This window comes from Mauremys mutica, chromosome 12 (genome assembly GCF_020497125.1).
Source record: "Mauremys mutica isolate MM-2020 ecotype Southern chromosome 12, ASM2049712v1, whole genome shotgun sequence".
In the NCBI taxonomy this organism is placed as follows: Eukaryota; Metazoa; Chordata; order Testudines; family Geoemydidae; genus Mauremys; species Mauremys mutica.
Window position 1 is genome coordinate 12,402,468 of NC_059083.1, and position 140,012 is coordinate 12,542,479.

Consider the following 140,012-nt stretch of genomic DNA (forward strand, 5'->3'; position numbering starts at 1 on the left):
GTGGGGCCCTGGGTAGCACAGACTCACCTGCCCTTCTCCTTGGCACACTCACAGTTGTGTGTCACGGTTCAGCACGAAGGTGAACAGGGGATGCTGGAGCAAACGGGAAGCCTCCAATGCTGAGAATAACAGGCAGGGAGCAGCCACTGGGGCTTATTTATCCTCAAATCTGTGTCCTCACTGGGCTGTGCACACACAGGGGGAGGGGGATCTGGGCCAGATGGGTGGAGCCAAGGTGTTTGGAAACAGACACCCAGTTGGGTAAACAGCATAAGAGCTTTAGAGACAGAAAGGCCGTGATTGCTGAACTGAAGCCACCTCTGGGGTGGGGCAGCTGGGTCCCAGGAAGTGAATCAGGAATCCTGTGTCCAAAGGAAATATAAGTGGATTTTAGATGATGGGGCAGAATGGAATAACTGAAGAGAATGTTTGGCCAGGTGACCGGGTACATACCCCCCTGATGAGAGAAAGTGCTTGGGGATGTTCAGGGAGAAGCAGGGCCAATGAGTTGGTTGTTTCTAGTGTGAAATCCATCATTCACTACAGCACAGCACCGTGCTGGGGCCTTTGGGTCGGCCCCAACTCCAAGGGGTACTCCTGGGGCATTCTGTGCCACTGTCATGCGCAGAATTCATGTGCTACGCAGAATTTTTTCCCCCACAGAAAATACATTCTGCTGGGGCGTTTTGGTCAGCACTGACTGCAAGGGGACCTTGCTCCCTGCAGCATAGTGCTCCCCTACACCATGCTAGGGCATTGGGGTCAGCACTGACTTTGAGGGGACAGCACCTCCTTGTTAGGATATAGATATTCAGGCCTGTCTGCAAAGGCCTATACTGTAAGAATTTAGGTGTATTCTTATCACTTAGCTAGTTATAGAGATATAAAAGAAAGAATCAAAATCACTGTCTGCCGGTGTAAGGGCCTTCTCTCACTGTGACAGTCTGAGGCCTGGTTTTTAGGGTACATCCATACTACCCGCCCGGATTGGCGGGTAGCAATCGACTTCTCGGAGTTCGATATATCGCGTCTCATCTAGATGCGATATATCGAACTCCGAACGCGCTCCTGTCGACTCCGGAACTCCACCACCGCGAACGGCGGTGGCGGAGTTGACGGGGGAGCCGCGGACGTCGATCCTGCGCCATGAGGACGGGTAAGTAGTTCGAACTAAGGTAGTTCGACTTCGCGTAGCTGAAGTTGCGTACCTTAGTTCGACCCCCCCCCCCAGTGTAGACCAGGCCTTAGGCTAAGGCCTTCGGCTAAGCAGCAGAGGCAGCCATAAGCTGGGAAGTGTATGGTCACATCCTCACATTCCAAACTAGTCACATTGAAATAAGGTGCTATTGGGCTGTTAGGAATACAATCCTGTCCTGATAGTCCTGTCACCTCCAGAGAAAGGGAAGAGCCTAGAAGATGTAAAAGGAAACTTCATTTGATAGCATCCTGTCTGGCAAGAACTCACTTATCAATAGCTGGGCTGTGAAATCTTCATTTCTGTATTGTTCTATCACTGTAGTCTCCACTTCCCTATTGTTTGTCCATATAATCTCCGTCTGGTTCTGTGATTGTTTCTGTCTGCTGTATAATTAGTTTTGTTGGGTGTAAACCAATTAAGGTGGTGGGATATAATTGGTTAAATAACCATGTTATAGTATGTTAGGATTGGTTAGTTAAATTTCAGTAAAATGGTTGGTTAAGGTATAAGCTAAGCAGAACTCAAGTTTTACTATATAGTCTGCAGTCAATCAGGAAGTAAGGGGGGAATGCGAACAGGGACTGGGGGTGGGGGAATTGGGATCATGTTTTGCTAAGGGGGGAATGGGGACAGGGAATAGGAACAGGGACACAGGTAAGGGTCTGTGGTGTCAGAGCTGGGAATGGGGACGCTGAGGAAGGAAACTGGAATCATGCTTGCTCCCAGGTGAATTGTTTGCACCTTCGGACTTCGGGTGTTGTTGCTCTCTGTTCATGTGAGAAGGACCAGGGAAGTGAGAGGGTGAAGGAATAAGCCCCCTAACACTCCTACTGAGCCCTGCTCCCTGCCACCTAGCACCTCCTAGCATCAATCTGGGACATTTGGGCCAGCAATGACTGCACGGGGAGAACGCTCCCTACTGACCGGCCCCATCCCTTCTGCACAGCGCCCCTTAGTGCCACACTGGGACATTGAGGACAGCACTGACTGTATGGGAAAAGCATCCCTCCTTACCCCCTGTAGTATCTTCAGAATTTTGGTAGTTGCCTTTTGAAATCCTGCCCATGCTGCAACCCTCTTAGCTTGTGAGAGCCACTCCAGGGGAGATCCTGGTCCCGACAACATGTGGTTGGGTCATGAACATTATTGACAGCTCTGGGCATGTTTGTTCCTCCTGAAATTGCCTATGGTCCGTGGGTTGCTTCTCACAGTCACTTACCAAGGGGCGTTTTGTTGTTTCTAGTTGCCAGCGTTGGTCACAAGTTGGTCACTGTTGACCTAAGTTGGCTGAGTGATGGCAGAACGCCAAGTACATATTACTTAGGCATGTCAGAACTCAATGTTTATGCTTTATAATTTTGACAGATATGTAGGGTGGTTCGGCTGGGTCTCATCCCCGTCCGGGGCAATGGGGAGCCAAACGGCCTCGCTACTGGGGTCAGGTGTGTTGGGGAATTAGCTTGGCTGTACAACAAACAGTCAGCAGCTCCGGCCCTCAGGCAGGGGCTGGGCAAACAGTTCAATATGAGGAAGCCCAGGTCCTGGGTCAGGGCGGGCAACAAACAGTAGCGCAGGCCCTCAGCCAGGAGCTTAGAAAACGGTTGAACAGCAAACCCCAGGCTCCTGGCTCTGAGCAGCTGGGGAGATGCCACCTGCGAGGTGGGTGGGGGGGGACACGCAGGCCCACCCATTCCACTGCGTCCCACCCTGGGGCCCTAGCAGCGGCAGAAGACCCGCTGCTGTGTCAGTGGGGATCCTGACCGCAAAACACTGACATTGGCTCTGGCAGTGCTGCAGCCAGACTCGGGTCGGCTGCCCCCGGGCTACTTCCTACCTCCCCCTCTAGAGGTATCTGGTCCAGACGGCGTCCTCCACGAGGTCACACACCATGGGCTCCTTGGGGTAGCTTGGGAGCAGTTGGTTTGGCAGCTCCTCGGGGTAACTGGCAAACGGCAGGCCTGGCGGTTCCTCAGGGTAATGGGTGAGTGGTAGGCTTGGCAGTATCTCTGGGCTCAGGCTAGCATCAGGCGTTGGCTGGTCTGGCCAGTCTAGGGTGACCAGATGTCCTGATTTGATAGGGACAGTCCCAATATTTGGGGCTTTTTCTTATACAGATGCCTATTACCCCCCATCCCCTGTCCTGATTTTTCACACTTGCTGTCTGGTCACCCTAGGCCAGTCCTCAGGGTGGCTGCTGATCTCTGTGGTCTCCATACTGGGAGCTACGCCACAGGCGCCTGGTCTCTCTGGTGGCTGAGTTTCAAGTGAGCTCTGGTGAGGTCAGGCTTTTATGCTTCCTGTCCTGTGCCTTGACCTCTGAGGGGTGGGCCCAGGGTTGCTGGCTCTGCCCACTTTGGTGTCCAGAGAGGCTCATCTCCCTCCGGGGTGGCGGGGAACCAGACCACCTCGCTACACCGCCCCCCTTAAGTCGCTCGTCAGGGCCAGACTCTTCTATACCTCCCAGGTGGGACAGGAAGTCAGCATTAGTGTGGTCCTTGCCTGCTCTATGGCAAACCGTAAAGGCATAGGGCTGGAACACCAGGTACCACCGCTGTATTCTCATATTATTGTCTTTCATTTTATTCATCCATTGAAGTGGGGCGTGGTCGGTGACTAGGGTGAACGGGGCTCCAAGAAGGTAGTGACGTAGGGCATCACAAGCTCATTTCACTGCCAGGGCCGCCTCCTCCACCACTGCGTAGTTCTTCTCCTGTGGAAACAATTTCCGGCTGCTATATAAGACCGGATGGTCTTCCCCATCTATCTCTTTCGACAGGACGGTGCCCAGTCCTAGCTCTGAGGCATCTGTTTGGAGGACGAAGTCCCGGTTGGAATTTGGGCTGTAGAAGACCAGTTCATGGCAGAGACTTGTTCTGAGTTCCTGAACGGCGTCTTCGCATTCCTGGATCCAAGGCACATGTCGAGGGCTGTCCTTGGTTAAAAGGCCGGTCAATGGGGCAGTGACAGACACAAAACGGGGAATGAAATGTCGATAGTAGCCGTCGAGCCCCAAGAACTGTCGCACCTGATGCTTTGTGGTGGGAGGTGGGCAGGCCACCAGGGCCTGGACCTTTCTCACGAGGGGATTCATTTGTCTGTTCTGTATAGTGTAGCCCAGATAAGTAATCTCTTGCCATCCAATGCGGCATTTTTTTGAGTGGGCTGTCAACCCGGCCGCCTGCAGGGATCTCAGGACTGCAGCTACCCGGACCAAATGATCCTCCCAGTGGCAGCTGTAGACAACCACATCATCCAAGTAGGCGGCCGTGTAGTCTCGATGGGGTTGGAGGACATGGTCCATCAGCCACTGAAACGTGATTAGGGCCCCATGGAGGCTGAAGGGCATCCGGGTGAATTAGTATAGACCTGCTGGGGTGGCAAACATGGTCTTCTCCCTCAAAGTGGGGTCAAGGGGGAACTGCCAGTAGCCCTTGCTGAGGTCAAGTGGTGAAGAAGCAAGCGTCCCCTAGCTGGCCAGGCAGCTCATCTACGCACAGCATAGGATATGTGTCAAACTTGGAGATGGCGTTGACGCGTTGGAAGTCGATGCAGAAGTGCTGCATCCCATCGGGCTTGGGTACTAGCACTATCGGACTATGCCATTCACTCTGTGAGGGTTCAATTACGCTCAGCTGTAGCGTGGATTGTACCTCTTCCTCGACCATCTGCTGCATGCAGTGCGGCAAGGGCCTGGTCGTTTCTTGGATCACTACCCCAGGTTCTGTCTGAATGGTATGGTAGACCAGGTTGTGTAACCCGGCTGGCTTGTGAAGGTCCATGGGAACGCCTGCAGGAGGCACCGGGCTTGCTTGCATTGTTAGTCCGTGAGCACTGGGGCCCCTTGGTGTCCTGGGTCAGGGCGGCATGGGGGCCCAGTTCTGGCTCTGGTGGAAAAGGGTTAATTAACAAGCCCTAGCGCTCCCGCCAGGGCTTCAGGAGGTTGACATGGTACCGCTGGGTTTTCTTACGTCGGTCTGGTTGGTTGACCTCATAGGTGACGGGCCCCATCTTCCGGACCACCCCATAGGGGCCCTGCCACCGGGCCAGTAGCTTGGACTCGCTCGAGGGCAGGAGAAGCAGGACCCGGTCCCCAGGTTTAGAATTGCGGCTCTGCATGTCTCGGTTATAGGTCCGTGCTTGAGCCTCCTGGGCGACCCTTAAGTTTTCCTGGGCAAGCGTCCCGGCATTCCTGGAGCTGGAGGACGTACTTCAAGAGGCCCTGGGTTGGTGATGGAGCTTGTTCCCAGTTTTCGCACATCAGGTCGAGCAACCCCCGTGGGCGGCGGCCATAGAACATCTCAAAAGGGAAAAACTTCGTAGAGGCCTGGGGCGCCTCCCGGATCACCAGAAGCAAAGGCGGGAGTAGCTGGTCCCATTGGTGTAGTTCTTCTGGGGGGAATTTTCACAACGTCTTTTAGAGTACGGTTGAACCGTTCAACCAAACCGTCGGTTTGTGGATGGTAGATAGAGGTGCGCCACTGCTTGATCCCCAGGAGCCTACACTCCTGCCGCAGCAGTTGGGAGATCAAGTTGGTGCCCTGATCCGTGAGAATCTCCCGGGGCAGGCCTACATGAGCAGAGACCTTCACGAGCTCGCCCGCAATGGTTCGGGCAGTGATGCTCCGCAGCGATACTGCCTCTGGGAAACGGATAGCATAATCTACAGGACCAACACATACTGAAATCCCATGGTGCTTTTCAGGGGGGGCCCCACCAGGTCCATGGTCACACGTTCGAAGAGCGTTTCAACTATGGGCATGGGGACCAACGGGGCCTTGGGTGTCCGTGGGGGTGATGCTAGCTGGCACTCTGGGCAGGAGTTATAATAGTTCCTTACTTCCTGATGCACTCTGGGCCAGAAGAAGTGTGTCAGTATCCAGGCTAGAGTCTTCTCGTGGCCCAGGTGCCCGGCAGTTGGGATGTTGTGGGCAAGTTTCATTACTGCCCGCCGGTGACATCGAGGCATGAGTAGTTGGCTCTGGGGTTCTCCAGTGTGTGGGTCCCGTTCTACCTGATAGAGCCGATTCTGTCGCAGTTCGAAGTGTGGCCACTGCTTCGCCCGGTGCAGGTCAATTACCTCCCCATCGACCGTGGCTAGTTGCTCGTAAGCATGACTGAGGGTGGGATCTGCCCTTTGGTCATGACAAAAGTCAGTGTGAAGCAGGGGTTCAGCAGCAGCTTCTGGAGGTGAGTCCTCTGGCTCTTCTTCCGGTCCATTGGGGTCTGGTGCCTCCTCCCCCTCTGACTGGGTCTCAGGGAGGCTCCCTTCCAGTACTGGGGTAATTGCGGGCCTCTCGTTGGCATTGGAGTGGAGAACTTCCAGGAAATCTGGCCAGTCCCACTCCAGGATCACCAGTTAGGCAAGCCGAGGAGCCAGGCCAACCACCATCAATCACGTGACCCCATCCATGGTCAGTCAGACTTGGGCACTGGGGTAGGGTCGTACGTCGCCGTGAATGCATTGTAGACGGATCGCCCCCAGGCGTGGGTCAGCCTGGAGGCCTTGGCTTTGGCGATCCAGCCTCTGGCCACAGCCTGAGTCAGTTAGGGCCAAGGTTGGGCAATCCTCGACAACCACTGGCACTGTAATCTTGGCGGCTTATGGGTGTCGGGCGCAGGCTTCTCCCGTGCAGACCTGGCCAAAGCTGCAATCCATCTCGGTGCAGTCTCACTGCAAATGGCCATATTTCCCACAGGAAAAACAGGGTCCGATATCCGAGTGCCCAGGCTGGGACAGTGGTCCTGCCTGGCCCCTCGGGGGTGCTTCGGTTGGTCCCTCGGGCATCTGGTCAAGGTGCTGTGGCTTGTCGAACTGGGACCTCGGCAGGTCAGGTTCGGGGCTCCGGGCCCCATGACAGATTTCGTGGTTCGCTCCTGGTGGCCTCCCTTTTCTTTGGGTTAGGGCGCTCCGGTCCTGGCGGGGCAGCTCGAGTGATTGGTCCCACTGGTGCTTCGGCAGCAAGGAAATCCTCCATCAGTGTGATGGCAGCAGTTAAGGTCGTAGGCCGATGGCAGAGGACCCAGGCCTTCCCTCGTGATGGAAGTATATGGACGAATTGCTCCAGAATAATTTGTTCAACGAGCTCATCCAGGGTTTGCCTTTCAGGCTGTAGCCACTGCTTGGAGGCTTCCCTCAACTCTTGGGCTACCATCCAGGATTGGGCCCCCCGTAGGGTAGACCAAGGTCCGGAACCACTGTCAGAAGGTCTCCGGGTTAACTTCCAGGGCATCTAAGGTTGCCGCCTTTACCCGGGGGTAGTGCCATGCCGCGTCCATAGACAGGCCCCAATATACGGTTTGGGCAGTTCTGGTCAGATATGGGGCCAAAATGGGGTAGCCCATTGGTCTTGGGCCCAGCCTGCGACTAATGCCACCCTTTCAAAAGTTACCAGAAAAGCTTCTGGGTCGTCGTTGGGGCCCATCTTTGTCAACCAGATGGGAGGGGCCAGGATGGGGGGGTCCAGTGGCACCCACAGGCTGGGGCTCCGCAGGATGGGGCAGCGAGGTCACCAACTGCTGCAGGCATTGCTGCTGGTGGTCCCGGTTCTGGCGTCCCAGCTCCAAAATCAGCTGTTGCTGCTGAGTCCCGAGCTGCTGAATCAGCTGCTGCTGCTAGTGGAGCTGGGCGGCCTGCTGCTGTTGTTGGCTTTCGGCTAAGAACTTAATAAGCTTGTCCATATCCATGGTCACTGGGGCATGCGCCACCGCAGATCCCTTCTCACAAGGATCGGGGGATTGCTGCCCACGTTCTCCATCATGTGTAGGGCGGTTCGGCCGGGGCTCGTCCCCCTCCGGGGCAGTGGGGAGCCAGACGGCCTTGCTACTGGGGTCAGGTGTGTCGGGGAATTAGCTTGGCTGTGCGGCAAACAGTCAGCAGCTCCGGCCCTCAGGCAGGGGCTGAGCAAACAGTTCAATATGAGCAGGCCCAGGCCCTGGGTCAGGGAAGGGCAACACAATGATATTGGCTCTGGCAGTGTTGCAGCCAGACTCTGGTTGGCTGCCCCCGGGCTACTTCCTCCCTCCCCCTCCAGGGCCGCCCAGAGGGGGGGGCAAGAGGGGTAATTTGCCCCAGGCCCCGAGCCCCACGGGGGCCCCCACCAGAGTTTTTCGGGGGCCCTGGAGTGGGGTCCCTCACTCGCTCCGGGGTGCCCAGCAAACTCTTGTGCGGCCGGGCGCAGGAGCTTCTGCCGCTCCCGGTCTCCGCCAGCGGGGGGTCCTTCCGCTCCGGGACGGAAGGACCCCCCGCTGGCGAATTACTGCCGAAGACGGAGCGGGACCCGCCGCCGAAGTTCAGCCCGGTCTTCGGCGGTAATTCGGCGGCAGAGGGCCCTTCCGTTCCGGGACCCGCCGCTGAAGTGCCCCGAAGACCCGTGGCGGGGGCCCCCCTCCGCCAAATTACCGCCGAAGACCGGGCTGCGCTTCGGCGGCGGGTCCCGCTTCGGCAGTAATTCGGCGGCGGGGGGGCCCCCGCCGCGGGTCTTCGGGGCACTTTGGCGGCGGGTCCAGGAACGGAAGGGCCCCCCGCCGCTGAAGACCCCGGGACCCTGAAATCCTCTGGGCGGCCCTGTCCCCCTCTAGGGGTATCTGGGTCTGGCCGGCGTCCTCCATGGGGTCACACACCATGGGCTCCTTGGGGTAGCTGGCGAGCGGTTGGTTTGGCAACTCCTCGGGGTAACCGGCAAACAGTAGGCCTGGAGGTTCCCCAGGGTAACGGGTGAGTGGTAGGCCTGGTGGTTCCTCAGGGTAATGGGCGAGTGGTAGGCTTGGCAGCATCTCTGGGCTCGGGCTAGCATCAGGCATTGGCTGGTCTGGCCAGTCCTTGGGTCAGCCACCGATCGCCATGGTCTCCCCACGGGGAGCTACGCCACAGGCGTCTGGTCTCTCTGGTGGCTGAGCTTCAGGTGAGCTCTGGGGCCGGGCTTTTATACTTCCTGTCCTGCGCCTTGACCTCTGAGGGGCAGGCACAGGGTTTGCTGACTCCGCCCACTTTGGTGTCCAGAGAGGCTCGTCCCATTCTGGGGCAGCGGGGAGCCAGACCACCTCACTACAGGATAAAATCCATGTTTAGTTTGAAGCCTTTTTACAATTTTTATTAATTTCAACTTTCAGGAAATTGTGGGGCAGTGTCAGACAATTATTTAAGGACAGTTTAGACTGAAAAAGATAACGTTTTCTGAACTGTTACAACAGAACTTGTTAATACCATATCTCAAAAGATACAAAGTAAATAGGTTTAAATTTATCTCTAGTATGTTTTGCGTACTTTGCCCATTTGTAAATTTCAATTATGTTGGATGGAAATATTTTTGTCAGGCTCTGTGTGTGCGGTGAAATCGATGGTTGGCGACAATCACTGATGTATTTAAATCCTTCCAAGCCTAATATCACTGCAAGAGATTTACACAGATATCTGGGGGTAGCACCAGGGGAGGGGAATTTCTGCTGGGTGGGACTGAGGGGAACTGTCAGGGCTGTGGAAGGAGCCCAGAGATGCAATAGCAGGGCACAGCGTGTTGGGATTGAGAGGCACCGTCAGAGCTGGGGCACCTCCCACGGCTAGGATAGGGAAGGGTTGGGATGGATGGGACTTGGAGATGTGTGTGTGGGGGGGTGATCCCATGACTGCTATAGAAGGCTGCTGTGGGTCAAGATTATGGGCACTAGCACAGCTGTGTGGGGAGCCCAGGGCAGGGATAGCAGGGGGCTATAGATCAGGATTCAACATCATCAATAGAGCTGTGGGGAGTGGGAGTACCTTAGCATTGGGATAGCAGGGAACTATGGTTCAGGAGTGAGTAAGAACATAAGAAGATAAGAACAGCCATACTGAGTCAGACCAAAGGTCCATCTAGCCCAGTGTCCTGTCTTCCAACAGTGGCCAATGCCACGTGCCCAAGAGGGAATGAACAGAACAGGGAATCATCAAGTGATCCATGCCCTGTCACCCATTCCCAGCTTCAGGCAGAGGCTAGGGACACCATCCCTGCCCATCCTGGCTAATAGCCATGATGGACCTATCCTCCATGAACTTATCTAGTTCTTTTTTGAACCCTGTTATAGTCTTGGCCTTCACAACATCCTCTGGAAAAAAGTTCCACAGGTTGACTGTGCGTTATGTGAAGAAATACGTCCTTTTGTTTTTTTAAAACCTGCTGCCTATTAATTTCATTGGGTGACCCAAATCAGTAGATGTCAGCTGAGGATTTCCCTGTGGCTAATTTAATTTATCCCCAACCTGTTTGTTCTCCTGTTGATCCAAACAAGCTGCTGGCTCTTTCCTTGTTGACCGTGGAAAAGTCGTAATGAGCCGGAGTGGCATTTTAACCAATAAAATTGGTGTAAAACCCAGCAGCTACTGATAGAGACACTCAAGAACAATAGTTTACTAATGAGAACAAATGTATAACATGCTGTCCGTGACCCGTTCGGGGCCAGAACAGTTTTAACACCAAAAAGACCCAGAGCACATGGTTCTGAAGCCACTCAGGAGACCAGAATGACACACACAGCACAACTAACTGAGAACAATGCTATGCTACAGGAAAACTCTTCTAAACACCTTCAGTTGCTGGTGCCGGGCAATAAATAGCTTTATTGATAATACCGACATGGATACTAGGTTCTGAAAAGGCTCCAGTGACTAAAATGATAGGCATGATATAACTATCTGAGAAGAACTCTGTACTACAGAAAACTCTGCAGAACCCACCTTCAGTTGCCTGCTCCAGTCAGTAAATAGCCTTATTAATAAAAGCACCTGAACGCTTGGTTCTGACGCTTTATGTCCCTTCTCTGTGCGGCAATGGGGCAGGCCGGGCTCATCAGGTGGTCCGCCTGGGAGAAGGAAAGCTCGAATTTCAAATAAGAAGGTCGGGCCCGGTGGCTAGTTTGCAAGAATGATGTCAATCCCACATGCTCTAGGGGTCTGCACCACCAGCTCCAGCTTCCAGGACAATGATTAGGTGATGGGATATGGCCCTTTCCCCCTAGGGGCGGCTGGTCCTGATCCAGCCCCAGAGTGAGTCGGGGACTGGGTGGCTCAGGGGATGGGGAAAGAGATATGGGACCTTTACCCTGTGGAGGGCTCTGGTTCCAGCTTTTGTCATTCCCATCAGTACGCAGTGAGTTGTGCAGCCTCAGCCTGTTGCCCTAGAATTTGACATTCCTGCGTGTACCCCAGAATTTTCTAGTACTGCAGTCAGCCCCTCTTGTGTGTTCAACCACTGCCAGCTGAAAATGAAACATCCCATAGCTAGGAAAATCTTAGGCCTTTGCGAGGCAAGGCTAAAGAGCTGCATGCTTGCAGTTTGCTAATCCGAATGGGACAGAAATTTAACAGTGTTGTGTATTTGGTTGTCATGGGTTTTGTTACTATGGCAACTGAGTTAGACTATTAAGGGATAGCTCAGCCGGTTTCAACCGGCTGAGTGAGCTCTCTGTTTCTGTAAATAAAATGGAGGTTTTGGTTAGCTGTCTGCTCTCTGGCCTCAAGTGATTGTTTCCTACACCGGCTGCCCCAAGGACTTAACACTGGTGACGAGGGTGGGATCCTGGTGCTGCTCCAGTAACAGAAGGAAGTAGAAGTCAAGGTAAAGACCAAACAAAGAAAAAAAGCTGCTTGTTTGCACTGACTGTGAAAGTGAAACTAAAAATCATGGCTACTCTGACCAGGCCCCTGGAGCCTTTTGATGAGAATACAGAGCAGTGGCATGTGTATACTGAGCGTTTTGAGCTTTTTGGTATTGCAAATGACATTACAGAAGCGAAGAAGGTGCCAATATTCTTAACTGTTGTAGGGGCTAAAACCTACTCTCTGCTACACAGCTTACTGCACCCTGTTAAGCCTGAGACTAAATCTTACAGTGACATTGTGGAAATCCTGGGGTCTCATTTCTCCCCAAAACCACTGGTAATTGCTGAAAGATATAGGTTCCACAAAAGAGACCAAAAGGAAGATGAAACAGTTGTACAATTTGTAGCCATTTTAAAAAAGCTAGCAGAACACTGTGAATTTAAAGAGATGTTAAATGATGCCCTGCGTGACAGGTTAGTGTGTGGCCTCTGCAGTAAAGCTATACGGAAGCGCCTACTGACAGAGGCTCAGCTTACATTACAGAAGGCTGTTGATATTGCTGTCTCCATGGAACTGGCTACAAGGGAGGCACAATACATCGGTGCATCCCCTAGGGTGCAAAAAAGTGTCACAAGAACTGACCCACAAAACGGTGCAGAGTCAAGAATGTTACCGCTGTGGTAAGCTGGGTCACCAGGCATCAGAATGCTGGTGTAAGGACCTGGTGTGTCGACACTGTGGCAAAAAGGGACACGTTGAGTATGCCTGTAAACAAAAGAAAAAGAGGCCTGTGGTCTGGCCGACAAAAAGAGGAACCTTGCATACCCTAGAGCAGACCCAGGATGATCAAGGTGACACCTCCTCACAAGAGGAAGTGCCACTGCATGTTTTGTCTTTGGCAGCGGGCTCACATGAATACTGGGTAACCCCCTTATTGGAGGGCAAACCTATACGCATGGAACTAGACACCGGTGCAGCTTTCTCGCTGGTTCCTGAGACTGTGTATAAGGAAAAGCTACAGCATCTTCCGCTTAAGGCAACAAAAACTGTTCTGAAGACGTATACAGGTGAAGCTGTGCCCATGTTGGGCACTATTGATGTTAAGGTGGAGCTCAATGGAAAGGCGGCTAAATTGCCACTGTTTGTGGTGAGAGGTAACTATCCAGCCTTAATGGGTAGGTCTTGGCTTGGGAAGATTCAGCTGAACTGGGCAGAAGTGCACCGGATGACTAAAGAAGAAACCAGTCTAACCCCTATACTAAGGAAACATGCTGCTGTTTTTGGAGATGATTTGGGAAGTATGAAGGGAATCACTGTGACATTGAACATTAAACCTGGCAGTCCCCCAAAATATCTGAAAGCCCGAACTGTGCCATATGCCATCAGACCAAAAGTTGAAGCAGACCTGGAGCGCCTGGTCACCAATGGAGTCCTAATACCAGTTACCCATAGCTCATGGGCCACTCCTATCGTTCCAATAGTGAAGAAAGATGGCTCTCTCCGGATTTGCGGTGATTTTAAAGTCACTGTCAACCCAGTGTTGTGTGCAGAGCAATACCCGCTTCCCCGCATCGATGACCTCTTCGCAGGCCTGGCTGGGGGACAAAAGTTCAGTAAGATTGATCTGAGTCAAGCATATTTACAGATGCACGTCGATGAAAAGTCCCAAGAGCTATTGACTATTGTGACTCATAAGGGGCTTTATCGATACTGTCGCCTACCCTTCGGAATCACATCGGCTCCCGTCCTGTTCCAGAGGGCTATGGACCAGATCTTGTGTGGCTTGTCAGGAGTTCAGTGCTATCTGGATGATATCCTGGTCACTGGAAGAAATGAAGAGGATCACTTAAGGAATTTAGAGGCTACCCTACAAAGACTGGAAGAGTATGGCCTACGAGTTCGCAAAGACAAGTGTGAATTCTTCAAGCCCTCTGTTGAATATTTGGGACACATCATCGATTCTGCAGGTCTTCATAAGGCCCCTGCAAAAGTTAAAGCTATTGTGGAGGCTCCCCCACCTCGAAATGTAAGCCAGCTGCGCTCATTTCTAGGACTACTGAACTATTATGGAAAGTTCATCTCACAGTTAGCCACACTGCTAAAACCACTTCATGAGCTCCTTGGGCAGAACAAGGCCTGGAAGTGGACTGAAGCCTGTGATGTTGCATTTAACAAAGCTAAGGATGCATTGTTAAATTCTGAAGTTCTAACGCACTTTGATCCATCCTTACCCCTGCAATTGGCCTGCGATGCTTCCCCTTATGGAGTGGGAGCGGTCGTGTCACACATTATGCCTTCGGGAGAAGAAAGACCTATTGCTTTTGCTTCACGCACTCTAAGCAAAGCAGAAACTAACTACGTCCAAATCGAACGTGAGGCATTAGGAATTGTTTTTGGAATTAGGAAGTTTCATCAGTACCTGTTTGGGCGAAAGTTTACTCTTCTGACATCAATTTTTGGACCCTACACAGGCATTCCCCCATTAGCTGCTAGTCGTATGCAACGTTGGGCATTGTTACTTTCAGCACACACATATGAAATCAAATATCGGAAATCCACTCTGCACGGCAATGCAGATGGCCTCTCAAGGTTGCCTTTACCGGTCAATCAAGATAGTGCCCAAAAGGAAATCTTCTACTTTGAAGAAGTAGAGAATACACCCATCACTGCTACTCAGATAAAGAAGGCAACCCGCGTTGACCCAGTATTATCCCAAGTTATGGACCTGGTGAAGCATGGAAAATCTCGACAAACCTCTCCGGTCTCACCCGACCTTGTTCCCTACATGTCCAGGCGGACGGAGTTATCGGTCCAATCTGGTTGTTTGTTGTGGGGGAGTGTAACCTGGCGAGTCGGGGCTCAACCCTCCTGCAGACCGGAGGGGAGCCACACCGACTCGCTCCTTGTCCCCTCTAAAGGTGGGCAACAAGAGTCCGGGGTTAGCTCAACCCTACGCCTCGGGCCCTCTGGAGCAGGGCCGGGCGGCAATCAGTCTCGCGAAGGTCGCAGGGATTCAGACCCTCAGGCAGGGGCTGACCTCAAGGCACGCAGTCAATAAGTATACGCCCCGACCCTTGGTCAGGGCGGGCAGCCGGACAGCCGTCCTTGGGCCCAGACCCTTCTAGCAGGGGCTGGACAATAGCACGGGCAATGTAAGCCCCGGCCTCTGGAGCAGGGGCTGGGCTACAGCGGAGTCAATATAAGCCCAGGCCTCTGGAGCAGGGGCTGGGCAACAGCAAAGTCAATATAGGCGCAGGCCTCTGGAGCAGGGGCTGAGCAACAGCTAAGTCAATATAGGCTCAGGCCTCTGGGCAGGGGCTGAGCAACAGCAAAGTCAATATAGGCTCAGGCCTCTGGAGCAGGGGCTGAGCAACAGCAAAGTCAATATAGGCTCAGGCCTCTGGAGCAGGGGCTGAGCAACAGCTAAGTCAATATAGGCTCAGGCCTCTGGAGCAGGGGCTGAGCAACAGCAAAGTCAATATAGGCTCAGGCCTCTGGAGCAGGGGCTGAGCAACAGCAAAGTCAATATAGGCTCAGGCCTCTGGAGCAGGGGCTGAGCAACAGCAAAGTCAATATAGGCTCAGGCCTCTGGAGCAGGGGCTGAGCAACAGCAAAGTCAATATAGGCTCAGGCCTCTGGAGCAGGGGCTGAGCAACAGCAAAGTCAATTGCAGGCTTCCGTGCCTGAGCGCTAAGGTGAGGGGGAAACTGCCACCCGCGAGTGGGGTGGCAGGGGGAACACAGGCCCGCCCACTCCACTGTGTTCCAGCCCGGGGCCCTAGTAGCGGCTCTCACGGCCGCTGGTCAGTGGGGTCCTGACCGCAACACACTGACATGGGGACCTCAGTGTCCGTAGCCTGACAGGGGTCGGCTATCCCCGGGCTACACTCCATATCCCCCTCGGGGCCTACCTGCACACTTGTATTCGGTTCGGGCCAGCCAAAGGTCCTCGGCTCCTCCGGGTCTGGGCTTGGGGGGAGGTCTGGTAGTGCCTCCGGAAAGTCCGGCCAGGCCTGCTCCGGCGGTTCCTCCGGGAAGCAGGGCCGGGGAAGCCCCGGCGGCTCCTCTTCGGGGGGGGCGCAGGGGCGGTCCAGCGGGTGGTCCCAGTACCTGTCACGGGGCGGCTCGGGCGGCTCCTCCTCCTCGTAGTGGGCGCGGGGAAGCGGAGGCCAGTCTGGGCAGCTGCCTTGGTTCCTAGAAGGCTCCCGGTCAGGAGCTCCCGCCGGCACGTCTGCTCCCGGCGGCTGCTGGCTCCTGACTGAGCTCTGGCGTCTTCCTTTTATACTTCCTGTCCCGCCCCTTGACTTCCGGGGGGCGGGGACAGGAAGTGGTGTCTCAGCCCACTTGGGCGTCTGGCAAGGAGCTCCCTCTGCTGGACCGGAGGGGAACCACATCGACTCGCTACAGGGAGGCGTGTCATTATTCCACCACCCCGAGATCACAGATGTTAGAACAGCTACATTCCGGTCACTGTGGAATAGTGCGCATGAAGGAAATTGCACGAAGCTATTTTTGGTGGCCTAGACTGGACAGTGCTATTGAAGAGAAGGCAAAAGCTTGTATGTCATGTCAGAGTGTAAGAAATGCACCCCAGTGGGCACCCCTACACCCATGGGACTGGCCTGAAAACCCGTGGCAACGTATTCACGTTGACTTTGCTGGCCCCCTTGAAGGAAGCATGTTCTTGGTGGCAGTAGATGCCCATTCTAAATGGCCAGAAGTCTCTATAATGCAGTCCACTACTGCAGAGAGTACTATCCAAAAACTACGAGGACTCTTTAGTCGTTTTGGTCTGTCAGAACAACTTGTGAGCGACAACGGACCGCAGTTCGTCTCTCAGGAGTTTCAACATTTTATGAAGGCAAATGGGATACACCACATCACGTCAGCACCATATCATCCGTCCACCAACGGATTAGCTGAAAGATTTGTGCAGACAATGAAAAACGCTTTGAAATCAGCAAAGGGACAACACTCCATTCAAAAGCGTCTGGATACCTTCTTACTTTCCTATAGAAACACACCTCATGCTACGACCCAGGCTTCCCCAGCCTTTCTAATGATGGGACGACAGCTGCGCACTTGCTTTGATCTGCTGAAACCTTCTGAACCCAGACAAACTGTGCAACATCAGCAGCAATATCAAGTCATCAGTCGGGCACCCAGAGCAAAAGACCGAACCTTTAGCCCAGGACAGCCAGTTTTGGCTCGGAATTATACTTCCAGAGCTAAATGGGTCCCGGCCACAGTCATCACTCAAACAGGACCTGTTTCCTATACAGTCCGGACTGCAGAGAATCTTACCTGGCGGCGACATGTAGATCAGCTGTTGCCAGGTCATGCCAGTCTTCAGGACCCATCTGCAGTTGAGGGGTCTGACTTCACCCCTCCTGGTGAGACACCGAATCATGAGTCACCTGTTCCTGACTGTTCTCCTCCATTACTGCCGGCAGCTGAGATACCCCTTTGCCCAGCACGAGCTGATACCACCTCCTCACCTATTCGTGCTGCGGACCCTGAGCCCCTAGTTCTTTCGGGTGCAACAACACCAGAAGTTCGCCGTAATCCACCTAGAGACAGAAGGCCTCCTCATCGGCTGGATCTTTAGTTAGGGCGAACCCACGGTTATGGGGCAAAATAATCCCCAGGGTTTAGCCGGGAATGGAGGCAGTCTACCCTCCTTCTCTAGTCTAGTGTGTGTTTTATTTAGGCGATGTTCTTATTAGGGGGGGAGGAATATGTTGTGTATTTGGTTGTCATGGGTTTTGTTACTATGGCAACTGAGTTAGACTATTAAGGGATAGCTCAGCCGGTTTCAACCGGCTGAGTGAGCTCTCTGTTTCTGTAAATAAAATGGAGGTTTTGGTTAGCTGTCTGCTCTCTGGCCTCAAGTGATTGTTTCCTACACCGGCTGCCCCAAGGACTTAACACACCCCACACATACACAGAGTATGTGACCTGCAACACTTCCTGGTGTTTGCCAACTTTTATCAATGATTTATCCTGAACTTTTCAAAACAAATTGAGCCCCTGACCATTCTCCTCCAGAAAAATGCCTGGTTCCATTGGTCTACTGAGGCCCAGCATGTATTCAATCAGCTGAAACTTACCCTTCCTACAGCACCCATACTGGTTCATCCCAACGTCTCAAAAGCTTTCATTGTAGAAGGATCCTGTGTCCAAACAAAGCACAAGTGGATTTCAGAGGAGGGGGAAGAATAGACCAGCTAAAAGTGGCATTTTGCCAGGAAAACAGGGTTCATACCTCACTGAGGAGAGAAAGTGCCAGGGGATGTACAATGACAGAGTGGGGCATTGGGGTCTGCAGTGGCTGCAAGGGGAGCACCCCCTAATGAGCTCCCACCCCACTCCCTGCAGCACAACAATCCCTAGCACCACACTGGGGCTTTCAAACCAGCACTCACTGCCAGGGAAGACTGCCCCCTACTGAGATTCTCACCCTGCTCCCTGTATCACAAATCCCCTTTATTCCTCATTGGAGTATCAGAATAAGCATTGTCTGTCAGGTGAGACCTCCCCTACCCTCCTGCCTGTAGCACCTGCTGACTTTCTGAGGTCTCGTTTAGACATCCTGCCCTTGCCAGAACCAGCTTTGCTTATGACAGCTGCTCCAGGTGAGATCCTGGCTCTGAGAACATGTGGTTGGGTCAAGATCATTACTGACAGCTCGGGCTATGTTCATTCCTCTTGGGAGATGGATTTGAAATTGCCCTAAGGGCCCTGGGTTCCTTCTCATACTCACTTGCCAAGAGAGGTTTTGTTATTTTTAGTTGCCAACGTTGTCACAAGTTGATCACGACTGACCTACCGGTAAGTTGGGAGAGTTACAGCAGAACACGGAGTGAATATTACTTAAGCTTGGCAGAACTCAACCTTTGTTCCTTTGTAATTTCGGTGGGTAATATCAATGTTCATTTTGAAGACTGGTTTTCAATGTTTATATGTTTAAATGTTCATGGTTCTGTGAAATGATGGGGTTTGGGGGGCAGACAGTTATTTAATGACAGGTGAGATTCAAAAACTTAACATTTCAGAAGCTAATAAAACTCAAAAGATACAAAGTAAACAGCACGTTCCTTACTTCACCTATCGGTAAATCTCAATTATTATTGATGGAACTATTTTTTCGTTCGGTTGTGCATGCACGGTGAAACCAATGTTTAGTAACATTTGCCAATATATTCTAATCCTTGAAAGCCTAATAACGCTGCAGTCGATTTAACACAGATATCTGGGGTAGCAACACGGAGGGGGAGTGATGCAGGGTGGGATTTAGGGGCAGCAGCAGAGTTGTTAAAGGGGAGAGCACAGGGCTAGTATAGCAGAGGGCTGGAGGTCATGACTGAGAGGCACTAGCAGCGCTGTGGGAGAAGAGCCCAGGGCAGGGACAGCAGGGGGCTGTGGGTGGGGATTGAACATCATCAATAGAGCTGTGGGCAGTAGGGGTATCTTAGCATTGGGATAGCAGTGGGCTCCGGTTCAGGAATGAGTAGATGTCCGCTGGCATTTCCCCTGGGGCTAATTTCATTTATCCCCATCCTCTTTGCCCTCCTGTTGATCCAAACAAGCTGCTGGCGCTTTCCTTGTTGACCATGGAAAAGTCGAAGTGAGCCGGAGTGGCATTTTAACCAATAAAATTGATGCAAACCCCAGCAGCTACTGATAGAGACACTAAAGAGCAATAGTTTAGTCATGAGAAGAGACGAATAACATGCTGTCCTTGACCCGTTCTGGGCCAGAACCATTTTAACACCAAAAAGACCCAGAGCACATGGTTCTGAAGCCACTCAGGCAACCAGAATGGCACACACAGCACAACTAACTGGGAACAACGCTACGCTACAGAAAACCTCTTCTAAACACCTTCAATTGCTGGAATTCTGGGTTGAGATCCCAGTGCCTGATGGGGCAAAAATCATTGTTGCGGGTGGTTCTGGGTAAATGTCATCAGTCACTCCTTCCTCTGGGAAAGCAACGGCAGACAATCATTTCACGCCCTTTTCCCCTGGATTGCCCTGGCAGACGCCATAGCATGGCAACCATGGAGCCTGTTTTGCCTTTTGTCACTGTCACCGTATGTGTACTAGATGCTGCTGACAGAGGCGATACAGCAGCGCTACACAGCAGCATTCATTTGCTTTTGTATGATAGCAGAGACGGTTATTGGTCGTTCTGTACCGTCTGCCGCCATTGTAAATTGGCAATGAGATGGCGGTTACCAGTCCTGTACTGTACTGTCTGCTGCTGTCATAGGTGCCCCTGGTTGAGGTCGGCCGGGGGTGCAAAAGACAAAAATGGGAATGACTCCCTGAGTCAATCTCTCCTTTATGGTATCTAAAAATAGAATCCGTTCTGCCTAGAATATGGGTCAAGTGTATTAGAGAACCAGTGTATCAAAGAACCAGAGAGCACAGCTGCTCTGTGTCAGATCCCGCAGAAATGATGAGCTGCATGCCATTCACAGGGGGTGCCCCTGCAACAACCCCACCTGTTGCTTCCCTCCTCCCCCAGCCTTCCTGGGCTACCGTTGCAGTGTCCCCCCATTTGTATGATGAAGTAATAAAGAATGCAGGAATAAGAAACAGTGACTTGTTAGTGAGATAAAATGAGGGGAAGGCAGCCTCCAGCTGCTATGATAGTCCAGACAGGACATTAAGCAGTGTGGGGGAGAGGAGCCCAGCATCCCGCTGCTATGATAGTCCAGGCAGTACAGAATCTTTTCTTTACACATGAAGGGCGGGGGCTGATGGAGTTCAGCCCCCAGTTGCTATGATGAAGATGGTTACCAGCCGTTCTGTACTATCTACTGGGAATGACCAGGAGTTTTTTACCCTGGCGCCCCTGGCCGACCTCACATGAGGTCAGCCAGGAGCACTCATGGGCTGATGATGAGGACGGATTCCAGTCCTTCTGCACTGCACCGTCTGCCACAAGGCTGATGGATACCAGTCATATTGCACCATCAGCCACCAGGGAGGGGGAAAGAGGATGCTGCAATTCACTGCCGCAGCATCGCGTCTACCAGCAGCATTCAGTAGACATAGGGTGACATTTAAAAGAGTCAAGAGACAATTTTTTTCCCTTTTACTTCTCGGGGTGGGTGTGTGGAGGGTAAATTGATGAGCTATGCCCTGAACCACCGCGGACAATGTGTTTGACACTACAGCCATTGGGAGCTCAGCCAAGAATGCAAATGCTTTTCGGAGACTGCAGGAACTGTGGGACAGCTTGAGTCCTCAGTCCCCCCTCCCTCCCTCCATGAGCGTCCATTTGATTCTTTGGCTTTCCGTTACGCTTGTCACGCAGCAGTGTGCTGAGTCCCTGCTGGGGCCTCTGTCTGGAGATTTTTTTAAAATGCTTTGGAATTTCGTCTTCTGTAACGGAGCTCTGATAGAACAGATTTGCCTGCCCATACAGCGATCACATCCGTACGGTCCATGCTGGAGCTCTTTTTGGATTTGGATTTCGGACTGCATCACCACCCATGCTGATCAGAGCTCCACGCTGGGCAAACAGGAAATGATATTCAAAAGTTCGCGGGGCTTTTCCTGTCTACCTGGCCACTGCATCCGAGTTCAGACTGCTGTCCAGAGCGGTCACAGTGGTGCACTGTGGGATACCGCCCAGAGTCCAATACCATCGATTTGCGGCCTAATCCAATATGGTAATACCGGTATTAGCGCTACTCCTCTCGTTAGGGAGGAGTAAAGAAACCGGTTTAAAGAGCCCTTCATATCGATATAAAGGGCCTCTTAGTGTGGACGGGTGTGGCGTTAAATCGCGTAGTGTAGACCAGGCCTATGAAAGGCATGCTGGCAGTCAGGATCTGGGGGGCTTGCCCTTCCAGGGGATGGCCGTTCTGCAAGAGTTGTGCCAATCTCATGTGCTCTAGGGGTCTGTGCCACCAGCCCTGGTTACTGGGACAACGATTAGGTGGTTGAACATGGGCCTTTCCCCTCTAGGGGATGCTGGATCTGAAGTGAGGAGGGGCGGGAACCAGCTGGTTCAGGGGAGGGGGAAAGGGACATGGGGCCGTGATGCTCTCAAGGGCTCTGGTTCCAGATTTTGTCATTTCCATCAGTGTGCACTGAGTTGTGGAGGCTCAGCCGAACCCCGAGGTGGACCAGGGCCCCTGTCCCAAACCCCACCAGCCCCTGAGCAGGGAGGCTGAGGGCTGATTGGACCACAGAGTCCCTGCCCCTCAGAGGGGATCTGTGCAGAGCTGGGGGTCATGGGGAGAGAGTGCTGTGTGCATGTGGGGCACTCTCCCTATCCCTATCCCCACTTAGCCTCCTCCCCAGACCCTGCCAGCAGGCTGAGAAAAGATCTGTCTCTGTGGCTTGTATTGTATAATGGCCCACAAATATCATCAATAAACCACCTATTTCCTTAGACTCCCTGGTGTGTACGGTTCTTCCTCACAGTCCACTGAGCACCATCAAGGAGGGGCTTGGAGCTAGTGGGTTAGAGTACAGAGGGTGGGGGGTCAGGATTCCTGGGTTCTCTCCCAAGGACTGGGAGGGGAGTGGTCTCTAGCGGTTAGAGAAGAGGGGGGCTGGGAGTTAGGACTCCTGGGTGTTATCCACTGTCTGGGGACGAGAAGGGGTCTAAAGGTTAGAGACGTGTGAGCTGGAAGTCAAGATGTCGGGTTCTATCTCAGAACTTGGAGGGGATTGGGGTCTAGTTGGTTAGACCGGGGAGGCTGGAGTCATGACTCCTGGGTTCCATATCTTTGGGTGCAGAGTGTGACCTCTGAATTTTGTCATTTGCCTCTTCAAACACCAGAGCAGACTTTACCCGCTACGTAATCTTTGTTCCCCATTAACTCAACACAACTCCCATCGCGCCAACACTCTCTCTGTCTCCTGCTCAGGAGCAGCTGGTCAACCTCACACACCAGGGTTCTGTCTCCAGACTTAATATGCTTTAATGCACTGGGGATGGAGGAATTGCTGAGGGAGGGTCAATCCATGGATTCCCAGCTGGTTCATTAGCAGGATCCTCGTTAATGAATTGCAGGCACTAACAGGAACTGGAGGCTCTTGTCTGCAGGGAGGGTTCCCCCCCTTCAGGGGATTGTAATTGCTCAGCTCTTCATTCACGGCCCCCCACGCTGGGCACGTCAGCTCCTGTGGGACACACAATGAGTGGGGTTAACAGCAGCCGGGATGAGTTCAGACTATGCGGGGGGTGGTCTACTTGTAAAAAGGAGAGGAGACCTGCAGGGAAAACCAGGTGCTGCACAGGCTCAGTATGGGATGCTCACCCCTTATGATCAGTGGTAATCTCTGTGCAGTAGGGGGCACTTTTCTGCAAAGAACGGCATGGAGGGGGGGTCAGGCGAAGGACGTCCCCCCACATTTAGTGCCCCCCCAGTGCTGTATTCTACCAGTAGGGGACGCTGTTCTGCTGGAGTTCCCGTGTTTCCCAGCATCCGTTACCCCAGAGTCCAACATGCAAGGGTCTGTTCTGCCTCCCATAAGATGGCCCCTGGCATACAGGATTCCCAGTGGCTATTGGATTCTCCTTGAATCCCCATCTTACACAGTTAAACAGCAGCTGCATCCCTCCCCAGAGCCAGCTGCATGTCATTCTTTCATTGCCGCCTTTCTCTTCTGTGTCATTACAGGCCACTTACCCTCAGCCCACAGTGTCCTTGATCCTTCTCTCAATCCCCACTCACCCTACCGGGAATCCCTCTGTCTGAGCTCATGCCTCCTCCCCTGAAATGGGAGCTACACGGGGAGACCTTGGAGAGGAAACATGGGTGTCATCCTCCGACCCAGAGGGGCTGAGCAACAGAAGATGGGGTAGAACCTGAGGCTGCCCCACAGCCGATGGGATCTGGAGTTGCCAGGATATGCAAGTTATACCTCAGACAGGAGAGTGGAGCATCTCTAGGAGACCAGAAGAGCCCATGGAAATGGGAATGTGAGCCTGGATCTTTTGCTTCTAGAGGGGAGCCTTCTCGAATCCAGCCCAAGGGTGGCTGAGAAGGGTGGGGAGAGACAGGGCCTTTCCCCTCTAGGGCTGTCATCCTCTCATCCCGCTGATGCTCACCTGGGGCCTTTGGTTTCTCTGACAGCAGTGATGCCAAGAATTCACAGCGCGAGGCGGATGATGCCGTCTCAGGTTTGGGCGGCTTCAGGGCGATGCGCTCAAAGTTCTGCTTTGCGGGGTCGTAGGCGGGCCACTGCTTCTCGCTGCCCTCCCCCACCATGGGTTTGCTGCATGGAAAATGAACATGCCCCACTGAGGTTAGTACTGTGGCTTGGTGGGGACAGGAATGTGCCCCACCTGGCGTCTAACATCCCGGATGCAGGGGTGATTATGAGCCAACTTGAAAAGTTTGGCCTCTTTCCAAAATGGCTGCCATCCCATGTTGTTGCAAATGAGAGTGAAGCCAGAGGCTGCCCTCAGTTAAGAAGGGTGGTGCCTCCCGGTCTTTTCACATGGGGTGATGCTACAGGTTGCCCTTTATAAACATGGCCACTTTATTCCATTGTTCTCCATGAGATTGAAGCCACAGGCCGCCCTGAGTAATAATGGCTGCCATTGGGCTGAGACTCTTTGTAAAATGAGATTTCCCCTAGGGAAGATGGTCACTGTTTTCCATTGTTTGTAATGGGACTGAAGCCAGGCTTCCCTCAGAGAAGATGGGCATCCTTAGTGCTCACAGACAGAAAAGGCCAGTGTGGGGAGCAGAGCAACATGCGGGGGGGGGGGGCATGGATAGGGAATGCGACGGCATAGATAGGAGGATCTGAACTGGGAGGGAGTGTCAAGTTTTGCTCTTACTTAAGATGGCATCTCTCACTTGTCCTTTCAACTAGGATGCTGCCCTTACAAAAAATGACCACCATATCTCTCTGTGATCAAGGAGATTGAAGCCACCAGCTGCCCTGAGTCAGCTGCCATTTGCCTACGGCCCTTGTACATGGCAGCCAGGTTGTTCCTAGGAAAGATGGCCACCACTCGCCATTGTTCTTAAGGAGGCAGAAGCCACAGGCTGCCCTCAAGGAAGATGGCTACCTTTCCCCCTGGTTTCCAAAGGGACAGAAGCCAATGACTACCCTCAGGCCTGGTCTACACTAAGAACGGGGGTCGAACTAGGGTACGCAAATTCAGCTACGAAGTACCCAATTTCGAAGTACTCACCCATCCAGACGCCGCGGAACCGAACTCCGCGGCTCCAAGGTCGACTCCGCCACCGCCGTTTGCAGTGTTGGAGTACCGGAGTCGACGGGAGCGCTTCCGGAGTTCGAACTATCGCATCCAGATTAGACGCGATAGTTCGAACTCCGAGAAGTCGAACTCACCGCGTCGACCGGGCAGGTAAGTGTAGACTAGCCCTCAGTTAAGGTGGCCTCCCTGAACATGAAGACGGGCAACTAGCAGGGATGTTGCCTGTAGGAATGATGTTGGAGGCAAGCAGCTGGTAGCTGTAATTTGCAGACCTCCCAGGTGCTCCATGCAGTGCCCAAAGCTGCACAGTCAGGGATTTCCCCATGTCTGTGTCCCATTGGTTGTGGGACTGCGGGGATGTGAACAGGGTATGTGTCCGAACACATGGGGGAGGGGCGAGAGAGTGGCCCTCCCTAGAGTCCAGGACCAGAAGAGACCATTGTGATCATCTAGTATAACCTGCCGTATAATACAGGCCACAGTTGTTCCCCTTAACAGTTCCTAGAGTAGATCTTATATAAAAAGAGCCAAACTTAATTTTAAAATCATCAGTGATGGAGAATCTGCCATGACCCTTAGAAAATTGTTCCAATCATTAATTACTCTAACGGTCAAACATTTATACCTTATTTGAAGTCTGAATTTATCTTGCTTTGGCTCCCCACCTTTAGATCATGTCAGACCTTTCTCTGCTAGACTGAAGACCAGTTATTAAAGATTTGGTCCTCAAGTAGGTATTTATAGGCCCCTTAAACTTCTCTTAGCTAAGCTACATAGATTGAGATCCTTAAGTTTATCGCTATACGGCAAGGTTTCTAACCCCTTAGACATTCTTGTGGCTCTTCTCTGAATAGGGTGACCAGATGTCCCGATATTTGCTTGTTTGTCCCGCGTCCCGATTGATGTTAGGTCGGGACACTGGACAAACAAGCAAAGGCTCCCGTGCACAGTCTCTCTCTCCCCTCCACTCTCCACCCACATCCCGATACTTCAGTTTTGACATCTGGTCACCCTATCTCTGGACCCTTTCCAATTTATCAACACCCTATAATTACCCAGGTGATCCCATTTAACTTTCTTATAAATTGGCATGACATTAGCTTTCTTCCAATATTCTGATCTTCCCCAGTGCGCCATGATATACTGAAAATCAGTGTTAAGAGGTCAGTGAGTACCTCAGCCAGCTCTTTCAAAACATTTGGATATAAATTATCTGGACCTGTTGATTTAAAAATGTCTAACTTTAGTAGCTTCTCTTTAAAAGCTTCCAGAGATACTAGTGGAATGGAAAGAGTGTTATCATTACCATGGAATGAGACTACATTATTTGTGCATCATTTGTTTTTTCCCAGATTTATTTATTGAATGCTTCTGCCTTTTCTGCATTACCATTTCCATTTAGTAATGGACCAATTCTATTGTGAGGATTCTTTTTGTTCCTAATATCGTCAGAGAACTCCTTATTGTCCTAAATGCTGCTGGCTATAGAGTTCTCCATATGCTTCTTTGCTTCCCTTATCAATTTTCTACAATTCCTAATGTCTGATTTATACTCATTACTATAAATGTCTCCTTTCTTCCATTTGTGGTATATTATGTTTTTGTTTTTTCACAGCTGCCTTCCCTTCCCTAATCTGGGAAGAAATTAGCCCATGCTGGATGATTAGGACCAGAATGGGGAATATTGAAGAGGGTTTTTTGGGGGGTTTGCTTGCTTATTTTTGTTGCAAGGGAGCATGTCTTTTTATCTATGCTCTACTGTATGCGTAACAATTATATTGGCACAGTTTTCTTAATCAGAGATGTGAAAAAACCACCCCCCTGACTGTCACAGCTATGCTGACCTAGCCCGTAGGGTAGCTGTATTATGTCGATGGAAAGATACTTTTGTCACTGTAGCTCCTGTTTTTTGGGAAGATGATTCTTCCCAACTACTGGAGCAACCCCGTTTGCTACTGCAGGCTATATCGACATGATGAGCTGATGTAGCCATGACTGTATAGTGTTTGTAGCATAAACCTCCCCTGAGTTTGTGTGGCAGGGCTGGGAAAGGGCAGGCAGAGCTTTGAGATCATTCACCACTAGCTGAAAACCTTGTTTCCTTGGGTGTGTTCGCAGGGCCAGTGACATCCTGATGTGGGAAGAAGGGAATTATCCCTAACCTGGAACCAGGGGGCTGAGATTTTACCTCCCTGAAGTAAGTTCAGCTCTGGGTCAGGGGGTTCACCCAAATAGATTATCTGTTTTTCAGAGACCCCTTCTTTGCCATGTCTTTGAGCCGGGGGTTCCTGGATGTGGCGGACACCTGGCCAAAGAGTTACAGCTGCTCTTATGGTCTGGATCAGGGAGACAAGAGGATTGTAGGAGATTCCCTTACCCGCTCCAGGCGTACAGCGCAATGTAATACATCACCCTGTGGCTGAGCGCTACCTCCGCCTCTGTGTGATTGGATCCTACCACGGATGCCAGAGTCCCAAACTCGTAGGGAATCTCAGAGCCCGATGGCACCCCCATCCATTCAGGTATAGACAAGCCGCTGCTACGGTGGGCGAAGTGGTAGGTGTACACAGGATTTCCAGCCTCTGCCTCTTGCCTTGCCACCTCCAGTATCGGGCACACAACGACATAGTCACCAGCGATCTGTTCCATGGCCCATCGGTACCGTGCCTCTCCCTGCTCCTCCCCCTCCTGGATGTACCACTGTGCCATAGCTTGGATGGCCTCGTCTGGCACCCCTGGCACTATCAGCCTCACCACCTGCAGCAGCTCCTCCCAGCCGATGGAGCTGGTGTTTTCCAGGTTGAGGCTAGAGGCAGCAAAGTATAATATGTAGGAGCCTTCGTTGGTGTTGAAACCAACCCCGACAGGTATCCGCTGGCCGTGCTCAGCCTGCAGGAGTCTTGGTGGTGTATCAGGGAGGAAATCTCCATCTGGTGTCGGCACAAAGGGCAGCCTCAGTTGCTTCTTGTGGTTCAAGATGGAGAACTCGTGTTTGGAGAACTCACCGGGTTCCTTCCCCTGCAGGCAGCCCACCAGGGCTGTGCTGTTACCATCGGGGCAGGCCAGCAGCTGGCCCAGCCTCTGGCCTCTCTCCTGGGCCTCTTCAAGTGAAATCCAAGCCCAGGCACCCAGATGTTGAGGAAGAGGCAGTCCTCAGACTGTGGCATTTTGGGTGTCCAGACATCAGCCTGAGGGTAACCAGGGAGTGGAGGCTGGTGGCAGGTGTTGCCGAAGCTGGTGGTCTCCAGGACTTGGCTCCAGGGCTGGTGGGGAAGTGGTTTCTGGAAGCGCAAGGCCCCCACGGGGGGCTCGGCGTAGGGGATGCCCAGGAAGGCCGTCACTGTGCCAGAGCCGACCTGGAGGTGCTTGCCCCGGATGGGGCCGCTGGTGGTGAGCACCCCGGTGCCGTCGTCATCGGAGCCAGAGCTGGGGCCCGTCAGGGAGAGGAGGAGCAGGCAGGGGAGCGTGGGGAGGAGTCCCAGCATCGTGGCAGCTGAAAGGGAAACTGCCCCAGAGGGAGTTATCGGGAAGAGGATATGGGGTCATTCCCCTCTAGGGGGCTCTGGGTCCCATCCAGTCCCAGCCACCTAATTACAGCCATCAGAAGGGAGCTCCGTACTTCAGACTAGATCCCAGTTAGCAAATAGAGCCCCTTGGTGTGTACCACGCATTCTCTGGCTCCCTGCTCAACTTCCAGATTGGCATCAACCATGACGCTAGCTCGGGGAGGGCAGTGGGCTCTAATGGGTTAGAGCGGGGAGTGGGGGTGGGCTGGGAGTCTGGACTCCTGGGTTCTATTCTCAGGTCTGAGAATGGGGTCTGAGGAAAGGGTAGTAGATGGGTAATTACCTAGAGTGATCCCAATTCCAGCTGCTTTTCTACCTCATTCCCTCCCTTTGCCCCTCTGTCCCTAGCTCGCCAGTGGCACAGACTCACCTGCCTTTCTCCTTGGTGCAATTGCGGCTTTGTGGCTTTCTCTGTGTCTCACAGCTCAGCACAATGGTGAATGGGGGATGCTGGGGAAACGGGAAGCCTCCAGTGCTGAGAATATCAGCCAGGGAGCAGCCACTGGGGCTTATTTATCCTCAAATCTGTGTCCTCATTGGACACTGCAAACACAAAGGGGGGTGGGATCTGTGCCAGCCAGGTGGGTCTGGAGCCAAGGTGCAGAATCCCTCCCCACCCCAAACCTGTTCTAGACTTCTCCCACCCACACCCAGCAACCCTCCATGTTCACACCCAGGCTCCTTCCCAGCAATTACTTCCCTCTCCCTCTGACCTCCGTGACCCCGACTCCCCCAAGCCTATGCACTGGTTCTGAGGGGGCTGAGAAATACATCTCTGTATTGTAGTGTAAATGAATTATTACTCCGAGTTGTGTATTAGTATGCCTAGGAAGAAATAGATTTATCAGAAAACACTTCCTGAATCTTTTTAGTTGTCTATATTGCTACAGACATACTTGGTGTCAGGTATTTTGAAAGAAATTACCAAAACAGTTGAAACAGGTGTGATTATATTGTGTTATTTTGCCAAGTAAAATATGCAAGATTTTGCAGAATTTTAAAATATTTTGCACTGAATTGTTAGTTTTTTGGTGCAGAATTTTTATTTTTTGGTGCAGCATTCCCCAAGAGTAAAGGGGAGAGCGCCCCCTAGTGAGCCCCCCACTCACTGCAGCACAGCGCCTCCAACACCATGCTAGGGTATTGGCGTTAGCACTGACTTCAAGGGGAGATCACCTCCTACCGAGCCCTGCTCCCTACCACCTAGTGCCTCCTAGGACCAGGCTGGGACATCTGGGTCTGCATTGACTGCAAAGAGAGAGGACCCCCTATTGAGTGTCCCCATTCCATTTGAACAGCGCCCCCTAGTGCCCTGCTGGGGCATGGAGAACAGCACCGACTTCTCTGGGGACAGCGCCCCTCCACGTAGCATCTGCAGACTTTTGGAGGTTTCCTTTTGAAATCCTGCCCATGCTGCAACCTTCTTAGCTTGTGAGAACCGCTCCAGGTGAGATCCTGGTTCTGACAACATGTGGTTGGATTATGATCATTATTGACAGCTCTGGAAATGTTCGTTCCTCTTGAGGAATGGGTCTGAAATTGCCCTAAGGTTCCTCGGTTCCTTCTCATAGTCACGCGGCAATAGGGTTTTGTTATTTCTAGTTGCCACGGTTGGTCACAGTTGACCTAAGTTGCGTGAGTCACAAAGAACATTGAGTGCATGTTACTTAGTCTTGGCAAAACTCAGTGTTTCTTTCTTTATCAGTTTGAGTGATATTTTTCATGTTCATTTTAAACCCTTTCTTTAACTTTTATTTATTTAAACTTTAGGGAAAGGTGGGGACGGGTCAGATCTAAATGTCAGTTTAGATCGAAAAAGAGGGGAACAAGATTGAGGGGAATTGGCAGAGCTGTGGGGAATGGAGGGAACTGAGAGCTGTGAGGGGATAGCAGGGGGCTGCGGGTTTGGAGTGAGTAGATATTGGGTGAGTTGTTTCCTTGGGTGAATTTATTTCATCCCCATCCCTTTTCCTGAGAAAAGGTTAAAAAAAATGGGGCATTTTTATTCTTGAGACGTGAAGACTGAGGGGGAACCCGATAACAGTCTTCCAATATGGTCAAGAGGACAGTGACCAATTGTTCCCCATGTCCACTGAAGGTAGGACAAGGAGTAATGGGCTTAATCTGCAGCAAGGGTGTTTAGGTTAGATAATAGGAAAAACTTTCCAACTCTAGGAGTAGTTAAGCTCTGGAATAGGTTTCCAAAGGCGGCCTGGAGTCCCTATCTTTGGAAGTTTTTAAAAATAAGTTGGACAAACATCTGTCAGGAATGGTTTAGGTTCAGTTGATCCTGCCACCGAGCAGAGGCCTGCACTTGATGACTTCCTATGCCACAGGAAATCTAACTTCAAGTTCCCATTCTGGGCAATAAGCATCTTTGTTGATAGAACGGCACAGAACGCTCGGTTCCAAAGAGACACCGGACCAAAATGATACAGAAAATACAACAAATTGAGAATGATGCTATGCCATAGAAAACTGCTTCTGAATGTACCGTCAATTGCCTGCCCCTGTCAATAAACAGCTTTCTTGATAAAATCGCCAAGGGCACTCTGTTCTGAAGCGGTACAGAGGGAAAAAATGATACACATAACACACTAAGAATGACACTATCCTACGGAAAATCACTTCCAATCCCACCCGGAAGTGCCCATTTCCAGCTCTAAGCCGCTTTATGACTAAACCTTCAGAACGGGGCGTTCTGGGTGGTTTTATTAATAAGGCGATTTACGGAGCGGAGCACTTTATTGAAGGTGGGTTCTGCCAAGGTTTTTTGTAGTACAGAGTTGTTCTCAGAAAGGTGTATTATGTCGATCATTTTAGTCACTGGAGGCTCTTTGGAACCGAGTATCCATGGCGTTTTTATCAGTAGAGCTATTTATTGTCCGGCACCAGCAATTGAAGGTGTTTAGAAGAGGTTTTCTGTAGCATAGCGTTGTTCTCAGTTAGTTTCCTGTGGCATAGTGTTAGTCTAAGTTGGTTGTCTTATGTGGATCCTTTTGGTTCCTTGTACACTTTCAGAACTGATTATCTGGGTCTTTATTGGTGTTAAAAATGGCTCTGGTCCAGAATGGGTTAATCATAGACTTATAAAAATGTGGGGCTGGAAGGGACCTTGAGAAGTCATCAAGTGGAGGCCCCTGCACGGTGGCAGGACCAACTGAACCTAAACCACTCCTGACAGGTGTTTGTTCAACTTAATTTTAAAAACTTCCAAAGATAGGGACTCCAGGCCGCCTTTGGAAACCTATTCCAGAGCTTAACTACTCCTAGAGTTGGAAACCTAAACACCCTTGCTGCAGATTAAGCCCATTACTCCTTGTCCTACCTTCAGTGGACATGGAGAACAATTGGTCACCGTCCTCTTGACCATATTGGAAGACTGTTATCGGGGTCCCCCTCAGTCTTCACTTCTCAAGAATAAAAATGCCCCATATTTTTTTAACCTTTTCTCAGGAAAAGGGATGGGGATAAAATAAATTAGCCCAAGGAAACAACTCATCCAATATCTACTCACTCCAAACCCGCAGCCCCCTGCTATCCCCTCACAGCCCTCAGTTCCCTCCATTCCCCACAGCTCTGCCAATTCCCCTCAATCTTATCCCGCTCCCCTCCATGTCCCTGCTATCCCAGCTCTGGGCTCCCCCCATCCCACAGGACTGCCAATTCCCCTCATCAGAAGTTCCCTTTCCCAGTTGTCACCCCAGATATCTATCCTCAAGGTACTGCAGTGATATTAGGCTTGGAAGGGTTCAAATATGTCGATAAAAGTTGCTAAACGTTGATTTCACTAAGCATGCACAAAGTGACCAAAAATATTTCCATCGGTAATAATTGAAATATACAGATGGGCAAAGTAAGGAAAATCCTGCTTGTTCAAAGCTATTTACTTTGTATCTTTTGAGATGTGATGTTAGCAATTTGGGTTGTAACAGTTTATAAAATGTTCACTTAGTCTTTTTCGATCTAAACTGACATTAAATAACTGTCTGACCCGTCCCCATCTTTCCCTAAAGTTTAAATGAATAAAAGTTGAAGAAAGGGTTTAAAATGAACATGAAAAATATCACTCAAACTGACAAAGAAATAAACACTGAGTTTTGCCAAGACTAAGTAATGTGTGCTCAACGTTCTTTGTGACTCATGCAACTTAGGTCATCTGTGACCAACCATGGCAACTAGAAATAACAAAACCCTATTGCCGTGTGACTATGAGAAGGAACCGAGGAACCTTAGGGCAATTTCAGACCCATCCCCCAAGAGGAATGAACATTTCCAGAGCTGTCAATAATGATCACAATCCAATCACATGTTGTCAGAACCAGGATCTCACCTGGAGCGGTTCTCACAAGGTAAGAAGGTTCCAGCATGGGCAGGATTTCAAAAGGAAACCTCAAAAGTCTGCAAATGCTACGCAGAGGGGCGCTGTCCCCAGAGAAGTCGGTGCTGTTCTCCATGTCCCAGCAGGGCACTAGGGGGCGCTGTTCAGAAGGAATGGGGACACTCAATAGGGGGTCCTCTCCCTTTGCAGTCAATGCAGACCCAGATGTCCCAGCCTGGTCCTAGGAGGCACTAGGTGGTAGGGAGCAGGGCTCAGAAGGAGGTGATCTCCCCTCCAAGTCAGTGCTAACCCCAATTCCCTAGCATGGTGTTGCGGGCGCTGTGCTGCAGTGATTGGGGGGCTCACTAGGGGGCGCTCTCCCCTTTACTCTTGGGGAATTCTGCACCAAAAATTAAAAATTGTGCACCAGAAAACTAATAAGTCAGTGCAAAATATTTTAAAATTCTGCAAAAGCCTGCATATTTTACTTGGCAAAATAACACAATATAATCACACCTGTTTCAACTATTTTGGTAATTTCTTTCAAAATACCTGACACCAAGTATGTCTGTAGCAATACAGACAACTAAAAAGATTCAGGAAGTGTTTTCTGATAAATATATTTCTTCCTAGGCATACTAATACACAACTCGGAGTAATAATTCATTTACACTACAATACAGAGATGTATTTCTCAGCCCCTCAGAACCAGTGCAAAGGCTTGGGGGAGTCGGGGTCACGGAGGTCAGAGGGAGAGGGAAGTAATTGCTGGGAAGAAGCCTGGGTGTGAACGTGGAGGGTTGCTGGGTGTGGGTGGGAGAAGTCCAGAACAGGTTTGGGGCAGGGAGGGATTGTTAGGGAGCCACCCCCAGGCAGACCCTGGCTGACCCATAGCCTCTCCCATTGAATCAGGCACCTCTGCCCCTGTCCCCATGTGGACCTACCCCCGCCCCCTGTATGTTCTTCTACCTCCACTCAGTCACCCCTTCCTCCATGTGTCCCTGCACCCTCCTGCCCCTGTCCTCAGCTTGCCCTTCACTCCCCCTCGGCCCCTCTCTGCCCTCTGCCCCCATGTGTCCCTGCACCCCCACTCCAATTCAGAACCCCCAATCTGTTCCCCCACTAGCCCTTACGAACCCCACTCTGTGACCCCCCAGCAGCCTCATGTGCCCCTCACTGTCCACCCCCCCCCCGCCATATCCCGTGCCTTCCAACCTGGCCCTACCAGCATGGCCTTGTGAAGAAGGCAACCCCTTCTCTTCCCTATCCACACCTGGGGCTGGGCCGGGAGTGGCTGCTCTCTGTTCTGGCGCCACCGCAGCCCCTGGTGGCTGAAAGGCAGAACTGCAGCAGAATGTATTTTCTGCAGAATTCTTTTTGCGTGGCACATGAATTCTGGGCAGAATTCCCCCAGGACCACCTCTTGCAGCTGGAGCTGTCTGAAATACCCCGCTGGGGTGCTGAGCTGCAGGGTATGCTGCTTTTCACATTTGAAATAACCAACTCTCACTTCTCACTGCATATCCCCTAGCACTTTCCCTCATTGGAGGGGTAGAAACCCAGGCAACTGTCCAATCATCCCCTATAGTTATTCCATTCTGGCCCTTCCTCTAAAATCCACTTCTCTTTTCTTTGGACATGAATTCCCCATTCACTTCCAAGTGCCCAGATGACCTACCCCAGAGTTGGCTGCAATTCAGGGATCAGGGCACCTGCATCCCTAGAATTCTCACGCTGTTTACCCAACTGAGTCTCTGTTTCCAAACCCCTTGGCTCCAGACCCACCTGGCTGGCACAGAGCCCACCCCCCTTTGTGTTTGCAGAGTCCAATGAGGACACAGATTTGAGGATAAATAAGCCCCAGTGGCTGCTTCCTGGCTGTTATTCTCAGCATTGGAGGCTTCCCGTTTCCCCAGCATCCCCCATTCGCCTTTGTGCTGAGCTAAGAGACACAGAGAAAGCCACAAAGCCGCAATTGCACCAAGGAGAAGGGCAGGTGAGTCTGTGCCACTGGCGAGCTAGGGACAGAGGGGCAAAGGGAGGGAAGGAGGTAGAAGAGCAGCTGGAATTGGGATCACTCTAGGTAATTACCCATCTTGGGCCAGCCTATACTCTCCCCTGGTCCCGAGGCCCGCTGGGGATATCAGTTGGAGGCTCCTTCATGGGCCCGTGAGCACGGGTGTGTATTTGGCGCGGTTTACCCCTGCCCCAGACACCTGCCCCTTCTGCGGCGGGAGGGAGACCGTGGCGCACGTTTACGTAGAGTGCGCCCGGTTGCAGCCCCTATATCGGCTCCTCACCAATATCCTGCTTCGTTTCCAGCTGCACTTTTCCCCCCACCTCCTTCTCCATGCACTCCCTATTCGTCCCATAGGCTGGGGGGGGTGATCTGTTAGCTTCCGCCCACCCACTTCCCGGAAAACCAATAGGTACTACCCTTTCCACAGACCTCATTCTCAGACCTGAGATTAGAACCCAGGATTCCAGACTCCCAGCCCCCCCTGCTCTAACCCATTAGACTCCACTCCCCTCCCCGAGCTAGCATCATGGTTGATGCCAATCTGGAAGTTGAGCAGGGAGCCAGAGAATGAGTGGTACACACCAAGGGGCTCTATTTCCTAACTGGGATCTAGTCTGAAGTACGGAGCTCCCTTCTGATGGTAATTAGGCGGCTGGGACTAGATGGGACCCAGCTCCCCCTAGAGGAGAAAGGCCTCGGATCCTGTTCCCTGTAACCCACTCTGGGGGGGTTTCCCTTACAGCTTCCGCAATGCTGGGACTCCTCCCCGCGCTCTCCTGCCTGCTCCTCCTCTCCCTGACAGGCACCAGCTCTGGCTCCGATGACGATGGCACCGTGGTGCTCACCACCAGCGGCCCCATACGGGGCAAGCGCCTACATGCCGGCTCCGGCACAGTGACGGCCTTCCTGGGCATCCCCTACACTAAGCCTGCCGTGGGGGCCTTGCGCTTCCAGAAACTGCTTCCCCACCAGCCCTGGAGCCAAGTCCTGGAGACCACCAACTTCGACAACACCTCCCACCAGCCTCCGCTCCCTGGTTACTCTCAGGCTGATGTCTGGACACCCAAAATACCACAATCTGAGGATGCCTCTTCCTCAATGTCTGGGTGCCCCATCCCCAGCCTAATGTGATGGCCCCCATTTTCGTCTGGATCCACGGTGGGGGGTTCTTCACAGGGGCAGCCTCCCTCGATGTCTATGACGGGCGCTTCTTAGCCGCCACCGAGAACGTGATCGTGGCCTCCATGAACTACCGGCTGGGGGCGCTGGGTTTCCTGTCTCTGCCCCCGGCCGCCCCGGGGAATGCCGGCCTGTGGGACCAGCGCCTGGCACTGCGCTGGCTGCAGGACAACGCAGCCGCCTTCGGAGGGGACCCAGCCCATTTCCTCCTTTTCAGCCAGGACGCTGGGGCTGCATCAGTTGGCTTCCACCTCCTCTCCCCGGGGAGCTGGCCCCTCTTCACTCGTGCCGGATTTCAGAGCAGAGCCCCGAACGGACCCTAGGCTTGGATTTCACTTGAAGAGGCCCAGGAGAGAGACCAGAGGCTGGGCCAGCTGCTGGGCTGCACCGATGGTAACAGCACAGCCATGGTGGGCTGCCTGCAGGGGAAGGAACCCGGTGAATTCTCCAAACATGAGTTCTCCGTCTTGAACCACAAGAAGCAACTGAGGCTGCCCTTTGTGCTGACACCAGATGGGGATTTTCTCCCTGATACACCACCAAGACTCCTGCAGGCTGAGCACGGCCAGCGGATACCTGTCGGGGTTGGTTTCAACACCAACGAAGGCTCCTACATATTATACTTTGCTGCCTCTAGCCTCAACCTGGAAAACGCCAGCTCCATCGGCTGGGAGGAGCTGCTGCAGGTGGTGAGGCTGATAGTGCCAGGGGTGCCAGACGAGGCCATCCAAGCTATGGCACAGTGGTACATCCAGGAGGGGGAGGAGCAGGGAGAGGCACGGTACCGATGGGCCATGGAACAGATTGCTGGTGAGTATGTTGTTGTGTGCCCGATACTGAAAATGGTAAGGCAAGAGGCAGAGGCAGAGGCTGGAAATCCTGTGTACACCTACCACTTCGCCCACCGTAGCAGCGGCTTGTCCATACCTGAATGGATGGGGTTGCCACCGGGCTCTGAGATTCCCTACTAGTTCGGGACCCTGGCATCTGTTGTAGGATCCAATCACACAGAGGCTGAGGTAGCGCTCAGCCACAGGGTGATGCATTACCTTACAGTGGGCGCCTGGAGCGGGTAAGGGAATCCCCCACAATTCTCTTGTCTCCCCGATCCATACCATGAGAGCAGCTGTAACTCTTTGGTCAAATGTCCGCCACATCCAGGATCCGCCAGCTCAAAGCCATGGCAAAGAAGGGGTCTCTGAAAAACAGATAATCTATTTGGGTGAACCCCCTGACCCAGAGCTGAACTTACTTCAGGGAGGTAAAATCTCAGCCCCCTGGTTCCAGGTTAGGGATAATTCCCTTCTTCCCACATCAGGATATCACTGGTCTTATGAACACACCCAAGGTAACAAGGTTTTCAGCTAGTAGTGAATGATCTCAAAGCTCTGCCTGCCCTTTCCGAGCCCTGCCACACAAACTCATAGCTGTGACAGTCAGGGGGGTGGTTTTTTCACATCTCTGCTTAAGAAAACTGTGGCAATGTAACTGTTAAGCATACAGTAGGGCATAGATAAAAAGACATGCTCTCTTGCAACAAAAATAAGCAAGCAAACCCCCAAAAGAACCCTCTTCAATATTCCCCATTCTGGTCCCAATCATCCAGCATGGGCTAATTTCTTCCCAGATTAGGGAAGGCAGCTGTGGAAAAACAAAAAACATAATATACCACAGATGGAAGAAAGGAGACTTTTATAGTAATGAGTATAAATCAGACATTAGGAATTGTAGAAAATTGATAAGGGAAGCAAAGAGGCACATGGAGAACTCTATGGCCAGCAGCATTTAGGACAATAAGAAGGAGTTCTTTGATGATATTAGGAACAAAAAGAATCCTTACAATAGAATTGGACCATTATGAAATGGAAATGGTAATGCAGAAAAGGCTAAATCTGGGGAAAAAACAAATGATGTAGAAATGATGCACAAATGATATAGTCTCATTCTATGATAATGATAACACTCTTTCCATTCCACTAGTATCTCTGGAAGCTTTTAAAGAGAAGCTACTAAAGTTAGACATTTTTAAATCAACAGGTCCAGATAATTTATATCCAAATGTTTTGAAAGAGCTGGCTGAGGTACTCACTGGCCTCTTAATACTGATTTTCAGTATGTCATGGCGCACTGGGGAAGATCCAGAAGATTGGAAGAAAGCTAATGTCATGCCAATTTATAAGAAAGTTAAATGGGATCACCTGGGTAATTATAGGGTGTTGATAAATTGGAAAGGGTTCAGAGGTAGGATGACCAGATGTCAAAACTGAAATATTGAGACGTGGGAGGGAGGGGGGAGCCTGTGCGCAGGAGCCTTTGTTTGTTTGTCCAGTGTCCCGGCCTAACATCGGTCGGGACACAGGACAAACAAGCAAATATCGGGACAGTCCTGATAAAATCGGGACGTCTGGTCATCCTATCCAGAGAAGAGCCACAAGAATGTCTCAGGGATTAGAAACCTTGCCTTACAGCGATAGACTTAAGGATCTCAATCTATGTAGCTTAACTAAGAGAAGGTTAAAGGGCCTATAAATACCTACCCGGGGACCAAATCTTTAATAACTGGTCTTCAGTCTGGCAGAGAAAGGTCTGACATGATCTAAAGGTGGGGAGTCAAAGCAAGATCAATTCAGACTTCAAATAAGGTATAAATGTTTGACCGTTAGAGTAATTAACGATTGGAACAGTTTTCTAAGGGTCGTGGCAGATTCTCCATCACTGATGATTTTAAAATTAAGTTTGAATCTTTTTATATAAGATCTGCTCTAGGAATTGTTTGGGGGAACAACTGTGGCCCGTGTTATACGGCAGGTTCTACTAGATGATAACAATGGTCTCTTCTGGTCCTCGACTCCAGGGAGGGCCACCCCCATGTGTTCGGACACATACCCTGTTCACATCCCTGCTAGTTGCCCGTCTTCATGTTCAGGGAGGCCATCTTAACTGAGGGTAGTCATTGGCTTCTGTCCCTTTGGAAACCAGGGGGAAAGGTAGCCATCTTCCTTGAGGGCAGCCTGTGGCTTCTGCCTCCTTAAGAACAATGGCAGGTGGTGGCCATCTTTCCTAGGAACAACCTGGCTGCCATGCGCAAGGGCTGTAGGCAAATGGCAGCTGACTCAGGGCAGCTGGTGGCTTCAATCACCTTGATCACAGTGAGATATGGTGGTCATTTTTTGTAAGGGGAGCATCCTAGTTGAAAGGATAAGTGAGAGACGCCATCTTAAGTAAGAGCAAAACTTGACACTCCCTCCCAGTTCAGATCCTCCTATCTATGCCCCCACATTCCCTATCCATGCCCCCCCTCACACATGTTGCTCTGCTCCCCACACTGGCCTTTCCTGTCTGTGAGCACTAAGGATGCCCATCTTCTCTGAAGCCTGGCTTCAGTCCCATTGCAAACAATGGAAAACAGTGGCCATCTTCCCTAGGGGAAATCTCATTTTACAAAGAGTCTCAGCCCAATGTCAGCCATTATTACTCAGGGCGGCCTGTGGCTTCAATCTCATGGAGAACAATGGAATAAAGTGGCCATGTTTATAAAGGGCAACCTGTAGCATCACCCCATATGAAAAGACCGGGAGGCACCACCCTTCTTAACTGAGGGCAGCCTCTGGCTTCACTCTCATTTGTAACAACAAGGGATGTCAGCCATTTTGGAAAGAGGCCAAACTCTTCAAGTTGGCTCATAATCACCCCTGCATCCGGGATGTTAGACACCAGCTGGGGCACATTCCTGTCCCCACCAAGCCACAGTACTAACCTCAGTGGGGGATGTTCATTTTCCATGCAGGAAACCCATGGTGGGGGAGGGCAGCGAGAAGCAGTGGCCCGCCTACGACCCTGCAAAGGAGAACTTTGAGCGCATCGCCCTGAAGCCGCCCAAACCTGAGACGGCATCATCCGCCTCGCGCTGTGAATTCTTGGCATCACTGCTGTCAGAGAAACCAAAGGCCCCAGGTGAGCATCAGCAGGATGAGAGGATGACGGCCCTAGAGGGGAAAGGCCCTGTCTCTCCCCACCCCTCTCAGCCACCCTTGGGCTGGATTGGAGAAGGCTCCCCTCTAGAAGCAAAAGATCCAGGCTCACATTCCCATTTCCATGGGCTCTTCTGGTCTCCTAGAGATGCTCCATTCTCCTGTCTGGGGTACAACTTGCATATCCTGGGAACTCCAGATCCCATCAGCTGTGGTTCTACCCCATCTTCTGTTGCTCAGCCCCTCTGGGTCGGAGGATGACACCCATGTTTCCTCTCCAAGGTCTCCCCGTGTAGCTCCCATTTCAGGGGAGGAGGCATGAGCTCAGACAGAGGGATTCCCAGTAGGGTGAGTGGGAATTGAGGGAAGGATCAAGGACACTGTGGGCTGAGGGTAAGTGGCCTGTAATGACACAGAAGAGAAAGGCGGCAATGAAAGAATGACGTGCAGCTGGCTCTGGGGATGGATGCAGCTGCTGTGTAACTGTGTAAGATGGGGATTCAAGGAGAATCCAATAACCACTGGGAATCCTGTATGCCAGGGGGCCTCTTATGGGAGGCAGAACAGACCCTTGCATGTTGGACTCTGGGGTAACGGATGCTGGGAAACATGGGAACTCCAGCATGTGGAAGCAGGGAAAGAATTAACAAGGATTTGAAGGGGATTTTAATGCATGTCAGTCAGTTAGCAAGAGTTAGGCTAGCTGTAACCCTAATGACGTGAGACTTGTAGAAGCAAGGATAGTGTGAGGCGAGAGGAAAAGAACTGTGTAAAAAGTTATTACGACCTTGTACTGATAACCAAATATGCAGGCTTGCGTCTTCTTGGAGTGAGACAAATAAGATAGCAGAAAGGCTTATGTATAAACAAAATGTAGTTGTTGCTCATTATTGTCTGTATTATTGCTAGTTATTGTCTGTAACAAAGGTATAAAGGCTTGCTGTAATTGTTTACCAGTTGAGAGACCTGTCCGGGACTGGGGCGACCCTGTGTCCTAGGGCACTCCCTCCCTCTATTGTAATTACTAGAGAAAGAATAAAGTATTTGATTTTGCTGCACCCAAAGAAAAAGCGAGAACTGAGTTTTTCTCCGACAATTGGGGATGGCAACGCCCACGGACCCACAGACGGCAACTAGGGATCGTTCCCCTTCGAACCCCATGGCGCCACAATAGAGGTAAGAGACCTTTTGAAATCTCTATTGGGGTGTCGGAGGAGGACTGTCTGTGGGGACGTCTGTCTCTGTTGGGCTCACGCCATCTGAACTTATTGACTGTGCAGCAAGATCAGATGCAGAGTGGTATTGGGGAAAGGCCCCAGAAAGGTTAGTTTATAGCAGTATTGGGAACTGCTGAGTTGGCCAACAAGGTAAATGCATAGGTAAATGCATAAGGTAATGCATAGGTAAATGCATTAGAATGTACCGGTGCTGAGGGGTTTTTTTACCGCCACAAGAGGGGTTGTCATACCGCCTCATGGTATTGGTCCGGACCAGGTAAAGATGCATCGTGGTTAAAAAAAAAAAAAAAAAAAAAAAAAGGTTAAAAAAAGAAAAAAGGGGAAAAAAAGAGGCCTTGGTGTTTGTGTGTGTACACCAGTGTGAGTGACCGTTACCGGAAGACGCCCAGAGTACCCTGTGAAGCGAAAGCTCGTGACCAGGACTACTCTAACGCAAGCCCGGTAACTAGTGGATCTTTAGGAGATCCGACCCACGGTGGGCTGACTCGGCCTGGCATAGTCCAGCGAGGAAGCTACCTGGGTTTAGGAGTGTGAACCCATCTTCCCTCCCCTTTCCCTTCTGTGTGGGCTACTGACAGTCTGATCATCTCACTGGATGCAATCAGAGTAAGCGGCGCCGTCTCCCAGAGACTAGCCGACGCTCTTTGCTGAAGGGAGGTGTAGGAGAGTCGTGGTCATCCTCGTTAGTCTCTCCTGTGTGAGTACCCTGTAGGGAGAGATCCTCAGTTTATGATCCGCTAGCGCGGACAGGGCACCCCCCCGTTTGTGTGATTGGAAAATGGGGGAGGGACAGTCTAAACATTCCACCTTACCCCCTAAGGGTACCCCAGCATATTACATGTACGTACATTATGGTCCTAAAACCTGCAGGTATTTAAATGATTGGAATCTGTACACGCGTGAAAATTCATTTAAACAATACCCATTAGAGGGTTTGAGTTAGATAAACTTACATACCTCAGAGGAACCCTTACTTCATCAGCCTGTGATGCGCAGTGGGAGCAGTTTATGTATTGGTGGGAGGAAGCAACAAAGAGACTCCATGAGTCTCGGGTGCGGAGTCTAAAGGACTCCCAGGAAAAATTAAAAACTGAAGTACAGGATTTGAAACTTAAATGTAAGACATCCAAATGTCTTCCTGCTCCAGCGAAGCCCTCTGCTTCTCTTTATCCCCAATTAGTTAAGGCTGAAAGTGAGGAGGAGACTGCTGAGGACATAGTGGATTTTTTAGCAGCATTCCACAGCCGCAGCCAGTACCTCCCACTGCCCCCCCTACTCAGGCTATGCCGGCGGTGGTAATATCGCCGCCGCAAGTATCAACTGCACAAATTGTTCATTCTCCTTCTTCGGAAGAATTCTCTTCTTCACTACTGAGTGATTCTGATCTTCCCAGTAGCCCAATCAACCCTGGTTCTGCTGATAACAATGCCCGCTACTTTCTTAGAAGCACGGCACAGACACTCCAGGCTCCTTTGAGAGACTTGCCTGGAGCTGTAGGGGGGTTAGTTAAGGTGCATGCCCCTTGGACACCTGGAGATCTTAGAAACTTGGTAAAAGAATTTCCTAAAATCAGGGAGGAGCCAGAAAAGTTTAGAGAAGAGCTCCAGACAGTGATTCAGTGCTATAATCCATCTTGGGCAGATATTAATCAACTTTTGCGAGCGGTACTGCCAGCTGAAGTTCAACAACGGCTTATCAGACAGGCAGCTTGGCCTGATACCGACCCTGGAATTGAGCGTGAATTGAGAGAGGCTAGGAACCGTCTCTTAACCTCTATTACGGAGGTTTGTCCTAAGAAAACAGATTGGACAAAAATTACTAACTGTAAACAGAACAAAGGAGAGTCCCCTGCTGATTATCTAGATAGACTGACAAAGGTCTTTGAACAGCATTCGGGAATTGCTAATCCAGCTGAAAATGCCAGAGAAGCGGTAGGAGCTGCTTTTATTCAGGGACTCTTACCAAAAGTTCAGCAACCATTAAGAACTATTTGTATTGGCTGGCAAACTAAACCCCTTTCAGAATTGGTGACAGTTGCCAATCATTGTACAGCTTGCATAGAGCAGAAAAAAGAAAATACTGAAACAAAACTTATGGCTTTGCAATTACAAACTTATCAAAACAGGGGCTGTGGGGGAATAAAACGAGGACGAGGTCGTGGGCGAGGTATGGGAAGGGGTCCCTCATATCCTGCCCAGAATCCTGCCCCGACTGGGAGCACTGCATGCCACTTTTGTGGTCAGGAGGGACACTGGAGAAATGAGAGTCCAAACCGACTATCTCAAAACCCTCCTCTGTTCCCAAATCCTGAAGCGCCTGCTTTTTCCCCACAGAATACCCCTTACTAGGACAGCCTGAGGGAACGTAACTGCATCATGAATCCTTTAATTCCTATTAATCAGGAAGGCCCATATGTTCAATGTAAAATTGCAGAAAAATCTGTTACTTGTCTTGTGGATACCGGAGCTAGTAAGTCTGCTTTAAGATCCTCAGAGTTTCCCTCTGTTCCTTTGTCAGCGTTGTCTGTTAATGCTGTAGGCATTTCAAACTGTCCTGTTTCGCATCCTGTCACAAAACCCCTTGCTGTTTTGCTAGGGCCCCTCGCTGACGAGCACGCGTTTTTGCTCAGCCCCTCCTCTCCGGTGAATTTGCTGGGAAGGGATCTGTTGTGTAAATTAGGTTGTACCATTTATTGTACACCAGATGGCGTATTCCTACAAGTTCCTGATGAGAATACTACTGGTGTTGGCCACACTCCATATAGCAGAGCCAACAAAATCAAAGATACATCTCAGCCCTGACCTTGTGCATTTGTTATCACAAGTGCCCCCCCATCTCTGGTCTCATCATGCAAATGAAGTGGGACAGATTAGGACAGCCGAGCTGGTTAAAATTCTTATTGACCCTGCTAAAACTTTGCCAAGGGTTCCACAATACCCACTGCGTCCTGAAGCAGAGGAAGGAATAGCTCCAGTCATAGAGTCTTTATTACAACAGGGTATTATTGTTCCCACGATTAGTTCTTGTAATACTCCTATCTTTCCTGTAAAGAAGCCAGGAAAGAACACCTATCGGTTTGTTCAAGACCTCCGCGCGATTAACGCTGTTGTTTTACCTTCTTTTCCTGTGGTTCCAAATCCAGCTACAATTCTTTCTTGTATTCCACCGTCAGCCACTTATTTTACTGTTGTGGATTTGTGTTCAGCTTTTTTTTCTATTCCCATTCACCCAGATAGTCAGTATTTGTTTGCCTTCGCTTACAAAGGATGTCAGTATACCTGGACCAGATTACCCCAAGGGTATACTGAGTCTCCATCCCTGTTTTCCCAGATCCTAAAGAAGGATCTGGATGATGTGGTTTTCCCCGGTAAATCAGTGCTTATACAGTATGTGGATGACCTTTTGCTAGCATCTTTCTTTTTTGAATCTTGTAAAACTGATACTTTGACACTTTTAACTGCTTTAGCTGCCAAAGGTCACAAAGCATCCCAGGAAAAACTCCAACTGTGTCAACCCAAGGTTCATTATCTTGGTCATGATATTTCTCATGGCACGCGTCATTTGTCAAATTCTCGTATTTCAGCTATTTTAAATATGCCTAGGCCTGGTACTATTTCTCAAATGCGTACTTTTCTGGGCATGACTGGATACTGCAGACAGTGGATTTTAGGTTATGCAACAGTGATTAAACCCTTACAAGATCTGACTAAGTCAGGTACCCCTGAGCCACTTCCTTGGCCCCCAGAGGCTGAGAGAGCTTTTGTTGCTATCAAACAGAGACTATCCAGCGCACCGGCTCTGGGGCTTCCTGACTATACTAAACCATTTACTCTTTTCTGTCATGAGCGTAATGGGTTTGCTTTGGCTGTACTAACGCAAAAGCACGGAGACAAACACCGTCCCATTGCTTATTACAGTACTACCCTAGACGCTGTGGCAGTTGGATTTCCCCCTTGTCTTCGGGCTGTGGCTGCAGCAGCCCTTTCGGTTCAGGTATCTGAATCTATTGTTTTAGGATCTCCTTTGATTGTTGCTGTTCCTCATGCTGTGGCTGCACTTTTGTTAAAATCTAAGGCCTGGTCCACACTAGGACTTTAATTCGAATTTAGCAGCGTTAATTCGAATTAACCGTGCACCCGTCCACACCAGGAAGCCATTTAATTCGACCTAGAGGGCTCTTTAAGCACCGGGAAAATTTGAATTCCTTTTCCTGTCTGGCCATTTTGAATCTCATTTCCTGTGTGGACGTCGTGGCGAGCTCAGCAGCACTGGCAGCGATGCAGAGCTCTCCAGCAGAGGAGTCCATGCAATCTCAGAGTAGAAAGAGGGCCCCAGCATGGACTGACCGGGAAGTCTTGGATCTGATCGCTGTGTGGGGCGATGAGTCTGTGCTTTCGGAGCTGCGCTCCAAAAAACGGAATGCAAAGACCTACGAGAACGTCTCCAAAGCCATGGCACTCAGAGGATACAGCCGGGATGCAACGCAGTGCCGCGTGAAAATCAAGGACCTGAGACAAGGCTACCAAAAAATCAAAGCGGCAAACGGACGCTCCGGAGCCCAGCCCCAGACATGCCGCTTCTACGAGGCAATGCATACCATTCTCGGTGGGTCTGCCACCACTGCCCCACCAGTGACCGTGGACTCTGAGGATGAGATAGCGTCGAGGGGCAGTTTCTCGGCGATGTTCGCCGATGGGGAAGATGAGGAAGGGTTTGTGGAGGACGAGGCAGGCGACAGCGGTTACAATACTGCTTTCCCCGACAGCCAGGATCTCTTCATCACCCTCACAGAGATCCCCTACCAACCCTCCCCGGCCGTTAACCCAGACTCCGAATCAGGGGAAGGATCAGTCGGTAAGTGCTATAAACATGTAAACATTTATTTCTTAACAAAACAGGAATAAAAACTATATAAAAAGAAGGTCAATGCATATAGGGATCGAACAAAAATCCTCTTGGGACAGTTCAACAAAGCTCTCTGAGAGGTACTCGAAAAGCCTCCGCAGGAGGTTCCTGGGGAGAGGTGCCTTGTTGGGTGCTCCGTGGAAGCACACTCTTCCGCGCCAGGCCATCAGGAGGTATAATGGGAGCATCGCCTCGACCAGCATGGCAGCATAGGGCCCTGGTCTGTGCAGGGATTCACGCAGCATGCACTCTCTGTTTCTCCTGGAGACCCGCCTCAGGGTGATCTCGTTCGGCGACTGCTGCATCTAATTAGGGGAATTACTTTAATGTTACTATTGTGAATGCTTGACTTTTCCTTTGCATAACAATGACCGTCGTTTAACAGCCACGTGTTGTAGGCTGCAGAGGAAAAGCATACAGGGATCTTTCCCGGGGACAGCCGCGAGGGGCTGGAACAGGGTCAGACTTTATGCTTTCCAGATTGCCTGCAGCAGGAGGGCACTGCTATCCATTAACTGTTAAGCAGCCTAAAGTTTACAGCTTACCAGGCCTGGCTGCTACACGGATTCTGCTGTCCTGCCCCGCTTGTCCGATCTCCAGTGCAAGACCCCAGGCAATGAAAGCGAATGCCGAAAATTCGAACTTGTCCTGAGAGCACATGAGATTAGGTGCCCTGTATGGTCTTGTTCACAGAAACTGAGTAGACTGTGTTCAGTGTTCGCAAACATGTATCTTTGGAAGGAAATCACTTCCTTTTTCCCATCACACAGCTGCGGCTCTTTCCCGAACTGCCCCGGCATCCCCCTCACAGAGGCTGGCGCAGATTAGGCGGCGAGAGAAAAAGACTCGGGACGAGATGTTCGCTGAACTGATGGCCTGCTCCAGAGCCGAGGCGGCCCAGCAGAGCCAGTGGAGGGAGACCCTCTCTCAGCAGCAGCGCTCACACAGCGAACGGGAGGACAGGTGGCGGCAGGAAGACCAGCAGGCGACTCAAACACTGCTTGGACTAATGAGGGAGCAAACGGACACACTCCGGCGTCTTGTGGATGTTCTGCAGGACCGGAGGCAGGAGCAGAGAGCCCCCCTGAACTGTATCTGCAACCGCCCTCCCCCGCCACAAAGTCCTGTCCCCCCCTCACCCAAAATCACAAGAAGGAGGGGCGCTAGGGGCCGTGAAAACTGTCACTCCATCCCAGCAGAGCGCTCATGTACCAAACAGCTCTCAATCCCTAAAGTTTGAGAATTGCTTGGCTTCCTGGCTCACCCGATCCCAAATCCCAGTTTCATCCCCCAACTGTGTAGTTGAGTATTAAAAATAGTTTGCTGTTCATTACTGTTTCCGTCATGTTTCTTTGCAGAAGACTTTGTGTGAAGGTGGGGGAGGGGTTTGTTAATTGCATAGGACAGCCACCATTAACAGGGTACAGACATGGGGGCAGGATCAACAGCAGGTCACACACAGAGTGCAGTCACTAGGCACCCGGGTCACTCTGCGAGGTGTCTGCTGCCCCAGGTCAGTCTGGGAGGTGTATGTTGCCCCAGGGTCCGAGCGCCTGGCCACAAATGGCAAGGCAGGCTGCCCTTACCATGCCCTTCCACCCTAGCCGTGAACCTCTCCGATGCCCTGAGCCCCAGCCAGAGCCATCATCCCCCCACACCTACTCACCCTTCCCACACACCCCTCACCCCTTCCTGCAAACCCACCCCTTCCTGCACACCCTCCGGTAACCGTCCTCCCCCCAGAGACCACTGTAGGAGCAGGAGCCTGTCAGTCCTGGAGTGTAGAAGCGGTCTGTACATCACTGCACACCGTACCCACCACAGTCTGCGTCCCTGTTTGAACCCTTGAACGAGAATTCGTTAGTAAAGAAAACTTTGTTAATTAAAAATGTTCCAATAACTTTATTTTTAAACGTCTGTTGGAAGGGGGGAAACCTGGTGAACTGGGTATGTAACCGCTGAAAAAAGTCAATAGTAACTGAAACAGGGGCAGGTTCAGCTTCTCTGTAAAGAGACTGGACAGTCATAGGTTACCCTGCTCTCTGAGGAACCTAGCTTTCAAAGCCTCCCGGATGCACAGCGCTTCCCGCTGGGCTCTTCTAATCGCACGGGTGTCTTGCTGAGCGTAATCAGCAGCCAGGCGATTTGCCTCAACCTCCCATCCCACCATAAAGGTCTCCCCCTTGCTCTCACAGAGATTGTGGAGCACACAGCAAGCTGCAATAACAATGGGGATATTGGTTTCGCTGAGATCCGAGCGAGTCAGTAAGCTCCGCCATCTCCCCTTGAGACGTCCGAAAGCACACTCCACCACCATTCTGCACTTGCTCAGCCGGTAGTTGAAGAGATCCTTGTCACTGTCCAGGGCATCTGTATAGGGCTTCATGAGCCAGGGCATTAGCGGGTAGGCTGGGTCCCCGAGGATCACTGTAGGCATCTCCACATCCCCAATGTAGGAACGTTACACTTCCTAAGCGCTAAGGGGGTTGGAATACCACCCCCGGATTTAGAGCGGCTCCACGGAAACAGACTGACTGACTCGGCTCCGTCATTACTACATCTGGTGACCCCGACGTGATACCCCCTGCTCATCGGCTGGAACAGCCCCCGGTGCACCGACCTTCGCTAGAAAAGCTTCATTTCGTGAGTATGGGGGGGGATTTGTCAACTCGGCAGAAAGTTCATGCGAAAGAGTTGCAAGCTATTTTAAAACAGGCTGGCGGGCCAGCCTCCCTGAGCCAGTTAGAACAGTTGTTAATTGAAATTAATTGCCAATGTCCTTGGTACCCGGATCGCGGGTCATTGTTGGTAGATGATTGAATAAAAATAGGGGCGACACTGCACGCAGAGCCTAGAGCTGCGGTGCAGTGGCTCCTGCTTTGGCAGCGATGCAAGGAGGCTCTGGAGACAATCGGGATTTGAGCGTCCTCCAGGGCTAGCCTTCTCACCCCCGCGCCTTGGGTCCCCCCTCCTTACCCTAGGATCTTGCCTCCCAAGCCGCTTCAGGCGGTACCCGACTGCCATGATGCATGCCCGGGTACGGATGGCACTTCACAGCTGAATCATCGGCTGTCTCCTTTTCAGGCAATGATACAGAGGGAGAAGGAATCAGGGCAGCTCACAGGCCAGGAGATAACGGAGCTACTGGCTGCCTTCCCGGTGACACATCTCCCTGGCAACGCAGAGGGGGAGGTCATAGTGGAAATCACAACCCTCCCCTATTCTGTTCTCAGGGAGGCAAGACGAGCAGTTACCGAGACTGGGTTGAAATCCACCTTTACCCGAGGCATGTTAGAAGGGATTGCAAATGGGTACAACATGCTCCCCCAAGATTGGAAGGATTTTTGTAGGATGCTTTTAAGCCCCGCGCAGTATGTTATTTGGGATAGTGAATTTCAACAGCAGGCATTACAACAGTCACGGGCCTCGGGGGGGGGGTCTATACTCCCGAGCAGTTGTATGGAGCCGGACAGTTTGCTGGCTTACAAGAGCAGGCTGCGAACATCCCTCTTGTTACGCTCCAGGTTGTGGGGCGTTGTGTTTTAAGAGCCCTGTTTAAAGTACCGGAGACGGGGAAACCCTCCCGGTCTTTTACTATCACCCGCCAGAGCCCTCAAGAGTCGTATGTGGACTTTATTAACAGACTACAGGAGGCTATCCAGAGGCAGGTTGATAATCCTGATGCCCAGTGGGAATTAATGAGGAAACTTGCTTATGAGAATGCTAATGCGGACTGCCGCAAGGCGTTGCAGTCCGTTGTGACCAAACAGGAGTACTCTCTGGCAGAAATGTTAAAAGCGTACCTATTACTGCAACGGTATCCCCCTTGAGGGGCTGGTGGATACTGGGGCTGACGTTACAGTCATCTCCGCTCGGCAGTGGCCGTCCACCTGGGACAAATCCGAAGTGCCAGCCATTTGGGGAGTGGGCGGATTGCAGGCTGCTCAACACAGCACCCGATGGATTGCCATAACTCCACAAGAAGGGGGAAAAGAGATTCTCCTTAAGCCCTATATTATGGATATTGCTGTGTCCCTATGGGGAAGAGATTTGTTAAGCAAATTTGGATCACAGCTTACTATTAATGATTGAGTTATTACTGTTCCCCCCTTTTTTTTTGGTTAACACATTTTGTTAGTGTCTGGCTGAGTCCTGCCGCACTCAGTGCTGTTTTTTTTGGCTGTCCGCCAAGTCCCCTTGTCCTTGGCTGCTCGCCAAGTCTGGGCAGTCGGAAGTGTCCTTGACTGCAGCTGCTGTTTACTTTTGGATTTTTTCAGTTAACCCATTCTGTTCTTTTTGGATATCATCTATGACTGGGTTTACTGCCCTTCCCCTTGTTTGGCTAACCAGTACCCCTGTGTGGGTGGAACAGTGGCCACTGCCCCAGGAGAAATTTTTTGCATTGTGTCACTTATGTGAGGAACAATACCAGGCGGGCCATGTGGAAAAATCCACCAGCCCCTGGAATTCGCCAGTTTTTGTTATCAAGAAAAAATCTGGTAAATGGCGAATGCTCCATGATCTTAGAGCGATTAATGCCTGCATTCAACCCATGGGACCCCTGCAGTGTGGAACCCCTAATCCCAATCTTATTCCATATGATTATCATCTTATGATAATAGATCTTAAAGATTGTTTTTTTTCTATCCCTCTTTGTTTTAAAGATAGGGAGCGGTTTGCCTTTACTTTACCGGTCCTGAATAATTCCCAACCCACCCAACGTTATCAATGGAAAGTTTTACCCCAGGGCATGCTAAATAGCCCTACCTTGTGTCAATATTATGTGCAACAGGCTTTGTGCCCCTTTCGCCTGCTTCACCCCGAGGCCATTGTTTATCATTACATGGATGATATTCTTGTTGCTGCCCCATGCATTCCTCCGGATTGGGAGGCCGATTTGCAAGTTGCATTATCTAGATATGGTCTTTGTGTTGCACCAGAAAAGGTTCAGCGAGTGCCACCATTTTTATATTTGGGGCACAAGATGTTGCAAACCTATGCCACTCCAGTGTTGCCCGAATTGTGCATTCCAAATCCATGCACCTATGTAAAGTTGCAACAACTCCTTGGTGCCATTAATTGGATCCGTCCATATTATAATATTCCCACCTCCTTGCTGTCCCCGGTGTTTTCCTTGTTGTCCCTGGGCCGGCAGCCTAGCGACCTGATATCGCTGACGCAGCCCGCCGAGCAAGCGTTGAAAGAACTTAATCGACGCCTTGCTTCTGTGTGGGTTGATAGACAAGTTTTTGGCCAAGCGCCCCAGTATGCCATCCTGCCAACCTTGAGCCAGCCCACTGCCACTATTTATCAATTGAATCGAGCCACCGGGAAGGTTCATATTTTGGAATGGGTAACGTTGGCTCACACCCCACCAAAAACGTTATCCCCCTATTGGGACCAAATTGCAAATATTATCACCAAGGGACGCTTTCGCTGTTTGGTCTTGTTTGGTCAAGACCCCGAGACCATCACAATACCACTCCCTTTGCAAGAAATGGAGCAGTATATTGCCTTGACGCCCTCATTACAAATGGCCCTTGGAGGCTTTGTGGGGGTGCTTCAGTACCATGGGCCCAAGGATCCCCGGTTTACCGCCTCCCCTCATATTTCCCTTTCCCTTCGCCCTGTTCTGGCCTCCCAACCCCTTCAGGATGCCACGAGGGTGTTTACAGACGGTGGGGCAACCTACGGGGTATTAGCCTGGCAGGACATGGGGAAATGGAGGACGAAATATACTTTACCCCAAGTGTCCGCGCAGCGCGCCGAAGTAGCCGCTGTGATCCTTGCGCTTCGTACCTTTCCGGATGTCCCCGTTAATATTATTACGGACAGCCTTTACGTGCACGACCTTGTGCGACACCTGCCTGGGGCCTATGTCACTCCTGCTATTGATAGCGACCTCATGGCCTTATTTATAACCCTGCAATTGGCTCTTTGTAGTCGTTGCCAGTTGTTGTATATTGCCCATATACGCAGTCACCAGCCACTCCCTGGATTTTTAGTGGAGGGTAACCGGGTCGCCGACTCAGCGGCGAAACTCAGTCCCTCCCCTCTCCAGTTAACTCCCGTTTTTTCGGATCCCATTGATAGTCACGCCTTTTTTCATCAAAACGCCAAATCCTTGGCGAAGCATTTTATGATTCCTTTATTTCAGGCCCAACGTATTGTTCAAACCTGTAATCATTGTGCCGGTCTTCAGCATTATCCCGAATTGGGTGTTAATCCCCGCGGCCTTCAATCCAATCAAATTTGGCAAATGGATGTCACGCTTTACCCCCCTTTTTCTCCTTGGAAATATTTACATGTTACCATTGATACCTATTCCCATTACATTTGGGCCACCCCCCAACGGGGTGAACAGACCAAACATGTAATTAATCATGTCCTTGCTGCAGTGGCCGTTATGGGCCGCCCCCGACAGATAAAAACCGATAATGGCCCCGTCTACATTTCTCACAAATTTGCGGAATTTTGCACACAGTGGCAAATTAACCACGTTTTTAGCATTCCGTATAATTCCACAGGTCAAGCCATTGTGGAACGAACCAATCGTACACTTAAAGAGTACCTACAAAAGCAAAACAAAACAGTGGGGGATGATGGGCCAACCCTGGGCGCCAAACAAAATCAATTGGCGATAGTATTGTTTACCTTAAATACTTTAAATGTTTTTCAGAATTTTACAGCCACTGAACGACATTTTAAGATGGAAACCCCACTCCCACGCCCATCTGTCAAATATAGGCAGAGCCCAGACCCTAATTGGCATGGTCCCGTTCCACTGATAACCTGGGGACGGGGGCATGCCGCTGTGCTTACTCCTACAGGTCCATTGTGGGTCCCTGCCAAAAACGTGCGACCGTGGCACGATGACGTGGCATCAAGGCCTCAAGAACCCGATACCCAACTTCAACCTGAACCTAACCGAGACCTTTCCAGCGTGCCGAGCCACGACGACGGCACCAAAGGTCACCTGGGGGCAGGTGAAGCGACTGACGCAGCAGGCTCGGCAAACGCTGGAGAATGACAAGGCCGAGCCTACCCCCAAAAATTTTACTGCAGCTATTTTTGCCTGTTTGACTGTTAATTCTTTTACCATATTGTTGTGTTGTTTTTGCGTGTTGTCGGTCGGGGCCGAACCCGAATTGCATAGCCGCATGCGTTATAATATATGGGCTCGACTTGCGATCCTTGCCAATCAATCTTCCTTTTGTTTACAGCAGGCCCCTGAGATGCATGGCCTGTTGGGCACCTGCCTGGTCCCAGTATGTAAGGCACCAGGCGATGCTGCAGAGGCATTGGGGATGTTAAATTTTATGAATGCCACCGAGATTCGATATTCTTTTATGAGCCTGTGGGGCCAAGCCACTTATGTGAAACCCGCGGGTGCCTTGTCCCTTTTCACCCCATGGGTAGCCAATCATGCCAATTTGACCTGTGCACGGATGGTTAATTGCACACGTCACAAGCCCCCAAAAGGATGTTTGCGGGTGGGTACCCCAGGATGGAATTGTACACATTTTCATAATGTGTCCAGCAATTACGGGCACATCGCGTTACCGGAGGGTTGGTTTTTTACATGTGGTCAGAGGACCTTTAATTATATTCCGGCCAATATTTCAGAAGCCCAATGTTGCCTAAGTAGGCTCACATTGATACTCCCCACGAGGTCAATGTTGACTGATTCCCACATTAATGAGGCCCGTACCCGACGCCGGCGAAGCTCAACCCCCATGAGGTCAGATTGTAATGCCCATGTCAGCCTTTTCAGTCAGGCCGAGTATGTTTCTCTGGCCGTTTCCTTGGTGGGTCTCCCTGCGTTAGGAGTAGCCAATCACCAACAGCTTAGTCGATTGGCATGTGCCCTAGCGAAAAATATTAATTATACGTCTGCCGCCCTAGCCTTGTTGAATCAAGAACAGGAGGAGCTTCGCGATGCCATACTGGATAATCGGGCGGCAATTGATTATTTGCTATTGCTTAGCCATGTGGGTTGTGAAGAGGTATATGACATGTGTTGTTTTAATCTGACAGATAATTCTAAATGGATTCAGGCGCACATAGATAACCTCCAGGAAATGGCACAACACATTCAGCAGGACAAGAACCCATCATGGTGGGATAACCTTTGGGCGTGGCTGCCATCCATGGGATGGGTCCGAACTGTTCTGCAATATGTTTTGATTGTTACCGCCTGCTTGATTGGGTTATGTTGCTTAGCTCAGTGTATTCCTAACATAATTGGGCTGTGTTTTACACCCCGTCGGCGCAAACCCCTGCCTACACCCCAGGCCGTCATGTATGCCTATAAAATCCTGAAACATGCGGACCAGGCACGGGTCGATAAAATAGTAAAGGAGGGAATGTAGGAACGTTACACTTCCTAAGCGCTAAGGGGGTTGGAATACCGCCCCCGGATTTAGAGCGGCTCCACGGAAACAGACTGACTGACTCGGCTCCGTCATTACTACACCCCAACACTTACTTTGTAGTCCGGGAAGAAACTACCTTCCTGCAGGCGTCTAAACAGACCAGAGTTCCTGAACAGACGCGCATCATGAACCTTGCCCGGCCACCCGACGTAGATGTTGGTAAAACGTCTCCTATGGTCCACCAGTGCTTGCAGCACCATTGAAAAGTAGCCCTTTCGGTTAATATACTGGCTGGCCCGGTGGGCTGGTCCCAGGATAGGGATGTGAGTGCCATCTATAGCCCCACCGCAGTTTGGGAATCCCATCGCGGTGAAGCTATCAATGACGACCTGGACATTTCCCAGGGTCACTACCTTTGAGAGCAGTAGGTCAACGATTGCGTGGGCTACTTGCATCACAGCAACCCCCACGGTAGATTTGCCCACGCCAAAGTGGTTCGCTACTGACCGGTAGCTGTCTGGCGTTGCAAGTTTCCAGAGGGCTATGGCCACTCGCTTCTGCACACTCAGGGCTGCTCGCATCCGGGTGTCCTGGCGCTTCAGGGCAGGGGCCAGCAAGTCACACAGTTCAAGGAAAGTGCCCTTACGCATCCTGAAGTTTAGCAGCCACTGTGATTCATCCCAGACCTGCAGCACTATGCGGTCCCACCAGTCCGTGCTTGTTTCCCGGGCCCAGAATCGCCGTCCCATAGCATGAACGTGACCCATTGCCACCATAATCTCCACGGCGCGGCGTACCGTGCTTTGTGAGAGGTCTGTGCCACTCTCACACTTCACGTCCTCACCGCGCTGCCGGAGCCTCCTCGCCCGATTTCTCAGCAGCTGACTGTGGAAGAGGTGTTCGATAAGGTGCGAGGAGTTGACAACGGCCATAAGTGCAGCGATGATCGCAGCGGGCTCCATGCTCGCAGTGCTGTGGCGTCCGCGCTGTCACTGACCAGAAAAGTGCGCGAACAGAGTTCCCGCCGGCGCTTTCAAGGAGAGAGGGCGGGAGTGACGGTTGAATGATGACAGTTACCCAAAACCACCCTCGACACATTTTCCCCCCAGAAGGCATTGGGGGCTCTACCCAGCATTCCAATGGGAAGCGGGGACTGCGGGAACTGTGGGATAGCTGCCCAGAATGAGACGGTTACTCACCGTAGTAACTGTTGTTCTTCGAGATGTGTTGCTCCTATCCATTCCAGTCAGGTGTGCGCACCGCGCGTGCACGGCTCTTCGGAACATTTTTACCCTAGCAACTCCGGCGGGCCGGCTGGCGCCCCCTGGAGTGGCGCCGCTATGGCGCCTGTTATATACCCCAGCCGGCCCGTCCGCTCCTCAGTTCCTTCTTGCCGGCTACTCCGACAGTGGGGAAGGAGGGCGGGTCTGGAATGGATAGGAGCAACACATCTCGAAGAACAACAGTTACAACGGTGAGTAACCGTCTCTTCTTCTTCGAGTGATTGCTCCTATGCATTCCATTCAGGTGATTCCCAAGCCTTACCTAGGCGGTGGGGTCGGAGTGAGATGTGGCGGAGTGTAATACCGCGGAGCCGAAGGCTGCGTCGTCTCGAGACTGCTGCACCAACGCATAGTGGGAAGCGAAGGTGTGTACAGAAGACCAGGTGGCAGCTTTACAGATGTCCTGGATGGGGACATGGGCCAGAAAGGCGGCCGACGAGGCGTGCACTCTCGTCGAGTGAGCGGTGAGGCGGCATGGTGGCACGTGAGCAAGCTCGTAGCAGGTCCGGATACATGCTGTGACCCAGGAGGAAATCCGTTGGGAGGAGATCGGCTCGCCTCTCATGCGGTCAGCAACCGCTACGAACAGCTGGGGCGAACGCCGGAAGGGCTTCGTCCGCTCGATGTAAAAAGCGAGCACCCTGCGGACGTCGAGGGTGTGAAGCTGTTGCTCCCGAGACGAGGCATGCGGCTTCGGGAAGAAGACCGGGAGGAAGATCTCCTGGTTGAGGTGGAAGGCCGAGACCACCTTAGGGAGGAAGGCCGGATGTGATCGAAGCTGCACCTTGTCTCCGTGGAAGACGGTGTATGGTGGACCCACCGTTAGAGCACGGAGCTCAGAGACTCGTCTCGCTGATGTAATGGCGACTAGAAAGGCTGTCTTCCAGGAGAGGTAGAGCAGGGAGCACGTGGCCAAGGGCTCGAAGGGGGGACCCATCAGCTTGGCCAGCACGAGGTTCAAATCCCAGGTCGGGGCAGGACGCCGCAGCGGCGGGTACAAGCGGTCCAGGCCTTTAAGGAAGCGGGAAACCATCTGGTTGGAGAAGATGGACCGACCTTCCACAGATGGACGAAAGGCGGACACTGCTGCCAGGTGATCTCTCAAGGAGGAGACCACAAGACCTTGCTCCTTAAGGTACCAGAGGTAGTCCAGGATGGTAGGGACAGGGACTACGAAGGGATTGAGGCCTCGTTGGTCACACCAGAGCGCGAACTGCTTCCATTTCGCCAGATAGGTGGAGCGAGTGGAAGGCTTTCTGCTCTCTAACAGGACGTGCTGAACTGCCGCCGAACAGTCCCTCTCTGTGTGGGTCAACCACGCAGGTACCAAGCTGTAAGATGGAGGGACTGCAGGTTCGGATGGCGGAGTCTGCCGAAGTCCTGGGTGATGAGGTCCGGCCATAACGGAAGGGGGATAGGATCCCGAACGGAGAGCTCGAGCAGCAGGGTGTACCAATGTTGCCTCGGCCAGGCCGGAGCCACGAGTATGACGCTGGCTCTGTCCCTCCGAAGCTTCTGAAGCACTCGGTGCACGAGCGGGAACGGAGGGAAGGCGTAGAGGAGGTGATCCTTCCAGGAATACAGGAAGGCGTCCGACAGGGAGCCCGGCGAGTGACCCCGGAACGAGCAAAACAGATGGCACTTCCTGTTCGCCTTGGAGGCGAATAGGTCTATCCGGGGAAACCCCCACCTCCGGAAGATTGTGTGCACGACGTCGGGACGGAGAGACCACTCGTGGGAGAGGAACGACCTGCTGAGATGGTCGGCCAGCGTGTTCTGCACTCCCGGAAGAAAGGACGCTTCCAGGTGAATCGAGTGGGTTACGCAGAAGTCCCACAGAAGCATCACTTCTTTGCAGAGGAGGGAGGAGCGGGCTCCGCCCTGCTTGTTCACGTAGAACATTGCCGTGGTGTTGTCTGTGAACACTGTCACACAGCGGCCTTGCAGGCGGGTGCGGAAGGTGTGACACGCCAAACGGATCACTCGCAGCTCGCGGATATTGATGTGCAGAGCGAGCTCTTGGGGTGACCAAAGGCCTTGGGTGTGAAGGTCGCCCAGGTGAGCTCCCCAACCGAGCGCTGAGGCATCCGTGGTCAGAGTGGCGGATGGACGAGGAGGGTGGAACGGGACTCCCGCACACACGACCTCCGTGTCTAGCCACCAGCATAGGGACTCGAGGGTCGGCTTGGTGATCGTGACCACCATGTCGACAGGGTCTCGATGCGGGCGGTACACCGACGCGAGCCAAGACTGGAACGGGCGGAGGTGGAGCCACGCATACGCGGTGACATACGTACACGATGCCATGTGGCCCAGGAGGTGGAGGCAGGATCGCACCGTCGTGGTCGGGAAGGTGACGAGGTCCCGGATGATGGAGACCATCGTCTGGTGCCGAGATCGCGGTAGGCAGGCGCGGGCCAACGAGGAGTCGAGGACCGCTCCAATGAACTCCACCTGCTGTGACGGAATCAAGGTGGACTTCTCGGCATTGATGAGAAGACCGAGTCGCTGGAAGAGGGACAGGATTTCTGTCAACTGGCCCATTACCAGCCGCCGAGACTTTCCGCGAATCAGCCAGTCGTCGAGATACGGGTAAACGTGTATGTGACGACGGCGGAGGGCTGCGGCAACCACTGCCATGCATTTGGTAAATACCCTCGGTGTGGTGGAGAGCCCGAATGGTAACACGGCGAACTGGAAGTGGGCGTTGTTGACCACAAAACGGAGGTAACGTCGATGAGGAGGATAGATCGCGACATGGAAGTAGGCGTCCTTCATGTCGAGGGCAGCAAACCAGTCTCCCGGATCCAGAGAGGGAATGATGGTCCCCAGGGTGACCATGCGAAACTTGGGCTTGAGCAGGTATTTGTTGAGCTCGCGAAGGTCCAGGATAGGACGTAGCCCTCCTTTCGCTTTGGGGATGAGAAAATAACGAGAATAGAATCCCCTGCCCCGCTTGTCTTGAGGCACTGCCTCTATGGCACCCACGCTCAACAGAGTCTGGACCTCTTGTAAGAGGAATTGCTCGTGAGAGGGGTCCCTGAAGAGGGACAGGGAGGGTGGGTGGGAAGGTGGGGGCGAAACAAAGTGAAGGCGGTATCCCGACTGGACTGTTTGAAGCACCCAGTTGTCCGTTGTTATTTGGGACCACGCCGAAAAGAAATAGGAGAGGCGGTTGTAGAAGAGAATGGTAGGATCCGGTAGGGAGAGTGATGGGCCGTCCTCGGGCGTCCCATCAAAAGGCCTGCTTGGACCCCTGAGGGGCCTTGGAAGGGGCCTGGGCCTGGTTGCGCCTGTTGCCGGATGGTCGACGGCGATTCGGGCCTGGTCGCCTGCTGTTGTATGGGCGGTACCGTTGTTGAGGGAAAGACCGGGAGGGTTGTTGCCGGAAGGACCTGCGCTGCAGAGCCGGTGTGTGCATCCCGAGGGTGCGGATGGCGATGCGACCGTCCTTCAGGGTCTGGATCCGGGAATCAGTTTTCTCGGAGAAAAGACCCTGGGTGTCAAAGGGCAGGCCCTGCAACGTATACTGCACCTCCGGTGGTAGGGTGGAGGACTGCAGCCAGGAGATGCGCCGCATCGTCACCCCTGAGGCCAAGGTCCGAGCTCCCGAGTCCGCAGAGTCAAGGGCGGCCTGGATGGAGGACCTGGACAATTTCTTCCCCTCCTCCAACAACGCAGAGAACTCCTGGCGGGAGGCTGTTGGTAGGAGCTCTGTAAATTTCGCCAGGGATGCCATGATGTCATACACGTACCTGGCGAGGAGGACCATCTGGTTGGCGATGCGAAGTTGCAGGCCGCCAGCCGAGTAGACCTTGCGGCCTAACAGGTCCATTCGCCGCGCGTCCTTTGACTTCGGCGCAGGGGCAGGTTGACCATGCCTCTCCCTGTCGTTGACCGACTGAACGACCAACGAGTCCGGGGTCGGGTGAGTATACAGATACTCATAGCCCGTGGGGGGGACTGAGTACTTGCGCTCAACCCCACGGGCCGTAGGAGGGATGGACGCAGGCGTCTGCCAGAGTGTGGTGGCGTTCTTTTGTATCGTCCGAACGAACGGTAATGCCACGCGCACTGGAGCCTCCGCTCCAACGACATTTGTTATGGGGTCCTCGTCCTCCTGGACCTCCGCCACGGGGAGAGCCATGGCCGTCGCCACGCGACGAAGCAGGTCTTGGTGGGCCCTTAGGTCTATCGGCGGAGGATCCTTGGCAGATGCTCCGGCCACCACCTCGTCAGGTGAGGACGACGAGGACAAGCCCTGGACGACAGCCTCCGTCGATGGACCTGCTGACTGCTCGTCGGCTGGGTCGGGCTGCGTGTGCCTCTGGGGGCCAGGCGGTATGGAAACCGCGCCCGGTGGCGAAGGGGGCGGTCGGCTGACGGTCGCCTCTGGTACCCTGCGCTCGGAGGCAGGGGCTCTTGGAGGGAAGGGCACCCCCTGAGTCTCATACTGGGTCCAGGGAACCCAGAAGCCCCACTGCTGTGCCCCCTGAGGTTGGCCTTGTGGGGTAGGTGGCAGGTGCCCGTTGCTGTCTGCCCCGGAAGCAACCGACGCGGGGCGGGATGGCCATGGAGGTGCCGAGGCGTTGACGGATTGCGCCGTCGAATGAGGCAGTCTGTCCCCGGACGGTGCCGAGGATCGGTGCCGGTCTGCACGGTACCGGGATGGTGGCCGAGACCAACGTCCGCTGCGGTGCCGGGAGCTCGACCAGTGCCGGGAGCTCAACCAGGATCTGGACCTGCGGCGCCGGGAGCGGCTACGTGAGTCACGGTGCCGGGAACGGTGCAGGGAAGCAGACCTCCGTCGGTGCCGACGCGAAGGCGATCGGGACCTGGAGCGACGCCGGGAGTGCGACCGGTACCGCGATGTCGAACGGTACCGGGACTGCGACCGGCGTCGGGACGGCGACCGGTACCGTGATGGCGAGCGGTGCCGAGATCTCGAGCGACGGGACGGTGACCTGCGGCGGGACCGGGAACGTGACCGGGACCGGGAGCATCGTCCGTGCCGTCTATTCGGAGAGGGCGGCCGGATCATCATGGCCGGCTTTCCCACCGATACGACAGCCCGCACCGGCGGTGCCGGGGGCTGGAGGCTCGGTGCCTGTGTAAGCTCTAATCTTATGTCCCGCTCCTTACGCGTCCGGGGTTTGAAAGCGGAACAGATAGGGCACTTATCTGTCCTGTGACTCTCACCGAGGCAACGGAGGCAGGAGTCGTGCGGATCCCCTACAGGCATAGGCCGCTGGCAAGATGCACAGGGCTTAAAGCCCGTTGCCTTGGGCATGAGCCCGCACCGGGGGAGGAAAGGGAGGGGAAACCCCCCTTAACCTTATCCTAAAAACTAACTATCTAACTAACAGAAACTATCTATAATAATCACTAAACGAACTATATACACGAAAAAGTAGCGAGAGCTAGGGTTGTGGAGGACAGAGAGCACTCCACAGTTCCAACTGGCCGTCACGGGTGGTAAGAAGGAACTGAGGAGCGGACGGGCCGGCTGGGGTATATAACAGGCGCCATAGCGGCGCCACTCCAGGGGGCGCCAGCCGGCCCGCCGGAGTTGCTAGGGTAAAAATGTTCCGAAGAGCCGTGCACGCGCGGCGCGCACACCTGACTGGAATGCATAGGACCAATCACTCGAAGAAGAAGCACCGCTTCCAATGTCGACGCTTGCCCCGTTAGTGTGGACTCACAAAGTCGAATTAGTGTCCTTAGTGTGGATACACAAATTCGAATTCATCAGGTCAAATCCACAAATTCGACCTAAGTTAAATCGAACTACTCTTGTAGTGTAGACATACCCTAAGACACAGCATTTATCCACTTCTCGTCTTACAAAATATGAGCTCGTTTTGCTATTTTCATCTCACATTACTTTGGCTCGTTGCCCTGTTCTTAATCCGGCCTCTTTGTTGCCTGGGCCTGAAGACGGAGAACCACATGATTGTGTGTTTGTAACATCTGTCCTTACTCGTCCTAGAGATGATTTACTAGATGTGCCTTTGCAAAATCCTGATCTCCTTTATTTTGTGGATGGCTCCAACAAGCAGAACAGCGTCCCCTACTGGTAGAATACAGCACTGGGTGGCACTAAATGTGGGGGGACGGCCTTCGCCTGACCCCCTCGCATGCCGCTCTTTGCAGAAAAGCGCCCCCTAGTGAACAGAGATTACCACTGATCATAAGGGCTGAGCATCCCATACTGAGCCTGTGCAGCACCTGGTTTTCCCTGCAGGTCTCCTCTCCTGTTTACAAATAGACCAACCCCTGCATAGTCTGAACTCATCCCGCTGCTGTTAACCCCACTCATTGTGTGTCCCACAGGAGCAGACGTGCCCAGCGTGGGGGGCCGTGAATGAAGAGCTGAGCAATTACAATCCCCTGAAGGGGGGGAGCCCTCCCTGCAGACAAGAGCCTCCAGTTCCTGTTAGTGCCTGCAATTCATTAACGAGGATCCTGCTAATGAACCAGCTGGGAATCCACAGATTGACCCTCCCTCAGCAATTCCTCCATCCCCAATGCATTAAAGCATATTCAGTCTGGAGACAGAACCCTGGTGTGTGAGGTTGACCAGCTGCTCCTGAGCAGGAGACAAAGAGAGTGTTGGCGCGATGGGAGTTGTGTTGAGTTAATGGGGAACAAAGATTACGTAGGGGGTAAATGCTGCTCTGGTGTTTGAAGAGGCAAAGGACAAAATGCAGAGATCACACACTGCACCCAAAGATATGGAACCCAGGAGTCCTGACGCCAGCCTACCCGGTCTAACCAACTAGACCCCCAATCCCCTCCAAGTTCTGAGATAGAACCCAGGCGTTTTGTCTTCCAGCTCACACGTCTCTTAACCTTTAGACCCCATCTCGTCCCCAGACAGGGGATAACACCCAGGAGTCCTAACTCCCAGCCCCACTCTTCTCTAACCACTACAGACCAGGGGCGGCTCTAGGAATTGCGCCACCCCAGCAGGGCGGCACGCCGCAGGGGGCGCTCTGGCGGTCGCCGGTCCTGCAGCTCCGGTGTACCTCCTGCAAACATGCCTGTGGAGGGTCCTCTGGTCCCACGGCTCTGGTGGACCTCCCGCAGGCATGCCTGTGGATGTTCCACCGAAGCCGCGGGACCAGTGGACCCTCCGCAGGCACGCCTGTGGGAGGTCCACCAGAGCCGTGGGACCAGCAGACCCTCCGCAGGCATGCCTGCGAGAGGTCCACCGGAGCCGCCTACCGCCCTCCCGCGGGACGCTGCCCCAAGCATGCGCTTGGCACGCTAGGGTCTAGAGCCGGCCCTGCTAGAGACCACTCCCCTGCCAGTCTTTGGGAGAGAACCCAGGAATCCTGACTCCCAGCCTCTGTGCTCTAACCCACTAGCCCCAATCCCCTCCTTGATGGTGCTCAGTGGACTGTGAGGAAGAACCGTACACACCAGGGAGTTTAGGGAAATCGGTGGTTTATTGATGACATTTGTGAGCCATTAGACAATACAAGCCACAGAGACAGATCTTTTCTCAGCCAGCTGGCAGGGTCTGGGGAGGAGGCTAAGTGGGGATAGGGATAGGGAGAGTGCCCCACATGCACACAGCACCCTCTCCCCATGACCCCCAGCCCTGCACAGATCCCCTCTGAGGGGCAGGGACTCTGTGGTCCAATCAGCCCTCAGTCTCCCTGCTCAGGGGTTGGTGGGCTTTGGGACAGGGGCCCTGGTCCACCTCGGGGTTGGGCTGAGTCTCCACAGCTCAGTGCGCACTGATGGAAATGACAAAATCTGGAATCAGAACCCTTGAGAGCATCAAGGCCTCATGTCCCTTTCCCCATCCCCTGAACCAGCTGGTTCCCGCCCCTCCTCACTTCAGATCCAGGATCCCCTAGAGGGGAAAGGCCCATGTTCAACCACCTAATCATTGTCCCAGTAACCAGGGCTGGTGGCACAGACCCCTAGAGCACATGAGATTGGCACAACTCTTGCAGAGCAGCCATCCCCTGGAAGGGCAAGACCCCAGATCCTGACTTCCAGCACGCCTTTCATAGAACATCAGGGTTGGAAGGGACCTCAGGAGGTCATCTAGTCCAACCCCCTCTCAAAGCAGGACCGAACCCCAGACAGATTTTTTCCCCAGATCCCTAAACGAACCCTTCAAGGATTGAGCTCACAACCCTGGGTTTAGCAGACTAATCTTCAAACCACTGAGCTATCCCACCCCCTTATGGCTCAGTTCTCTCAGATCAACTCAGAGCTCAGTTGAAGAAGCACCGAACCATCATTTCTCCCATCGATAACTGCTGTATCTATTATTATTTCTCCTGCTCTGACAAGATGAGTGGCACTTTGCAGGCAGGCTGGGCCGACTACGCTCATGTCCGAATGGTCCTGGAATACTTATGGCGCTGGTTCCCAACCTTTCAGTGCAGTGGGCGCTGGATGAGTGGCCACCAAAATGCTGCCAAGGCTCATGGCTACCAGACAAGCAGCCGACAAAATGCCTCCAAGAAGCGGCAACGCCAAGAAGCATCTCCGACAAAATGCCACCGAGCAGTGGCATTTCGGCAGCGACGCTTCTTCATGTTGCCGCTTCTTGGTGGCATTTCGGCAGCTGATTGTCCGGCGGCTGCACTCCTTGGCGGTGGGGTGCTCCCTTGTCAGTAGACAGGTGCACATAGATGCCCCGGTGGGCGCTGTGGCGGACGCAGGCACCGCGTTGGGGACCAATGACTTATGGTAACATGGCCTTTACACCAAGCTAGCAAAGTGTGCCTTTAATCAGGCCTCCACAGAGTTCTTGAGCTTCATCTTATCTGCAGAAGGGATCCAGATGGACCCAAGCTCTCCAAGATTGCCTGACCCGCCACGGCCCCTCCACCCTTCCCCCACCCTGTTGTGTATTTGGTTGTCATGGGTTTTGTTACTATGGCAACTGAGTTAGACTATTAAGGGATAGCTCAGCCGGTTTCAACCGGCTGAGTGAGCTCTCTGTTTCTGTAAATAAAATGGAGGTTTTGGTTAGCTGTCTGCTCTCTGGCCTCAAGTGATTGTTTCCTACACCGGCTGCCCCAAGGACTTAACACACCCCACACATACACAGAGTATGTGACCTGCAACACTTCCTGGTGTTTGCCAACTTTTATCAATGATTTATCCTGAACTTTTCAAAACAAATTGAGCCCCTGACCATTCTCCTCCAGAAAAATGCCCGGTTCCATTGGTCTACTGAGGCCCAGCATGTATTCAATCAGCTGAAACTTACCCTTCCTACAGCACCCATACTGGTTCATCCCAACGTCTCAAAAGCTTTCATTGTAGAAGGATCCTGTGTCCAAACAAAGCACAAGTGGATTTCAGAGGAGGGGGAAGAATAGACCAGCTAAAAGTGGCATTTTGCCAGGAAAACAGGGTTCATACCTCACTGAGGAGAGAAAGTGCCAGGGGATGTACAATGACAGAGTGGGGCATTGGGGTCTGCAGTGGCTGCAAGGGGAGCACCCCCTAATGAGCTCCCACCCCACTCCCTGCAGCACAACAATCCCTAGCACCACACTGGGGCTTTCAAACCAGCACTCACTGCCAGGGAAGACTGCCCCCTACTGAGATTCTCACCCTGCTCCCTGTATCACAAAGCCCCTTTATTCCTCATTGGAGTATCAGAATAAGCATTGTCTGTCAGGTGAGACCTCCCCTACCCTCCTGCCTGTAGCACCTGCTGACTTTCTGAGGTCTCGTTTAGACATCCTGCCCTTGCCAGAACCAGCTTTGCTTATGACAGCTGCTCCAGGTGAGATCCTGGCTCTGAGAACATGTGGTTGGGTCAAGATCATTGCTGACAGCTCGGACTATGTTCATTCCTCTTGGGAGATGGATTTGAAATTGCCCTATGGGCCCTGGGTTCCTTCTCATACTCACTTGCCAAGAGAGGTTTTGTTATTTTTAGTTGCCAACGTTGTCACAAGTTGATCACGACTGACCGAAGTTGGGAGAGTTACAGCAGAACACGGAGTGAATATTACATAAGCTTGGCAGAACTCAACCTTTGTTCCTTTGTAATTTCGGTGGGTAATATCAATGTTCATTTTGAAGACTGGTTTTCAATGTTTATACGTTTAAATGTTCATGGTTCTGTGAAATGATGGGGCTTGGGGGGCAGACAGTTATTTAATGACAGGTGAGATTCAAAAACTTAACATTTCAGAAGCTAATAAAACTCAAAAGATACAAAGTAAACAGCACGTTCCTTACTTCACCTATCGGTAAATCTCAATTTTTATTGATGGAACTATTTTTTCGTTCGGTTGTGCATGCACGGTGAAACCAATGTTTAGTAACTTTTGCCAATATATTCTAATCCTTGAAAGCCTAATAACGCTGCAGTCGATTTAACACAGATATCTGGGGTAGCAACACGGAGGGGGAGTGATGCAGGGTGGGATTTAGGGGCAGCAGCAGAGTTGTTAAAGGGGAGAGCACAGGGCTAGTATAGCAGAGGGCTGGAGGTCATGACTGAGGGGCACTAGCAGCGCTGTGGGAGAAGAGCCCAGGGCAGGGACAGCAGGGGGCTGTGGGTGGGGATTGAACATCATCAATAGAGCTGTGGGCAGTAGGGGTATCTTAGCATTGGGATAGCAGTGGGCTCCGGTTCAGGAATGAGTAGATGTCCGCTGGCATTTCCCCTGGGGCTAATTTCATTTATCCCCATCCTCTTTGCCCTCCTGTTGATCCAAACAAGCTGCTGGCGCTTTCCTTGTTGACCATGGAAAAGTCGGAGTGAGCCGGAGTGGCATTTTAACCAATAAAATTGATGCAAAACCCAGCAGCTACTGATAGAGACACTAAAGAGCAATAGTTTAGTCATGAGAAGAGACGAATAACATGCTGTCCTTGACCCGTTCCGGGCCAGAACCATTTTAACACCAAAAAGAGCCAGAGCACATGGTTCTGAAGCCACTCAGGCAACCAGAATGGCACACACAGCACAACTAACTGAGAACAACGCTACGCTACAGAAAACCTCTTCTAAACACCTTCAATTGCTGGAATTCTGGGTTGAGATCCCAGTGCCTGATGGGGCAAAAATCATTGTTGCGGGTGGTTCTGGGTAAATGTCATCAGTCACTCCTTCCTCTGGGAAAGCAACGGCAGACAATCATTTCACGCCCTTTTCCCCTGGATTGCCCTGGCAGACGCCATAGCATGGCAACCATGGAGCCTGTTTTGCCTTTTGTCACTGTCACCGTATGTGTACTAGATGCCGCTGACAGAGGCGATACAGCAGCGCTACACAGCAGCATTCATTTGCTTTTGTATGATAGCAGAGACGGTTATTGGTCGTTCTGTACCGTCTGCTGCCATTGTAAATTGGCAATGAGATGGTGGTTACCAGTCCTGTACTGTACTGTCTGCTGCTGTCATAGGTGCCCCTGGCTGAGGTCGGCCAGGGGCGCAAAAGACAAAAATGGGAATGACTCCCTGAGTCAATCTCTCCTTTATGGTATCTAAAAATAGAATCAATCCTGCCTAGAATATGGGTCAAGTGTATTAGAGAACCAGTGTATCAAAGAACCAGAGAGCACAGCTGCTCTGTGTCAGATCCCGCAGAAATGATGAGCTGCATGCCATTCACAGGGGGTGCCCCTGCAACAACCCCACCTGTTGTTTCCCTCCTCCCCCGGCCTTCCTGGGCTACCATTGCAGTGTCCCCCCATTTGTATGATGAAGTAATAAAGAATGCAGGAATAAGAAACAGTGACTTGTTAGTGAGATAAAATGAGGGGAAGGCAGCCTCCAGCTGCTATGATAGTCCAGACAGGACATTAAGCAGTGTGGGGGAGAGGAGCCCAGCATCCCGCTGCTATGATAGTCCAGGCAGTACAGAATCTTTTCTTTACACATGAAGGGCGGGGGCTGATGGAGTTCAGCCCCCAGTTGCTATGATGAAGATGGTTACCAGCCGTTCTGTACTATCTACTGGGAATGACCAGGAGTTTTTTACCCTGGCGCCCCTGGCCGACCTCACATGAGGTCAGCCAGGAGCACTCATGGGCTGATGATGAGAACGGATACCAGTCCTTCTGCACTGCACCGTCTGCCACAAGGCTGATGATGATGATGGATACCAGTCATATTGCACCATCAGCCACCTGGGAGGGGGAAAGAGGATGCTGCAATTCACTGCCGCAGCATCGCGTCTACCAGCAGCATTCAGTAGACATAGGGTGACATTTAAAAGAGTCAAGAGACGATTTTTTTCCCTTTTACTTCTCGGGATGGGTGTGTTGAGGGTAAATTGATGAGCTATGCCCTGAACCACCGCGGACAATGTGTTTGACACTACAGCCATTGGGAGCTCAGCCAAGAATGTAAATGCTTTTCGGAGACTGCAGGAACCGTGGGACAGCTTGAGTCCTCAGTCCCCCCTCCCTCCCTCCATGAGCGTCCATTTGATTCTTTGGCTTTCCGTTACGCTTCTCACGCAGCAGTGTGCTGAGTCCCTGCTGGGGCCTCTGTCTGGAGATTTTTTTAAAATGCTTTGGAATTTCGTCTTCTGTAACGGAGCTCTGATAGAACAGATTTGCCTGCCCATACAGCGATCACATCCGTACGGTCCATGCTGGAGATCTTTTTGGATTTGGATTTCGGACTGCATCACCACCCATGCTGATCAGAGCTCCACGCGGGGCAAACAGGAAATGATATTCAAAAGTTCGCGGGGCTTTTCCTGTCTACCTGGGCACTGCATCCGAGTTCAGACTGCTGTCCAGAGCGGTCACAGTGGTGCACTGTGGGATACCGTCCAGAGGCCAATACCGTCGATTTGCGGCCTAATCCAATATGGTAATACCGGTATTAGCGCTACTCCTCTCGTTAGGGAGGAGTAAAGAAACCGGTTTAAAGAGCCCTTCATATCGATATAAAGGGCCTCTTAGTGTGGACGGGTGTGGCGTTAAATCGCGTAGTGTAGACCAGGCCTATGAAAGGCATGCTGGCAGTCAGGATCTGGGGGGCTTGCCCTTCCAGGGAATGGCTGCTCTGCAAGAGATGTGCCAATCTCATGTGCTCTAGGGGTCTGTGCCACCAGCCCTGGTTACTGGGACAATGATTAGGTGGTTGAACATGGGCCTTTCCCCTCTAGGGGATCCTGGATCTGAAGTGAGGAGGGGCGGGAACCAGCTGGTTCAGGGGATGGGGAAAGGGACATGGGGCCGTGATGCTCTCAAGAGCTCTGGTTCCAGATTTTGTCATTTCCATCAGTGCGCACTGAGTTGTGGAGGCTCAGCCGAACCCCGAGGTGGACCAGGGCCTCTGTCCCAAACCCCACCAGCCCCTGAGCAGGGAGGTTGAGGGCTGATTGGACCACACAGTCCCTGCCCCTTAGAGGGGATCTGTGCAGGGCTGGGGGTCATGGGGAGAGGGTGCTGTGTGCATGTGGGGCACTCTCCCTATCCCTATCCCCACTTAGCCTCCTCCCCAGACCCTGCCAGCTGACTGAGAAAAGATCTGTCTCTGTGGCTTGTATTGTATAATGGCCCACAAATATCGTCAATAAACCTCCGATTTCCTTAGACTCCCTGGTGTGTACGGTTCTTCCTCACAGTCCACTGAGCACCATCAAGGAGCGGATTGGGGCTAGTTGGTTAGAGCACAGAGGGTGGGGGGTCAGGATTCCTGGGTTCTCTCCCAAGGACTGGGAGGGGAGTGGTCTCTAGCGGTTAGAGAAGAGGGGGGCTGGGAGTTAGGACTCCTGGGTGTTATCCACTGTCTGGGGACGAGAAGGGGTCTAAAGGTTAGAGACGTGTGAGCTGGAAGTCAAGATGTCGGGTTCTATCTCAGAACTTGGAGGGGATTGGGGTCTAGTTGGTTAGACCGGGGAGGCTGGAGTCAGGACTCCTGGGTTCCATATCTTTGGGTGCAGAGTGTGATCTCTGAATTTTGTCATTTGCCTCTTCAAACACCAGAGCAGACTTTACCCGCTACGTAATCTTTGTTCCCCATTAACTCAACACAACTCCCATCGCGCCAACACTCTCTCTGTCTCCTGCTCAGGAGCAGCTGGTCAACCTCACACACCAGGGTTCTGTCTCCAGACTTAATATGCTTTAATGCACTGGGGATGGAGGAATTGCTGAGGGAGGGTCAATCCATGGATTCCCAGCTGGTTCATTAGCAGGATCCTCGTTAATGAATTGCAGGCACTAACAGGAACTGGAGGCTCTTGTCTGCAGGGAGGGTTCCCCCCCTTCAGGGGATTGTAATTGCTCAGCTCTTCATTCACGGCCCCCCACGCTGGGCACGTCGGCTCCTGTGGGACACACAATGAGTGGGGTTAACAGCAGCCGGGATGAGTTCAGACTATGCGAGGGTTGGTCTACTTGTAAAAAGGAGAGGAGACCTGCAGGGAAAACCAGGTGCTGCACAGGCTCAGTATGGGATGCTCACCCCTTATGATCAGTGGTAATCTCTGTTCACTAGGGGGCGCTTTTCTGCAAAGAGCGGCATGGAGGGGGGGTCAGGCGAAGGACGTCCCCCCACATTTAGTGCCCCCCAGTGCTGTATTCTACCAGTAGCGGACGCTATTCTGCTGGAGTTCCCGTGTTTCCCAGCATCCGTTACCCCAGAGTCCAACATGCAAGGGTCTGTTCTGCCTCCCATAAGAGGGTCCCTGGCATACAGGATTCCCAGTGGCTATTGGATTTTCCTTGAATCCCCATCTTACACAGTTAAACAGCAGCTGCATCCCTCCCCAGAGCCAGCTGCATGTCATTCTTTCATTGCCGCCTTTCTCTTCTGTGTCATTACAGGCCACTTACCCTCAGCCCACAGTGTCCATGATCCTTCTCTCAATCCCCACTCACCCTACTGGGAATCCCTCTGTCTGAGCTCATGCCTCCTCCCCTGAAATGGGAGCTACATGGGGAGACCTTAGAGAGGAAACATGGGTGTCATCCTCAGACCCAGAGGGGCTGAGCAACAGAAGATGGGGTAGAACCTGAGGCTGCCCACAGCCGACGGGATCTGGAGTTGCCAGGATATGCAAGTTCTACCCCAGACAGGAGAGTGGAGCATCTCTAGGAGACCAGAAGAGCCCATGGAAATGGGAATGTGAGCCTGGATCTTTTGCTTCTAGAGGGGAGCCTTCTCCAATCCAGCCCAAGAGTGGCTGAGAGGGGTGGGGAGAGACAGGGCCTTTCCCCTCTAGGGCTGTCATCCTCTCATCCCGCTGATGCTCACCTGGGGCCTTTGGTTTCTCTGACAGCAGTGATGCCAAGAATTCACAGCGCGAGGCGGATGATGCCGTCTGAGGTTTGGGCGGCTTCAGGGCGATGCGCTCAAAGTTCTGCTTTGCGGGGTCGTAGGCGGGCCACTGCTTCTCGCTGCCCTCCCCCACCATGGGTTTCCTGCATGGAAAATGAACATGCCCCACTGAGGTTAGTACTGTGGCTTGGTGGGGACAGGAATGTGCCCCACCTGGTGTCTAACATCCAGGATGCAGGGGTGATTATGAGCCAACTTGAAAAGTTTGGCCTCTTTCCAAAATGGCTGCCATCCCATGTTGTTGCAAATGAGAGTGAAGCCAGAGGCTGCCCTCAGTTAAGAAGGGTGGTGCCTCCCGGTCTTTTCACATGGGGTGATGCTACAGGTTGCCCTTTATAAACATGGCCACTTTATTCCATTGTTCTCCATGAGATTGAAGCCACAGGCCGCCCTGAGTAATAATGGCTGCCATTGGGCTGAGACTCTTTGTAAAATGAGATTTCCCCTAGGGAAGATGGTCACTGTTTTCCCTTGTTTGCAATGGGACTGAAGCCAGGCTTCCCTCAGAGAAGATGGGCATCCTTAGTGCTCACAGACAGAAAAGGCCAGTGTGGGGAGCAGAGCAACATGCGGGATGAGGGGGGCATGGATAGGGAATGCGGGGGCATAGATAGGAGGATCTGAACTGGGAGGGAGTGTCAAGTTTTGCTCTTACTGAAGATGGCGTCTCTCAATTGTCCTTTCAACTAGGATGCTCCCCTTACAAAAAATGACCACCATATCTCACTGTGATCAAGGAGATTGAAGCCACCAGCTGCCCTGAGGCAGCTGCCATTTGCCTACGGCCCTTGCACATGGCAGCCAGGTTGTTCCTAGGAAAGATGGCCACCACTCGCCATTGTTCTTAAGGAGGCAGAAGCCACAGGCTGCCCTCAAGGAAGATGACTACCTTTCCCCCTGGTTTCCAAAGGGACAGAAGCCAATGACTACCCTCAGGCCTGGTCTACACTAAGAACGGGGGTCGAACTAGGGTACGCAAATTCAGCTACAAAGTACCCAATTTCGAAGTACTCACCCATCCAGACGCCACGGAACCGAACTCCGCGGCTCCAAGGTCGACTCCGCCATCGCCGTTTGCAGTGGTGGAGTACCGGAGTCGACGGGAGCGCTTCCGGAGTTCGAACTATCGCGTCCAGATTAGACGCAATAGTTCGAACTCCGAGAGGTCGAACTCACCGCGTCGACCCGGCAGGTAAGTGTAGACTAGCCCTCAGTTAAGATGGCCTCCCTGAACATGAAGACGGGCAACTAGCAGGGATGTTGCCTGTAGGAATGATGTTGGAGGCAGGCAGCTGGTAGCTGTAATTTGCAGACCTCCCAGGTGCTCCATGCAGTGCCCAAAGCTGCACAGTCAGGGATTTCCTCATGTCTGTGTCCCATTGGTTGTGGGACTGCGGGGATGTGAACAGGGTATGTGTCCGAACACATGGGGGAGGGGCGAGAGAGTGGCCCTCCCTAGAGTCCAGGACCAGAAGAGACCATTGTGATCATCTAGTATAACCTGCCGTATAATACAGGCCACAGTTGTTCCCCTTAACAGTTCCTAGAGTAGATCTTATATAAAAAGAGCCAAACTTAATTTTAAAATCATCAGTGATGGAGAATCTGCCATGACCCTTAGAAAATTGTTCCAATCATTAATTACTCTAACGGTCAAACATTCATACCTTATTTGAAGTCTGAATTTATCTTGCTTTGGCTCCCCACCTTTAGATCATGTCAGACCTTTCTCTGCTAGACTGAAGAACAGTTATTAAAGATTTGGTCCCCAAGTAGGTATTTATAGGCCCCTTAAACTTCTCTTAGCTAAGCTACATAGATTGAAATCCTTAAGTTTATCGCTACAAGGCAAGGTTTCTAATCCCTTAGACATTCTTGTGGCTCTTCTCTGAATAGGGTGACCAGATGTCCCGATATTTGCTTGTTTGTCCCGCGTCCCGATTGATGTTAGGTCGGGACACTGGACAAACAAGCAAAGGCTCCCGTGTACAGTCTCTCTCTCCCGTCCACCCTCCACCCACATCCCGATACTTCAGTTTTGACATCTGGTCACCCTATCTCTGGACCCTTTCCAATTTATCAACACCCTATAATTACCCAGGTGATCCCATTTAACCTTCTTATAAATTGGCATGACATTAGCTTTCTTCCAATCTTCTGGATCTTCCCCAGTGCGCCACAATATACTGAAAATCAGTGTTAAGAGGCCAGTTAGTACCTCAGCCAGCTCTTTCAAAACATTTGGATATAAATTATCTGGACCTGTTGATTTAAAAATGTCTAACTTTAGTAGCTTCTCTTTAAAAGCTTCCAGAGATACTAGTGGAATGGAAAGAGTGTTATCATTACCATGGAATGAGACTACATTATTTGTGCATCATTTGTTTTTTCCCAGATTTATTTATTGAATGCTTCTGCCTTTTCTGCATTACCATTTCCATTTAGTAATGGACCAATTCTATTGTGAGGATTCTTTTTGTTCCTAATATCGTCAGAGAACTCCTTATTGTCCTAAATGCTGCTGGCTATAGAGTTCTCTATATGCTTCTTTGCTTCCCTTATCAATTTTCTACAATTCCTAATGTCTGATTTATACTTATTACTATAAACGTCTCCTTTCTTCCATTTGTGGTATATTAAGTTTTTGTTTTTTCACAGCTGCCTTCCCTTCCCTAATCTGGGAAGAAATTAGCCCATGCTGGGTGATTAGGACCAGAATGGGGAATATTGAAGAGGGTTTTTGGGGGGTTTGCTTGCTTATTTTTGTTGCAAGGGAGCATGTCTTTTTATCTATGCTCTACTGTATGCATAACAATTATATTGGCACAGTTTTCTTAAGCAGAGAAGAGAAAAAACCACCCCCCTGACTGTCACAGCTATGCTGACCTAGCCCGTAGGGTAGCTGTATTATGTTGATGGAAAGATACTTTTGTCACTGTAGCTCCTGTTTTTTGGGAAGATGATTCTTCCCAACTACTGGAGCAACCCCGTTTGCTACTGCAGGCTATATCGACATGATGAGCTGATGTAGCCATGCCTGTATAGTGTTTGTAGCATAAACCTCCCCTGAGTTTGTGTGGCAGGGCTGGGAAAGGGCAGGCAGAGCTTTGAGATCATTCTCCACTAGCTGAAAACCTTGTTTCCTTGTGTGTGTTCGCAGGGCCAGTGACATACTGATGTGGGAAGAAGGGAATTATCCCTAACCTGGAACCAGGGGGCTGAGATTTTACCTCCCTGAAGTAAGTTCAGCTCTGGGTCAGGGGGTTCACCCAAATAGATTATCTGTTTTTCAGAGACCCCTTCTTTGCCATGTCTTTGAGCCGGGGGTCCCTGGATGTGGCGGACACCTGGCCAAAGAGTTACAGCTGCTCTTATGGTCTGGATCGGGGAGACAAGAGGATTGTAGGAGATTCCCTTACCCGCTCCAGGCGTACAGCGCAATGTAATACATCACCCTGTGGCTGAGCACTACCTCCGCCTCTGTGTAATTGGATCCTACCACGGATGCCAGGGTCCCAAACTCGTAGGGAATCTCAGAGCCCTGTGGCACCCCCATCCATTCAGGTATAGACAAGCCGCTGCTAAGGTGGGCGAAGTGGTAGGTGTACACAGGATTTCCAGCCTCTGCCTCTTGCCTTGCCACCTCCAGTATCAGGCACACAACGACATAGTCACCAGCGATCTGTTCCATGGCCCATCGGTACCGTGCCTCTCCCTGCTCCTCCCCCTCCTGGATGTACCACTGTGCCATAGCTTGGATGGCCTCGTCCGGCACCTCAGGCACTATCAGCCTCACCACCTGCAGCAGCTCCTCCCAGCCGATGGAGCTGGCGTTTTCCAGGTTGAGGCTAGAGGCAGCAAAGTATAATATGTAGGAGCCTTCGTTGGTGTTGAAACCAACCCCGACAGGTATCCGCTGGCCGTGCCCAACCTGCAGGAGTCTTGGTGGTGTATCAGGGAGGAAATCCCCATCTGGTGTCGGCACAAAGGGCAGCCTCAGTTGCTTCTTGTGGTTCAAGATGGAGAACTCGTGTTTGGAGAACTCACCAGGTTCCTTCCCCTGCAGGCAGCCCACCAGGGCTGTGCTGTTACCATCGGGGCAGCCCAGCAGCTGGCCCAGCCTCTGGCCTCTCTCCTGGGCCTCTTCAAGTGAAATCCAAGCCCAGGGTCCGGTTGGGGCTCCGCTCTGCATCCCGGCGTGAGTGAAGAGGGGCCGGCTCCCCGGGGAGAGGAGGTGGAAGCCGACTGACGCAGCCCCAGCATCCTGGCCGAAAAGGTGGAAACGGGTTGGGTCCCCTCCGAAGGCGGCTGCATTGTTCTGCAGCCAGCGCAGTGCCAGGCGCTGGTCCCACAGGCCGGCGTTCCCTGGGGCAGCCGGGGGCAGAGACAGGAAACCCAGTGCCCCCAGCCGGTAGTTCATGGAGGCCACGATCACATTCTCAGTGGTGGCTAAGAAGCGCCCGTCATAGATATCGAGGGAGGCTGCCCCTGTGAAGAACCACCCACCGTGGATCCAGACGTAAATGGGGGCCGTCCTGTTAAGCTGGTGATTGGGCACCCAGATGTTGAGGAAGAGGCAGTCCTCAGACTGTGGCATTTTGGGTGTCCAGACATCAGCCTGAGGGTAACCAGGGAGTGGAGGCTGGTGGCAGGTGTTGCCGAAGCTGGTGGTCTCCAGGACTTGGCTCCAGGGCTGGTGGGGAAGTGGTTTCTGGAAGCGCAAGGCCCCCACGGGGGGGGCTCGGCGTAGGGGATGCCCAGGAAGGCCGTCACTGTGCCAGAGCCGACCTGGAGGCGCTTGCCCTGGATGGGGCCGCTGGTGGTGAGCACCACAGTGCCGTCGTCATCGGCTGGGGCCCGTCAGGGAGAGGAGGAGCAGGCAGGGGAGCATGGGGAGGAGTCCCAGCATCGTGGCAGCTGTAAGGGAAACTGCCCCAGAGGGAGTTATCGGGAACAGGATATGGGGTCATTCCCCTCTAGGGGGCTCTGGGTCCCATCCAGTCCCAGCCACCTAATTACAGCCATCAGAAGGAAGCTCCGTACTTCAGACTAGATCCCAGTTAGGAAATAGAGCCCCTTGGTGTGTACCACGCATTCTCTGGCTCCCTGCTCAACTTCCAGATTGGCATCAGGCATGACGCTAGCTCGGGAGGGCAGTGGGCTCTAATGGGTTAGAGCGGGGAGTGGGGGTGGGCTGGGAGTCTGGACTCCTGGGTTCTATTCTCAGGTCTGAGAATGGGGTCTGAGGAAAGGGTAGTAGATGGGTAATTACCTAGAGTGATCCCAATTCCAGCTGCTTTTCTACCTCATTCCCTCCCTTTGCCCCTCTGTCCCTAGCTCGCCAGTGGCACAGACTCACCTGCCTTTCTCCTTGGTGCAATTGCGGCTTTGTGGCTTTCTCTGTGTCTCACAGCTCAGCACAAAGGTGAATGGGGGATGCTGGGGAAACGGGAAGCCTCCAATGCTGAGAATATCAGCCAGGGAGCAGCCACTGGGGCTTAATTATCCTCAAATCTGTGTCCTCATTGGACTCTGCAAACACAAAGGGGGGTGGGATCTGTGCCAGCCAGGTGGGTCTGGAGCCAAGGTGCAGAATCCCTCCCCACCCCAAACCTGTTCTAAACTTCTCCCACCCACACCCAGCAACCCTCCATGTTCACACCCAGGCTCCTTCCCAGCAATTACTTCCCCAGAAAATCAGTTCTGAAAGTGTACCAGGAACCAAAAGGATCCACATAAGACAACCAACTTAGACTAACACTATGCCACAGGAAATCTAACTTCAAGTTCCCATTCTGGGCAATAAGCATCTTTGTTGATAGAACGGCACAGAACGCTCGGTTCCAAAGAGACACCGGACCAAAATGATACAGAAAATACAACAAATTGAGAATGATGCTATGCCGTAGAAAACTGCTTCTGAACGTACTGTCAATTGCCTGCCCCTGTCAATAAACAGCTTTCTTGATAAAATCGCCAAGGGCACTCTGTTCTGAAGCGGTACAGAGGGAAAAAATGATACACGTAACACACTAAGAATGACACTATCCTACGGAAAATCACTTCCAATCCCACCCGGAAGTGCCCATTTCCAGCTCTAAGCCGCTTTATGACTAAACCTTCAGAACGGGGCGTTCTGGGTGGTTTTATTAATAAGGCGATTTACGGAGCGGAGCACTTTATTGAAGGTGGGTTCTGCCAAGGTTTTTTGTAGTACAGAGTTGTTCTCAGAAAGGTGTATTATGTCGATCATTTTAGTCACTGGAGGCTCTTTGGAACCGAGTATCCATGGCGGTTTTATCAGTAGAGCTATTTATTGTTCGGCACCAGCAATTGAAGGGGTTTAGAAGAGGTTTTCTGTAGCATAGCGTTGTTCTCAGTTAGTTTCCTGTGGCATAGTGTTAGTCTAAGTTGGTTGTCTTATGTGGATCCTTTTGGTTCTTTGTACACTTTCAGAACTGATTTTCTGGGTCTTTATTGGTGTTAAAAATGGCTCTGGTCCAGAATGGGTTAATCATAGACTTATAAAAATGTGGGGCTGGAAGGGACCTTGAGAAGTCATCAAGTGCAGGCCCCTGCTCGGTGGCAGGACCAACATAACCTAAACTATTCCTGACAGGTGTTTGTTCAACTTATTTTTAAAAACTTCCAAAGATAGGGACTCCAGGCCGCCTTTGGAAACCTATTCCAGAGCTTAACTACTCCTAGAGTTGGAAAGTTTTTCCTATTATCTAACCAAAACACCCTTGCTGCAGATTAAGCCCATTACTCCTTGTCCTACCTTCAGTGGACATGGAGAACAATTGGTCACTGTCCTCTTGACCATATTGGAAGACTGTTATCGGGTTCCCCCTCAGTCTTCACTTCTCAAGAATAAAAATGCCCCATTTTTTTTAACCTTTTCTCAGGAAAGGGGATAAAATAAATTAGCCCAAGGAAACAACTCATCCAATATCTACTCACTCCAAACCCGCAGCCCCCTGCTATCCCCTCACAGCCCTCAGTTCCCTCCATTCCCCACAGATCTGCCAATTCCCCTCAATCTTATCCCGCTCCCCTCCATGTCCCTGCTATTCCAGCTCTGGGCTCCCCCCATCGCACAGCACTGCCGATTCCCCCCAGCAGAAGTTCCCTTTCCCAGTTGTCACCCCAGATATCTATCCTCAAGGTACTGCAGTGATATTAGGCTTGGAAGGGTTCAAATATGTCGATAAAAGTTGCTAAATGTTGATTTCACTAAGCATGCACAAAGTGACCAAAAATATTTCCATCGGTAATAATTGAAATATACAGATGGGCAAAGTAAGGAAAATCCTGCTTCTTCTAAGCTGTTTACTTTGTATCTTTTGAGATGTGATGTTAGCAATTTGGGTTGTAACAGTTTATAAAATGTTCACTTAGTCTTTTTCGATCTAAACTGATATTAAATAACTGTCTGACCCGTCCCCATCTTTCCCTAAAGTTTAAATGAATAAAAGTTGAAGAAAGGGTTTAAAATGAACATGAAAAATATCACTCAAACTGACAAAGAAATAAACACTGAGTTTTGCCAAGACTAAGTAATGTGTGCTCAACGTTCTTTGTGACTCATGCAACTTAGGTCATCTGTGACCAACCATGGCAACTAGAAATAACAAAACCCTATTGCCGTGTGACTATGAGAAGGAACCGAGGAACCTTAGGGCAATTTCAGACCCATCCCCCAAGAGGAATGAACATTTCCAGAGCTGTCAATAATGATCACAATCCAATCACATGTTGTCAGAACCAGGATCTCACCTGGAGCGGTTCTCACAAGGTAAGAAGGTTGCAGCATGGGCAGGATTTCAAAAGGAAACCTCCAAAAGTCTGCAGATGCTACGCGGAGGGGTGCTGTCCCCAGAGAAGTCGGTGCTGTTCTCCATGTCCCAGCAGGGCACTAGGGGGCGCTGTTCAGAAGGAATGGGGACACTCAATAGGGAGTCTTCTCCCTTTGCAGTCAATGCAGACCCAGATGTCCCAGCCTGGTCCTAGGAGGCACTAGGTGGTAGGGAGCAGGGCTCAGAAGGAGGTGATCTCCCCTCCAAGTCAGTGCTAACCCCAATTCCCTAGCATGGTGTTGGGGGCGCTGTGCTGCAGTGATTGGGGGGCTCACTAGGGGGCGCTCTCCCCTTTACTCTTGGGGAATTCTGCACCAAAAATTAAAAATTGTGCACCAGAAAACTAATAAGTCAGTGCAAAATATTTTAAAATTCTGCAAAAGCCTGCATATTTTACTTGGCAAAATAACACAATATAATCACACCTGTTTCAACTATTTTGGTAATTTCTTTCAAAATACCTGACACCAAGTATGTCTGTAGCAATACAGACAACTAAAAAGATTCAGGAAGTGTTTTCTGATAAATCTATTTCTTCCTAGGCATACTAATACACAACTCGGAGTAATAATTCATTTACACTACAATACAGAGATGTATTTCTCAGCCCCCTCAGAACCAGTGCAAAGGTTTGGGGGAGTCGGGGTCACGGAGGTCAGAGGGAGAGGGAAGTAATTGCTGGGAAGAAGCCTGGGTGTGAACGTGGAGGGTTGCTGGGTGTGGGTGGGAGAAGTCCAGAACAGGTTTGGGGCGGGGAGGGATTGTTAGGGAGCCTCCCCCAGGCAGACCCTGGCTGACCCATAGCCTCTCCCATTGAATCAGGCACCTCTGCCCCTGTCCCCATGTGGACCTACCCCCGCCCCCTGTATGTTCTTCTACCTCCACTCAGTCACCCCTTCCTCCATGTGTCCCTGCACCCTCCTGCCCCTGTCCTCAGCTTGCCCTGCACTCCCCCTCGGCCCCTCTCTGCCCTCTGCCCCCATGTGTCCCTGCACCCCCACTCCAATTCAGAACCCCCAATCTGTTCCCCCACTAGCACTTACGAACCCCACTCTGTGACCCCCCAGCAGCCTCATGTGCCCCTCACTGTCCACCCCCCCCGCCATATCCCGTGCCTTCCAACCTGGCCCTACCTGCATGGCCCTGTGAAGAAGGCAACCCCTTCTCTTCCCTATCCACACCTGGGGCTGGGCCGGGAGTGGCTGCTCTCTGTTCTGGCGCCACCGCAGCCCCTGGTGGCTGAAAGGCAGAACTGCAACAGAATGTATTTTCTGCAGAATTCTTTTTGCGTGGCACATGAATTCTGGGCAGAATTCCCCCAGGACCACCTCTTGCAGCTGGAGCTGTCTGAAATACCCCGCTGGGGTGCTGAGCTGCAGGGTATGCTGCTTTTCACATTTGAAATAACCAACTCTCACTTCTCACTGCATATCCCCTAGCACTTTCCCTCATTGGAGGGGTAGAAACCCAGGGAACTGTCCAATCATCCCCTACAGTTATTCCATTCTGCCCCTTCCTCTAAAATCCACTTCTCTTTTCTTTGGACATGAATTCCCCATTCACTTCCAAGTGCCCAGATGACCTACCCCAGAGTTGGCTGCAATTCAGGGATCAGGGCACCTGCATCCCTAGAATTCTCACGCTGTTTACCCAACTGAGTCTCTGTTTCCAAACCCCTTGGCTCCAGACCCACCTGGCTGGCACAGATCCCACCCCCTTTGTGTTTGCAGAGTCCAATGAGGACACAGATTTGAGGATAAATAAGCCCCAGTGGCTGCTTCCTGGCTGTTATTCTCAGCATTGGAGGCTTCCCGTTTCCCCAGCATCCCCCATTCGCCTTTGTGCTGAGGTAAGAGACACAGAGAAAGCCACAAAGCCGCAATTGCACCAAGGAGAAGGGCAGGTGAGTCTGTGCCACTGGCGAGCTAGGGACAGAGGGGCAAAGGGAGGGAAGGAGGTAGAAGAGCAGCTGGAATTGGGATCACTCTAGGTAATTACCCATCTTGGGCCAGCCTATACTCTCCCCTGGTCCCGAGGCCCGCTGGGGATATCAGTTGGAGGCTCCTTCATGGGCCCGTGAGCACGGGCGTGTATTTGGCGCGGTTTACCCCTGCCCCAGACACCTGCCCCTTCTGCGGCGGGAGGGAGACCGTGGCGCACGTTTACTTAGAGTGCGCCCGGTTGCAGCCCCTATATCGGCTCCTCACCAATATCCTGCTTCGTTTCTGGCTGCACTTTTCCCCCCACCTCCTTCTCCATGCACTCCCTATTCGTCCCATAGGCTGGGGGGGGGGGTGATCTGTTAGCTTCCGCCCACCCACTTCCCGGAAAACCAATAGGTACTACCCTTTCCACAGACCCCATTCTCAGACCTGAGATTAGAACCCAGGATTCCAGACTCCCAGCCCCCCCTGCTCTAACCCATTAGACTCCACTCCCCTCCCCGAGCTAGCATCATGGTTGATGCCAATCTGGAAGTTGAGCAGGGAGCCAGAGAATGAGTGGTACACACCAAGGGGCTCTATTTCCTAACTGGGATCTAGTCTGAAGTAAGGAGCTCCCTTCTGATGGTAATTAGGCGGCTGGGACTGGATGGGACCCAGCTCCCCCTAGAGGAGAAAGGCCTCGGATCCTGTTCCCTGTAACCCACTCTGGGGGGGTTTCCCTTACAGCTGCCGCAATGCTGGGACTCCTCCCCGCGCTCTCCTGCCTGCTCCTCCTCTCCCTGACAGGCACCAGCTCTGGCTCCGATGACGATGGCACCGTGGTGCTCACCACCAGCAGCCCCATACGGGGCAAGCGCCTACATGCCGGCTCCGGCACAGTGACGGCCTTCCTGGGCATCCCTTACACTAAGCCCGCCGTGGGGGCCTTGCGCTTCCAGAAACCGCTTCCCCACCAGCCCTGGAGCCAAGTCCTGGAGACCACCAACTTCGGCAACACCTCCCACCAGCCTCCGCTCCCTGGTTACTCTCAGGCTGATGTCTGGACACCCAAAATACCACAATCTGAGGACTGCCTCTTCCTCAATGTCTGGGTGCCCCATCCCCAGCCTAATGTGATGGCCCCCATTTTCGTCTGGATCCACGGCGGGGGGTTCTTCACAGGGGCAGCCTCCCTCGATGTCTATGATGGGCGCTTCTTAGCCGCCACCGAGAACGTGACCGTGGCTTCCATGAACTACCGGCTGGGGGCGCTGGGTTTCCTGTCTCTGCCCCCGGCCGCCCCGGGGAACGCCGGCCTGTGGGACCAGCGCCTGGCACTGCGCTGGCTGCAGGACAATGCAGCCGCCTTCGGAGGGGACCCAGCCCGTTTCTTCCTTTTCGACCAGGACGCTGGGGCTGCGTCAGTCAGCTTCCACCTCCTCTCCCCGGGGAGCCGGCCCCTCTTCACTCGCGCCGGATTTCAGAGCGGAGCCTCGAACGGACCCTAGGCTTGGATTTCACTTGAAGAGGCCCAGGAGAGAGGCCAGAGGCTGGGCCAGCTGCTGGGCTGCACCGATGGTAACAGCACAGCCCTGGTGGGCTGCCTGCAGGGGAAGGAACCCGGTGAGTTCTCCAAACACGAGTTCTCCGTCTTGAACCACAAGAAGCAACTGAGGCTGCCCTTTGTGCCGACACCAGATGGGGATTTCCTCCCTGATACACCACCAAGACTCCTGCAGGCTGAGCACGGCCAGCGGATACCTGTCGGGGTTGGTTTCAACACCAACGAAGGCTCCTACATATTATACTTTGCTGCCTCTAGCCTCAACCTGGAAAACGCCAGCTCCATCGGCTGGGAGGAGCTGCTGCAGGTGGTGAGGCTGATAGTGCCAGGGGTGCCGGACGAGGCCATCCAAGCTATGGCACAGTGGTACATCCAGGAGGGGGAGGAGCAGGGAGAGGCACGGTACCGATGGGCCATGGAACAGATCGCTGGTGACTATGTCGTTGTGTGCCCGATACTGAAGATGGTAAGGCAAGAGGCAGAGGCAGAGGCTGGAAATCCTGTGTGCACCTACCACTTCGCCCACCGTAGCAGCGGCTTGTCCATACCTGAATGGATGGGGGTGCCACCGGGCTCTGAGATTCCCTACGAGTTCGGGACCCTGGCATCTGTTGTAGGATCCAATCACACAGAGGCTGAGGTAGCGCTCAGCCACAGGGTGATGCATTAACTTGCGGTGTACGCCTGGAGCGGGGAAGGGAATCTCCTACAATCCTCTTGTCTCCCCGATCCATACCATGAGAGCAGCTGTAACTCTTTGGCCAAATGTCCGCCACATCCAGGATCCGCCAGCTCAAAGCCATGGCAAAGAAGGGGTCTCTGAAAAACAGATAATCTATTTGGGTGAACCCCGTCACCCAGAGCTGAACTTCCTTCAGGGAGGTAAAATCTCAGCCCCCTGGTTCCAGGTTAGGGATAATTCCCTTCTTCCCACATCAGGATGTCACTGGTCTTATGAACACACCCAAGGTAACAAGGTTTTCAGCTAGTAGTGAATGATCTCAAAGCTCTGCCTGCCCTTTCCCAGCCCTGCCACACAAACTCAGGGGAGGTTTATGCTGCAAACACTATTCAGGCCTGGCTACATCAGCTCATCATGTCGATATAGCCTGCAGCAGCAAACGGGGTTGCTCCAGTAGCTGGGAAGCATCATCTTCCCAAAAAACAGGAGCTACATTGACAAAAGCATCTTTCCATCGGCATAACTACAGCTACCCTACAGGCTAGGTCAGCATAGCTGTGACAGTCAGGGGGGTGGTTTTTTCACATCTCTGCTTAAGAAAACTGTGGCAATGTAACTGTTAAGCATACAGTAGGGCATAGATAAAAAGACATGCTCCCTTGCAACAAAAATAAGCAAGCAAACCCCCAAAAGAACCCTCTTCAATATTCCCCATTCTGGTCCCAATCATCCAGCATGGGCTAATTTCTTCCCAGATTAGGGAAGGCAGCTGTGGAAAAACAAAAAACATAATATACCACAGATGGAAGAAAGGAGACGTTTATAGTAATGAGTATAAATCAGACATTGGAATTGTAGAAAATTGATAAGGGAAGCAAAGAGGTACATGGAGAACTCTATGGCCAGCAGCATTTAGGACAATAAGAAGGAGTTCTTTGACGATATTAGGAACAAAAAGAATCCTTACAATAGAATTGGTCCATTATGAAATGGAAATGGTAATGCAGAAAAGGCTAAATCTGGGGAAAAAACAAATGATGTAGTAATGATGCACAAATGATGTAGTCTCATTCTATGATAATGATAACACTCTTTCCATTCCACTAGTATCTCTGGAAGCTTTTAAAGAGAAGCTACTAAAGTTAGACATTTTTAAATCAACAGGTCCAGATAATTTATATCCAAATGTTTTGAAAGAGCTGGCTGAGGTACTCACTGGCCTCTTAACACTGATTTTCAGTATATCATGGCGCACTGGGGAAGATCCAGAAGATTGGAAGAAAGCTAATGTCATGCCAATTTATAAGAAAGTTAAATGGGATCACCTGGGTAATTATAGGGTGTTGATAAATTGGAAAGGGTTCAGAGGTAGGATGACCAGATGTCAAAACTGAAATATTGAGACGTGGGAGGGAGGGGGGAGCCTGTGCGCAGGAGCCTTTGCTTGTTTGTCCAGTGTCCTGGCCTAACATCGGTCGGGACGCAGGACAAACAAGCAAATATCGGGACAGTCCTGATAAAATCGGGACGTCTGGTCATCCTATCCAGAGAAGAGCCACAAGAATGTCTCAGGGATTAGAAACCTTGCCTTACAGCGATAGACTTAAGGATCTCAATCTATTATCTTAACTAAGAGAAGGTTAAGGGGCCTATAAATACCTACCCGGGGACCAAACCTTTAATAACTGGTCTTCAGTCTGGCAGAGAAAGGTCTGACATGATCTAAAGGTGGGGAGTCAAAGCAAGATCAATTCAGACTTCAAATAAGGTATAAATGTTTGACCGTTAGAGTAATTAATGATTGGAACAGTTTTCTAAGGGTCGTGGCAGATTCTCCATCACTGATGATTTTAAAATTAAGTTTGAATCTTTTTATGTAAGATCTGCTCTAGGAATTGTTTGGGGGAACAACTGTGGCCCATGTTATACGGCAGGTTCTACTAGATGATCACAATGGTCTCTTCTGGTCCTGGACTCCAGGGAGGGCCACCCCCATGTGTTCGGACACATACCCTGTTCACATCCCTGCTAGTTGCCCGTCTTCATGTTCAGGGAGGCCATCTTAACTGAGGGTAGTCATTGGCTTCTGTCCCTTTGGAAACCAGGGGGAAAGGTAGCCATCTTCCTTGAGGGCAGCCTGTGGCTTCTGCCTCCTTAAGAACAATGGCAGGTGGTGGCCATCTTTCCTAGGAACAACCTGGCTGCCATGCGCAAGGGCTGTAGGCAAATGGCAGCTGACTCAGGGCAGCTGGTGGCTTCAATCTCCTTGATCACAGTGAGATATGGTGGTCATTTTTTGTAAGGGGAGCATCCTAGTTGAAAGGATAAGTGAGAGACGCCATCTTAAGTAAGAGCAAAACTTGACACTCCCTCCCAGTTCAGATCCTCCTATCTATGCCCCCACATTCCCTATCCATGCCCCTCCCCGCATGTTGCTCTGCTCCCCACACTGGCCTTTCCTGTCTGTGAGCACTAAGGATGCCCATCTTCTCTGAGGGAAGCCTGGCTTCAGTCCCATTGCAAACAAGGGAAAACAGTGACCATCTTCCCTAGGGGAAATCTCATTTTACAAAGAGTCTCAGCCCAATGGCAGCCATTATTACTCAGGGCGGCCTGTGGCTTCAATCTCATGGAGAACAATGGAATAAAGTGGCCATGTTTATAAAGGGCAACCTGTAGCATCACCCCATATGAAAAGACCAGGAGGCACCACCCTTCTTAACTGAGGGCAGCCTCTGGCTTCACTCTCATTTGCAACAACAAGGGATGGCAGCCATTTTGGAAAGAGGCCAAACTTTTCAAGTTGGCTCATAATCACCCCTGCATCCGGGATGTTAGACGCCAGGTGGGGCACATTCCTGTCCCCACCAAGCCACAGTACTAACCTCAGTGGGGCATGTTCATTTTCCATGCAGGAAACCCATGGTGGGGGAGGGCAGCAAGAAGCAGTGGCCCGCCTACGACCCCGCAAAGGAGAACTTTGAGCGCATCGCCCCGAAGCCGCCCAAACCTGAGACGGCATCATCCACCTCGCACTGTGAATTCTTGGCATCACTGCTGTCAGAGAAACCAAAGGCCCCAAGTGAGCATCAGCGGGATGAGAGGATGACGGCCCTAGAGGGGAAAGGCCCTGTCTCTCCCCACCCCTCTCAGCCACCCTTGGGCTGGATTGGAGAAGGCTCCCCTCTAGAAGCAAAAGATCCAGGCTCACATTCCCATTTCCATGGGCTCTTCTGGTCTCCTAGAGATGCTCCATTCTCCTGTCTGGGGTACAACTTGCATATCCTGGCAACTCCAGATCCCATCGGCTGTGGTTCTACCCCATCTTCTGGTGCTCAGCCCCTCTGGGTCAGAGGATGACACCCATGTTTCCTCTCCAAGGTCTCCCCGTGTAGCTCCCATTTCAGGGGAGGAGGCATGAGCTCAGACAGAGGGATTCCCAGTAGGGTGAGTGGGGATTGAGGGAAGGATCAAGGACACTGTGGGCTGAGGGTAAGTGTCAAACTGTCCTGTTTCGCATCCTGTCACAAAACCCCTTGCTGTTTTGCTAGTGCCCCTCGCTGATGAGCACTTGCTCAGCCCCTCCTCTCCTGTGAATTTGCTGGGAAGGGATCTGTTGTGTAAATTAGGTTGTACCATTTATTGTACACCAGATGGCGTATTCTTACAAGTTCCTGATGAGAATACTACTGGTGTTGGCCACACTCCATATAGCAGAGCCAACAAAATCAAAGATACATCTCAGCCCTGACCTTGTGCATTTGTTATCACAAGTGCCCCCCCATCTCTGGTCTCGTCATGCAAATGAAGTGGGACAGATTAGGACAGCCGAGCTGGTTAAAATTCTTATTGACCCTGCTAAAACTTTGCCAAGGGTTCCACAATACCCACTGCGTCCTGAAGCAGAGGAAGGAATAGCTCCAGTCATAGAGTCTTTATTACAACAGGGTATTATTGTTCCCACGATTAGTTCTTGTAATACTCTTATCTTTCCTGTAAAGAAGCCAGGAAAGAACACCTATCGGTTTGTTCAAGACCTCCGCGCGATTAACGCTGTTGTTTTACCTTCTTTTCCTGTGGTTCCAAATCCAGCTACAATTCTTTCTTGTATTCCACCGTCAGCCACTTATTTTACTGTTGTGGATTTGTGTTCAGCTTTTTTTTCTATTCCCATTCACCCAGATAGTCAGTATTTGTTTGCCTTCGCTTACAAAGGATGTCAGTATACCTGGACCAGATTACCAAGGGTATACTGAGTCTCCATCCCTGTTTTCCCAGATCCTAAAGAAGGATCTGGATGATGTGGTTTTCCCCAGTAAATCAGTGCTTATACAGTATGTGGATGACCTTTTGCTGGCATCTTTCTTTTTTGAATCTTGTAAAACTGATACTTTGACACTTTTAACTGCTTTAGCTGCCAAGGGTCACAAAGCATCCCAGGAAAAACTCCAACTGTGTCAACCCGAGATTCATTATCTTGGTCATGATATTTCTCATGGCACGCGTCATTTGTCAAATTCTCGTATTTCAGCTATTTTAAATATGCCTAGGCCTGGTACTATTTCTCAAATGCGTACTTTTCTGGGCATGACTGGATACTGCAGACAGTGGATTTTAGGTTATGCAACAGTGATTAAACCCTTACAAGATCTGACTAAGTCAGGTACCCCTGAGCCACTTCCTTGGCCCCCAGAGGCTGAGAGAGCTTTTGTTGCTATCAAACAGAGACTATCCAGCGCACCGGCTCTGGGGCTTCCTGACTATACTAAACCATTTACTCTTTTCTGTCATGAGCGTAATGGGTTTGCTTTGGCTGTACTAACGCAAAAGCACGGAGACAAACACCGTCCCATTGCTTATTACAGTACTACCCTAGACGCTGTGGCAGTTGGATTTCCCCCTTGTCTTCGGGCTGTGGCTGCAGCAGCCCTTTCGGTTCAGGTATCTGAATCTATTGTTTTAGGATCTCCTTTGATTGTTGCTGTTCCTCATGTTGTGGCTGCACTTTTGTTAAAATCTAAGACACAGCATTTATCCACTTCTCGTCTTACAAAATATGAGCTCATTTTGCTATCTTCATCTCACATTACTTTGGCTCGTTGCCCTGTTCTTAATCCGGCCTCTTTGTTGCCTGGGCCTGAAGACGGAGAACCACATGATTGTGTGTTTGTAACATCTGTCCTTACTCGTCCTAGAGATGAATTACTAGATGTGCCTTTGCAAAATCCTGATCTCCTTTATTTTGTGGATGGCTCCGACAAGCAGAACAGCATCCCCTACTGGTAGAATACAGGACCGGGTGGCACTAAATGTGGGGGGACGGCCTTCGCCTGACCCCCTCGCATGCCGCTCTTTGCAGAAAAGCGCCCCCTAGTGCACAGAGATTACCACTGATCATAAGGGCTGAGCATCCCAAACTGAGCCTGTGCAGCACCTGGTTTTCCCTGCAGGTCTCCTCTCCTGTTTACAAATAGACCAACCCCCGCATAGTCTGAACTCATCCCCGCTGCTGTTAACCCCACTCATTGTGTGTCCCACAGGAGCAGAAGTGCCCAGCGTGGGGGGCCGTGAATGAAGAGCTGAGCAATTACAATCCCCTGAAGGGGGGGAGCCCTCCCTGCAGACAAGAGCATCCAGTTCCTGTTAGTGCCTGCGGATGTTCCACCGAAGCCGTGGGACCAGCAGACCCTCCGCAGGCATGCCTGCGGGAGGTCCACCGGAGCCGCCTACCGCCCTCCCGCGGGACGCTGCCCCAAGAATGCGCTTGGCGCGCTGGGGTCTAGAGCGGGCCCTGCTAGAGACCACTCCCCTGCCAGTCTTTGGGAGAGAACCCAGGAATCCTGACTCCCAGCCTCTGTGCTCTAACCCACTAGCCCCAATCCCCTCCTTGATAGTGCTCAGTGGACTGTGAGGAAGAACCGTACACACCAGGGAGTTTAAGGAAATCGGTGGTTTATTGATGACATTTGTGAGCCATTATACAATACAAGCCACAGAGACAGATCTTTTCTCAGCCAGCTGGCAGGGTCTGGGGAGGAGGCTAAGTGGGGATAGGGATAGGGAGAGTGCCCCACATGCACACAGCACCCTCTCCCCATGACCCCCAGCCCTGCACAGATCCCCTCTGAGGGGCAGGGACTCTGTGGTCCAATCAGCCCTCAGTCTTCCTGCTCAGGGGCTGGTGGGCTTTGGGACAGGGGCCCTGGTCCACCTCGGGGTTGGGCTGAGTCTCCACAACTCAGTGCGCACTGATGGAAATGACAAAATCTGGAACCAGAGCCCTTGAGAGCATCAAGGCCCCATGTCCCTTTCCCCATCCCCTGAACCAGCTGGTTCCCACCCCTCCTCACTTCAGATCCAGCATCCCCTAGAGGGGAAAGGCCCATGTTCAACCACCTAATCATTTTCCCAGTAACCAGGGCTGGTGGCACAGACCCCTAGAGCACATGAGATTGGCACAACTCTTGCAGAGCAGCCATCCCCTGGAAGGGCAAGACCCCAGATCCTGACTTCCAGCATGCCTTTCATAGAACATCAGGGTTGGAAGGGACCTCAGGAGGTCATCTAGTCCAACCCCCTCTCAAAGCAGGACCGATCCCCAGACAGATTTTTTCCCCAGATCCCTAAACGAACCCTTCAAGGATTGAGCTCACAACCCTGGGTTTAGCAGACTAATCTTCAAACCACTGAGCTATCCCACCCCCTTATGGCTCAGTTCTCTCAGATCAACTCAGAGCTCAGTTGAAGAAGCACCGAACCATCATTTCTCCCATCAATAACTGCTGTATCTATTATTATTTCTCCTGCTCTGACAAGATGAGTGGCACTTTGCAGGCAGGCTGGGCCGACTACGCTCATGTCCGAATGGTCCTGGAATACTTATGGCGCTGGTTCCCAACCTTTCAGTGCAGTGGGCGCTGGATGAGTGGCCACCAAAATGCTGCCAAGGATCACGGCTACCAGACAAGCAGCCGACAAAATGCCTCCAAGAAGCGGCAACGCCAAGAAGCATCTCCGCCAAAATGCCACCGAGCAGTGGCATTTCGGCAGCGACGCTTCTTCATGTTGCCGCTTCTTGGTGGCATTTCGGCAGCTGATTATCCGGCGGCTGCACTCCTTGGCGGTGGGGTGCTCCCGTGTCAGTAGACAGGTGCACATAGATGCCCCGGTGGGCGCCGTGGCGGACGCAGGCACCGCGTTGGGGACCAATGACATATGGTAACATGGCCTTTACACCAAGCTAGCAAAGTGTGCCTTTAATCAGGCCTCCACAGAGTTCTTGAGCTTCATCTTATCTGCAGAAGGGATCCAGATGGACCCAAGCTCTCCAAGATTGCCTGACCCGCCACGGCCCCTCCACCCTTCCCCCACCCCACACATACACAGAGTATGTGACCTGCAACACTTCCTGGTGTTTGCCAACTTTTATCAATGATTTATCCTGAACTTTTCAAAACAAATTGAGCCCCTGACCATTCTCCTCCAGAAAAATGCCCGGTTCCATTGGTCTACTGAGGCCCAGCATGTATTCAATCAGCTGAAACTTACCCTTCCTACAGCACCCATACTGGTTCATCCCAACGTCTCAAAAGCTTTCATTGTAGAAGGATCCTGTGTCCAAACAAAGGACAAGTGGATTTCAGAGGAGGGGGAAGAATAGACCAGCTAAAAGTGGCATTTTGCCAGGAAAACAGGGTTCATACCTCACTGAGGAGAGAAAGTGCCAGGGGATGTACAATGACAGAGTGGGGCATTGGGGTCTGCAGTGGCTGCAAGGGGAGCACCCCCTAATGAGCTCCCACCCCACTCCCTGCAGCACAACAATCCCTAGCACCACACTGGGGCTTTCAAACCAGCACTCACTGCCAGGGAAGACTGCCCCCTACTGAGATTCTCACCCTGCTCCCTGTATCACAGAGCCCCTTTATTCCTCATTGGAGTATCAGAATAAGCATTGTCTGTCAGGTGAGACCTCCCCTACCCTCCTGCCTGTAGCACCTGCTGACTTTCTGAGGTCTCGTTTAGACATCCTGCCCTTGCCAGAACCAGCTTTGCTTATGACAGCTGCTCCAGGTGAGATCCTGGCTCTGAGAACATGTGGTTGGGTCAAGATCATTACTGACAGCTCGGGCTATGTTCATTCCTCTTGGGGGATGGATTTGAAATTGCCCTAAGGGCCCTGGGTTCCTTCTCATACTCACTTGCCAAGAGAGGTTTTGTTATTTTTAGTTGCCAATGTTGTCACAAGTTGATCACGACTGACCTACCGGTAAGTTGGGAGAGTTAAAGCAGAACATGGAGTGAATATTACTTAAGCTTGGCAGAACTCAACCTTTGTTCCTTTGTAATTTCGGTGGGTAATATCAATGTTCATTTTGAAGACTGGTTTTCAATGTTTATACGTTTAAATGTTCACGGTTCTGTGAAATGATGGGGCTTGGGGGGCAGACAGTTATTTAATGACAGGTGAGATTCAAAAACTTAACATTTCAGAAGCTAATAAAACTCAAAAGATACAAAGTAAACAGCACGTTCCTTACTTCACCTATCGGTAAATCTCAATTATTATTGATGGAACTATTTTTTCGTTCGTTTGTGCATGCACGGTGAAACCAATGTTTAGTAACATTTGCCAATATATTCTAATCCTTGAAAGCCTAATAACGCTGCAGTCGATTTAACACAGATATCTGGGATAGCAACACGGAGGGGGAGTGATGCAGGGTGGGATTTAGGGGCAGCAGCAGAGTTGCTAAACGGGGGAGCACAGGGCTAGTATAGCAGAGGGCTGGAGGTCATAACTGAGGGGCACTAGCAGCGCTGTGGGAGAAGAGCCCAGGGCAGGGACAGCAGGGGGCTGTGGGTGGGGATTGAACATCATCAATAGAGCTGTGGGCAGTAGGGGTATCTTAGCATTGGGATAGCAGTGGGCTCCGGTTCAGGAATGAGTAGATGTCCGCTGGCATTTCCCCTGGGGCTAATTTCATTTATCCCCATCCTATTTGCTCTCCTGTTGATCCAAACAAGCTGCTGGCGCTTTCCTTGTTGACCATGGAAAAGTCAGAGTGAGCCGGAGTGGCATTTTAACCAATAAAATTGATGCAAAACCCAGCAGCTACTGATAGAGACACTAAAGAGCAATAGTTTAGTCATGAGAAGAGACTAATAACATGCTGTCCTTGACCCGTTCCGGGCCAGAACCATTTTAACACCAAAAAGACCCAGAGCACATGGTTCTGAAGCCACTCAGGCAACCAGAATGGCACACACAGCACAACTAACTGAGAACAACGCTACGCTACAGAAAACCTCTTCTAAACACCTTCAATTGCTGGAATTCTGGGTTGAGATCCCAGTGCCTGATGGGGCAAAAATCATTGTTGCGGGTGGTTCTGGGTAAATGTCATCAGTCACTCCTTCCTCTGGGAAAGCAACGGCAGACAATCATTTCACGCCCTTTTTCCCAGGATTGCCCTGGCAGACGCCATAGCATGGCAACCATGGAGCCTGTTTTGCCTTTTGTCACTGTCACCGTATGTGTACTAGATGCCGCTGACAGAGGCGATACAGCAGCGCTACACAGCAGCATTAATTTGCTTTTGTATGATAGCAGAGACGGTTATTGGTCGTTCTGTACCGTCTGCTGCCATTGTAAATTGGCAATGAGATGACGGTTACCAGTCCTTCTGTACTGTACTGTCTGCTGCTGTCATAGGTGCCCCTGGCTGAGGTCGGCCGGGGGCGCAAAAGACAAAAATGGGAATGACTCCCTGAGTCAATCTCTCCTTTATGGTATTTAAAAATAGAATCAGTCCTGCCTAGAATATGGGTCAAGTGTATTAGAGAACCAGTGTATCAGAGAACCAGAGAGCACAGCTGCTCTGTGTCAGATCCCGCAGAAATGATGAGCTGCATGCCATTCACAGGAGGTGCCCCTGCAACAACCCCACCTGTTGCTTCCCTCCTCCCCCAGCCTTCCTGGGCTACCGTTGCAGTGTCCCCCCATTTGTATGATGAAGTAATAAAGAATGCAGGAATAAGAAACAGTGACTTGTTAGTGAGATAAAATGAGAGGAAGGCAGCCTCCAGCTGCTATGATAGTCCAGACAGGACATTCAGCAGTGTGGGGGAGAGGAGCCCAGCATCCCGCTGCTATGATAGTCCAGGCAGTACAGAATCTTTTCTTTACACATGAAGGGCGGGGGCTGATGGAGTTCAACCCCCAGTTGCTATGATGAAGACGGTTACCAGCCGTTCTGTACTATCTACTGGGAATGACCAGGAGTTTTTTACCCTGGCGCCCCTGGCCGACCTCACATGAGGTCAGCCAGGAGCACTCATGGGCTGATGATGAGGATGGATACCAGTCCTTCTGCACTTCACGGTCTGCCACAAGGCTGATGATGATGATGGATACCAGTCATATTGCACCATCAGCCACCAGGGAGGGGGAAAGAGGATGCTGCAATTCACTGCCGCAGCATCGCGTCTACCAGCAGTATTCAGTAGACATAGGGTGACATTTAAAAGAGTCCTCAGTCCCCCCTCCCTCCCTCCATGAGCGTCCATTTGATTCTTTGGCTTTCCGTTACGCTTGTCACGCAGCAGTGTGCTGAGTCCCTGCTGGGGCCTCTGTCTGGATATTTTTTTAAAATGCTTTGGAATTTCGTCTTCTGTAACGGAGCTCTGATAGAACAGATTTGCCTGCCCATACAGCGATCACATCCGTACGGTCCATGCTGGAGCTCTTTTTGGATTTGGATTTCGGACTGCATCGCCACCCATGCTGATCAGAGCTCCACGCTGGGCAAACAGGAAATGATATTCAAAAGTTTGCGGGGCTTTTCCTGTCTACCTGGCCACTGCATCTGAGTTCAGACTGCTGTCCAGAGCGGTCACAGTGGTGCACTGTGGGATACCGCCCGGAGGCCAATACCGTCGATTTGCGGCCTAATCCAATATGGGAATACCGGTATTAGCGCTACTCCTCTCGTTAGGGAGGAGTAAAGAAACCGGTTTAAAGAGCCCTTCATATCGATATAAAGGGCCTCTTAGTGTGGACGGGTGTGGCGTTAAATCGCGTAGTGTAGACCAGGCCTATGAAAGGCATGCTGGCAGTCAGGATCTGGGGGGCTTGCCCTTCCAGGGGATGGCCGTTCTGCAAGAGTTGTGCCAATCTCATGTGCTCTAGGGGTCTGTGCCACCAGCCCTGGTTACTGGGACAATGATTAGGTGGTTGAACATGGGCCTTTCCCCTCTAGGGGATGCTGGATCTGAAGTGAGGAGGGGCGGGAACCAGCTGGTTCAGGGGATGGGGAAAGGGACATGGGGCCGTGATGCTCTCAAGGGCTCTGGTTCCAGATTTTGTCATTTCCATCAGTGCGCACTGAGTTTTGGAGGCTCAGCCGAACCCCGAGGTGGACCAGGGCCTCTGTCCCAAACCCCACCAGCCCCTGAGCAGGGAGGTTGAGGGCTGATTGGACCACAGAGTCCCTGCCCTTCAGAGGGGATGTGTGCAGGGCTGGGGGTCATGGGGAGAGGGTGCTGTGTGCATGTGGGGCACTCTCCCTATCCTTATACCCATTTAGCCTCCTCCCCATACCCTGCCAGCTGGCTGAGAAAAGATCTGTCTCTGTGGCTTGTATTGTATAATGGCCCACAAATATCATCAATAAACCACCGATTTCCTTAGACTCCCTGGTGTGTACGGTTCTTCCTCACAGTCCACTGAGCACCATCAAGGAGGGGCTTGGAGCTAGTGGGTTAGAGCACAGAGGGTGGAGGGTCAGGATTCCTGGGTTCTCTCCCAAAGACTGGGAGGGGAGTGGTCTCTAGTGCTTAGAGAAGAGGGGGCCTGGGAGTTAGGACTCCTGGGTGTTATCCACTGTCTGGGGATGAGAAGGGGTCTAAAGGTTAGAGACGTGTGAGCTGGAAGTCAAGATGCCGGGTTCTATCTCAGAACTTGGAGGGGATTGGGGTCTAGTTGGTTAGACCGGGGAGGCTGGAGTCAGGACTCCTGGGTTCCATATCTTTGGGTGCAGAGTGTGATCTCTGAATTTTGTCATTTGCCTCTTCAAACACCAGAGCAGACTTTACCCGCTACGTAATCTTTGTTCCCCATTAACTCAACACAACTCCCATCACGCCAACACTCTCTCTGTCTCCTGCTCAGGAGCAGCTGGTCAACCTCACACACCAGGGTTCTGTCTCCAGACTGAATATGCTTTAATGCACTGGGGATGGAGGAATTGCAGAGGGAGGGTCAATCCGTGGATTCCCAGCTGGTTCATTAGCAGGATCCTCGTTAATGAATTGCAGGCACTAACAGGAACTGGAGGCTCTTGTCTGCAGGGTGGGCTCCCCCCCTTCAGGGGATTGTAATTGCTCAGCTCTTCATTCACGGCCCCCCACGCTGGGCACGTCGGCTCCTGTGGGACACACAATGAGTGGGGTTAACAGCAGCCGGGATGAGTTCAGACTATGCAGGGGTTGGTCTACTTGTAAAAAGGAGAGGAGACCTGCAGGGAAAACCAGGTGCTGCACAGGCTCAGTATGGGATGCTCAGCCCTTATGATCAGTGGTAATCTCTGTGCACTAGGGGGCGCTTTTCTGCAAAAAGCGGCATGGAGGGGGGGTCAGGCGAAGGCCGTCCCCCCACATTTAGTGCCCCCCAGTGCTGTATTCTACCAGTAGGGGACGCTGTTCTGCTGGAGTTCCCGTGTTTCCCAGCATCCATTACCCCAGAGTCCAACATGCAAGGGTCTGTTCTGCCTCCCATAAGAGGGCCCCTGGCATACAGGATTCCCAGTGGCTATTGGATTCTCCTTGAATACCCACCTTACACAGTTAAACAGCAGCTGCATCCCTCCCCAGAGCCAGCTGCATGTCATTCTTTCATTGCCGCCTTTCTCTTCTGTGTCATTACAGGCCACTTACCCTCAGCCCACAGTGTCCATGATCCTTCTCTCAGTCCCCACTCACCCTACTGGGAATCCCTCTGTCTGAGCTCATGCCTCCTCCCCTGAAATGGGAGCTACACGGGGAGACCTTGGAGAGGAAACATGGGTGTCATCCTCTGACCCAGAGGGACTGAGCAACAGAAGATGGGGTAGAACCTGAGGCTGCCCCACAGCCGACGGGATCTGGAGTTGCCAGGATATGCAAGTTCTACCTCAGACAGGAGAGTGGAGCATCTCTAGGAGACCAGAAGAGCCCATGGAAATGGGAATGTGAGCCTGGATCTTTTGCTTCTAGAGGGGAGCCTTCTCCAATCCAGCCCAAGGGTGGCTGAGAGGGGTGGGGAGAGACAGGGCCTTTCCCCTCTAGGGCTGTCATCCTCTCATCCCGCTGATGCTCACCTGGGGCCTTTGGTTTCTCTGACAGCAGTGATGCCAAGAATTCACAGCGCGAGGCGGATGATGCCGTCTGAGGTTTGGGCGGCTTCAGGGTGATGCGCTCAAAGTTCTCCTTTGCAGGGTCGTAGGCGGGCCACTGCTTCTCACTGCCCTCCCCCACCATGGGTTTGCTGCATGGAAAATGAACATGCCCCACTGAGGTTAGTACTTTGGCTTGCTGGGGACAGGAATGTGCCCCACCTGGCGTCTAACATCCCGGATGCAGGGGTGATTATGAGCCAACTTGAAAAGTTTGGCCTCTTTCCAAAATGGCCGCCATCCCATGTTGTTGCAAATGAGAGTGAAGCCAGAGGCTGCCCTCAGTTAAGAAGGGTGGTGCCTCCCGGTCTTTTCACATGGGGTGATGCTACAGGTTGCCCTTTATAAACATGGCCACTTTATTCCATTGTTCTCCATGAGATTGAAGCCACAGGCCGCCCTGAGTAATAATGGCTGCCATTGGGCTGAGACTCTTTGTAAAATGAGATTTCCCCTAGGGAAGATGGTCACTGTTTTTCATTGTTTGCAATGGGACTGAAGCCAGGCTTCCCTCAGAGAAGATGGGCATCCTTAGTGCTCACAGACAGGAAAGGCCAGTGTGGGGAGCAGAGCAACATGCGTGGGGGGGCATGGATAGGGAATGCGGGGGCATAGATAGGAGGATCTGAACTGGGAGGGAGTGTCAAGTTTTGCTCTTACTTAAGATGGCGTCTCTCACTTGTCCTTTCAACTAGGATGCTGCCCTTACAAAAAATGACCACCATATCTCACTGTGATCAAGGAGATTGAAGCCACCAGCTGCCCTGAGTCAGCTGCCATTTGCCTACGGTCCTTGCACATGGCAGCCAGGTTGTTCCTAGGAAAGATGGCCACCACTCGCCATTGTTCTTAAGGAGGCAGAAGCCACAGGCTGCCCTCAAGGAAGATGGCTACCTTTCCCCCTGGTTTCCAAAGGGACAGAAGCCAATGACTACCCTCAGGCCTGGTCTACACTAAGAACGGGGGTCGAACTAGGGTACGCAAATTCAGCTACGTGAATAGCGTAGCTGAATTCGAAGTACCCTAGTTCGAAGTACTCACCCGTCCAGACGCCGCGGAACCGAACTCCGCAGCTCCAAGGTCGACTCCGCCACCGCCGTTTGCAGTGGTGGAGTACCGAAATCGACGGGAGCGCTTCCGAGAAGTCAAACTCACCGCGTCGACACGGCAGGTAAGTGTAGACTAGCCCTCAGTTAAGATGGCCTCCCTGAACATGAAGACGGGCAACCAGCAGGGATGTTGCCTGTAGGAATGATGTTGGAGGCAGCCAGCTGGTAGCTGTAATTTGCAGACCTCCCAGGTGCTCCATGCAGTGTCCAAAGCTGCACAGTCAGGGATTTCCCCATGTCTGTGTCCCATTGGTTGTGGGACTGAGGGGATGTGAACAGGGTATGTGTCCGAACACATGGGGGAGGGGCGAGAGAGTGGCCCTCCCTAGAGTCCAGGACCAGAAGAGACTATTGTGATCATCTAGTATAACCTGCCATATAATACAGGCCACAGTTGTTCCCCTTAACAGTTCCTAGAGTAGATCTTATATAAAAAGAGCCAAACTTAATTTTAAAATCATAAGTGATGGAGAATCTGCCATGACCCTTAGAAAATTGTTCCAATCATTAATTACTCTAACGGTCAAACATTTATACCTTATTTGAAGTCTGAATTTATGTTGCTTTGGCTCCCCACCTTTAGATCATGTCAGACCTTTCTCTGCTAGACTGAAGACCCGTTATTAAAGATTTGGTCCCCAAGTAGGTATTTATAGGCCCCTTAAACTTCTCTTAGCTAAGCTACATAGATTGAGATCCTTAAGTTTATCGCTACAAGGCAAGGTTTCTAATCCCTTAGACATTCTTGTGGCTCTTCTCTGAATAGGGTGACCAGATGTCCCGATATTTGCTTGTTTGTCCCGCGTCCCGATTGATGTTAGGTCGGGACACTGGACAAACAAGCAAAGGCTCCCGTGCACAGTCTCTCTCTCCCCTCCACCCTCCACCCACATCCCGATACTTCAGTTTTGACATCTGGTCACCCTATCTCTGGACCCTTTCCAATTTATCAACACCCTATAATTACCCAGGTGATACCATTTAACCTTCTTATAAATTGGCATGACATTAGCTTTCTTCCAATCTTCTGGATCTTCCCCAGTGCGCCACAATATACTGAAAATCAGTGTTAACAGGCCAATGAGTACCTCAGCCAGCTCTTTCAAAACATTTGGATATAAATTATCTGGACCTGTTGATTTAAAAATGTCTAACTTTAGTAGCTTCTCTTTAAAAGCTTCCAGAGATACTAGTGGAATGGAAAGAGTGTTATCATTACCATGGAATGAGACTACATTATTTGTGCATCATTTGTTTTTTCCCAGATTTATTTATTGAATGCTTCTGCCTTTTCTGCATTACCATTTCCATTTAGTAATGGACCAATTCTATTGTGAGGATTCTTTTTGTTCCTAATATCGTCAGAGAACTCCTTATTGTCCTAAATGCTGCTGGCTATAGAGTTCTCCATATGCTTCTTTGTTTCCCTTATCAATTTTCTATGATTCCTAATGTCTGATTTATACTCATTACTATAAATGTCTCCTTTCTTCCATTTGTGGTATATTATGTTTTTGTTTTTTCACAGCTGCCTTCCCTTCCCTAATCTGGGAAGAAATTAGCCCATGCTGGGTGACTAGGTCCAGAATGGGGAATATTGAAGAGGGTTTTTTGGGGGGTTTGCTTGCTTATTTTTGTTGCAAGGGAGCATGTCTTTTTATCTATGCTCTACTGTATGCGTAACAATTATATTGGCACAGTTTTCTTAATCAGAGATGTGAAAAAAACACCCCCCTGACTGTCACAGCTATGCTGACCTAGCCCGTAGGGTAGCTGTATTATGTCGATGGAAAGATACTTTTGTCGCTGTAGCTCCTGTTTTTTGGGAAGATGATTCTTCCCAACTACTGGAGCAACCCCGTTTGCTACTGCAGGCTATATCGACATGATGAGCTGATGTAGCCATGCCTGTATAGTGTTTGTAGCATAAACCTCCCCTGAGTTTGTGTGGCAGGGCTGGGAAAGGGCAGGCAGAGCTTTGAGATCATTCACCACTAGCTGAAAACCTTGTTTCCTTGGGTGTGTTCGCAGGGCCAGTGACATCCTGATGTGGGAAGAAGGGAATTATCCCTAACCTGGAACCAGGGGGCTGAGATTTTACCTCCCTGAAGGAAGTTCAGCTCTGGGTCAGGGGGTTCACCCAAATAGATTATCTGTTTTTCAGAGCCCCTTCTTTGCCATGTCTTTGAGCCGGGGGTCCCTGGATGTGGCGGACACCTGGCCAAAGAGTTACAGCTGCTCTTATGGTCTGGATCGGGGAGACAAGAGGATTGTAGGAGATTCCCTTACCCGCTCCAGGCGTACAGCGCAACGTAATACATCACCCTGTGGCTGAGCGCTACCTCCGCCTCTGTGTAATTGGATCCTACCACGGATGCCAGGGTCCCAAACTCGTAGGGAATCTCAGAGCCCGGTGGCACCCCCATCCATTCAGGTATGGACAAGCCGCTGCTACGGTGGGCGAAGTGGTAGGTGTACACAGGATTTCCAGCCTCTGCCTCTTGCCTTGCCACCTCCAGTATCGGGCACACAACGACATAATCACCAGCGATCTGTTCCATGGCCCATCGGTACCGTGCCTCTCCCTGCTCCTCCCCCTTCTGGATGTACCACTGTGCCATAGCTTGGATGGCCTCGTCCGGCACCCCTGGCACTATCAGCCTCACCACCTGCAGCAGCTCCTCCCAGCCGATGGAGCTGGCGTTTTCCAGGTTGAGGCTAGAGGCAGCAAAGTATAATATGTAGGAGCCTTCGTTGGTGGTGAAACCAACCCCGACAGGTATCCGCTGGCCGTGCTCAGCCTGCAGGAGTCTTGGTGGTGTATCAGGGAGAAAATCCCCATCTGGTGTCGGCACAAAGGGCAGCCTCAGTTGCTTCTTGTGGTTCAAGATGGAGAACTCGTGTTTGGAGAACTCACCAGGTTCCTTCCCTTGCAGGCAGCCCACCAGGGCGGTGTCCTCACCATCGGGGCAGCCCAGCAGCTGGCCCAGCCTCTGGCCTCTCTCCTGGGCCTCTTCAAGTGAAATCCAAGCCCAGGGTCCGTTCGGGGCTCCGCTCTGCAGCGCGGCACGAGTGAAGAGGGGCCGGCTCCCCGGGGAGAGGAGGTGGAAGCCGACTGATGCAGCCCCAGCGTCCTGGCCGAAAAGGTGGAAACGGGTTGGGTCCCCTCCGAAGGCTGCTGCATTGTCCTGCAGCCAGCGCAGTGCCAGGCGCTGATCCCACAGGCCGGCGTTCCCTGGGGCAGCCGGGGGCAGAGACAGGAAACCCAGCGCCCCCAGCCGGTAGTTCATGGAGGCCACGATCACGTTCTCAGTGGCGGCTAAGAAGCGCCCGTCATAGACATCGAGGGAGGCTGCCCCTGTGAAGAACCACCCACCGTGGATCCAGATGAGAATGGGGGCCGTCCGGTTAAGCTGGGCATGGGGCACCCAGATGTTGAGGAAGAGGCAGTCCTCGGACTGTGGCATTTTGGGTGTCCAGACATCAGCCTGAGGGTAACCAGGGAGTGGAGGCTGGTGGCAGGTGTTGCCGAAGCTGGTTGTCTCCAGGACTTGGCTCCAGGGCTGGTGGGGAAGTGGTTTCTGGAAGCGCAAGGCCCCCACGGGGGGCTCGGCGTAGGGGATGCCCAGGAAGGCCGTCACTGTGCCAGAGCCGACCTGGAGGCGCTTGCCCCGGATGGGGCCGCTGGTGGTGAGCACCACAGTGCCGTCGTCATCGGAGCCAGAGCTGGGGCCCGTCAGGGAGAGGAGGAGCAGGCAGGGGAGCGTGGGGAGGAGTCCCAGCATCATGACAGCTGTAAGGGAAACTGCCCCAGAGGGAGTTATCGGGAACAGGATATGGGGTCATTCCCCTCTAGGGGGCTCTAGGTCCCATCCAGTCCCAGCCACCGAATTACAGCCATCAGAAGGGAGCTCCGTACTTCAGACTAGATCCCAGTTAGGAAATAGAGCCCCTTGGTGTGTACCACTCATTCTCTGGCTCCCTGCTCAACTTCCAGATTGGCATCAACCATGACGCTAGCTCGGAGAGGGCAGTGGGCTCTAATGGGTTAGAGCGGGGAGGGGGGGTGGGCTGGGAGTCTGGACTCCTGGGTTCTATTCTCAGGTCTGAGAATGGGGTCTGAGGAAAGGGTAGTAGATGGGTAATTACCTAGAGTGATCCCAATTCCAGCTGCTTTTCTACCTCATTCCCTCCCTTTGCCCCTCTGTCCCTAGCTCGCCAGTGGCACAGACTCACCTGCCTTTCTCCTTGGTGCAATTGCAGCGTTGTGGCTTTCTCTGTGTCTCACAGCTCAGCACAAAGGTGAACAGGGGATGCTGGGGAAACGGGAAGCCTCCAGTGCTGAGAATAACAGCCAGGGAGCAGTCACTGGGTCTTATTTATCCCAAATTTGTGCCCTCATTGGACTCTGCAAACACAAAGGGGGGTGGGATCTGTGCCAGACAGATGGGTCTGGAGTCAAGGGGTTTGGAAACAGAGACTCAGTCGAGTAAACAGCGTGAGAGTTCCAGGGATGCAGGTGACCTGATTCCTGAATTGCAGCCACCTCTCTGTAAGATCATCTGGGCACTTGGAAGTGAATGGGGAATTCATGTCCAAAGAAAAGAGAAGTGGATTTTAGAGGAAGGGGCGGAATGGAATAACTCTGGGGGATGATTGGACAGTTGCCTGGGTTTATACCCCTCCAATGAGGGAAAGTGCTAGGGGATATGCAGTGAGAAGTGAGAGTTGGTTATTTCAGATGTGAAAACCAGCATACCCTGCAGCTCAGCACCCCAGTGGAGTATTTCAGTCAGCCCCAGTTGCAAGGGGTGGTCCTGAGGGAATTCTGCCCAGAATTCATGTGCCACGCAAAAAGAATTCTGCAGAAAATACATTCTGCTGCAGTTCTGCCTTTCAGCCACCGGGGGCTGCGGTGGCGCCAGAACAGAGAGCAGCCACTCCCGGGCCAGCCCCAGGTGTGGATAGGGAAGAGAAGGGGTTGCCTTCTTCACAGGGCCATCTGGTAGGGCCAGGTTGGAAGGCACGGGATATGGGGGGGGGTGGACAGTGAGGGGCACATGAGGCTGCTGGGGGGGGGTCACAGAGTGGGGTTCGTAAGGGCTAGTGGGGGAACAGATTGGGGGGTCTGAATTGGAGTGGGGGTGCAGGGACACATGGGGGCAGGGAGCAGAGAGGGGCTGAGGGGGAGTGCAGGGCAAGCTGAGGACAGGGGCAGGAGGGTGCAGGGACACATGGAGGAAGGGGTGACTGAGTGGAGGTAGAAGAACATACAGGGGGGCGGAGGTAGGTCCATGTGGGGACAGGGGCAGATGTGCCTGATTGAATGAGAGAGGCTATGGGTCAGCCAGGGTCTGCCTGGGGGAGGCTCCCTAACAATCCCTCCCTGCCCCCCCCCAAACCTGTTCTGGACTTCTCCCACCCACACCCAGCAACCCTCCACGTTCACACCCAGGCTTCTTCCCAGCAATTACTTCCCTCTCCCTCTGACCTCCGTGACCCCTACTCCCCCAAGCCTTTGCACTGGTTCTGAGGGGGCTGAGAAATACATCTCTGTATTGTAGTGTAAATGAATTATTACTCCGAGTTGTGTATTAGTATGACTAGGAAGTAATAGGTTTGTCAGAAAACACTTCCTGAATCTTTTTAGTTGTCTGTATTGCTACAGACATACTTGGCGTCAGGTATTTTGAAAGAAATTACCAAAATAGTTGAAACAGGTGTGATTATATTGTGTTATTTTGCCAAGTAAAATATGCAGGCTTTTGCAGAATTTTAAAATATTTTGCACTGACTTATTAGTTTTCTGGTGCAGAATTTTAAATTTTTGGTGCAGAATTCCCCAAGAGTAAAGGGGAAAGCGCCCCCTAGTAAGCCCCCCAATCACTGCAGCACAGTGCCCCCAACACCATGCTAGGGTATTGGGGTTAGCACTGACTTCGAGGGGAGATCACCTCCTACCGAGCCCTGCTCCCTACCACCTAGTGCCTCCTAGGACCAGGCTGGGACATCTGGGTCTGCATTGACTGCAAAGGGAGAGGACCCCCTATTGAGTGTCCCCATTCCTTCTGAACAGCGCCCCCTAGTGCCCTGCTGGGACATGGAGAACAGCACCGACTTCTCTGGGGAAAGCGCCCCTCTGCGTAGCATTTGCAGACTTTTGGAGGTTTCCTTTTGAAATCCTGCCCATGCTGCAACCTTCTTACCTTGTGAGAACCACTCCAGGCAAGATCCTGGTTCTGACAACATGTGATTGGATTGTGATCATTATTGACAACTCTGGAAATGTTCATTCCTCTTGGGGGATGGGTCTGAAATTGCCCTAAGGTTCCTCGGTTCTTTCTCATAGTCACGCGGCAATAGGGTTTTGTTATTTCTAGTTGCCACGGTTGGTCACAGTTGACCTAAGTTGCGTGAGTCACAAAGAACGTTGAGCACACATTACTTAGTCTTGGCAAAACTCAGTGTTTATTTCTTTGTCAGTTTGAGTGATATTTTTCATGTTCATTTTAAACCCTTTCTTCAACTTTTATTCATTTAAACTTTAGGGAAAGATGGGGACGGGTCAGACGGTTATTTAATGTCAGTTTAGATCGAAAAAGACTAAGTTAACATTTTATAAACTGTTACAACCCAAATTGCTAACATCACATCTCAAAAGATACAAAGTAAATAGCTTTGAAGAAGCAGGATTTTCCTTACTTTGCCCATCTGTATATTTCAATTATTACCGATGGAAATATTTTTGGTCACTTTGTGCATGCTTAGTGAAATCAACGTTTAGCAACTTTTATCGACATATTTGAACCCTTCCAAGCCTAATATCACTGCAGTACCTTGAGGATAGATATCTGGGGTGACAACTGGGAAAGGGAACTTCTGCTGGGGGGAATCGGTAGTGCTGTGTGATGGGGGAAGCCCAGAGCTGGGATAGCAGGGACATGGAGGGGAGGGGGACAAGATTGAGGGGAATTGGCAGAGCTGTGGGGAATGGAGGGAACTGAGAGCTGTGAGGGGATAGCAGGGGGCTGCGGGTTTGGAGTGAGTAGATATTGGGTGAGTTGTTTCCTTGGGCTAATTTATTTTATCCCCATCCCTTTTCCTGAGAAAAGGTTAAAAAAATATGGGGCATTTTTATTCTTGAGAAGTGAAGACTGAGGGGGAACCCGATAACAGTCTTCCAATATGGTCAAGAGGACGGTGACCAATTGTTCTCCATGTCCACTGAAGGTAGGACAAGGAGTAATGGGCTTAATCTGCAGCAAGGGTGTTTAGGTTAGATAATAGGAAAAACTTTCCAACTCTAGGAGTAGTTAAGCTCTGGAATAGGTTTCCAAAGGTGGCCTGGAGTCCCTATCTTTGGAAGTTTTTAAAAATAAGTTGGACAAACACCTGTCAGGAGTGGTTTAGGTTCAGTTGGTCCTGCCACCGTGCAGGGGCCTCCACTTGATGACTTCTCAAGGTCCCTTCCAGCCCCACATTTTTATAAGTCTATGATTAACCCATTCTGGACCAGAGCCATTTTTAACACCAATAAAGACCCAGAAAATCAGTTCTGAAAGTGTACCAGGAACCAAAAGGATCCACATAAGACAACCAACTTAGAATAACATTATGCCACAGGAAATCTCTTCCAAACCTAACTTCAAGTTCCTGTTCTGGGCAATAAGCACCTTTCTTGATAGAACAGCACAGAATGCTCGGTTCCAAAGAGACACCAGATCAAAATGATACAGAAAATACAACAGACTGAGAATAACGCTGTGCCATAGAAAACTGCTTCTGAACGTACCGTCAATTGCCTGCCCCTGTGAATAAACAGCTTTATTGATAAAATCGCCAAGGGCACTCTGTTCTGAAGTGGTACAGAGGGCAAAAATGATACACATAACACACTAAGAATGACACTATCCTACGGAAAATCACTTCCAATCCCACCCGGAAGTGCCCATTTCCAGCTCTAAGCTGCTTTATGAATAAATCTTCAGAACGGGGCATTCTGGGTGGTTTTATTCAGTAATCACTTTATTGAAGGTGGGTTCTGCCGAGGTTTTTGTAGTACAGAGTTGTTCTCAGAAAGGTGTATTATGTCTATCATTTTAGTCACTGGAGGCTCTTTGGAACCGAGTATCCATGGCGGTTTTATCAGTAGAGCTATTTATTGCCCGGCACCAGCAATTGAAGGTGTTTAGAAGAGGTTTTCTGTAGCGTAGCGTTGTTCTCAGTTAGTTGTGGTGTGTGTGCCATTCTGGTCTCCTGAGTGGCTTCAGAACCATGTGCTCTGGGTCTTTTTGGTGTTAAAATGGTTCTGGCCCAGAATGGGTCAAGGACAGCATGTTATTCTCTTGACTAAACTATTGCTCTTGAGTGTCCCTATCAGTAGGTGCTGGGTTTTGCACCAATTTTATTGGTTAAAATGCCACTCTGGCTCATTCCAACTTTTCCATGGTCAACAAGGAAAGCGCCAGCAGCATGTTTGGATCAACAGGAGAACAAATAGGATGGGGATAAATGAAATTAGCCCCAGGGAAAATGCCAGCGGACATCTACTCATTCCTGAACCGGAGCCCACTGCTATCCCAATGCTAAGATACCCCTACTGCCCACAGCTCTATTGATGATGTTCAATCCCCACCCACAGCCCCCTGCTGTCCCTGCCCTGGGCTCTTCTCCCACAGCTCTGCTAGCGCCCCTCAGTCATGACCTCCAGCCCTCTGCTATACTAGCCCTGTGCTCTCCCCTTTAACAACTTTGCTGGTGCCCCTAAATCCCACCCTGCATCACTCCCCCTCCGTGTTGCTACCCAAGATATTTGTGTTAAATCTACTACAGTGTTATTAGGCTTTCAAGGATTAGAATATATTGGCAAATATTACTAAACATTGGTTTCACCGTGCATGCACAACCGAACGAAAAAATAGTTCCATCAATAATAATTGAGATTTACCGATAGGTGAAGTAAGGAACGTGCTGTTTACATTGTATCTTTTGAGTTTTATTAGCTTCTGAAATGTTAAGTTTTTGAATCTCATCTGTCATTAAATAACTGTCTGCCCCCCAAACCCCATCATTTCACAGAACCGTGAAAATTTAAATGTATAAAAATTGAAAAACAGTCTTAAAAATGAACATTGATATTACCCACTGAAATTGTAAAGCAACAAACGCTGAGTTCTGCCAAGCCTAAGTAATATTCACTCCGTGTTCTGCTGTAACTCTCCCAACTTAGGTCAGTCGTGATCAACTTGTGACCAATGTTGGCAACTAAAAATAACAAAACCTCTCTTGGCAAGTGAGCATGAGAAGGAACCCAGGGCCCTTAGGGCAATTTCAAATCCATCCCCCAAGAGGAATGAACATTGCCCAAGCTGTCAGTAATGATCTTGACCCAACCACATGTTCTCAGAGCCAGGATCTCACCTGGAGCAGCTGTCATAAGCAAAGCTGGTTCTGGCAAGGGCAGGATGTATAAACAAGACCTCAGAAAGTCAGCAGGTGCTACAGGCGGAAGGGTAGGGGAGGTCTCACCTGACAGTCAATGCTTATTCTGATACCCCAATGAGGAATAAAGGGGCTCTGTGATACAGGGAGCAGGGTGGGAATCTCAGTAGGGAGCAGTCTTCCCTGGCAGTGAGTGCTGGTTTGAAAGCCCCAGTGTGGTGCTAGGGATTGTTGTGCTGCAGGGAGTGGGGTGGGAGCTCACTAGGGGGTGCTCCCCTTGCAGCCACTGCAGACCCCAATGCCCCACTCTGTCATTGTACATCCCCTGGCACTTTCTCTCCTCAATGAGGTATGAATCCTGTTTTCCTGGCAAAATGCCACTTTTAGCTGGTCTATTCTTCCCCCTCCTCTGAAATCCACTTGTCCTTTGTTTGGACACAGGATCCTTCTACAATGAAAGCTTTTGAGACGTTGGGATGAACCAGTATGGGTGCTGTAGGGAGGGTAAGTTTCAGCTGATTGAATACATGCTGGGCCTCAGTAGACCAATGGAACCGGGCATTTTTCTGGAGGAGAATGGTCAGGGGCTCAATTTGTTTTGAAAAGTTCAGGATAAATCATTGATAAACGTTGGCAAACACCAGGAAGTGTTGCAGGTCACATACTATGTGTGTGTGTGGGGTGGGGGAAGGGTGGAGGGGCAGTGGCGGGTCAGGCAATCTTGGAGAGCTTGGGTCCATCTGGATCCCTTCTGCAGATAAGGTGAAGCTCAAGAACTCTGTGGAGGCCTGATTAAAGGCACACTTTGCTAGCTTGGTGTAAAGGCCATGTTACCATAAGTAATTGGTCCCCAACGCAGTGCCTGCGTCTGCCACGGCGCCCACCGGGGCATCTATGTGCACCCGTCTATTGACAAGGGAGCACCCCACTGCCAAGGAGTGCAGCCGCCAGACAATCAGCCACCGAAATGCCACCGAGAAGTGGCAACGTCAAGAAGCGTCACTGCCGAAATGCCACTGCTCGGTGGCATTTTGGCGGAGATGCTTCTTGGCGTTGCCGCTTCTTGGAGGCATTTTGTCGGCTGCTTGTCTGGTAGCCATGCTCCTTGGCGGCATTTTGGTGGCCAGTCATCCAGCGCCCACTACACTGAAAGGTTGGGAACCACCGTCATAAGTATTCCAGGACCATTCGGACATGAGCAGGGTAGTCGGAGAAAATCAATATGTTGCCTTTGGGCTGACCAATGCCGTTGCCACTTTCCAACACTTCATAAACAATATGTGCTGAGAGATATTGAACCAGTATGGTCCATATAAGCATATTGTTTATGACGTGTTGGAAAGTGGCTGGGGCACTGGTCAACCCAAAAGGCATTACGAGAGATTCATGGTGTCCATAGAGTATTTGGAAGGCAATCTTCCCACTTGTACTCTTCCCTGATTTGCACAAGGTTTTATGCCTGCCAGACGTCCAACCAATGGAAAATAGAGACATCCCCCATGTGATCTAGCTACTCAGGAATTGGAGTAGTGGGTAACAATTCTTGATAGTTATCTGATTCAATGCATGATAATCAGTGCTGAGTTTGGGACAGCCTTCTTTTTTCGATGAACCCTTGGGCCAAATTTACTGCAGATACTTCTGGAGTGCTCTGAGCTCGGATTCTGACATGGCATATGTTCTTCTTAAATGTATTTTTCCTCCCAGATGCCATTCTTTTGGGCACTCATAGTCCTGGTGTGGAGGTGGAGTTTCCAGATTCTTTTTTTAAAAAAGACCAGTGTAGTCTTGGCATTTTCAGGGGAGTTCAGATGTAGTTTCATCAGAAGGTTTTGCCTGGATAGCTGCTCCCATCTGATGTTTTTTTACATCCAGATGGTGGCACCCTAACCCTGGGTCTTCAACTGTACTGTCTCCAAAATTCTGATGAGAAACAGGCTTCCGGTGCTTGCCACCAAATGAGCAGATTGTGGAGGGCCAGACACAAGATACCGAGGATGAGGGGAAAGTGTGGTGAATGGATCACACTTACTTGTAACGTTTCTGTGTGCCCCTGAATCATGGCCTCGAGGGGAGCTGTTTCCTCTGTTTCTGGACCAGAAGACAAGGGGGAACATTCAATAGTCTCTTTATGGTCAGGAGTGGCCTTGGGTTGCAGGGGAATCTGCAGAATCGGGGCTGCCTTTGCACTGATGAAGCTGTTCGCTGTCCTCGAGACAATGAGGGCTGATAAGGTGGGATTTTGCAGTGGCACCCTGGGTATGTGAAACTGGACGTTCACCTGCAAGTGGGGATCCCTTAAGCAGGGCTCTGGGTGAGTTCCAGTCAAGATCGAAGTGCAGGGGAGTTCTTTTCCTTAGAGCCCAGAGCTGGGATTGCAGGATGTGTGAGTAAGGATTGAGGGCTGCTGTGGGCAGCCCAGGGCTGTGAAGGGATAGCCGGCAGCTGTGGCTCAGGAGTGAGTAGGTGTCAGGTGAGTTTTTTCTGAGGCTAATTTGATTTATTCCCATCCTGTTTGTGTTCCGGTTGGTCCAAATGAGCTACTGGCTCTTTCCCTGTATGATTAACCTCTGGGAAATTCCTGCCTAGTGGGTTCCCAGGCCTCAGAACTGGATCTGACACTTCCAGGTGCCATTTACACCGGGAAGCTGTTGTCTCTTTGCGCTGGGGAATTGTGTCTCCCTAGCCCAGTGTCTGCTAGTGACCCGGAGAAGCTCAGCATGGCCCGGGCTCTGCTTCTCGCAGCCACTGGCCTGCTGTGCCTCGTACTGGGGGGAAAGTATGGGGGAGGGGTGGCACCACTCAGCCCGTACAGAGACAGCTTTGGCTGGCTCGGCCCCTAGATTCTGCTGCAGCAAGTACCCCACAGGGTGAGCTGTCTGCAGGAGGCACAAAGGAGGGGGCTGTGCGCAGATGGCCACCACCTCTCTCCCTCCCCGCATATCTCTATCTCCCCCCAACTCGTCCATCTCTCTGGCTCCCTCTCCATGTGCATTTGGACTCTACAGCGGGGGACTGGCAGTGCAGGGATTACACCATCACAATCCCCCAGGCTGGCTCTGTGCCAAAGGGGGAAACATGCACAGCCAAGGAGGGCCAGCTCTGCATCGTCATCACAGTCATCCAGTGTGAGTCCGAGACATCCTCATCCCCCCACCCCTATGAGCTTTCATTTACACACAAACTCCCATGGTCATAGCAGGGATAGAACCCAGGACCTTTGGCACCACAGCGGAGAGCTGTCAGTTGGACTGCAGAGACAGCTCTGTTAGCTGGCAGCCGTGATAGGCCTGTTATCTGATAGGGGACCACTGCTAGAAGTGTGTGTGTGTGTGTGTGTGTGTGTGTGTGTGTGTGTGTGTGTGTGTGTGTGTGTGTGTGTGTGTGTGTGTGTGTGTGTGTGTGTGTAAAATGCCCATTCCAATTGCTAGCAGGGGAATTACACTGAACTCATGCATCAGTCCCTGTTCCAGCCCTGCACTATCACACAGTGTTTTGGTTGGATGGTAGGAGGATGCCTCTGCCCCGATGTGACATTAGCCAGGTGTAGTGGGGTGGACCCCCGCTCCTGCCTAAAAACAGCCCTGGGCGGGGGCTGTGGCTGGAGAAAGCAGCTATTAAGCTGGCCTGATTGGGAAGTGGCTGCAGCTGGGCCACACCCCAATCAGGCCACAGCTGGCCTGTATAAAGAGGCTGGGAGCCAGGAGCTCAGGAGTCTTCCTCTGCCTGTAGAGGGAGATGGGCCTGGCTGCAGGGAGCTAGACATGGGGGTACCTGAGTGAAGCAGGGCTGGGGAAAGGTTGAGGAGCTGGGGAGCTCCAGCCTGGAAAGCCCCAGGCTGCGGCCTAGCATTGGGCTAACAGGTACTGGGGGTTGCAGGGGGCAGCCCAGGGGTAGGCCAAGGCAGCAGGTCCAAACCCTCCTAGCCAGTGATGAGTAGGCTGATACTGCAGACTGCCCCAGGATGTGGGGCTAGATGATGGCTGGCAGTAGCCTTATACTGAGGAGAGGTGGGGATAGAGGGTGGGGGTTCTCTGAGGAGGGGAGACCCTGAGAGAAAGTGGTTACTGCCAGGGGGCAGCACGCCATGAAAAAGGGGCACCGGGGTCCAGGGAGGGACACGGGGGCCAGAGGACAGGTGGATCACCAGCCTGCAGAGGGCGCTCCAGAGCTGGAAGAGCTAATTCCCAGAACAAACCAGCAGGAGGCGCTGCAGGGGTGAGTCCACACGTCTACACCAGGATATAATCTGTACTGGTGAATAGCTGTGTCCCCTCAATCCTCTGACCTGAGGTGCTTTTTGCACTGCTTTGCTGTGTAAGCTTCCACTCCTGGTCTGCTCACGCACAGCCTCCAGCATGTAAATTAATCCTAGTTTTAGCATGTGAGTGGTATAACCAGCCAGTCATGAATTACCTTGCAGAACAACACCCACAAATTCCCTGTCCCAGACTTTCTCCCAGAAATGTACATCTTGTATGGTTCTGTCCTCTCCTGGAAAAATACAAGCTCCTATAAAGTCTGTCATTTTATTAACAGAGAATGATGTGCACAAATCCTGTTATCTCAAATGGAATTTTCCAAACTCTTCAATCCAAACACTCTGCTTTAGATAAAACGGTAAAATAAGTTTATTAACTACAGAAAGATAGATTTTCAGTCACACAAGAAAATAAGAAAATAAAAGCAAAACACAACTAATGCCCAACTTAACAAGCTAAGTGAATTCAAAGCTCAAATCTCTCTCACCAGTCTTCCTGGCTGAATCTCTTTCAGTCAGGATCTCTCCCCCAGTCCAGTGCTGCTTCCTTTGTTCTCCAGGTGTTGATGCCATGGATAGAAAGAAAGGGAGTGATGACTTTGGACAGTTCCTCTCCTTTCTTATAGTTCCTTCTCTTTGTGAGTCAACTCCAGCTAAGAGTTAGGTGATAGGAAGTCAGTGTGGATAGGAACCCCCAATCTGTTTCTTTCTCAAGATGTCGATTTTTCGCCAACACCCTCTTTCCAGCCAAAGAATGGCAGTTTACCCAAGTGATGGCCCATTTGAACTTAGCTGAGGCGTTGGTTAGCGTTTTGTCTTTGGAGAGCTGGCTTATGACTGCTCTCTAGATTTGGAATATGTCTTAGTAACATCATACAGTAGAATCTTATAACATTACATACAGTGTTGCCACATATTTTACCAGGACAACAATGATAAGAAAATTATGAGTTTTGAAATGACACCTCATAAGAACATCAGAATGGCCATACTGGGTCAGAGCAAAGGTCCATCTAGTCCAGTATCCTGTCTTCCGACCGTGACCAATGCCAGGTGCCCCAGAGGGAATAAACAGAACAGGGAATCATCAACTGATCCATCCCCTGTCGCCCATTCCCAGCTTCTGGCAAACAGAGGCTAGAGACACCATCCTGCCCATCCTGGCTAATAGCCACTGATGGACCTATCCTCCATAAATTTATCCAGTTCTTTTTTGAAACCTGTGATAGTCACAAGGCATACTTTGTACATGATTTATCATAGTCCTATGAAAGGGGTAAATATAGGAGTAGATAGTGTCACAGCTGGGTTCCAGGATGGCAGGTGCCCTAGGTGTCTCACCCAGCTTATTTTAGCACAGGTGGTGCTGTGTAGATGAATGTGGGTGGCTGGATTAAAGTTAGGGTTGAGGTTAGATGTGGAGCTGGTGACAGGGCAAGTAGCCGGTTCAGGGCCGGGCCATTGAGGGGATATTGTCAATGCCTGGGACTGAATTTGTCCTGGCCACCTCTGCAACTGGCTGTGTGCACTACAACCGCCTGTGCTGCACATTTCAGGGAGTGATGGAGTGTTACATGATGATGCAAAGTTATGGCTCCGATGCTATCTATAACCCCAGTTACTGCAGGAACAAGAATTTCTGCAACAAAATGCCTTTTTCGCACAGGAGCCCCCGATGCCTCAGCTGACGTCCCAACACTGACACGTTAACCCTATGCCCATAGCCATAACCCTAATACTGACACGTTAACCCTATGCCAATAGCCCTAATCCTAACACTAACATTGTAACCTTATGCCCATAGCCCTAACCCTAGCAATCACCTTAACCCTATCCCATAGCCCTAACCCTAGCTTTCACCTTAACCCTATGCCCATAACCCTAACCCTAATTCTGGCATCTTAACCCCATCCCCATAGCCCTGACACTGAAACTGTAACACTGCCCCAATAGCTTTAACAGTTATACTCCATCCATACCCCTTACAGTACAAACCTATCCTTAACCCACTCCACGGCTAGTGCCTGAATCCTGTCCCTTGATCCTGTCCCCCAACCCTTATACTAACACCCGAAGTCTAACCCTAATATGCTCCTCCTATACAATAATCCTATGACCCTATCACCTTACCCCATGTCCCAGCCCTCTCCCTCTGGGTGTGAGGCTGGGAACAGACATGCTGGGGTTATGCAGCAGGAATGTGCGGCTGAGAGATGAGATGAGAACAGGAACACTCAATGCACAGTCTGAAAAATGTGGGGGGGGAAGGAACCCCAAAAAGGTCATCTAGTCCAGCAGCTCCCTGCACTGAGGCAGGGCCTAGTAAACCTAGACCTTCCCAGCCAATGGTTTGTCCAACCTAGCCTTAGCCACCCCCCATAGCCCAGCCTCTCTGGCGCTAGGAAGAGGGACGGGAATGCCCGGTGGCATGGAGAGCACAGCTCACACGTTGTGTCGCCAGCAGTGTTCATCTCCCTGGGGTGAGGACATCTCACTGAGATGCTAATGCCAGCGCACACCTGTCTGAGCCTGCTACACTTTCCACATGCTCCCGTGCTCAGGAGCTGCGCTTAGCGGAGACGTGGCTGCTGGTTAATTTCATACAGTGGGATAGTGGAGCTCTGTAGTGGCCCTGGAGAGGGTGGAGAATTGGACTCAGCGGCCCTGTGATCTGTCTTTTCCTCGGCCATGCTTCTGCTGGCTGATGCTGGGTCAGTCATGTCCCCTCTCTGTGCGGCAATGGGGCAGGCCGGGCTCATCGTGCGGTCCGCCTGGGAGAAGGAAAGCTCGAATTTCAAATAAGAAGGTCTGGCCCGGTGGCTAGTTTGCAAGAATGATGTCAATCCCACATGCTCTAGGGGTCTGCACCACCAGCTCCAGCTTCCAGGACAATGATTAGGTGATGGGATATGGCCCTTTCCCCCTAGGGGCGGCTGGTCCTGATCCAGCCCCAGAGTGAGTCGGGGACTGGCTGGCTCAGGGGATGGGGAAAGAGATATGGGACCTTTACCCTGTGGGGGGCTCTGGTTCCAGCTTTTGTCATTCCCATCAGTACGCAGTGAGTTGTGCAGCCTCAGCCTGTTGCCCTAGAATTTGACATTCCTGCGTGTACCTCAGAATTTTCTAGTACTGCAGTCAGCCCCTCTTGTGTGTTCAACCACTGCCAGCTGAAAATGAAACATCCCATAGCTAGGAAAATCTTAGGCCTTTGCGAGGCAAGGCTAAAGAGCTGCATGCTTGCAGTTTGCTAATCCGAATGGGACAGAAATTTAACAGATTGTAAGTATGGTTGTAAGCGCCCCTGGCATATGGTTGTTATGACTAGAAATGTTTGGAGCTAAGGAGTAGTTTGTTGACATGAGAATTGGTGATGTAGCAGAGGTTGCTATGCTGACCCTCTAGGGGTCACTAGCTCCGTGCTTTGTTTCAAGTTAGCTATAAAAGATTAGACAAAAGAATTTGCTTTGGAGCAGTCCAGGGAAGTTCTCTCTGGGCAAGGACCTGACATCTAAGCTCTGCAGCACTACGAAGGAAGAGAGCGCCTGTCGGACACCCGGCTGCTGGTTCCGCCAAACCATTTCGTCACTCTAGGGAAATATACACGTTTTGAAATGCTCTAAACATATTGTGACTCTGTGTGTGTGTGTGTGTGTGTGTGTGTGTGTGTGCACGTGCACACTCCTGCTTGTGCCAATTATCTATCAGATGGATGAGCTGTGCTCCCATTGATTTATTCCTGAAACCACCTGGAAAGAAACAGGCAAGTTACCATGGCTTTGGGTTCTGAGAAACCCAGCATAACAAGCCCAGCCCCCCAGGGTGGGCAGATGCCCCATCCCAAACTCCACCAGTCCTGGAGCAGGTAGGCTGAGAGCTGATTGGACCACATATTCCTGGCTCCACAGAGGGGATCTGTGCCGGGAGGTGGGCTGTGGGGACAGGGCGCTGTGTGCGTGTGGGGAGCTCTCCCTGTGCCTCCTCTCCTTCCCGGGAATGGCGGGACGATTGTCGTCTGTGCTGCCAACTAGCTGGTTAAAAACCTGTCTCTGTTGCTTGTATCCTATAATTGCCAATTTCCCAACACTCCCTGGTACGTAGGGCTCTTCCTCACTGTCCACTGAGCACTCGCTACGGGGGGCAGGGGGTCCAGTGGGTTAGAGCAGGGGGCTTGGAGCCAGGACTCCTGGGTTCTAGCCCAGCTCGGAGAGGGGAGTGGGGTCTAGTGCATTAGAGTGGGGAGGTCGGGCAGTCTGGACTCTTGGGTTCTTATTAGGGCTCTGGGTGCATCATGTGATCTCTGGGCTTTGTCATCTGCCTCTTCAAACCCCAGAGCATCATTTACCTCTCCATGTAATCTCTGTTGCCCATTATCTCACCACTTAACTTCCACACACCCCCAACACACTCACACACACTCTCCTTGTCCCCCACTACTCAGAAGCAGCTAATCAAGCTCACACACCAGAATACTGTCTACACACTAAATATGCTTTAATGCACTGGAGGTGGAGGAGTTACAGAGGGAGGGTGAATCTGTGGATTCCCAGGAGGTTTATTAGCAGGATCCTTGTTAGTGAATCAGCAGGTGCTAGTAAGCACTGGATGCTCTTGTCTGCAGGGAGGGTTTCTTCAGGGGATTGCTCAGCTCTTCATTCACGGCCCCCCGGGCTGGGCACGTCCGGATTCTGCTCCTGCGGGACACACAGCAAGTGGGGTTAACAGCAGCAGGGATGAGCTCAGACTATGCAGCATCTGGTCTAGTTGCAAATGGGAGGGGAGACCTGCAGGGGAAACCTGGTGCTGCACGGGCTCAATATGGGGTGCTCTCCCCTTACGGTCAGTGCTAATCCCTGTGCACCAGGGGGTGCTTTGCTGCAGAGAGAGGCATGGGGGGCTCAGCAGGGGACTGTCCCCGCACAATCAGAGCTTTCCCCAATACCCCCACATTGCTATATTGTAGCAGTAGAGGATGCTGTGCTGGTGGAGTTCCCGTGTTTTGTAGCATCTGTGAACCCCGGTATCCAATGTGCAAGGCTCTGTTCTGCCGCCCATAAGAGGTCCCCTGGCACACAGGATTCCCAGTGACTATTGGATTTTCCTTCGCTCCCTGTGCTACACAGTTAAACAGAAGCTGTGCCCCTCCCAAGAGTCAGTTGTGTTTCTTTCATTGCCTCTTTTCTCTTCAGTGACACTGCAGGCCACCTGCCCCCAGTTCCCTCTGTCATTGGATCCGTCCCTCTACTCCCACTCATCTTGCTGGGAATCCCACTCCAAGCTCAAGCTCCCTTAGCTGGAATGGGGGCATTGGGGTTGTGCTGGTACAGGAAACATGGGTGTCATCATCCTACCTAGTGAAGATGGGTCAGAACCTGTGGCTCCCTGCAGCAGATGGGTTCTGGAGTCCTCAGGGGATGTGAGATCTCCCCCAGGTAGGAGAATGGGGACCTCTAGGAGGCCAGGAGATCTCATGGAAATGGGAATGTGATCTGGGGTCCTTCCCCCCCATGAGGTGCCAGCTCCAATCCAACCCCAGGAGTGGGGGGGGGGGGCGAGTGGCTGGCTCAGAGGAATGGGGAACAACAGACCGTTCCTCTCTAGGGATGCTGTCGGCTCACCCTGGTGATGCTCACCTGTGGGGCTCGGCTCCTTTGCGAGCAGTGATGCTAGGAGGCTGCAGCGTTGCGTGCGGGGTATCTCCTTAATCTGGGCCAAGTTTATTTTGATGTGGAAGAAGTTTTGCTTTATGGGGTCATACTGGGTCCACTTCCTTCCCCTGCCCTCATCCCCTGTGAGCATCCTGGGGAGAAATTAAACACACCACATAGAGGTTAGTACCTGGGCTTGGAAAGGCTGAGAACTTGCTCTGGCCAAAGTGTGACATCCTGGAGGCAGGGGTCATTAGGAGCCAATTTGCAAAGTTTGGCTCCTTTCCAAAAGGCTGCCATCCTTATTGTTTCCAAAAAGCATGGGGAAAAAAAAGCTGCCCTAAGTTAAGATGGCTGCTTCCGCCTGTCCTCCTCATATGGGGTGACACTACAGGTTTCCTTTTATAAAGATGGCTGCTATTTCCCATTGATCTTGATGACATTGAAGCCACAGGCTGCCATGAGTCATGATGGCTACCATTGGCCTCCAGCCCTTTCCAAAGAGAGACTGACCCTAGGAAAGATGGCCACTGTTTCCCATTGTTTGGACTGGGACTGAAGCCACACTCAGGGAATATGGACTTCATTTGTGCTCAGAGAAATTGGGAGGGGTAGAGTGGGGACCTGAACAATATGTGAGGGGGGGGGGCAGGGAAGGCCACTGAAGTGTTAGGGATTATGGGGGCACCAATAAAAAGCTCTAAAAAGGTAGATTGTCTGAAGCCACCATTTGCCCTCATTTAAGATGGCCTCTCTCACTTGTTCTTCCAAATAGGACAATGTCACATGGTGCCCTAACCAAAAATGGCCACCATGTCCCACTGCACTCCATGAGATTGAAGCCACAAGCTGCCCTGAGTTGGCTGCAATTTTGCTACAGCCCTATAGTTACCCAGGTCATCCTATTTACCCTTTTTATAAATGGGCCCAACATTTGCTATCATCCAGTCTTCTGGAACATTCCCAGTGCTCCAAGATGTATTGAAAATCAACATAGGCCAGCAAGCTCCTCAGTCAGCTCTTTTAAAACACATGGATGTAGGGTGTACTAATTTAAAAATGTCTAACTTTAGTAGCTTCTATGTAACATCCTCCAGAGATACTAGTGGAATAGAAAAAGTGTTATCCCCATGCAATGAGACTATAGTATCTGTTTTTTCCCCAAATACAGAGTGGAATTATTTATTGAACAGTTCTGCCTTTTCTGCCTTACGATTGATAATTCTGCCATTTCCAGCTAGTAATGGACCAATCTCATAGTCAGAATTCTAGTTTCCTAATATATTCAAAGAACTCCTTATTGTCCTTAACTCTGCTGGTCGTAGATTTCTCTCTGTGTCTCTTTGCTTCTCTTATCAATTTTCTACAATTCCTAATGTCTGATTTATATTCGTTAATATCAACTTCCCTTTTCTTCTATGTGTTGGATATTATCTTTTTAATTTTCACAGCTGTTTTCTTCACTTCCCTAATTTGGGAGTGAACGGATCCAAACTGGGTGGTTAAGATGAGAATGGGGAATGTTTTAATTTTAAAGATTTCTTTTGGAGTCTTGCTTGCTTGTTTTTGGTGGAAGGGAGGATCTATTGGTAGCTAAGGCCAGGTGTACGCTTAAATGCTAAATTGCCACAGTTATCTCAGTCAGAGATGTGGAAAAAGCCACACACCTGACTGCCACAGCTGTGCTGACCTAGCCCCTAGGGTAGCTGTAGTTATGTCAATGGAAAGACGCTACTGTTAATTTCGCTTCTGATTTTTGGGCAGGTGATGTTCCTCCACTGCTGGAGCAACCCCTTTTGCTGCTGCAGGCTGTATTGACATGATGAGCTGACGTAGCCATGCCTGTATAGTGTTTGTAGCACGGACACATCCCCTAGCTAAAAGCCATGTTTCCTTGAATGAGGATGCGTGTATTTGTGGGATCACCGACATCCTGGTGAGGGAAGAAGGGAATTATCACTAGCTTGGACTCAGGGGGCTCAGATTTTACCTCCCTGAAGTAAGATCAGCTCTAGGTCATGGGCTTCAACCCATTAGATTAACTATTTCCCAAAGGGACCTGTTCTTTGCCATGGCATTGAGCCGGGTCTTCCTGGATGTTGTGTTCCCCTGGCCAAAGAGTGACAGCTGCTCTCCTGGTCTGGCTCAGGGGATCAGAGGATTGTGGGGGATTCCCTTACCCGGTCCTGGCGAACTCTGCATTGTACTGCATCAGCGTGCGGCTCAGGACTTCCTCAGCCTTTGTGTGCGTAGAGTTGGCTCCTGCCAGGGACCAAACAGTTCCGAACTGAAAGGGGATCTCAGAGCCGTGTGGCACCCCTGTCCATTCTGCTGAGGAAAATACACTGGGGCGCTGGTCGAAGCTGTAGACAAACACGGGATTGCCGGCCTCTGCTGCCTGCCTAGCCACCTCGGCTACTGGGCACACAACGGCGTAGTCACCAACGATCTGTTCCATGGCCCATCGATACTGTGCCTCGCCCTGATCCTCCCCCTCCTGGCTGTACCACCGAGCCACAGCCTGGACGGCCTCTTCTGGTGCCCCTGGCACCAGCAGCCTCAACACCTGCAGCAGCTCCTCCATACCGATGTTGCTGGCGTTCTCCGGGTGTAAGGTGCGGGCACTAAAGAGTATTAGGTAGGAGCCTTCGTTGGCAGTGAAACCAGCTGTGATGGGTATAGGCTGGATCTGCTTAGCCTGCAGGAGTCTTGATGGTGAATCAGGGAGAAAATCCCCATCTGTTGTTGGCACAAAGGGCAGGCCCAGCAGGTCCTTGCGGCGTAAGACGGAGATCTCACGTTTGGGGAACTCCCCTGCTTCCTTCCCCTGCAGGCAGCCCACCAGGGCGATGTCGTCACCATCGGCGCAGCCTAGCAGCTGGCCCAGCCTCCGGCCTCTCTCCTGGGCCTCCTCGAGTGAAGTCCAAACCCATGGAGAGGTTGGGGATCCGCTCTGCATCACGGCGCGGGTGAAAAGGGACTGGCTTCCCGGGGACAGAAGATGGAAGCCGACTGAGGCAGCCCCAGTGCTGTGGCCGGAAAGCATCACACGGGCTGGATCCCCACCAAAGGCAACTGCGTTGTCCCGCAGCCAGCGCAGCGCTAGGCGCTGGTCCCACAGGCCGGCGTTTCCTGGGGCGGCCGGGGGCAGGGACAGGAAGCCCAGCGCCCCCAGCCGGTAGTTCATGGAGGCCACAATCACGTTCTCGGTGGCGGCTAAGAAGCGCCCGTCATAGAGCTCGAGGGAGGCTGCCCCTCTGAAGAACCCACCGCCGTAGATCCAGATGAGGATGGGGGCTGGGTCAGGGGGCTGGGGATGGGGCACCCAGATATTGAGGAAGAGGCAGTCCTCAGACTGTGGCATTGTGGGTGTGAATAATTTGGCCTCAGGGTAACCAGGAAGTGGAACCTGCGGGCAGACATTGCCGAAGCTGGTGGTCTCCAAGACTTGGCTCCAGGGCTGGTGGGGAAGCGGTTTCTGGAAGCGCAAGGCCCCCACGGGGGGCTCGGCGTAGGGGATCCCCAGGAAGGCCGTCACTGTGCTGGAGCCCGCCTGGAGGCGCTTGCCCCGGATGGGGCCGCTGGTGGTGAGCACCACCGTGCTGTTGTCATCGGAGCCAGAGCTGGGGCCCATCAGAGAGAGGAGGAGCAGGCAGGGGAGCGCAGGGAGTAGTCCCAGCATCACGGCAGCTGTAAGGGAACCCCCCCCAAAGGGAGTTATAGGGAATGGGATTTGGGGTCTTTGCCTTCCAGAGGGCACTGGCTCCCATACAGTCCCAGCCACCTAAATAGAGACAGCAGGAGCAGGGGCAGCTCTAGCAATTTCGCTGCCCCAAGCACGGCGGCATGCTGCGGGGGGCACTCTGGCGGTCGCCGGTCCCGCGGCTCCAGTGGACCTCCTGCAGTCGTGCCTGCGGAGGGTCTGTTGGTCCCGCGGCTCGGGTGGAGCATCCGCAGGCACGCCTGAGGGAGGTCCATCGGAGCCGCCTGCCACCCTCCCAGCGACAGGCAGAGCGCCCCCCGCGGCATGCCGCTCCAAGCGCGCACTTGGCGCGCTGGGGTCTGGAGCCGGCCCTGAGCAGGAGGTAGCTCCCTACATCAGCCCAGATCCCCATTAAGCAATACAGCCCCCATGTCTTTTCTGTTCATGCTCCAGCTCCCTGCTGAGCTCCCTGATCAGCATCAACCATAAGAACATAAGAACGGCCATACTAGGTCAGACCAAAGGTCCATCTAGCCCAGTGTCCTGGTTTCCAACAGTGACCAGTGCCAGGTGCCCCAGAAGGAATGAATAGAACAGGTGATCCATCCCCTGTCGCCTATTCCCAGCTTCTGGCAAACAGAGGCTAGAGACACCATCCCTGCCCATCCTGGCTAATAGCCATTGGTGGACCTGTCTTCCATGAACTTATCTAGTTCTTTTTTGAACCCTATTATACTCTTGGCCTTCACAACATCCTCTGGCAAAGAGTTCCACCAGCTGACCCTATCTCTAAGAGGTCAGTGAGGACTAGTGGACTAGAGCGGGGGAGGAGAGGGAGGCTGGGAGGCTGTACTCCTGGTTTGTGGGGTTTGTGGAAAGGGTAGTAGATGGGTAATTATTTACAGTGATCTCCATTCCAGCTGCTCTTCCACTCCATTCACTCCCTGGACCCCTCTGTCCCTAGCTCTGAGGCAGTGGGGCCCTGGGTAGCACAGACTCACCTGCCCTTCTCCTTGGCACACTCACAGTTGTGTCTCACGATTCAGCACGAAGGTGAACGGCGGATGCTGGAGCAAACGGGAAGCCTCCAATGCTGAGAATAACAGGCAGGGAGCAGCCACTGGGGCTTATTTATCCTCAAATCTGTGTCCTCACTGGGCTGTGCACACACAGGGGGAGGGGGATCTGGGCCGGATGGGTGGAGCCAAGGTGTTTGGAAACAGACACCCAGTTGAGTAAACAGCATAAGAGCTTTAGAGACAGAATGGCCGTGATTGCTGAACTGAAGCCACCTCTGGGGTGGGGCAGCTGGGTCCCAGGAAGTGAATCAGGAATCCTGTGTCCAAAGGAAATATAAGTGGATTTTAGATGATGGGGCAGAATGGAATAACTGAAGAGAATGTTTGGCCAGGTGACCGGGGTACATACCCCCCTGATGAGAGAAAGTGCTTGGGGATGTTCAGGGAGAAGCAGGGCCAATGAGTTGGTTGTTTCTAGTGTGAAATCCATCATTCACTACAGCACAGCACCGTGCTGGGGCCTTTGGGTCGGTCCCAACTCCAAGGGGTACTGTCATACGCAGAATTCATGTGCTACGCAGAATTTTTTCCCCCACAGAAAATACATTCTGCTGGGGCGTTTTGGTCAGCACTGACTGCAAGGGGACCTTGCTCCCTGCAGCATAGTGCTCCCCTACACCATGCTAGGGCATTGGGGTCAGCACTGACTTTGAGGGGACAGCATCTCCTTGTTAGGATATAGATATTCAGGCCTGTCTGCAAAGGCCTATACTGTAAGAATTTAGCTGTATTCTTATCACTTAGCTCGTTATAGAGATATAAAAGAAAGAATCAAAATCACTGTCTGCCGGTGTAAGGGCCTTCTCTCACTGTGACAGTCTGAGGCCTGGTTCTTAGGGTACGTCCATACTACCCGCCCGGATTGGCGGGTAGCAATCGACTTCTCAGAGTTCGATATATCGCGTCTCATCTAGATGCGATATATCGATCTCCGAACGGGCTCCCGTCGACTCCGGAACTCCACCACCGCGAACGGCGGTGGCGGAGTTGACGGGGGAGCCGCGGACGTCGATCCTGCGCCATGAGGACGGGTAAGTAGTTCGAACTAAGGTAGTTCGACTTCGCGTAGCTGAAGTTGCGTACCTTAGTTCGACCCCCCCCCCCCCCAGTGTAGACCAGGCCTTAGGCTAAGGCCTTCGGCTAAGCAGCAGAGGCAGCCATAAGCTGGGAAGTGTATGGTCACATCCTCACATTCCAAACTAGTCACATTGAAATAAGGTGCTATTGGGCTGTTAGGAATACAATCCTGTCCTGATAGTCCTGTCACCTCCAGAGAAAGGGAAGAGCCTAGAAGATGTAAAAGGAAACTTCATTTGATAGCATTCTGTCTGGCAAGAACTCACTTATCAATAGCTGGGCTGTGAAATCTTCATTTCTGTATTGTTCTATCACTGTAGTCTCCACTTCCCTATTGTTTGTCCGTATAATCTCCGTCTGGTTCTGTGATTGTTTCGGTCTGCTGTATAATTAGTTTTGTTGGGTGTAAACCAATTAAGGTGGTGGGATATAATTGGTTAAATAACCATGTTATAGTATGTTAGGATTGGTTAGTTAAATTTCAGTAAAATGGTTGGTTAAGGTATAAGCTAAGCAGAACTCAAGTTTTACTATATAGTCTGCAGTCAATCAGGAAGTAAGGGGGGAATGCGAACAGGGACTGGGGGTGGGGGAATTGGGATCATGTTTTGCTAAGGGGGGAATGGGGACAGGGAATAGGAACACGGACACAAGTAAGGCTCTGTGGTGTCAGAGCTGAGAATGGGGACGCTGAGGAAGGAAACTGGAATCATGCTTGCTCCCAGGTGAATTGTTTGCACCTTCGGACTTCGGGTGTTGTTGCTCTCTGTTCATGTGAGAAGGACCAGGGAAGTGAGAGGGTGAAGGAATAAGCCCCCTAACACTCCTACTGAGCCCTGCTCCCTGCCACCTAGCACCTCCTAGCATCAATCTGGGACATTTGGGCCAGCAATGACTGCACGGGGAGAACGCTCCCTACTGACCGGCCCCATCCCTTCTGCACAGCGCCCCTTAGTGCCACACTGGGACATTGAGGACAGCACTGACTGTATGGGAAAAGCATCCCTCCTCACCCCCTGTAGTATCTTCAGAATTTTGGTAGTTGCCTTTTGAAATCCTGCCCATGCTGCAACCCTCTTAGTTTGTGAGAGCCACTCCAGGGGAGATCCTGGTCCCGACAACATGTGGTTGGGTCATGAACATTATTGACAGCTCTGGGCATGTTTGTTCCTCCTGAAATTGCCTATGGTCCGTGGGATGCTTCTCACAGTCACTTACCAAGGGGCGTTTTGTTGTTTCTAGTTGCCAGCGTTGGTCACAAGTTGGTCACGGTTGACCTAAGTTGGCTGAGTGATGGCAGAACGCCAAGTACATATTACTTAGGCATGTCAGAACTCAATGTTTATGCTTTATAATTTTGACAGATAAGTAGGGTGGTTCGGCTGGGTCTCATCCCCGTCCGGGGCAATGGGGAGCCAAACGGCCTCGCTACTGGGGTCAGGTGTGTTGGGTAATTAGCTTGGCTGTACAACAAACAGTTAGCATCTCCGGCCCTCAGGCAGGGGCTGGGCAAACAGTTCAATATGAGGAAGCCCAGGTCCTGGGTCAGGGCGGGCAACAAACAGTAGCGCAGGCCCTCAGCCAGGAGCTTAGCAAACGGTTGAACAGCAAACCCCAGGCTCCTGGCTCTGAGCAGCTGGGGAGATGCCACCTGCGAAGTGGGTGGTGGGGGGGACGCAGGCCCACCCATTCCACTGCGTCCCACCCTGGGGCCCTAGCAGCGGCAGAAGACCCGCTGCTGTGTCAGTGGGGATCCTGACCGCAACACACTGACATTGGCTCTGGCAGTGCTGCAGCCAGACTCGGGTCGGCTGCCCCCGGGCTACTTCCTACCTCCCCCTCTAGAGGTATCTGGTCCAGACGGCGTCCTCCACGAGGTCACACACCATGGGCTCCTTGGGGTAGCTTGGGAGCAGTTGGTTTGGCAGCTCCTCGGGGTAACTGGCAAACGGCAGGCCTGGCGGTTCCTCAGGGTAATGGGTGAGTGGTAGGCTTGGCAGTATCTCTGGGCTCAGGCTAGCATCAGGCGTTGGCTGGTCTGGCCAGTCTAGGGTGACCAGATGTTCTGATTTGATAGGGACAGTTCCAATATTTGGGGCTTTTTCTTATATAGACGCCTATTACCCCCCATCCCCTGTCCTGATTTTTCACACTTGCTGTCTGGTCACCCTAGGCCAGTCCTCAGGGTGGCTGCTGATCTCTGTGGTCTCCATACTGGGAGCTACGCCACCGGCGCCTGGTCTCTCTGGTGGCTGAGTTTCAAGTGAGCTCTGGTGAGGTCAGGCTTTTATACTTCCTGTCCTGTGCCTTGACCTCTGAGGGGTGGGCCCAGGGTTGCTGGCTCTGCCCACTTTGGTGTCCAGAGAGGCTCATCTCCCTCCGGGGTGGCGGGGAACCAGACCACCTCGCTACACCGCCCCCCTTAAGTCGCTCGTCGGGGCCAGACTCTTCTATACCTCCCAGGTGGGACAGGAAGTCAGCATTAGTGTGGTCCTTGCCTGCTCTATGGCAAACCGTAAAGGCATAGGGCTGGAACGCCAGGTACCACCGCTGTATTCTCATATTATTGTCTTTCATTTTATTCATCCATTGAAGTGGGGCGTGATCGGTGACTAGGGTGAACGGGGCTCCAAGAAGGTAGTGACGTAGGGCATCACAAGCTCATTTCACTGCCAGGGCCGCCTCCTCCACCACCGCGTAGTTCTTCTCCTGTGGAAACAATTTCCGGCTGCTATATAAGACCGGATGGTCTTCCCCATCTATCTCTTTCGACAGGACGGTGCCTAGTCCTAGCTCTAAGGCATCTGTTTGGAGGACAAAGTCCCGGTTGGAATTTGGGCTGTAGAAGACCAGTTCATGGCAGAGACTTGTTCTGAGTTCCTGAACGGCGTCTTCGCATTCCTGGATCCAAGCCACGTGTCGAGGGCTGTCCTTGGTTAAAAGGCCAGTCAATGGGGCGGTGACAGACACAAAACAGGGAATGAAATGTCGATAGTAGCCGTCGAGCCCCAAGAACTGTCGCACCTGATGCTTTGTGGTGGGAGGTGGGCAGGCCACCAGGGCCTGGACCTTTCTCACGAGGGGATTCATTTGTCTGTTCTGTATAGTGTAGCCCAGATAAGTAATCTCTTGCCATCCAATGCGGCATTTTTTTGGGTGGGCTGTCAACCCGGCCGCCTGCAGGGATCTCAGGACTGCAGCTACCCGGACCAAATGATCCTCCCAGTGGCAGCTGTAGACAACCACATCATCCAAGTAGGCGGCCGTGTAGTCTCGATGGGGTTGGAGGACATGGTCCATCAGCCACTGAAACGTGATTAGGGCCCCATGGAGGCTGAAGGGCATCCGGGTGAATTAGTATAGACCTGCTGGGGTGGCAAACATGGTCTTCTCCCTCGAAGTGGGGTCAAGGGGGATCTGCCAGTAGCCCTTGCTGAGGTCAAGTGGTGAAGAAGCAAGCGTCCCCTAGCTGGCCAGGCAGCTCATCTACGCACAGCATAGGATATGCGTCAAACTTGGAGATGGCGTTGACGCGTTGGAAGTCGATGCAGAAGTGCCGCATCCCATCGGGCTTGGGTACTAGCACTATCGGACTATGCCATTCACTCTGTGAGGGTTCAATTACGCTCAGCTGTAGCGTGGATTGTACCTCTTCCTCGACCATCTGCTGCATGCAGTGCGGCAAGGGCCTGGTCGTTTCTTGGATCACTACCCCAGGTTCTGTCTGAATGGTATGGTAGACCAGGTTGTGTAACCCGGCTGGCTTGTGAAGGTCCGTGGGAACGCCTGCAGGAGGCACCGGGCTTGCTTGCATTGTTAGTCCGTGAGTGCTGGGGCCCCTTGGTGTCCTGGGTCAGGGCGGCATGGGGGCCCAGTTCTGGCTCTGGTGGATAAGGGTTAATTAACAAGCCCTAGCGCTCCCGCCAGGGCTTCAGGAGGTTGACATGGTACCGCTGGGTTTTCTTACGTCGGTCTGGTTGGTTGACCTCATAGGTGACGGGCCCCATCTTCCGGACCACCCCATAGGGGCCCTGCCACGGGGCCAGTAGCTTGGACTTGCTCGAGGGCAGGAGAAGCAGGACCCGGTCCCCAGGTTTAGAATTGCGGCTCTGCATGTCTCGGTTATAGGTCCGTGCTTGAGCCTCCTGGGTGACTCTTAAGTTTTCCTGGGCAAGCGTCCCGGCGTTCCTGGAGCTGGAGGACGTACTTCAAGAGGCCCTGGGTTGGTGATGGAGCTTGTTCCCAGTTTTCGCACATCAGGTCGAGCAACCCCCGTGGGCGGCGGCCATAGAACATCTCAAAAGGGAAAAACTTCATAGAGGCCTGGGGCGCCTCCCGGATCACCAGAAGCAAAGGCGGGAGTAGCTGGTCCCATTGGTGTAGTTCTTCTGGGGGGAATTTTCACAACGTCTTTTAGAGTACGGTTGAACCATTCAACCAAACCGTCGGTTTGTGGATGGTAGATAGAGGTGCGCAACTGCTTGATCCCCAGGAGCCTACGCTCCTGCCGCAGCAGTTGGGAGGTCAAGTTCATGCCCTGATCCATGAGAATCTCCCGGGGCAGGCCTACATGAGCAGAGACCTTCACGAGCTCGCCCGCAATGGTTCGGGCAGTGATGCTCTGCAGCGGTACTGCCTCTGGGAAACGGATAGCATAATCTACAGGACCAACACATACTGAAATCCCATGGTGCTTTTCAGGGGGGGCCCCACCAGGTCCATGGTCACACGTTCGAAGAGCGTTTCAACTATGGGCATGGGGACCAACGGGGCCTTGGGTGTCCGTGGGGGTGATGCTAGCTGGCACTCTGGGCAGGAGTTATAATAGTTCCTTACTTCCTGATGCACTCTGGGCCAGAAGAAGTGTGTCAGTATCCAGGCTAGAGTCTTCTCGTGGCCCAGGTGCCCGGCAGCAGGGATGTTGTGGGCAAGTTTCATTACTGCCCGCCGGTGACATCGAGGCACGAGTAATTGGCTCTGGGGTTCTCCAGTGCGTGGGTCCCGTTCTACCTGATAGAGCCGATCCTGTCGCAGTTCGAAGTGTGGCCACTGCTTCGCCCGGTGCAGGTCAATTACCTCCCCATCGACCGTGGCTAGTTGCTCGTAAGCATGACTGAGGGTGGTATCTGCCCTTTGGTCATGACAAAAGTCAGTGTGAAGCAGGGGTTCAGCAGCAGCTTCTGGAGGTGAGTTCTCTGGCTCTTCTTCCGGTCCATTGGGGTCTGGTGCCTCCTCCCCCTCTGACTGGGTCTCAGGGAGGCTCCCTTCCAGTACTGGGGTAATTGCGGGCCTCTCGTTGGCATTGGAGTGGAGAACTTCCGGGAAATCTGGCCAGTCCCACTCCAGGATCACCAGTTAGGCAAGCCGAGGAGCCAGGCCAACCACCATCAATCACGTGACCCCATCCATGGTCAGTCAGACTTGGGCACTGGGGTAGGGTCGTACGTCGCCGTGAATGCATTGTAGACGGATCGCCCCCAGGCGTGGGTCAGCCTGGAGGCCTTGGCTTTGGCGATCCAGCCTCTGGCCACAGCCTGAGTCAGTTAGGGCCAAGATTGGGCAATCCTCGACAACCACTGGCGCTGTAATCTTGGCGGCTTATGGGTGTCGGGCGCAGGCTTCTCCCGTGCAGACCTGGCCAAAGCTGCAATCCATCTCGGTGCAGTCTCACTGCAAATGGCCATATTTCCCACAGGAAAAACAGGGTCCGATATCCGAGTGCCCAGGCTGGGACAGTGGTCCTTCCTGGCCCCTCGGGGGTGCTTCGGTTGGTCCCTCGGGCATCTGGTCAAGGTGCTGTGGCTTGTCGAACTGGGACCTCGGCAGGTCAGGTTCGGGGCTCCGGGCCCCATGACAGATTTCGTGGTTCGCTCCTGGTGACCTCCCTTTTCTTTGGGTTAGGGCGCTCTGGTCCTGGCGGGGCAGCTCGAGTGATTGGTCCCACTGGTGCTTCGGCAGCAAGGAAATCCTCCATCAGTGTGATGGCAGCAGTTAAGGTCGTAGGCTGATGGCAGAGGACCCAGGTCTTCCCTCGTGATGGAAGTATATGGACGAATTGCTCCAGAATAATTTGTTCAACGAGCTCATCCAGGGTTTGCCTTTCAGGCTGTAGCCACTGCTTGGAGGCTTCCCTCAACTCTTGGGCTACCATCCAGGATTGGGCCCCCTGTAGGGTAGACCAAGGTCCGGAACCGCTGTCAGAAGGTCTCCGGGTTAACTTCCAGGGCATCTAAGGTTGCCGCCTTTACCCGGGGGTAGTGCCATGCCGCGTCCATAGACAGGCCCCAATATACGGTTTGGGCAGTTCTGGTCAGATATGGGGCCAAAATGGGATAGCCCATTGGTCTTGGGCCCAGCCTGCGACTAATGCCACCCTTTCAAAAGTTACCAGAAAAGCTTCTGGGTCGTCGTTGGGGTCCATCTTTGTCAACCAGATGGGAGGGGCCAGGATGGGGGGGGTCCAGTGGCACCCACAGGCTGGGGCTCTGCAGGATGGGGCAGCGAGGTCACCAACTGCTGCAGGCATTGCTGCTGGTGGTCCCGGTTCTGGCGTCCCAGCTCCAAAATCAGCTGTTGCTGCTGAGTCCCGAGCTGCTGAATCAGCTGCTGCTGCTAGTGGAGCTGGGCGGCCTGCTGCTGTTGTTGGCTTTCGGCTAAGAACTTAATAAGCTTGTCCATTTCCATGGTCGCTGGGGCATGCGCCACCGCAGATCCCTTCTCACAAGGATCGGGGGATTGCTGCCCACGTTCTCCATCATGTGTAGGGCGGTTCGGCCGGGGCTTGTCCCCCTCCGGGGCAGTGGGGAGCCAGACGGCCTTGCTACTGGGGTCAGGTGTGTCGGGGAATTAGCTTGGCTGTGCGGCAAACAGTCAGCAGCTCCGGCCCTCAGGCAGGGGCTGAGCAAACAGTTCAATATGAGCAGGCCCAGGCCCTGGGTCAGGGAAGGGCAACACAATGATATGGACCTATCCTCCATGAACTTATCTAGTTCTTTTTTGAACCCTGTTATAGTCTTGGCCTTCACAACATCCTCTGGAAAAGAGTTCCACAGGTTGACTGTGCGTTATGTGAAGAAATACGTCCTTTTGTTTTTTTAAAACCTGCTGCCTATTAATTTCATTGGGTGACCGAAATCAGTAGATGTCAGCTGAGGATTTCCCTGTGGCTAATTTAATTTATCCCCAACCTGTTTGTTCTCCTTTTGATCCAAACAAGCTGCTGGCTCTTTCCTTGTTGACCGTGGAAAAGTCGTAATGAGCCGGAGTGGCATTTTAACCAATAAAATTGGTGCAAAACCCAGCAGCTACTGATAGAGACACTCAAGAACAATAGTTTACTAATGAGAACAGATGTATAACATGCTGTCCGTGACCCGTTCGGGGCCAGAACCATTTTAACACCAAAAAGACCCAGAGCACATGGTTCTGAAGCCACTCAGGAGACCAGAATGACACACACAGCACAACTAACTGAGAACAATGCTATGCTACAGGAAACCTCTTCTAAACACCTTCAATTGCTGGTGCCGGGCAATAAATAGCTTTATTGATAATACCGACATGGATACTAGGTTCTGAAAAGGCTCCAGTGACTAAAATGATAGGCATGATATAACTATCTGAGAAGAACTCTGTACTACAGAAAACTCTGCAGAACCCACCTTCAGTTGCCTGCTCCAGTCAGTAAATAGCCTTATTAATAAAAGCACCTGAACGCTTGGTTCTGACGCTTTATGTCCCTTCTCTGTGCGGCAATGGGGCAGGCCGGGCTCATCGGGTGGTCCGCCTGGGAGAAGGAAAGCTCGAATTTCAAATAAGAAGGTCTGGCCCGGTGGCTAGTTTGCAAGAATGATGTCAATCCCACATGCTCTAGGGGTCTGCACCACCAGCTCCAGCTTCCAGGACAATGATTAGGTGATGGGATATGGCCCTTTCCCCCTAGGGGCGGCTGGTCCTGATCCAGCCCCAGAGTGAGTCGGGGACTGGCTGGCTCAGGGGATGGGGAAAGAGATATGGGACCTTTACCCTGTGGAGGGCTCTGGTTCCAGCTTTTGTCATTCCCATGAGTACGCAGTGAGTTGTGCAGCCTCAGCCTGTTGCCCTAGAATTTGACATTCCTGCGTGTACCCCAGAATTTTCTAGTACTGCAGTCAGCCCCTCTTGTGTGTTCAACCACTGCCAGCTGAAAATGAAACATCCCATAGCTAGGAAAATCTTAGGCCTTTGCGAGGCAAGGCTAAAGAGCTGCATGCTTGCAGTTTGCTAATCCGAATGGGACAGAAATTTAACAGTGTTGTGTATTTGGTTGTCATGGGTTTTGTTACTATGGCAACTGAGTTAGACTATTAAGGGATAGCTCAGCCGGTTTCAACCGGCTGAGTGAGCTCTCTGTTTCTGTAAATAAAATGGAGGTTTTGGTTAGCTGTCTGCTCTCTGGCCTCAAGTGATTGTTTCCTACACCGGCTGCCCCAAGGACTTAACACTGGCGACGAGGGTGGGATCCTGGTGCTGCTCCAGTAACAGAAGGAAGTAGAAGTCAAGGTAAAGACCAAACAAAGAAAAAAAGCTGCTTGTTTGCACTGACTGTGAAAGTGAAACTAAAAATCATGGCTACTCTGACCAGGCCCCTGGAGCCTTTTGATGAGAATACAGAGCAGTGGCATGTGTATACTGAGCGTTTTGAGCTTTTTGGTATTGCAAATGACATTACAGAAGCGAAGAAGGTGCCAATATTCTTAACTGTTGTAGGGGCTAAAACCTACTCTCTGCTACACAGCTTACTGCACCCTGTTAAGCCTGAGACTAAATCTTACAGTGACATTGTGGAAATCCTGGGGTCTCATTTCTCCCCAAAACCACTGGTAATTGCTGAAAGATATAGGTTCCACAAAAGAGACCAAAAGGAAGATGAAACAGTTGTACAATTTGTAGCCATTTTAAAAAAGCTAGCAGAACACTGTGAATTTAAAGAGATGTTAAATGATGCCCTGCGTGACAGGTTAGTGTGTGGCCTCTGCAGTAAAGCTATACGGAAGCGCCTACTGACAGAGGCTCAGCTTACATTACAGAAGGCTGTTGATATTGCTGTCTCCATGGAACTGGCTACAAGGGAGGCACAATACATCGGTGCATCCCCTAGGGTGCAAAAAAGTGTCACAAGAACTGACCCACAAAACGGTGCAGAGTCAAGAATGTTACCGCTGTGGTAAGCTGGGTCACCAGGCATCAGAATGCTGGTGTAAGGACCTGGTGTGTCGACACTGTGGCAAAAAGGGACACATTGAGTATGCCTGTAAACAAAAGAAAAAGAGGCCTGTGGTCTGGCCGACAAAAAGAGGAACCTTGCATACCCTAGAGCAGACCCAGGATGATCAAGGTGACACCTCCTCACAAGAGGAAGTGCCACTGCATGTTTTGTCTTTGGCAGCGGGCTCACATGAATACTGGGTAACCCCCTTATTGGAGGGCAAACCTATACGCATGGAACTAGACACCGGTGCAGCTGTCTCGCTGGTTCCTGAGACTGTGTATAAGGAAAAGCTACAGCATCTTCCGCTTAAGGCAACAAAAACTGTTCTGAAGACGTATACAGGTGAAGCTGTGCCCATGTTGGGCACTATTGATGTTAAGGTGGAGCTCAATGGAAAGGCGGCTAAATTGCCACTGTTTGTGGTGAGAGGTAACTATCCAGCCTTAATGGGTAGGTCTTGGCTTGGGAAGATTCAGCTGAACTGGGCAGAAGTGCACCGGATGACTAAAGAAGAAACCAGTCTAACCCCTATACTAAGGAAACATGCTGCTGTTTTTGGAGATGATTTGGGAAGTATGAAGGGAATCACTGTGACATTGAACATTAAACCTGGCAGTCCCCCAAAATATCTGAAAGCCCGAACTGTGCCATATGCCATCAGGCCAAAAGTTGAAGCAGACCTGGAGTGCCTGGTCACCAATAGAGTCCTAATACCAGTTACCCATAGCTCATGGGCCACTCCTATCGTTCCAATAGTGAAGAAAGATGGCTCTCTCCGGATTTGCGGTGATTTTAAAGTCACTGTCAACCCAGTGTTGTGTGCAGAGCAATACCCGCTTCCCCGCATCGATGACCTCTTCGCAGGCCTGGCTGGGGGACAAAAGTTCAGTAAGATTGATCTGAGTCAAGCATATTTACAGATGCACGTCGATGAAAAGTCCCAAGAGCTATTGACTATTGTGACTCATAAGGGGCTTTATCGATACTGTCGCCTACCCTTCGGAATCACATCGGCTCCCGTCCTGTTCCAGAGGGCTATGGACCAGATCTTGTGTGGCTTGTCAGGAGTTCAGTGCTATCTGGATGATATCCTGGTCACTGGAAGAAATGAAGAGGATCACTTAAGGAATTTAGAGGCTACCCTACAAAGACTGGAAGAGTATGGCCTACGAGTTCGCAAAGACAAGTGTGAATTCTTCAAGCCCTCTGTTGAATATTTGGGACACATTATCGATTCTGCAGGTCTTCATAAGGCCCCTGCAAAAGTTAAAGCTATTGTGGAGGCTCCCCCACCTCGAAATGTAAGCCAGCTGCGCTCATTTCTAGGACTACTGAACTATTATGGAAAGTTCATCTCACAGTTAGCCACACTGCTAAAACCACTTCATGAGCTCCTTGGGCAGAACAAGGCCTGGAAGTGGACTGAAGCCTGTGATGTTGCATTTAACAAAGCTAAGGATGCATTGTTAAATTCTGAAGTTCTAACGCACTTTGATCCATCGTTACCCCTGCAATTGGCCTGCGATGCTTCCCCTTATGGAGTGGGAGCGGTCGTGTCACACATTATGCCTTCGGGAGAAGAAAGACCTATTGCTTTTGCTTCATGCACTCTAAGCAAAGCAGAAACTAACTACGCCCAAATCGAACGTGAGGCATTAGGAATTGTTTTTGGAATTAGGAAGTTTCATCAGTACCTGTTTGGGCGAAAGTTTACTCTTCTGACATCAATTTTTGGACACTACACAGGCATTCCCCCATTAGCTGCTAGTCGTATGCAACGTTGGGCATTGTTACTTTCAGCACACACATATGAAATCAAATATCGGAAATCCACTCTGCACGGCAATGCAGATGGCCTCTCAAGGTTGCCTTTACCGGTCAAACATCAAGATAGTGCCCAAAAGGAAATCTTCTACTTTGAAGAAGTAGAAAATACACCCATCACTGCTACTCAGATAAAGAAGGCAACCCGCGTTGACCCAGTATTATCCCAAGTTATGGACCTGGTGATGCATGGAAAATCTTGACAAACCTCTCCGGTCTCACCCGACCTTATTCCCTACATGTCCAGGCGGACGGAGTTATCGGTCCAATCTGGTTGTTTGTTGTGGGGGAGGCGTGTCATTATTCCACCACCCCGAGATCACAGATGTTAGAACAGCTACATTCCGGTCACTGTGGAATAGTGCGCATGGAGGAAATTGCACGAAGCTATTTTTGGTGGCCTAGACTGGACAGTGCTATTGAAGAGAAGGCAAAAGTTTGTATGTCATGTCAGAGTGTAAGAAATGCACCCCAGTGGGCACCCCTACACCCATGGGACTGGCCTGAAAACCCGTGGCAACGTATTCACGTTGACTTTGCTGGCCCCCTTGAAGGAAGCATGTTCTTGGTGGCAGTAGATGCCCATTCTAAATGGCCAGAAGTCTCTATAATGCAGTCCACTACTGCAGAGAGTACTATCCAAAAACTACGAGGACTCTTTAGTCGTTTTGGTCTGCCAGAACAACTTGTGAGCGACAACGGACCGCAGTTCGTCTCTCAGGAGTTTCAAAATTTTATGAAGGCAAATGGGATACACCACATCACGTCAGCACCATATCATCCGTCCACCAACGGATTAGCTGAAAGATTTGTGGAGACAATGAAAAACGCTTTGAAATCAGCAAAGGGACAACACTCCATTCAAAAGCGTCTGGATACCTTCTTACTTTCCTATAGAAACACACCTCATGCTACGACCCAGGCTTCCCCAGCCTTTCTAATGATGGGACGACAGCTGCGCACTTGCTTTGATCTGCTGAAACCTTCTGAACCCAGACAAACTGTGCAACATCAGCAGCAATATCAAGTCATCAGACGGGCACCCAGAGCAAAAGACCGAACCTTTAGCCCAGGACAGCCAGTTTTGGCTCGGAATTATACTTCCAGAGCTAAATGGGTCCCGGCCACAGTCATCACTCAAACAGGACCTGTTTCCTATACAGTCCGGACTGCAGAGAATCTTACCTGGCGGCGACATGTAGATCAGCTGTTGCCAGGTCATGCCAGTCTTCAGGACCCATCTGCAGTTGAGGGGTCTGACTTCACCCCTCCTGGTGAGACACCGAATCATGAGTCACCTGTTCCTGACTGTTCTTCTCCATTACTGCCGGCAGCTGAGATACCCCTTTGCCCAGCACGAGCTGATACCACCTCCTCACCTATTCGTGCTGCGGACCCTGAGCCCCTAGTTCTTTCGGGTGCAACAACACCAGAAGTTCGCCGTAATCCACCTAGAGACAGAAGGCCTCCTCATCGGCTGGATCTTTAGTTAGGGCGAACCCACGGTTATGGGGCAAAATAATCCCCAGGGTTTAGCCGGGAATGGAGGCAGTCTACCCTCCTTCTCTAGTCTAGTGTGTGTTTTATTTAGGGGATGTTCTTATTAGGGGGGGAGGAATATGTTGTGTATTTGGTTGTCATGGGTTTTGTTACTATGGCAACTGAGTTAGACTATTAAGGGATAGCTCAGCCGGTTTCAACCGGCTGAGTGAGCTCTCTGTTTCTGTAAATAAAATGGAGGTTTTGGTTAGCTGTCTGCTCTCTGGCCTCAAGTGATTGTTTCCTACACCGGCTGCCCCAAGGACTTAACAAACAGATTGTAAGTATGGTTGTAAGTGCCCCTGGCATATGGTTGTTATGACTAGAAATGTTTGGAGCTAAGGAGTAGTTTGTTGACATGAGAATTGGTGATGTAGCAGAGGTTGCTATGCTGACCCTCTAGGGGTCACTAGCTCCGTGCTTTGTTTCAAGTTAGCTATAAAAGATTAGACAAAAGAATTTGCTTTGGAGCAGTCCAGGGAAGTTCTCTCTGGGCAAGGACCTGACATCTAAGCTCTGCAGCACTAAGAAGGAAGAGAGCGCCTGTCGGACACCCGGCTGCTGGTTCCGCCAAACCATTTCGTCACTCTAGGGAAATATACACGTTTTGAAATGCTCTAAACATATTGTGACTCTGTGTGTGTGTGTGTGTGCACGTGCACACTCCTGCTTGTGCCAATTATCTATCAGATGGATGAGCTGTGCTCCCATTGATTTATTCCTGAAACCACCTGGAAAGAAACAGGTAAGTTACCATGGCTTTGGGTTCTGAGAAACCCAGCATAACAAGCCCAGCCCCCCAGGGTGGGCAGATGCCCCATCCCAAACTCCACCAGTCCTGGAGCAGGTAGGCTGAGAGCTGATTGGACCACATATTCCTGGCTCCACAGAGGGGATCTGTGCCGGGATGTGGGCTGTGGGGACAGGGCGCTGTGTGCGTGTGGGGAGCTCTCCCTGTGCCTCCTCTCCTTCCCGGGAATGGCGGGACGATTGTCGTCTGTGCTGCCAACTAGCTGGTTAAAAACCTGTCTCTGTTGCTTGTATCCTATAATTGCCAATTTCCCAACACTCCCTGGTACGTAGGGCTCTTCCTCACTGTCCACTGAGCACTCGCTATGGGGGGCAGGGGGTCCAGTGGGTTAGAGCAGGGGGCTTGGAGCCAGGACTCCTGAGTTCTAGCCCAGCTCGGAGAGGGGAGTGGGGTCTAGTGCATTAGAGTCGGGAGGTCGGGCAGTCAGGACTCTTGGGTTCTTATTAGGGCTCTGGGTGCATCATGTGATCTCTGGGCTTTGTCATCTGCCTCTTCAAACCCCAGAGCATCATTTACCTCTCCATGTAATCTCTAGTATCAGAGGGGTAGCCGTGTTAGTCTGGTTCTGTAAAAGCAGCAAAGAATCCTGTGGCACCTTATAGACTAACAGACGTTTTGCAGCATGAGCTTTCGTGGGTGAATACCCACTTCTTCAGATGCAAGTGGTGGAAATTTCCTGGGGCAGGTATATATAAGCAAGCAAGAAGCAAGCTAGAGATAACGAGGTTAGATCAATCAGGGTGGATGAGGCCCTGTTCTAGCAGTTGAGGTGTGAAAACCAAGGGAGAAGAAACTGGTTCTGTAATTGGCAAGCCATTCACAGTCTTTGTTTAGTCCTGAGCTGATGGTGTCAAATTTGCAGATGAACTGGAGCTCAGCAGTTTCTCTTTGAAGTCTGGTCCTAAAGTTTTTTTGCTGTAGGATGGCCACCTTAAGATCTGCTATTGTGTGGCCAGGGAGGTTGAAGTGTTCTCCTACAGGTTTTTGTATATTGCCATTCCTAATGTCTGATTTGTGTCCATTTATCCTTTTCCTTAGAGACTGTCCAGTTTGGCCGATGTACATAGCAGAGGGGCATTGCTGGCATATGATGGCATATATTACATTGGTGGAAGTGCAGGTGAATGAACCGGTGATGTTGTGGCTGATCTGGTTTGGTCCTGTGATGGTGTTGCTGGTGTAGATATGTGGGCAGAGTTGGCATCGAGGTTTGTTGCATGGATTGGTTCCTGAGCTAGAGTTACTATGGTGCGGTGTGCAGTTGCTGGTGAGAATATGCTTCAGGTTGGCAGGTTGTCTGTGGGCGAGAACTGGTCTGCCACCCAAGGCCTGTGAAAGTGTGGGATCATTGTCCAGGATGGGTTGTAGATCCCTGATGATGCGTTGTAGGGGTTTTAGCTGGGGACTGTATGTGATGGCCAGTGGAGTCCTGTTGGTTTCTTTCTTGGGTTTGTCTTCCAGTAGGAGGCTTCTGGGTACACGTCTGGCTCTGTTGATCTGTTTCCTTATTTCCTCATGTGGGTACTGTAGTCTTGAGAATGCTTGGTGGAGATTTTCTAGGTGTTGGTCTCTGTCTGTGGGGTTAGAGCAGATACGGTTGTACCTCAGTGCTTGGCTGTAGACAATGGATCTTGTGGTGTGTCCGGGATGGAAGCTGGAGGCATGAAGGTAGGCATAGCGGTCGGTAGGTTTTCGGTATAGGGTGGTGTTGATGTGACCATCACTTATTTGCACCGTGGTGTCTAGGAAGTGGACCTCCCATGTAGATTGGTCCAGGCTGAGGTTGATGGAGGGGTGGAAGTTGTTGAAATCGTGGTGGAATTTTTCCAGAGTCTCCTTCCCATGGGTCCAGATGATGAAGATGTCATCGATGTAGCGTAGGTAGAGAAGGGGCGTGAGTGGACGGGAGCTGAGGAAGCGTTGTTCCAGGTCGGCCATAAAAATATTGGCATATTGTGGGGCCATACGGGTGCCCATAGCGGTGCCACTGATCTGGAGATATATATTGTCAGCAAAATTGAAATAGTTGTGTGTGAGGATAAAGCCACAGAGCTCAGCAACCAGTTGTGCTGTGGCATCATCAGGGATACTGTTCCTGACAGCTTGTATTCCATCAGCGTGTGGGATGTTTGTGTAGAGAGCCTCTACATCCATGGTGGCCAGGATGGTGTTTTCTGGAAGGTCACCAATGCATTGTAGTTTCCTCAGGAAATCAGTGGTGTCACGGAAATAGCTGGGAGTGCTGGTAGCATAGGGTCTGAGTAGAGAGTCTACATATCCAGACAGTCCTTCAGTGAGAGTTCCAATGCCCGAGATAGGGTGACCAGACGTCCCAATTTTATCGGGACTGTCCCGATATTTGCTTGTTTGTCCCGCGTCCCGACCAATGTTAGGTCGGGACACTGGACAAACAAGCAAAGGCTCCGGAGCCTGGAAGGGCTCGCGCCCTTCCCCGCCCCAACTCTGCCTCCTCCTTCCCCAATTGGCTCCCTCCCCAAATCCCCGCCCCCATCCCCGCCCCATTGGCTCCCTCCCCAAATCCCCGCTTCTTGCCAAGCACGCCATGCCCAGGAGACGCAGGGGAACGTGGGGCCGGGGTGAGTGTGAGTCCGGCCTGGCCCCGAGCAGGCAGGACTCGGGCGCGGTGCCTGGATGGAGAGTAGGGAGTGGCCTGCGGGGCCAGTCGGTGGCTATTCTCCCCTCTTGGGCAGCGGGACACGGGAGCAACCGCTGCTGCAGCTCCCACTGCCGCGGGGGGAGGAAGTGGCCAAGCACGTGGCGCCCGGGCCTGAACCCGGGCCTGCTGCGGGGACCCAGCAGCACGCACACTGCGCCCCGCCACTGGCCAGTCGCGTCTGGGCTGGCTGCCCAGCTGGTGCAATCCCGCGGCGGAGGCATCGGCAGCCCAGCCCCGTTCGTTCCCCTATGGGACCCGAGCAGGATGGGGGGGCTGGGGCCTGCTGCCCCCACTCCAGGGCCGCCCGTGGGATTGCACCAGCTGGGCAGCCAGCCCAGACGCAACTGGCCAGGGGCTGGGCGAGCGGTGTGCGTGCTGGGTCCCCGCAGCAGGCCCGGGCTCGGGGGGTTCATGGGCACCAGAGCCGCAGCCGCCAAGTTTGGCCAGCGGCCGCTTCCTCCCCCCGGGGATGTGGGAGCTGCAGCAGCGGCTGCTCTCAAGTTCCGCTGCCCAGGTGGGGAGAACAGCCGCCGCCGCCTGGCCCCGCAGGTCACTCTGAACTCTCCCTACAGGTACCATGCCCAAGTCCTGCCTGCTTGGGGCCAGCCCGGACTCACACTCACCCCGGCCCTGAGCTCCCCTGAGTCTCCCGGGCCTCCCTCCAGCGCTTGCGGAGGGAGAAGGAATCGGGGGTGGGGAATTTTTTTTTTTGCTCTTCCGCCATTTTTTCCCCCATTGCCGCCCCCCCCCCCCCCGCGTCCCGATATTTGACCTGGGTGATCTGGTCACCATAGCCCGAGATGATGGGGCGTCCAGGATTTCCAGGTTTGTGGATCTTGGGTAGTAGATAGAATAACCCTGGTCGGGGCTCTAAGGGTATGTTGATTAGTTCTGGTGTTAGTGTAGGGAGTGTCCTGAGTAGATGGTGCAGTTTCTTAGTGTATTCCTCAGTGGGATCTGAGGGAAGTAGCCTGTAAAATTTAGTATTGGAGAATTGTCTGG

At 51.8% G+C, this 140,012-nt stretch overlaps 3 protein-coding genes and 2 pseudogenes across 3 annotated transcripts; 2 read left to right on the plus strand and 3 right to left on the minus strand.

Annotated features, from left to right (window-relative positions):
- The first annotated feature begins 35,633 nt into the window (after nt 1-35,633).
- Nucleotides 35,634-62,742, plus strand: LOC123344938 (annotated as a pseudogene).
- Nucleotides 62,743-69,877: 7,135 nt separating this feature from the next.
- Nucleotides 69,878-76,040, minus strand: LOC123345910 (annotated as a pseudogene).
- A 2,761-nt stretch (nt 76,041-78,801) lies between these two features.
- LOC123345912 (acetylcholinesterase-like) lies at nt 78,802-86,521 on the plus strand. The gene is given in 3 exon segments (XM_044982984.1): nt 78,802-78,929; nt 81,663-83,171; nt 86,076-86,521. Coding segments are annotated over 3 exon segments (1,998 nt in total). The 5' UTR covers nt 78,802-78,886.
- An 8,859-nt stretch (nt 86,522-95,380) lies between these two features.
- LOC123346205 (acetylcholinesterase-like) lies at nt 95,381-101,491 on the minus strand. Its single transcript, XM_044983474.1, has 3 exons — nt 99,993-101,491; nt 96,520-96,686; nt 95,381-95,589 (listed from the first exon to the last, which is right to left on the minus strand). Exons 1-3 carry the CDS (start codon nt 101,489-101,491, stop codon nt 95,555-95,557), a joined length of 1,701 nt encoding a protein of 566 aa, XP_044839409.1. The 3' UTR covers nt 95,381-95,554.
- Nucleotides 101,492-115,872: 14,381 nt separating this feature from the next.
- LOC123346173 (acetylcholinesterase-like) lies at nt 115,873-120,732 on the minus strand. Its single transcript, XM_044983421.1, has 3 exons — nt 119,231-120,732; nt 117,036-117,202; nt 115,873-116,096 (listed from the first exon to the last, which is right to left on the minus strand). The coding sequence occupies exons 1-3, from the start codon at nt 120,730-120,732 to the stop codon at nt 116,059-116,061; spliced, it is 1,707 nt and encodes a 568-aa protein (XP_044839356.1). The 3' UTR covers nt 115,873-116,058.
- Between the last annotated feature and the right edge of the window lie 19,280 nt (nt 120,733-140,012).

Excerpts from the sequence above, each read along its gene's own strand:
- LOC123346173 (XM_044983421.1), bottom strand. The coding sequence starts at position 120,732 with ATGCTGGGACTACTCCCTGCGCTCCCCTGCCTGCTCCTCCTCTCTCTG. Across the intron at positions 117,203-119,230 it reads GCAGAGTTCGCCAGGACCGG|GATGCTCACAGGGGATGAGG; the intron begins GTAAGGGAATCC and ends ATTTCTCCCCAG. Across the intron at positions 116,097-117,035 it reads AAAGGAGCCGAGCCCCACAG|GAGCAGAATCCGGACGTGCC; the intron begins GTGAGCATCACC and ends TGTGTCCCGCAG.
- LOC123346205 (XM_044983474.1), bottom strand. The coding sequence starts at position 101,491 with ATGATGCTGGGACTCCTCCCCACGCTCCCCTGCCTGCTCCTCCTCTCC. Across the intron at positions 96,687-99,992 it reads GCGCTGTACGCCTGGAGCGG|CAAACCCATGGTGGGGGAGG; the intron begins GTAAGGGAATCT and ends TTTTCCATGCAG. Across the intron at positions 95,590-96,519 it reads AGAGAAACCAAAGGCCCCAG|GAGCCGACGTGCCCAGCGTG; the intron begins GTGAGCATCAGC and ends TGTGTCCCACAG.